The 121896-nt window shown below is 42.4% G+C and overlaps 4 protein-coding genes across 5 annotated transcripts; 2 read left to right on the top strand and 2 right to left on the bottom strand.

The window, feature by feature from the left end:
• Window positions 1-5990: 5990 nt before the first annotated feature.
• On the bottom strand, window positions 5991-63416 carry adck1 (aarF domain containing kinase 1). 2 transcript variants are annotated; one of them, XM_004082423.4, is made up of 11 exons: window positions 63290-63416; window positions 60128-60266; window positions 58554-58637; window positions 44021-44224; window positions 29076-29234; window positions 27671-27829; window positions 25620-25736; window positions 24889-25038; window positions 22903-23100; window positions 11741-11934; window positions 5991-9648 (listed from the first exon to the last, which is right to left on the bottom strand). In XM_004082423.4, exons 2-11 carry the CDS (start codon window positions 60257-60259, stop codon window positions 9486-9488), a joined length of 1560 nt encoding a protein of 519 aa, XP_004082471.2. In that variant the 5' UTR covers window positions 60260-60266; window positions 63290-63416; the 3' UTR covers window positions 5991-9485. The 2 variants fall into 2 exon arrangements, with proteins under 2 accessions (XP_004082471.2, XP_023807493.1); XM_023951725.1 differs by lacking the exons at window positions 58554-58637; window positions 60128-60266; window positions 63290-63416 and adding an exon at window positions 45396-45888.
• A 1407-nt stretch (window positions 63417-64823) lies between these two features.
• On the bottom strand, window positions 64824-66214 carry slirp (SRA stem-loop interacting RNA binding protein). Its single transcript, XM_011490140.3, has 4 exons — window positions 66106-66214; window positions 65643-65701; window positions 65226-65333; window positions 64824-65070 (listed from the first exon to the last, which is right to left on the bottom strand). Exons 1-4 carry the CDS (start codon window positions 66170-66172, stop codon window positions 65002-65004), a joined length of 303 nt encoding a protein of 100 aa, XP_011488442.1. The 5' UTR covers window positions 66173-66214; the 3' UTR covers window positions 64824-65001.
• Window positions 66215-66262: 48 nt separating this feature from the next.
• Window positions 66263-70149, top strand: alkbh1 (alkB homolog 1, histone H2A dioxygenase). Its single transcript, XM_011490141.3, has 6 exons — window positions 66263-66507; window positions 66660-66768; window positions 66858-67020; window positions 68261-68351; window positions 68656-68849; window positions 69434-70149. Exons 1-6 carry the CDS (start codon window positions 66370-66372, stop codon window positions 69864-69866), a joined length of 1128 nt encoding a protein of 375 aa, XP_011488443.1. The 5' UTR covers window positions 66263-66369; the 3' UTR covers window positions 69867-70149.
• Window positions 70150-94184: 24035 nt separating this feature from the next.
• osr1 (odd-skipped related transciption factor 1) lies at window positions 94185-102452 on the top strand. The gene is made up of 3 exons (XM_004082142.4): window positions 94185-94570; window positions 99415-100111; window positions 101817-102452. Exons 2-3 carry the CDS (start codon window positions 99435-99437, stop codon window positions 101947-101949), a joined length of 810 nt encoding a protein of 269 aa, XP_004082190.1. The 5' UTR covers window positions 94185-94570; window positions 99415-99434; the 3' UTR covers window positions 101950-102452.
• Window positions 102453-121896: the final 19444 nt, after the last annotated feature.

Raw genomic sequence — 121896 nt, 5'->3', positions numbered from 1 at the left:
AGAAGCAAATTCATTAAACTGCGACTGTATTCTACGCTTTTGACTGAAACAAGTGACTGAATGCACTAGGTGCCTAGCAACACTTTTTCCCGTTTTTCTGTCCAGTACTCAAAAAAGCAAACATTACAATCCTCTCAAACCATGACGAAACCGTTACCACTGTTGCATATTTAAGCGCCCACCATTTGAATTGAACCTGGAAAGGAAAACTATGAACAAAGACGGAGAAAGGAAAAGTCATTCCCCTTTGTTCATCTTTATCAGCCTCTGAGCCATAGAGCTTCGTCCTATTGATTCAAAAATGGCCATTGTGTGTTTTGACGTGCAGAATGTCTTTGGGAGCTCAGATCGTCAAACATCAATAATCTCTGCTGGAAGCAGTTCTATTGAGAGGAACATACAATCATCTGAAAACGGAAAGTAAACCTGCAGTTTCTTGTGGCTTCCAAGTGATGCATGATCAACAAAAAAAGGTCTTCAAATAATAGAAATAACTATAGGCAACACATATACATCACACACTTCTTTATAGATATCAACAGTCACATTAAGGTTCAACCCAAGCTAAATGACATACAAGCAGCTTTAGGGAGATCACAGCAACTGAGATTAGTCAGCTTTCTTGCCCTATACACAACAAATAAAAAAGATATTTAGTTACTTTACGGTGTTACACTAGCTTCTCTATCTTTACAATTGAAAGTTAAAAAAATGTAGTACACACCACAGGACACGAAAAACCCAAGGCAGAAAACAGACTTCACTTCAACCGTCTTAAGGACTTTTACTGACCTAAAAGAGACACTAATCTAATCCCACAATCCTTTGCAGCCTAATGAATTCAGGGGAAAACAAACAAATAAACAGTTTGTCTTTCATTTTTCATGAACATTCCCATAAAATGGCCTCCTGTGCCTTATTGTCAGGATATAACAAAGTGTAACCTTAAGGCCTGTTCACACCGGGACGAATTTCGCCGGCGATTTTCGCCGACGTTTAACGCCTCGTGACTAAACAAAGGGCACCAATGAGAGTGTGCACACCGACGCGAAAAAACGCCACGCACCAAAGCGTCAAAAAAAACAAACGCCTCGGGTTCGTTTTTTTTTTTCGACGCGTCGCGTCGAAATCTATTCGACCAATGAGAATGGTGCTTTTGCACACGTGTCTGGAGCTTCTGAAGTTACAGTAAAACACAACTTGGGGGCGCTCAAACACAAAACTGCCTTGCTGAGCACACATACCAGCGAAGAAGATAGACGCCAAGTAGCGTCTACACTGCCGCGAAGAAATAATGACGGACATTCTTAAATATCCCCTTACCAAGTACCAGTTGGAGCTACTGATGCTTGAAATATTCATGTTTTCTTTGTATTATTCTGACAAGCGCGTAAATACCTTCTCTCTTCTTCTGAGTGAAAAGCGACTTTAAGAATCGTAAAGTTGCGCAGCGCCACCTTGTGTACAGGAGTATTTCTGTTTACATTAAGCGCCATCTAATGTCAGGGAATGAAATTGCATGTTCGCTCGGCTCACCGTCAGCGAAAATCGCCTGGGTGTGAACACAAAAAACGTGGCGAAAAAAGCTGGCGAATAACGCCTGGCGAATATTCGTCCCGGTGTGTACGGGCCTTTATGCTAAAAAACGACACTTGCTACGCTTGAATGTCCTTCGTTGGTTGCTTCCTTCTACCTTTTCGTTAACAAACAACAAACAAACAAGCAGTTAATTTCCATCCGTCTGTGTACATCCTATGTAACAAATGCGTGTTGATCCAGTGATGAGGGTTTGTCCGAGCTGTGATTAAAAGGATGGACTGGTCTGTACAGATGGGTAGGGGTTGGATGTTGAATGGCCCTTTAATGTTCTGTACTCACATTAAAACTTTCATCCAAGCATCCACACCAACACTCGCGCACGGATGGCAGCCAGCAGGAGGTTAGCCCATAGTCGGCTCCCAAAGCCGTTTAAGCTTCTTTCAGGTACCAGCGGTTTGAACCGAGCGCCCAACGTTTGTAACACACACCCGCTGACTCACACACACACACACACACAAACACACACATTTCAGCTGCCACAGTTTGGGTGCCAACTGTCAGCTGTGAAAATTAGATCAGCCACCTTCACAGATGAAAAGGCTAACAGGAAATGCAGTTAGACAGACACGCACCCACAGAGGGACCGGATGCTGGACTGACGATAACAGATCTGCAGCGAATGAGACGTTTCTCAAACATTCTGCACATGAGACAAAGGTTCTCTGCACAGACTCTCTGTTTGGCATGGAGGAAGGATTGGCCTTGAATGCATGAAAGCGACATAAGAGCCATGACCCAGGAGAACAACAATAAACCCCGCCAAATCAAAGAGCAGGAAACGCCACCTGACTGCAGACACTGCCGGAGAAGCTGATGACTCATGGGTAATGATGCAAAGAACAGTCAGAGCTGATGTGAATTAGGGCTTCATGGAAGTTGGCTTGAGTCAGCTTTAAGAGGTGGTCACAGTCTAATCTGAGCAGCTGCCGCTGGCTTCTTTGGTCTTTGTCAGAACGACGTCACCACTTTAAAATCGGTTCTGTCTGTGATGACGCTGAAATGGCCAACAGCTCCAAAGTCGGGGAGAACTTGTCTCACCAGAAAACAGAGGAGTAGCTCTCCAAACCTCTGCAGTCACTGGAGTCCTCCAGGAAAACATCTTTTTCCTAATGCGATGAAACCTCTGACACGACTCCTCCTTAAATGTTACTCTAAACTCTTGAAGCTGCACTTCATCATCACCATTTCAGGATGTCTCAAGGCTTTATTCTGTGCTTGTTGGAGCCTTCTTCTAAATAAAAGAACTTCAGTGTTTGATGTCATGATCAATCACTAAGCAGCTTGAGAAATGCTCACATTTTGGTGGGTTTCATGGATTGGACCAGATGAATGAGTAAACTATAAGAGTTTTTTGGCTCAGTGTACAAATGGTATTTTTAGGCAGGTCACCAGGTTTGCATAAAAAAAAAATAATGGTAAAATATAATTCACACTCTTGTAAATGTCCCATTTGAATTCCAGGATGACTGCACTGTGTTTAGGAGAAGATGACTGGGGCCATGTATTTCGAGATTTTGGGGAACAACCTCCTTCCCTCAGTTAGAGCATTGAAGAGGGGGCGTGGCTGGGTCTTTCAACATGACCATGACCCGACGCACACAGCCAGGACAACCAAGGAGGGACTCTGTAAGAAGCATATCAAGGTTCTGGACTGGCCTAGCCAGTCTCCAACCTGATTGAAAATCTTTGGGGGGAGAAAACTCAGTGTTTCTCAGCAACAAGCCCAGACACCTGACAGATCTAGAGAAGATCTGTGTGGAGGAGTGGACCAAAATGCCTCCTGCAGAGTTGGTGAAAAACTGCAGGAAATGGAAACAAAGGCTACTGCATACAAATATCACCACTGATCTCCTCAGCTGTTCAAATACTTATTTGCAGCGGTAGCTACAAATAAATTGTTTAAAAAATCATGCAATGTGATTTTCAGGTTTTCCTTAGATGTCTCTCACAATGGACCTATGATGAAAATGTCAGGACGCCTCCATGATTTCTTGAACGCTTATTTTACTCACTGTGTACATTTATTCTGTGTTTTCAGTAATTATGTCTAGCACTTGAATATTTTTGTTTCAGTTTACTAGATTTCTTACCCTTCTTTGTTTGTTGGCGGTTGGGAAATAGTTGCTAGCTTACAGCCCCTCACAAACCCAACGTAACATTACCGGTGCAACAAAATGGTGCGCAATTTTGGAGCTACCCAGCCGTGCGGTTTTAAGGCCTTACAGAGCAAAAGCTGCTTTCTGCACCTCTTTGAACAGGAAAGGAAAAGGCTTATTGATTTACATGACCTTTAAAAATGATGAGAAGCAGTTTTTAACCTTACAATGGATCTCAATGAAGGACAGGGATGTATTCGTTAGAAAGCACGTCCAACATGAGTCATTTTTTCCCCCCAGAAATTGTTAGACTGACGAACAGAGACGATCCACACCGACCTGCAGCTCCTAAAATGACGGAAGCCTTTCTAGGGAGATGAGCAGAAATGAGCCCAAATGTTGATCTGGAATCAATGCAGCCACTTCCTCCAAAAGACAGCAAAAGTCATGATGATTTATTCTACTATCAACTACAAATCAAACAAACTGTATCGCATCTATCATGTCGGGGTGGACCACAGTCAAAGTCGTATTGGATTTTTAATAAATAGGAAGCAATTTAAGTATGAAGAACTTGAGTGAGTCAGCCTGTCAGGAGGAGAAAGAGGAGGAGACGCTGAAGTCACCTCGGTGTGGTCTGCTCTGTGATCAGCGTGGGCCAATCGACTGTGACACCTCATTCATTACCCCGGACGCGCTGGAACAGAGGTACCATGACACCGCTGCCGCCCACGCCGCCGTGCCACGGCTCTCCAGCAGCCGTTACCTGAATGTCACGGACCACCGGCTTCAACTCGATTTCTTTACGTTGGCGTTCAGAGCTCAGTGGAGCACACCTGAAGAAAAACATCTCCATCAGCAGAGGAACAAAGAAGCAAACGCAGAGTCTCCAGAGTTACAACAGCGCGGTGTCCACAGAAGCTTTGTGTTGCACAATGAAACACTTAGGAATATTGGAGGCCAGATAATGTAAAGCATGGTAACCGACCTTTTTCAGGCCACAGATTAGTTTAAGGTCAGACGATATTTTCAAGGATCGGCCTGTACGAGGCTGAAATGCGCATCTGATCTTTTCTTTTTAAGCTTCCAGTTCCACCTTAACTTTTGAGGTCAAAGTTTATCATCATCCTGTGTAAAATATCTGCTTTAAACTCTATTTGTAGACTAGATTTTATGTAACAATAAAACGTGATGTAGATTTTCCCTGAACCCATAACTGTCAGAGTGGAAGCTAAACCATCAGATGCCACTTTCAGCCTTCAGATAAACACACATACAAAACAAAGAAAAACTGGTATTTTCTAAATGTAATAAAACACGTTTGATCAACTTTATTAGCAGAATTCTCATAAAATTAGACAGCTGAATATCAAGCATTATTATAAAGGTGTGAGGAAACAATTGTCAAGTAAAAGCTCCTGGTTTTTGTCTCTTTTATGCAGATTTCTCTCATTTTGAAGTTGAAGGCTCTTCTTCATGTAATTTACCTGGGGATCAATAAAGTATCTACCTATAGGAAATTTTCCCAAAATGTTTTTTTTTTGTCAAGTTTACTTGGTGGGGGGGTTTGAGTTTAGCGATGGTGCAGCCAAAGAAAGTAACGGATGGATTTGTGACCGACTGACTTGACACGTGTCCAGAATGAGTGGAGAGAATCCTGTAGTTTTCCAAATATATCTTCCTTCAGAATTAAATTATAAATAAAACAGAAAAAATGTGGGACATGTTTTTTTTTCTCTGCATGAGAGTTGGGGGAAACCTTTTGTCCTATAATAATAATAATAAATTTTATTTATAATGCGCTTTACACTTTGGGTAAAATCTCAAAGTGCTACTATGAAGGCAAGAATAACAATGGTTTAAAAATAAGAACAAAGTAAGACAAAACCAACAAAAGTATCAAAAAGCATTTTTAAAAAGGAATGTCTTTAAGCCTTTTTTTAAAAGTGCCAAGGCTTTGTGGCGCTCTGAGGGATCATCAGCTCACTGAGGTGGGCGGGGGCAGTTCCATGGACGCATTGGTAGGTGAGGAGACAGAGTTTGTATTGAATTCTGGAACGAATGGGTAACCAGTGAAGTGACTGAAGAACAGGAGTGATGTGGTCAAATTTGTGTCTCCTTGTCAGGACCCTAGCAGCGCAATTATGGATGTGCTGGTGCTTTTCCAGGCTCCTGCCAGGAATCCCAACAAGGAGAGCATTGCAGTATTCGAGTCTGGAGGATTTTCTGCCACTAAAGCAGCAAGGACAGACCGAAACTCTGTGGTGGTTTCTTCTAAAGAAACGATTTGAGACTGTTTTTGAATCGGTGTTTATTCCTGGATAGTAGCACATAAAAAAACAAAAACAGACACACAATTCCTGCATCTTTTGGTTTTCCATCTCTCCCCAGGATCACGTGGATGTTTGTGGACGCAACGTCCACGTGGGCGCCGCAGATCAGGGCGGAGTGAGACGCTTTCGTCCGTCTGGAGTTTAAACGTTGCGTCTGGTCAGTTCGCGACCTTTCATCATCCTCCTGAACACTTCCACCGAGGGAGGGAAGAAAGAGAGAGCTGGCCTTATTTGCAGTGGCAGGCCTGGGTGGCTCTGGGTGATAGAGATGGATGGTCCAATTCTCCAACAAACACACACCGATACATCTCCTGCAGTCTTTCTCTGCTGCCAACAGTGGAAGCTAATGAAGGCTGAATGTGTGTTTTAGAACAAAGAAATTAACATCGGCGAAGGCGCGTGAGCCACTGCTTCCTTTACTCACATTTCCAAAGCCTCCGACTCCTGGAGGATTTAACACTAATTTCAATTCACCTGACAAGGCACTGAAATAATCACAACCCCTCCCACCCCAGATGCATGCTGCCCAAAGAGAGTCTGGGAACATTTTTTGCAATTATGCACTTGGACTGGATGAAGTGTGCAGAGAGGCACACTATCAGCAGGCTGGCTGAGTGTGTCTGTGAGATTGGCTGCTGCAGGGATTATAGCAGGCCAGGCTGGAAAACGAAAGCTGATACTCCAGAGTTTGTGCTGAATTTCAGGTCAAAATGAAGAGAAACGAGTTAAAAGGCTTTCATTTCCTCATAAGAGGTCCAAACATCTGCAGGTCCAGGTTCTGTAGCAGAAACCTAAGCGTGGTGCAGACTAAAAAAATGAAAGGTTTCAGAATGTCATCCCAGAATATTTTCTCACACAGGTTTCAGCTGAATAGTAATGTAAGCACCGCAGACCTTTTACCTGCTGAACAGACAAACGCAACCGAGCCAAAGGAGAGTTTCAGCGTCTGCTGACATTCGCTTTAAGTGAAAACCCTGCTGTGCCTAAGTACTTCCTCCCAGCACGGCTGTACTCTTAATCTGGATTTTCTGTGTACTTCGGAGTTAATTATATCGCACCCACTGCAGATGTTCCTCCAACACGCATCAGATCCACAATGACGAACCCAAGCAGAGCTGCAGGGTTTTTGCCCGTTTGGGAAGGTTTCTGCAGGTTTCTGCTCAGAGGAACCTGCAGAATCAATCGAAGTCTTGTGGTTTCATGGGTCCAATGAAGCCAACGTCAGTCAGTGTTCTGGAGACTTTGGTCATTTGGGGCTCCTGCATGTACTGATTGATTACTGTGGTGAGACGTTGCCAGACTTCTTAGCTGAACTTAAATGTTGACATGCAAGTTTAACTCGGCTGATTTCTTCTGTTCTTTTTCCAAGTAAAGTTTGGTCATTTTAATAAAGATTTAGAAATATAAATATTATTTTCATTCCTGAGTTAATTGTTAAAAAATTAGAGTCATTAAGTCCCACTCTGATATTTTTTGGATCCATTTTCAAAGCCTTCGCAGTGTTTTTTTATTTTAAATTATGATTATTTTATTATTTGAATTAAAAACAGTGACAGTTTCTGCAGAGATTCGCCCCCGCGTTGTGGCAGAGACCGTTGCCTTGGAGCAAACCTGCCCCTCCCCTCCCCTCTCTATTGCTGAGAGTTCCCTGTTTACATGCTTTTCTGCAAGCTTACAGCCCCTCACACCCCTAACCTGACATTAATGGAGGCACAAAAATGGCAGCAATTTCAGAGCCGTAAAGTTTAGATCCACATTCCAGCTTGGACGAGGAAAACAAAGACGTTCACGGATCTATTTGTCTGACAGTGGATGATCGGAATGGAGCCGAGCAGGAGGCATGTGGCCTGATCGACAAAATACGATCTTTTCCACAACAATGTAAATAAAGAAACACTCAGAAATGCACTTTTGAGCTTCATTTTCCCAATATATGTCCTCCATCATCTGAAAAATGGTACAAGAACTTGTTAAAAACACCCAAAACTCCATTTGCATCAGAGTGGGTCTTTAAGATGTTTAATTTCTTCTTTTGACCTTTACGTTACAACGTTTTACATTTCCCAGACAGGGGCGTAACAGGAAACTCCATGAAGACGTGTGAAAAGGTCCAGAGGCCTTATGACGTTAAGGGAACATTAGGTGTGTCCATCTGAAGGCGGGAAGCGTCAACTAAAAGAGGACAATGCAGAACAGGAGGCATTACACCTGATTATGCTTGATTTGAATTCATCTGATGCTGAAGATTTCTACATTTGATTTTGGCAAATAACTGAAATATATTAAAAATAAATGTGTAACTCTTAATACGGTTCAGGTCCTACGGCCTTAAACTCAAACAACAACCGCCACACCGAAGCTGTGGGAGGAGCTTCTTTCATTTCAGCTGTGAGATCTGGGCTGAGAGTAGCTTACATGTGAGCAACAGGACGGATCTTTCCAGAGGTTTTTAGTCAGAAGATGGTTTTCCTGTAGGAAAGCCACAGAAGGTTCTTCACTCTTCACTTCTGATTTCTGGAGGATTCTTTATTTTTTAAAGTTTAGTTTCAGCATAATTTATGTTCCTTCCCAAAGCCTGAGGAACTTTGAGATTGCTGAGTGAAGCTTGTCCTGTGATATCTGTCTGTGCTCAGAATCTGAAACAACTCGCACCTTAAGAGGAACCGAGCGATGGATCGGCAAGATCCAGAGGTGTGTTTCACTTTGCCCATTTTTTTCAGCAGCTGCCCAAACTGAGCACCCAGTCGGCTTTCTGCTGCAGATGGACGACTTCCACCAATCACACTAACGCTAGCATTAAAGCGGACTGAAACATTGAGCAAAACTGAAAAAAAGCTGAAAAAACTGAAACGACTCAACAAGGCCTCCTGAGGTAGGTCCGGGGTGGAGACGAGAAAAGACTGTAGGGATTTCTCCAAAAATCAAAAACAGACAGAAGAGCTCATGTCTGATCAGAACAGTAACAGGTCCGTGCATGAAAGCCGCATTTCAGTCGGTGAGCTCGAGGAAGAAAGGTGGAGCACCAGAAACCGTGGCAAATAAGCAAGCATTACGGCAGAAGAGTTCTCTCGTGAAGTGGAATCTGAAAACTTGTGGGGAATGAGGCAGTGGTCCGACACCGAGCAGGACTGGAGATCAGCGGCGTCCAGATAAATGCCTTCATATTAGACAGCAGCTGGTTATCAGCAGCGTCTCCACCTTGGTGGTGTACGGGATGGAAGATGGACGCTCTGCCGTTATCTGCTGCCGTGCGATAACTCTGGGTTCATCCATCCTGGTGTTTCACTGAGCCGGCCGGCGGTGGTTCCCATGGCACATATCTCAGGGGAAAATATTAGGATTATAAATTAACAAACAGCTCGTATTTCACTGGGATGTCAAACGTTTCCCCACATGCTGATATTCTTGATCATTTCCCCTTAAAGTCTAACGCTGGAGTGATATTTCCTGATCCATGTCAGTGCAGAAACGGCGGCAGCAAAGCGGCGAGCCAGCGCGCCAGCATGGAACCCCTGACCCACAGGAAGAGTTCGTACACGGAGAGCTTCCACAAACTCAGAGACTCGGTCAGCGCGATCTGCAGACGCCTCCTCCTGGACTGAGCCCTGCTCCTCTTGTGCCTGTCGGAGAAGCAAAGGGAAAGGAGGTGGCAAACAGTCAGACGCACAAAGCATCAACAGTTTCCCTTAAGGACCTATAATTACTTCTAATGCTTAGTATGACTCACCCCCCCCCCCTCGCTTCTTTGCTTTCCTTTCAAAAACACCCACTAAAGTCTGACCTTTAGATGATTTAAAAGCAAGAAGGGAACTGATGCATCATCACTGACTATGATCTATTGATTGCCGAGAGTTCCAGATGAGGAGATGAGGGGAAACGTTGCTCCCAGAGAAACAGAGCAGCGGTGAGTACAGACTGCCGGGTTGGAGGTGAGACAGCAGAATTCTCGGGGGTCTGTGTTTCCCAACACCTTCCATTCCAATTCAGTTGGTTAATATTTTATAAAGTGTGCTTATTCAGCTCAGCGGTAGCAGCAGGGAGTTGGAGAGTTTGCTTTGTGTCCTGAAGTGACAGACACATCTCCTCTACCAAAGATCCAGCTTTATGCCTGCTATCCTCCTTGTGGCATTCTGCTAAACTTCATCTGCAGAAAACTTCGTTCATCAACAACACGAGGCTCGGTGAGAACAGAAGATTTGCCAAAACACAGGTGACCCGAATTTCAAGGAAACTGCTGGAATAATGTGTCAGGCAGCAAAAATAAGGCCAAGTTAAAACGTGTGACGAGTCACGACGACTAGTTGTCGACATCAGGACTTAGCTTTTTCCAGAAATAATCAAAAACAAAAGTATCTCTGGCGATACAGCGTCCAATAACGTGCCCACCAACATCCGATAACCAGGAACAATCAAATGTAATCAGATACACATATACTGTAGTGTGTACTGTTGTTTGATTTATTTCACAGAACTAAAGCCATATTTATGTAACTAGTTACTTTCAAAGCTTCCAAGTCTGATCACAGTAAACCTGGCCGACACTGTTAGCATTTGCTAATGTGGAAACCATTGTCCAAAAACATGGGTCATAGGTCGGTTACAAACTAAATATTGTCCCTATAGGTGTGTCTATGAGTGTGCTATTGTGTGGCCCTGCGTCACAATCAGAGTCCATCTGATTGGTCAAATGCGTACAGGGATTTATTCGACGCGTTTAACACTTCAAGCTGCCATAAGATTATTTTAGCACATTTAATGTAACCATCTATCGCAATTTTCACCAAATTTTGCTATTTGTGTATTGCGCAGCTTGATATCAAGATGACGATACATTTGTGATTTATTGTGCAGGCCTAGTGGTCAGGTTAGCTCTGGCAACCCTTAGACCCTGCAAGGGAATTGTGGGATACGGAAGTCCACACCCCTTCCACTTGAAAGCAGGCTCGGGAGAATCCGTGGACGTGGGGGCCAGCAGGCACCACGTACTTTTAATGGAGGCATCTGATTGATCAGTTTATAACTTGAATAATTTGCACAACAACAACAAAAATATTTAAAAAACGAGGATTATCGAGAACATGTTAAAAAAATGTAGTAGAGCAAAAATGTTTATTCTGACCAATAGAATGAGTAACAGCTGTTTATTTCTCTATAGACGTCTGTGGGATTTTGGCTTCTTCATTTACTTCCTGTTTGGATTTCTGTATTTTGGTTTTACTTGTGCAAAAAAAAAAAAAAACTTAAATTAAATTGGATACATTTTGGAAAATATCAGATTTTTGGGGAATGATCTACCTGAATATGCAACATCCCATATTCCAGTAATTATCACTATTAGGTTAGGGACTCTGGACTGTTCTGTTAACGTGGTTTCTTGAAAAATCAGGACAAGATTTAGAAAACGAGGTCTGGCGAGCTTTAAGAGAGCTAGCTGTAAGTTGCTCGGGTGGAAGGAACTACTTTTTGAGCATTCTTTTTTTCTTTTTGTGGCAGTGGTGATCACTCTCTGACCTCAGGGCTTTTCCTTATCTGGACAATAACAGAGAAAGAAATATTCTGTAAGACATTCTGAAAGGATAAATATGAACCTTTTGGCACCATTTTAAAGGCATTTCTGCAAATGTGATGCTCAGAGCGGGTTAAGAACTAATATGGAGGTAACATGGACACTTTTTTAAAGATGTGGACAGGACCGAGTTCATTGCTTCTGACCTGGCCATGGCCCGGATGCAGCAGCGGGACATGTTGATGAAAGATGAGGAAGCAGCTCTGGTTTGCAGTGTGGTCTCGATGCCTCTCAGCAGATCGTTGGTCTTCAGCAGCAGCAGCATCTGTCGGGGAACTCGGTTCAACAAATCGCTGATCTGAGGCAGGTAGAGAGCCGCGTTGGTCCGGATCTCAACGTCCTGCAGGGACACAGACGGACAGGAAGTGACCTCTGCACCTTCACTGATGGTAAGTAAATGGATTTTTGGCCTTTGGGTCAATACACAACAGCTTTTCAAGCAAAGCCTCCTCCTTATGGATGCTCTTTGCCTGTTTGTTTCTCAGAAAGTTACTTTCAAAGGACATCTGCTGGTGCACACGCCTCGTGCACAGAGTTCCCACCCCGGTGATGCGTTCCCACGCCTTTACATTCGGAACAATCAAAGCCTCACAATTCTGCACAGCCGCAGGGACGCAGCAGATCAAGGAAAATGAGGATTTGCAGCGGCTGCAGAAATTATAACCCGCAGATCTGCTCAAGTATCCAATGGCAAATTGGAGACAATTCTTCATGACATGAAAAAGTTTAGAATGAATAGAAACTAATTTCTAGAAAGACAAGAGTAAGAAGGTGAGTCAGTGTCCTCATTTCCTCCAAGTCAAACCTGCAACACTCATGTGTTAAATATTGATAAAACATTTTTCCATTTATGATTATAATTATTCACAGCAGAGATAGCCTTTGTCTAAACTTCCAAACAAACAAGTGGTTCAGAAAGGGCTTTACCCAGTCCTAGAGTGCAATAACAACAGGATTAAATCTGGGTGGGACAAATACCCAGAAATGTTTTCTTCTGTTCTGTTGAGGAAGGTTTTTGACCCCACCTACTCCAATGACGCTGCCCCCTCCTTTTGTCAGTCTGGATCCATCTAACCTTGAACCAATCATTTATGAATTTCCATCCTTTTAGTAACGCTGTGCTTAAGCTCATTGGTTTCTCAGGTCTAAGAAGGTCCACCATAGCATCTCAGTAGGCAAACGTCTGAAGCCTTCTTCAGTCTGTAGTAAGTGGTGGGTGTAGAAAAGGCCCGCATCGTCAACCCACCAGCAGCGTTCTTCATATTTGATCAGCTTGAGTAGACGCTTTGCTTTATGACTCAAGGAAAAATGACTTTTCCTGAAGCGCAGTGGTTTATGACCCATCACAGCATTACTGTTCCTTCCAGTCTTTCTCCATCAAACCTTCCAACAAACCATTTCTTCTTAGTTGTCTTTTTAGCGTTAGCTCAGGGTTGGATTGAAAATTCAGCTCTCTGGTTTTCCCTGACAACTGCATGACCCGACCGCTATCGTGGATGTTTTCCACTTGAGGATAGTCTTTGTCAGTTGATGATGATGGACTGTGGAAATTTGTTCAGAACAAAAAACTAACAGAATTTATTTGTACTATTTGTAGTTTGTGTTTCACAAAAATGCTGGTGTTGTGATTCCATACAAGTTTGTATTTCAGTTAGAAAAAGACCTGTTAAGAGCCGTCATTATTATTTGGATATGATCGATACATAAAAAAAACTTGCATTTTTATCCATCCAAGCTAAAGTCAAGCTAAAGTCCATCAAGGTGTTTCACTGACAAAGTTGGCGTATTATTCCAGAAACGCAGACAATAATACCACGTGGCTTATAGTAGTGGTTCGTTGGCAATGTCACCAAGTGCTGTTACAGAAGAACAGGAGAAGGAACACAGATGCATCTGACAAAGACGAGAAGGGCTGTCAGCAGGAGTGAGAGGACAGAGGCAGGAGTGGCTTTGCCTCAATCAAATAAAAACACACTGGAAATGACAGAAGGCAGGGAAAGGGGAATGATGGCAGACGAAAGAGAGCAACATTTACCTCCATGGCAACCATTTGTTCTCTTTGATGTTGAAGACGGCAGCTCGAGTCGCCGCGTGAGCCCCGGCGTCTTGCTCTACCCCACTTCAAAGGCCTCTCCCGGCTGCACATCAGCCGGCCCAAATTACACTATTAGTCATGGAACAAAGTGGACTGCGAGCTTACAATCCTTTACACATTTAGCCATCTTTAGACAGAAAGTGAAACCAGGAGGCGAACATTTTGAGCGGGAATGGGAAGCTACGGGAACCAAAGAACCACTGTGAAATCGTGGCTGATTGAAAATGTAATGGAGAAAAATTATCTGCTTGAACAATATGTTAAGAAAGCTGGAGCTTATATTAAATAACATTAGAATTGTGCAGATGAAGCCTCCAACGAGGTCCAGTATTACAAAAACTTCAGTTTTATTCAACTTCTTATTTGTAATTTTTTGTGTACTTTTGTTTTTACAGTTTATTACTAAAGGTGCAGGACAAGCAGTAACTTATGCTTCTCACTATAAGTTTGTGATATTGTTAATTACATGAGTGTTTTTCCTATTTGGTCTGAATTTGAATGAAATACGTAAAACTTCCCTTTGACATTACTATTAATGAATGAAAAAGAAACACCATTTTCATAAGTTTGATATTTATTACAGCTAAAATTAAGATAATAATATAATAAAATCGCCTAAAATGACAGAAGTTGACTAGGTCAATAGCGTGTATTTCCACTATTTGCTGGAATGACAGCTTGACAGCGACGTCTCATGCTCTTCACTAGCCTCATGATGTTGTGCCTTCCACTCTTCCACCAGTGCTCCATCCACTTCTGTCAGGTCACTTGGGGGTCCGATCATCCAGTCTCTGCCTCAGCTGGTCTAATGCTATATTTACACTCCTCCCTGTGTGTTAAAGCGACCATTTCTAAAAGAAAAAAAAAATACGTAAATGCGTGTGTTTTGGACTGCCACGTTCAGAATTCTTCCGTCCAGGCGGCGCTATAAAAGTTTTCCAGTGTGTTTTTGGGATCTTGGTACAAATTGTGCAGCCATTGAAGTGACTTTAAAAGTTAAACCAACTGAACTTTGACCAATCAGAGACTTTCATAAATATATCGGAACAGAGCTGTGACAAAAAGCCTGGAGCAAGCTTCGTGAAATTTGCACTGCTTTGACATTTCGCACCAAGCTTCCAACTGTCAGTGCAACTGTCTCGTACCGACAGTCCAGTTTGAACATCTTATTCTGAAAATGCATTCAAACATCTGACTGCTTACTACCAACCCGGAGGAACGCTCCGACCAACTGCTTGTCTGTCAAGCGACATTGTGTGTTCATGTCTGTTTAAATACGGAATTTGTTATGATTTACTGACAAATAAATTCAGCTTAATATACCCATAGATTAGATAGATAAAATAAATATATAGATTACCATCCATTGCTTCAAATGCACACATTAAATTAAATGTAAGGATACTTAAATGATATTAAAAATATTAAAAGTAACAATTAAAATACTGTAAATTAATTATTACAACTATATCTGGAAAAAAACTAAGATAATAGAATGAAACTCGAATAAACAATTTTTTAAAGAAATTAACATTTACTCACCTAATTGAAAATAAGGAATAAAGATTTCCATTTCGTTTCCGATAGTCATTAGCGTCTACATACGTTAGTCCAGATTGTGCATGTGTGTGAGTGGACAGCGGTATCAGAACTGTCAGCTGAGATAAACAGAGACCTGAGAAGCAGCGAGGCAGACAGGCAGCCAGTCAACACTGACACAGATAAAGCGAGGCTCTGCTCTGCGTCTGTCTGCCGATGCCCAGAGGAAGACGAGCGAAGGGACGACCTCCATCCAGCAAACATGCAGCATCTGAGCCAGATAGATAATCTGTGGTGTGAGGCTTCATCACAAACAGACGTGCGTTTTAGTCTCAGGGGGTCATACTAAACAACTCCTCAGAGGATAAGATCGCAAAAAAAAACAGAAAACTTGCTTCTTATTTGGGTCCTCCAAATACTGCGATGACTTTCAGATAAAAGTTTTTACCTAAAAATAATTTCCTTTACCTCTCTGTTCTGACAAACTGCTTTTTGGAGTTCTCAAATAGCCTTTGAGGACTAAATCAGGCATAGCTGTAACTTGGAAATGGTGATTTACCAGCTTTAGCGGGGCAAGAAAGGTTGCGCTCAACTGAGGCGAAAGGATGTAAGGAGGCTTTTATTGTGAAAGACATGATACAACGGTGGCCTGCAGAATAATTACGTTAGTAATTGGAATAAAACTCCCAGCTTCCCGTTGTTCTTGTAATGAGAAAGCATATAGTAAAAAGATAAATGCTTTTACAGTTCTGGTAAGAAAGTGGCATCCATCCTCAGGCTGAGCTGGCATTTAAAAGATTTTTTTTCAAACAATAATGAAAATAGTTAGAAGTCTTGACTTCTTTCCAAGTTTCAATAACAAAAAATAATTGAATAGTTGTTTCTGATTTTTTATGAGGACATATGGGTTTCTAAGTGGTCTGTGAGGTCATCAACCATCAGAAAAAGATAGTTTACATAAAAAAAACTGCAGAATGAAGCAAAGCTTTCAAATCCGACTGTTGAAACTTTTTCTTGAGCTATTTGGGCTTATTGATGCTTTTCTTTAAGGTCATATGCCAGTAGTTCTGTTAGTAAAGCATGGTGGTGGAAGCATCATGTTTGTCAGAACCTCGTTTTAGAGGAATAGGGCTAAATACAAATGATTCTAAGCAGATATTAAAGCTTTAGGATATTTTGTTTTGTTTTTTAGCAACAAAGGGAGTTAATGTTAAAACTTGAAACCTTGTTTTTTTATATTTTTTAGTCATTAATTGACAGCTTCTAAGTGTTTGGTAACATTTGTTCTATTACCACTGAGCTCGTAAGTAAAAAAATTAAACTCACTACAGATTTAATGATACTGCGGTTTGGATACAGCTTTTGCAAAACCCACAGGGCCAACAGCAAACGGTTGAAATAAGAAGAAAAACTTTGTTGTGGTCTTAATCAGAAAGACCAGAACCAGACGACATCTTTGTGGCAGACACAATGACTGACCATTTTCCCAGTTTTGTTCATCGCCCGGAGGCAACGAGAGGAGCTAAGTCCGCTCTGAAACCAGAGACAGCAGCAGCAGCAGCACACGGATGAAATGTGAGGAGACAGGTATCAAGCTCGGTTATAAAAGCAACGGATAATCCCGCCTGACCCACAACTACCCCTCATGACCCCTCCTGCCGGTGATGGGTCAGCAGGGGTTGGTCTCGCTTGTTCAGGTTCTGCCCAGTCAAACGAAAATGTAAAAATAGGATTCCTGACCCCCCAGATTGATCCCTCTTCTTACAAAATAAATAAATAAATAAAAAACCCAGTTGAGACCAAACAGAAGAAAAACCAGATACTTGTTATTTTGGATGCATCCATCAGTATGTTAACTGATCTTTTAAGTCATTCTGAAAGTCCTTTTTGGACAAAGAATCCTATTTGCCCCCCTCTCACACCTCTTCATTTCCTCTATTTACCCCAAAATCTGAAGGAAGAATCGCCCAGCCAAAGACAGAGACGTCCCACATTAAGCCAGGTCTCTCCCCCTCTCAGTCCAAATAAGGGGCCGATGGCTCTTCAGAGGAGCGCCGCTAAGTCCTGCTTGGGGAATAACAATTAGTAGCAATTATAGGAGACTGGGTAGCAGCCTCGCAGCTGTCAGCGGGACACACGGAAGGTGACGCTGCTCTCATTTGCATGTGAAAGCTTCAATAAGGACATATTGTGTTGCGAGTGGGGCAATAATAGACTGTGGAAAAGGCAAATGGAATTCATTTGGGGGGTTGGGGAGGGTCTTTGCTGGTGATTTTTCGTTTTGCGTTGAGAGTCAGCCAGCTGATTTCACGCCGCAGACAGTATGTAATATAATGTTCTGAGACACAGAGCGGAGCAGAACGTCAGCAGAAAACACATTAGTTGCTGCTACTGAAACGGCTTTTACTGAGCAGGGATGTAAAATGAGACGGAGCGCGTTGTGCCGCACAGATGCTCGTGTTCAGTCACACAGACGTGCTGCTCAAATACATCATTCAGTCTCTTCACCCCCTTTAAATGCAACACAAACCACCAGAAATCCTTTTAAACGAAGAAAACCCTCTAATAACGTCTGTACTTTATTTAAATGTTAAATCAAAGTTAGAAAAATCTCTGTGGTGTAAACAAGTATAAATGTGAAAGAGACCGAATGTAATCATTAGCAAAGATGACCAAATGAATGTGTTAAAAAATGTGTTTCACTAATTACTTGTGGTGTTCCTCAGGGTTGCTGACTTGAACCATCTCTTTTCTTTGTACACATGCATCCATCAGAAAACTGTAGCAGTGTTCACATTTATTCTCAATTAGGCTGCCGTTATTAAGTCTTTTTTTGTCCATCAATGCAGCCCTCCATCCATCCATCCATCCATCCATCCATCCATCCATCCATAGGTGGAAGCTGATTTATAATGATGATTTCTGCTCATTTTGTTTGTCATGCTGTTTGCTTACATTAAAGCAGCCACAGGCCGGTTTAATGGCAGACAATATTTTCATGGACCGACCGATATGAGGTGAAGTGGTTGTCAGAATTTGTTTTTATTTTTAATTAGCCTTCAGTTTCCCCTAACCTTTGAGGTTAAAGTTTATCCTCATACTCTGTAAAATATTCTCAGATGGTTAAATGTGACACAAAATTTCCCTTTTTATATAACTGTTAAGGTGGAAACGAAAAAATTGGAGGCCAACTTTTCCTAATATAATGAAAAAGCAACTTTATTAGCATTAGGGCTGCACGATATGAAGAAAACTCGCGATATGCGATATCAGTGATTAATATTGCGATAACGATATAATTTGCGGTATATAAACAATTAGCAAAACAACCAAAAATATTATTCCCATTCCATTACAACAGCTTAAAAATTATACTACAAATGACCCTTGTTGACGTAGAAAGCGAACATACAACATAATAGGGCGCCATCCAATTAGTTAACAACGTGAAGGGGTCCATCTGATTGGTCAAATGCAGAAAGGGATTCTTTCAATCCATTAAACACTTCAAGCTGCCATAAGATTGTTTGGCCACATCTAAGGTAACCATTTATTGCAAATTTGCTGTCTTTTGCGGTATGCATATTGCACAGCTTGATATTGCGATAAGGATAAATTTGCGGTATATTGTGCAGGCCTAATTAGCATCATTCTCATAACATTAGACAGCTGGTTGCTGAACGTTATACTTTATTATCAAAGTGTGTTGGAACAACTGTTGCAATAATTCGATATTTGGAGTAATGACTCCTGTTTTTTTCTGTGAAATTCTGCTGGTTTTTTTTATTTTGAAATCAAAGTGTTTTCTTCTATGACAGAGTATTAGGGCCATCCAGTTATGGAGTCCTATACTGTTCATAATTAAATAAATAAATATGAACTCATGCAAATACACAAACAACCAATAAATCTCTTATAAATATATAAAAAGATCATGAAATTGTGAAAAACCTGCACACAGATTTTAAATTAGCCATTATATTATTCAATACATTTCATTCTTCTTTAATAACCTGTTCATTATTTTAAAAGAGCGTTTAAAATATTCATTTTAATCATGTTGAATATTATCATAATTTTGTCTTTTTTCAGAACCTTGGATTTCAAAATCAATATTTTCCAAAGTAGCTTTGTTTTTATTTTATGTTGCTGTTTTTCAAAATATATGATAATATAATGGCTAATTTAAAATCAGTGTGCAGGTTTTCCATACTTTCATGATCTTTTTATATATTTACGAGAGATTTATTGGTTGTTTGTGTATTTGCATGAGGTCATATTTATTTATTTAGTTATGAACAGTACAGGACTCCATATCCAGTGAATATACAGTGCAGACCGACTAAACTTAGTTGAACAGGTGAGCTGAATGTTTATTGATGACGTTCCAAATGTTTGGAAGCTCCTTTGTTTGATTTACAATTCCTGAATGTTTTATTCATTGATGGGTGGTTTGCAGGATCTCTGCAGCCCCTTGATGAAGACATCGGTGTCCCTGAAGGTGTCCACCTCAGTCCTTTCTTCCTCCATGAAAGACAAGATCTCTAAGTCTGTGTGACGCTTCCGTCTGAAGAGGAGCACTTTTTGGCATTTTCAACGTTCTTATGCCGATATAATGGACACATTTTATTCCTCTTTGTGGTTTTGTGTTGAAACGAGACGTTTCATCTGGAGGAAAGGACATGCTGTATGTAACACTGTTTTCCCTCCGCTTTGGTGTTTCTCGTGCGCATGACAGTTGCACAACGTAAGGTTACAAATGGATTTCTGGGTATGTGGATTAAAAGGAAAAATAAAGTAGCAGTCCTTTACACCCAAACGTGTCACTGAGCTCCTTATTTTACAGCTGAAAGTCCGCTTTACCGACAGGAACCCCGGAAAGCCGACGACACTAACAAAAAGTCTGAATTTGAGTCGCCAAAAGGTTCAAAATTTCTATGTTTTTGAAACCTTTCTGAAAAGAAAGCTTCACTAAATGCTCCACATCTTTCATCTCAGAGCACAGCTCTGATTAACAGACAACGTTGGTGTTTTTTATCGTTAATTGAGGACTTTTCATTCCTTCATCTTCCGATCCGTTTTTTCCCTTTTGGGGTCACGGGGCTGCTGGAGCCTATCCCTGCCACTCGTGGGCGAAAGCAGGGGACACCCTGGACGGGTTTCCAGTCTGTTCACACTCACTTTCACACCTATGGAGCATTTAGAGTAACCAATTAACCTATGAAGCTTGTTTTTGGACGGTGGGAGGAAGTCAGAGTCCCCCAGTGAAAACCCACGCATGCACGGGGAGCCGTGGGCCTTCTGGCGCTAACCACTGCGCAGTTAAGTACTTTTTTCTCATAGGTTAATGCAGGTTGTGTTTTTTTTCAGACCCTGACGGTTCACTTCTGATTTAAGAGACGGTGCCTGTTTGGTTGGAACATGAGTGTTACAGATGTTGGAATCTTACAACTATTTGTTGTGTCATCACAGCTGACAGTCCTGTAAGTTATGACTCAACCAAAGTTCGATTCATTTCCATTTTCATTGCAGACTAGGTCACGATACCAACACTGGAAAGATGTAATTACAGTGAATCAGATGTGTCACATACACATCAGTAAACAACAGAACAGAGAGACTTTTCTCATCTTCAAATAGACTGTGTTCCAATTTTTTAAAGCTGAAACATCTGAAGATCAATAAATTATGTTAAAAGAATACAATTATTTATTAAAATTAATGTCTTTGCTTTTCAAAAGGTGTCATAATTTGTAAAAGTGTTGTATTTTAATGTCATTTCTGGTGTTTTTGTAGCAATAAATCCCATTGGTGGAGTTTATTTGAAAGCAAAAGTAGTTTTTAGCATAAAATATTAATTGAAAGCTGCCCATCAAAACCTTTAATGGTCCATATTCTGATAAAATACTAAACACATTTTGTTGGTAAAATCTAAAGAAATGATTTCTTCTTCTCCTTTCTCTTTCGGCTTATCCCATCAGGGATAAGCCACAGCGAATCATCCATTTTGTGCGGACGATTTGCATGGATACCTTGGCAATGTTTTATGCCAGATGCCCTTCCTGATGCAACCCTCTCCATGTAGCCGGGCTTGGGACCGTTACAGCGGCAGAGAAGGGAACAGGGAGTAGCCCGGATTCAAACCTAGGTTTCACGGACGGAAGGCACCGCAACCCAGCACGAGCTAAACCGGCTCCCAAATAAATTATTCCTTCAATCAAGTAAAATCAAATAACAAAATTTAAAAAAAAAAACTTTTAAAAAGCATTCTCATAAAAGGCCGAAAGAGGAGACATTTTAAAATGAAGAAGAGGTGAAGGAGGACGAAGAGCCTTATCTGAAACATCCGTGTTTGAGTCTGGATCTCCAGATGACAGACAGCAGCTGCTTCCTGGACCTGCAGCACCGCTGAGTTGAATTTAATCAGAAAATTAGCTGCAGAGTTGCGTTGCGCTGAGAGAAGACTGAGCCGTGAAGAAACATGAAATTAGAGGCCATCAGGAACACGTGACGGAACACACTTGACTCGCAGTCGCTCTGTGCGGTTATGGTTTCACTAATTGCTTTGTTTTTGCTGCTTTGGAAGAGGAGCATTCATTAAGAGATAACATATTCCTGTGTGTGGAGGGAAGGCAGCAAAAAGCCACAGCTCTAAAAGCACTCGACGGTGGCGGCGGTGGCGCGCACGTGACTGCATTACCACAAATGGAATGCATGTTGGAAGCAGGACTTTAAAACCATCCGAGAGCGAAGGAGCAGAGAAGAGAGCGGCTGTCGTTCAACCTTAAGCGACAAACAAGAACACAACTTCACACAACCAGTTTAGTTGTGTGAAGGTAAATCAAAGAGTGTCGGGTGTTATGAGCCGTTTAGGAGCTGCTTTGTCCCTCTGAAACCCTACAATCATAAAACAGTAGAGCACCTCTATGAAAATAAAACCTGGAAGAAGCTTTTAAAAAGATCCCGCCCCCACCCGGACCCCCCCACATGATGAAAAATGGATCACTTCCATACAGATCACCACAAACGATGGAAATAAAACAAATATCTGAGCTGATGAATACAAAAATAAAAATGTGTTTGATCAGAAATAAATATCTGCACCAACAAAATATCCAAAACTGTTTTTTTGTTGACATTCTTCGTAAAAACTACAAAAATGGCAGAGAACTTAAACATGGAAGATGGTTTTCAGCAGGAAGGAAAAAGGCTGATATTTGCAATCCAACAGATAGGAAACCAAATTTGGCTTTCCAAGAGCTAAAAGCTTCAAAACAAATGGAATAGATCTGATGGTCTAATTATTGTTGTGTTTTTTGCTGGGTATAAATGTTTATCTTTGGGGAAGTTTGTGGCGGACTCCCCCGGGCCGTAGTGAGGGGGCGGAGCAGACGGCTGTAGCGGCGCTGCTGCCAGCTTCTCCGTGTTACATAACGGAGGTATAAATAAACCAAAGAATACAATCACTCTTCATGGTTATTCAGCATTTATTTAGATGTTCCTGCCAACTCACTGAAGGGAAAGAGATTTGTGGTTCAGTATTTGGGTTTACTTTTGCATTGCACTTTCCCCCCGTATGTGTGTGACCCCTGCACGCCAGAGAAAAGAAATGCTGATCTGGCGTGGGACCTTTCAGGCACAGAAGGGATCCCGTCTGCTCTTTGTGTGTCCTACCTCCGCATGAGTGACGGGTACAGAGCTGATGCCGGCGTTCACAGCGTCCCAGGACCGGGCCGTCAGCACGCAGGCGAACAGCGGGTACAGATCTCCAGCTCCCAGCCTGCGGCTGTAACGCTCCACGCCGGACATGTCGCCTTTGATCAGCGACATCCACAGGCGGCAGTAGTTCAAGCGGAAATCCGGCTGCAAGGCCTGCAGACAGAGAGAGAGAGACTGGGTTTGACTGGACTTTTTTTTTTTTTTTTTTTTTTTTAGAAAGGGACTCCTTTAAAAATAAAAAAATAAACCTTGTCCTGAAAGTCCAACCCTTTCTTCATTTTTCAGAACTCAGATGTGGAGAACTTTACCTGTACAAGAGCTTATTGTTGACACCAGAAGAAAAAATAAATAAATAAATAATGTGGTCAATCTACTTTTTTTGGATGAAACAACTGACTACATTCCTTTCTGTTTTGAAAAGAAATTGATGAACAAAAAATAAATAAAATAAAAATCGAAGGAGCTTCATAAAGTATTTGTGAATGCAATGAGTTTTACTGAGTCTTGCCAGCAGGAGGCGATATATACAGAGAATAAATGGATCAACTGTAAGTTAGGATGTATTCAGACAGGAAAAATCCGGTGGATTTTGTCCGGATCGAGTCTTGAACCTTGCGTTTGGTCTGTTTTCCGTCTAGCAGACTTTCCTGTTCCGGACTAAACCTTGTAAACAAAACCATGCCACAAAAGATCTCTCCACTCATTGGTCAGGAATTACGAGGGAAAGCAACTGGAGGTAGAAGTTACGACAGTTCTGCGCTTCGCTATCCTTGTCGGGATAGTTTACTTATCCAAACTTTATATTTCGCCCACCAGTTTTTTTTAACATCTGTATCAACGTCAGGTACGAGACTTTTTACTGCTGCTTTGGTCACTCTGTTCTCATCTGGTCTGTATCTGTGATGTCACAAAACCCTCAAAGTCTGAACCAATGGATGAAAGGCAGGCTCGGACCTAGACAGATCCAAAGAAAGACCATTTCAAAAGTTGTTAAAGACTTCAAACAAGCAGAAGCTCCCTGAAACCAAAACAGAATTGTATGTTGTGTATTATTATGCCACTATAATGTTATTTATTTTAACAGTAACTGCTGCTCATTGTGAGAAGAGGAAGTGACTTACAGGAAGTGATTTTTTTTTTCCATCTCTGCTACCACAATAAAATGATTTCATAGTTGTGTAAATGTTGATGTGACTGTAAATCACCGCATTGTTCCTAGAAGAGGCTTAAGAAAACGTCAGAAAGTAATTAGCAGCAGACGTTTTCACACCACGCGTCTCGGCTTATCTAACCTCGGACTCGCAGCCGTTTTCTGACAAACCTGTGCACGCCAAACAAAGAAAACATGCAGGTACTGCCACTTGCATGATTGTGTGTTTGTGATGGTTGGATTAATGTTGTACTCCAAAATGACAGCTGAAATCACAAGTCATTAGGACTAAATTGAAGCCATTATGGTCCAGGGGAAGCGTGTGTTTGTGTGCTGTGACTCAGGGATGCTGCAGTTGCATATTTATTACCCAAATCTCTCATGAATACAACAGAAAGCCATAAACAAAGTCATGTAAGGGTTGTGTGCAACAACCTGTGGGTGTTTGTAGGAGGAAATGTGTGTGTGTGTGTGTGTGTGTGTGTGGGTAGCATGGGCGTGCATGTGTGCTCCTGTATGATTAAGGCTGTGCTGCATTCATCGCAGCACACTCCACTCTGCTAAGAACAACATCAAATGAGTTGTTTATCAAAAAGCTTTTATCCTGCTGTAGCTCTAATAAAAGTGTGTCTGTGTGTGTCACATTTATGTGCATCTTGGTTGTGCGATTGCTGCTCCACCTATTTATCCAAGGCCTCGGCAGGCGGCATGAAAAATGGCTCACAGCATTAGCAGTAATGGTGTTTTTGTGGGTGGGAGGGAGGGAGGGAGCGGCGGCGCAGATTTCCCACCTGATACAGGCCGTGATCGAGGAGGACGATCTCCATCTTCTTGCTTTGGGGACATTTTCGGACCAGCACGTTGCCTGGGTGGGGGTCGCAGTGGACAAAGCCGTGGACAAAGATCATCTCACTGTAGAGTTTGCCCAGATTCTCCGAGATCTGCCCTCACCGACGAGAGAAACATAAATACGCAGAGACACAAGAACAGGTATTTGAATTTTAGAGATGGGAGTTTTTTAGCATCTTTTTTAAGACGCCAGAACATTTGTACCGATCCAATAGAATGTCCACATTGGAACTGCAAAAACATGAGCTTTCTTTTCATCTGCAAATTAAGACATAACGTTTCTTAACCCTTATGCTATCCTAGGCACTTTAACATTGGGAGTTGGGTCATCTAGACCCACTAGACAGTGCTCTGAACCTATTTTCTTCAATGATTTGTGATCTTCACTGGTGTCCATGGATTGCATGAAATCTTTCTACCTTTGTCATGCTGGGAATAACACGTCAATGTAAGGGTGGGGTCATCTAAGATAGCACAAGGGTTATAGTAAACACCTTGAGTCAAAAGTCTGCCTAAATATATATTATATTCCACCAACAAATACTCTCCTCAGATTTATCAATAAATATTCGTAGGTTTTTTAACATTTACTACCACAATTGCACCTGATTCAACCAAGTTGCAGAGCTTTATGGTGGCAGGTGTGACCAAACCAAGACTTTCAGAGACAAACCTCGTTCACATTGATGTCGTGTTCCTTCATGTAGTTTTTGTCATTGACCTGCCCCCCCTCAATAAACTCCATGGTTAAGATCCTCTTGGTGGACAGATCCCAGTGGATCATGGGAACCTGCAAAGACAAAAACTCATCGTGTTTGCGCTTTCTAGGACTTTGGTTGACTTTTATAAGAGAGCCAATTTGTGGTAGAACTACCAAATTTGGCATGGATGTACCTTGGGATCCCTTCTTTCGAAAATAAAAATAAATCAAAGATTTTAAAGTATATATATACAATAATATACATATAATAGTATTCCATAGGTACCCCTCAAGTTTAAAGACTGCATTTTGTGCATGAACAGCCCAAACTGTTGAGACTGGGACAAACAGACATTGAATATTTTTGTAACAATTAAGTGTATGGCCATTTTCTCTACAGATGGTCACCATTTATGATTTCTCTCCTGGCTAACGTACTGTTTTAAAAGAGGGGACGTCACGTGAATGTAAATTTATGCCAAATATGGTGCTTGTACCACAAACTGCACAACGTGTCTGAAATATCAACCTAACCGGCTCCGCTATTATCTACTGTGCAGACCTAAAGCCTTAGTTACACCCATATAAGGGGTTTAACTGTACGGGTTCTGTGGGTTTATAGGTTGTCCGGGCCCATAGAGGAGTGCAGGTATGTCTTGTAGTTCCCATGAGGCTTATATGGCCCCCTTAAGGAGCAAAAATAATGGAACGTACCACTGTTGTGCATGTGGAAGTGTCTGTAAGGCTGATGGAAGCTACACGGACCTAACCTACGAGCGAGGCTGTCGTAAGGCCACAGTCTAGTCATTGGTCAAGGTGCGAGTACTTACTGATCGCACGCAAATGCTGCACACGGGATGTGGACGTGATACCAATGTGTCCATAGGATGCCCACACAAGTTACGCATTAACTGTTAAATTTCCTAAATTCTAACAAGACTTTACCAGACTTGTGCGAATCCACAATTGTTTTCCTAATATCTTGACTGATTTCGTTTGATTGTCCCATGATGTTTTAAAAACATGCAAGTGTGTTTCAAATGCGCCATAATATACATATCCACAGGTGTGTTTCTAATTAATTCAAATGCTGTCAATCAATGTATCAGAAGCTTCCACAGAAATGACATCATCATCTGGGGTTCCCCAAATTGTTTAAAGGCAAAGTGACCTTAGTGTGTCAACTTTTGACTTTGATAAAAGTAATAAAAACTTGTCTTAAAGAAACTCATTCTCATTCTTATAGCATTTACCAAATAGAAATAATTGTGTTAATTGTAATTGACCTAAAACAGGAAAAGTTGACTTATTTCATGTCTGACGTTGAGAAAAAAAAGCATATGTGCGTTTTTATGTGGTGTATGTAAACGTCTGGTTTCAACTGTAAATACAGACTTCTTCAAAGAATTTTAATTAAAACACTAACTCACACATGATGACTTTCTGAAAAACATCAGCTCTCCATTTAAACAGCTTAATTCAGCTTTTTTCTGCAAGTCTTACGTCTCTAATGTTCAATCATACAATAAAAAAACGTACAGAATACGAAGCAGCAAACGACATAAAAAAACACAAAGGACATTCCAGCTCTCCGTTTAAGAAACAGAACAAAGAGTCGGTGGCAAAAAGAAGACTAATTCACATTCACCAGAGCTAATAAAAGCTCCCAAATAAGCGTATTAAAAGAAAAGGACACCAGGAAATTAAATGATAAAAGACATGAAGTAAAAAGTGTTCGGTTAAGGAAATATGATTTGTGGGATTGTGCAGCCGCCGCTGTGTTAGAATGTGGAGGAGCTGTCGGGCACACAAAGGAGGATTTCACACGCCGAGGAAGAGTCTGACCTCTATTAACTGTCAGGAGGACCACTCTGAATACAGGCTTGCACTTAGAAACGGACTGTTCCACCATCAAACCAGCGGTTTGTAGGTGTGAAGCAGCCTAATAATTGATTTCCTGAAAGGGGGGGGGGGGGGGGGGGGGGGGGGGGGGGGGGGGGGGGGGCTCTTTTCCATGTGTTTACCTTAAGAAAGGGAAAGTGTGCCAACATGCTGGCCACCTTTTCAGCGTTATGTCCCTCGTTGAGGAAGTCCAGCTCCAGCGGCATGTTCTTCTTGGCCTCTTCCACCAACCACATGAAGGCAAAGTCTGGGAAAAGCCAATGGATGGCCTTCAACAACACCTTCAACATAAAAGCATAATCAGCACTTTTAAGGAACATTTACAGAGAGGACTATGACTTGAAGAAAAGCAGTCCAAACGAGGTGCAGTGCTAGAGGCAATCAAGAAAACTCTAAACATCATGTCAGGAGGTTTTAAAGGTTCTTTGCTGAAATCTGACTCATGGATTCAAATCCATTTACACATAATTGGGAAATACCTGATTGGAACTCGCAACAGCTTCTACGGGGTTCAAGTGGGTCGGGCCACTCTCACAAAATACAACTCGAATGAAAATCTCACATTTGGAGATTGATGCTTTAGAACCTTAAGATACACTCACACCAGGCAACTCGGCAACGTATGTAAACACACGTTTTATAGCTTTTCATGTCCATAACTCCTTTGTTCAAGCATAGCTACTCCCATTTATAAGACCGTTTTTGGGATCTATGTACAAAACACGCGGCCATTGAATGTGTATTGCAACCAGGTCAAACTTTGACCAATCAGGGACTCTGATTTGATAGTAGCGTATGGATGGCGTCCATTTAAATTCACGGACATGGCAACTGTTTGAGCATTGATCACGTTAGCTTAATTAGTTAATTTTGTTGTTGTTGCTACTTGGCCATGGAAGCTCCAACAGGTCATCACTAGAAATCTAATCAGTTGATGGAGCATTCAGTCTAAAGACCATTGGAAAGCTTACTGGCCACACTCACCTGATCAGAAATGTTACATCTGCATTGACATACAAATCAGGACAATACATGTCAATGGCTTAAGGAGGCACCACATCACATTTGTGTACAAGTGTCACATTTGTGTAGAGCTTTGGGGAAACTATAACTTTTGTCATGAACCAAAGCAGTTGCATTGATTCTTGTCTAAAGTCTCTAAAAAAAAAACAGATCTCAACATTTGTGGGAAACTTGAGGGTGAAATGGCCTTTGCTCCAAGATTGTTTTTCAGCCCCCCCAAATCTGAACCATCAAAGCAGAAAATGTCAAACTGCAACACCCATCTGCAGCACTTCACAGCATCCACCTTTAGCACATTGAGTGCGATAGAAATACCGAGAGGAAGGAGAGGGCCAAGACAGCCTCCTGAGGTAGGTCATTTATTTTCACAAGTCACCAACCTGAAAACAGGTGTCTGCACATGTGGACTTCAAATTATTTTGTATTTTTTGGCAGGTATCATGTCTCCAATACGAGTCTGAGATGCTTAAGATCCTTAACTCCAGAAAATCTCCACCAACTCACCTCCATCACCATTATGTCCTTGGAGCTTTGTGTTTGGACTTTGGGGTGCTGGATCTTGAGGGCCACCGTTCTCCCATCATGCAGCACTGCCTTATGAACCTGTGCTAAAGAGGCGGCACCCTGAGGTCTCTCCTCGAAGGAAACGAACAAGTCTGACAGCTGGGACAGAAGATAAGAAGGAAGACAGTAAGGCTGGGGTATCACTAATCGTCTGCGATCAGGATTTATTGGTCTACACTTTGCAAAATGTGGGATTAATGTTGTGTCACAGTAATCACACGTCAGCCGTAAGAGGAGGAAGAGCTGATCAATATGGAAAATGTGAAGGATTGAACGTTGACGTTAAGCTCCTGAAGTAAAATCAAAGACCGGAGGAGGAGAGCAAACAAACTCAACAGATTCAGTTTATAACATGAAACCCAGACTCACATCTGTGCGCTGACACGTCACTTCAAATGGTTTATTTGTTGTATTCAAGACACTACATTTGAGTTTGTGTTTTCGTCACATTACCACATTTATTCCTTTGTCCACAAAGCCACTTCCACGTCTTTATCTCTATGAACCAGAAACCCTTCATTGGAGGCTGAAGTGTCATAAGAAGGCTGGTGTCCCTCAAGGAAGGGGGTTAGGACCACTACTGTTATACTCATTAATCCCATCCTTTTCATGAGTTGTAACATCTGCTGTTGTAATTCTGACCAGCATTTGTGTTAACATTAAACAACAAATGAGCTTTTATTTTTTCATCGAATATTAAACTATATTTAATAGAAAGAAAAGCTCATGGGTTGAATTGGAAAGAACTGGATAAAGTGGCCTTTTTTTTCGATAACCTTAACCAAAGTCTATTAGTCTGGGATCTTTCAATTAATCTTGTTGTTTTGATTTTTAAGCAAACATTTTAAGCTCTAAACTGTTTTAAACCTGCAAGTTAAATTTAGAATCAAACTATGCTAATGGAGGGGTTGGTGTCATTCTTATGTCATTGTTAACAATCAATGTGATTGGCAAATGGACCGATGAGCGCAAAGACTACCAAGGGTAAACGCAAACTCTTTTTAAGTTAACATAGCGCAATTACCGCAAACCCCAAAGTTTTTAGAAGAAAAAACAAACTGACATCATTCTGTTCAGATGTTAACATGTAAAGACTTCTAATACAGCCCAGAAACCTCAGCAGAGTCAGAAAAGTTCCATTCTAAATATTAAACTGAACATGTAACCGTCTACAAAACATCGACTTGCCTTGTCCTAAAAAGGCTCACAAATTGTCTTGTGCAGATGTTCCAAACAAACACCAGAGGAGGTCGGATAGCGACTCTGGAGAGAAGCTTTATGATGAACACAATCACTAATCAGGTCTGCACAAAGCCTCCTCCATAGAGCAGAAGACAATCTTAGCACATTTCATGAATTTTAACCAGAATTGAGCAAAGAATAAAAGCCGTTAAAGGAGAAAGATGACGGTGTTTAGACACACAAAGCCTCAGGTGCTGGAAACACCTGACCGACCGACGCTGCTTCACACGTGATCACGACATCTGTGCTCACAGAGAGCATCAGAAACCCAGAAGGAAGTCTGCGGTTTGATTCAGGCCCGTTCAGTTCCTTACGGATCCACATATCTCTGACACAGAGCTGAGTGCTTTGATCCCAAGGCGCCCCTTGAACAGAGGTGGTCCCTCATTAGCTTCCACTCGTCTCTGTGGACTCACAGAACACACGCAGTAATTAGTGTGTGGGTTTGAAGGTTAAAAAGGCTCCCCAAGAGACTCTCAGCTATTAGAACTGACTTATTGTTTGCTGTACAGCTTCTAAATTGGCCTGCAGGCTGCCGGTCTCATGGAAACAAATCTGTGCAGAGAGGAGGGAGAAGCAAGCGTGGGGCACCTCCTCTGACCAAGACACAGCACGAGTCATGCCTTCACAGTGCTCGAGTACAATCTAACGCTTGATCCTTTTGACTTTCTATCCTACGGGTATGTAATAATCAATACAGCTGCGTAAAAAAGCATGAAAACAAGCAAAATGTCAACATGTAACCCCTGCAACAAAATGGGACGCTGTTTTTAGAATGCAGGATGTGTTTGAGTCGCCTAAACCCTCGAAGAACTGGAGACATTGGAAGAAATTTTCTCAAGAAAAGTATACATTTACAATCTGACGGTCGTAAGAGAGACACCAAACCCAATTTCCAAACAGGGAATACAAGATAAAGTTTTTTTAAGACATAAAAACAGCTTTACAGTAAGAATGTAAAGGAAAAACAGATTTAAACTAGATCAACAAGCTCCTCTTTAGTCTCAAGAGTTCAATGATCCAAAAGTCTTGCTTGGATACTTTTTTCTCCGAGCCTCATTTGTCCTTCAGTTGTTTTTAGAAAGAAAATAACTTCTTCAGTTAGAGAAACCTGTATTTTTAACTAGTGGCACGCTGATGCAGACTTTTCCTGGTAAAGTGATAACTGAAGAGGACTGATTACGGTCATCTGTTTTTTTTTTAATAATGTTTTTAACATATAAAATAATGTATAACGTATGCAGGAATGTTTTTTCAACTGCTTGACCTCTTCATCCCAATAATATTGGGCACTTTCTAACAGTGCGTCTACATTCAACCTGCCACATATTCATATTTTAAGTTGTTATAAATATGGTTTAGATTTTTATGACACCTTTAAAGTCCATTCAGATCAAGTTTTTTTCGACATTTCAATTATGATGATGCCGCTTCATTTTCTTTATATACGTCCTCCATCATGAGAAAAACGCCAGAAGAACATGATATAGTTTTAGCAACAGACAATAAAACTATTTGAACTATATTTAGTATTTACTCTATGGTAGTCAAAATAGAGTCAAGAGTTCAGCTTCTCCATTAACAAGCAGAGTATTTATCAGCCTGAAGCAGGACATCTGGTTTTAAATTTCAGACCGTGCCGTGAGGAAGTGTTTCCCCTGCTGGTTGTGTAGCATGAAGAAAGGCTAATTTGAACACGTCAGGTTCAGGTAGAACATAAGCCCTGCAGAAGACGCCATCAGATGATAAATTATTCCAGGAGCTCCTGCAGGGGAACAGCTGAGTTATTCATTATGCAAATATGCTAAATGGAATGAAATTGTCTTCACCCAACAGGGTCTGCCCACGACCGGCATCCGGGGGGATCTGAGGTGCCAAAAGTGGCTTCATGGGTTAAAGACAAGTGTAATTTTTCCAGATGAGCCTGTCACGTTCAGCAGAGGTGGGAACTCAGAGAAATCCCTGAGAAATCCAAACACCAGGAATTCTCCCATTCAGATAGGCACAGCTAAAAAAAAAAACGAGTGTCGGGCTGTAGCCTGCGGAGCGACACGCCGCCTCGTCGCCGCTCCTGTTAATCTCAGATGTTCAGTTAATAAACATGGTAATCGTGCGCCCGGCCCCGGACCTGCAGTGACATGCATTCGTTTCCCTGAGATGAGTTATGGCACAAATGAAAAAGGCCCCTGAGGCCCGGCAGTTGGAAACACACAGAGGAGAGGTGGCGAGTAAGCCTGAGGGCGGAGGGCCGCCACAGCTGCGACAACATTCTCACAGAGCGGAAACGGCACACAAAAATACCAAAACAAAGCACAACTTTCCTCTAAAAGTCTAGTCTGACGCGTTTCTGAACCATTTTCTCGTTCGAGTTCCTGCTGGAACTATGAATCTGGAGTGGTAAACAGATGTTCTAGCATCCAAACAAAAATCAAACGAGCTGATTTCTCGTCTTCCTCCTTATGCCAAAATAATAAGCAGATGGATCAGTCTGGTTCTGAAATGAAAACTTTTCTTTATAATAATTGAAGATGCTGCGCATCCATGCATCATTTCTGAACCAGGAGGAGGAAAGTTCTCAGGAAATGTCCCTGAATCACGGAGTGACTGGCTGAGAGGTAGAGCTCACAGAGAGCACCATGTCGCAGACGAGAAGGGTCACACCTACATCGCCATGGCAACCAGACACACAATGTTTTGGAATGTAAACAACTGATAAAGCTTCTCTCCGTCTCTGGGTCTGTGTTAGTTAGCTGCACATTTAATAAACTAAAAAAAATTAAATCTTCTTTTTTAACATTGTATATAACAGGGCAGTTATAAAAACCAGAGCACATGATCTGCTCTCATTTCTCTAAATGCAATTTCAGTCAGACAACTCTTGCAGTAAGAAGTATTTATTTCACATACTTAATTTTCACATCTTTTTCCTTTGGCATAAGGCTCCGTTCAATTCCATGAGATAATTTCCATAAAACTTTCGGGTAACAAAAACCCCCTTAACGGAGCCCACAGGTGGAAGCCGGGGAGGAGGGAGGGGCGAAGAATGAGCGCTGAAGGTAAGAAAGAGAACGAACAACTGCGCACCTGGGCTTAAATAGGACGCTGAGCAGGTGAGTTAATTGACTGAACCGCCCTAGGGGAGTGACCTGTAAAACACTGCCGAGTGTGCCTGCCTGAAATTACGACAAGTCGCTTATATTAAACAAAAAAATCTGAAGAAAGAAAAAGTGTTTTGGACAAAAAAGTTAAACTGATCAGATCTATAAGAGCTCTTTAAAGAGCCACTCCAGGGAAAATTGTGTTTTTGGTGTTTTTATCATGTTCAAGTGGACTTTCTCTGATAATCGAGGACAGAGAATTAAGTTCAAAAATGCATTTCTGACCTTTTCGCTCTCAACAGCAGGGAAGGGAAGGGAAGGGGGGGGTGGAGCTGCTTCGCTCCAATAGTCCCACCCAAAACTGAAGCTACGTTCACTTTACCCAAATGTTCAAGTTGCCAAATTCCATAAAGTCAATGTAAATACGCATTTCTGGATTTTTCTTTCATTATTGCATCGCTACATACATTTTTAATACTAGGCCTGCACAATAGATTGCAAATTTATCATTATCAAGCTGTGCAATAGGCATCTCGCAAAAGTTGGCAAAATGTGCTAAAACAATCTTATGGCAGCTTGAAGTATTTAACAAATCAAATAAATCCCTTTATGCATTTGAACAATCAGGAGGAGCCCTTTTACATATGGATGGCATCACAACTGTTGGAAAATCATTATGGAAGGGTAATTAATAATTGCACTTTGTGCCCAACGTGAATTCTCTGACACCAAGTCCTTCATACATCAGAATAGAGGTGTGAAAAAAAAAGATTGCTGCACTACTTTGACATTTTCCACCAAGTCTCTTACATTACGAAAAGAAGAAGAAGCCCCTCCCTGCTTGTCCAGTGTGAGCCCAAGAAAGCGCGTTTAGTGTGTTTTTGAACACGTGTCGCATGCCTGTTCCTTCAGAGGTGAATGTCTAATGAATTCCTGCTGCTCTGCAGAAACTATGTCCTGGAAACTGACACAGATATTTTATTATTATTTTGTCTAAAAACAACCTTTGAAAGACCACTGGGCAAATAGATCCAAAAATGATCGGTGTGGGACTTTAGCTGCTTTTTGAAAACTAGGACCTCTGTGGCTGTAATTACTCTGTTAGAAGGCCCCTTAGTGATAAATATTCATACGTTCTGAAATTTAGCTCCAGATGAATCATCTTTCTTTGTTTTCTAAACTCATTCAGGCAGCAGAAAAATCCTGATCTCCAGAACAAAGTTTCTGGAAAATTCACCACATCCAGCGGACTGTCTATCCCTGAATCCATCCTGGTCCCCAATACTTCTGCTCAGCTGCTCATTTCCTCATCATGCTGTCCTTTCCTCCTGCACAGACTCTCTCCTGATCTTTGTATTTGTTTCCAAAGTCCAAAGAACCTTTAGACTTCATATCTGTCTGCTCTCTGCATCTCAGAGCCGACACCCCGGCCCGTGCGTTATGATCCTCATCCGTGGCTCTGCAGCGAGTTCCTGATCTTCTTCCCAGCAGGCATTGCAGCCTTCAGCTGCTCTGGAAGTCAGCAAGCCTTTAATAATTCAGCACACCGGTTAGCGGTAACATTTCTGCCCTGCGACGGGTCGTCGGAGGATGAACAACTTTGACCTGAATTTACAGAACGAAAACTTTCTTGTTGGAAACTTCAATAAATTATCTTAAAAAAAAAGTGGTTTAAACTGTTACTGCTAAACCAGGAAAAGTCTCTGGCTCCACCACTGTCTCCACAGTTATAAAACTTATAGTGAAGAAGCACCTCAGACCTTCAAAACATAAACCTCACAGGAAAACACTGCATTAACATTGACAAAGATCTTCACAGTATCCACACAGCAATTATTAAATAATGACTGGATATTGTCTATAAGAACCATTTGACTTCTGCTTGAAGCCAGTTTGACTAAAAAGTAACTAGAATTAAGACAGAGTCTCACGAATAACTTCAACCACTTTCTTTTTAATATGTGAACTTAAGCTGTATAAAGGGAAATACTCTTTGTTTTTCAAAAAATTACATTTTTTTTCTGTCTAACTCAAGGATTTGAGGAGTTTTAGAGTTTGCTGAGGAAAAAAGACCGAACGAACCTTTCAAAAAATGATCAAATCATCTTTTGAATAATTTTCAAAGCGTCCCTAATTATATTTATGTAATTTCAAGGCAAAAATCAAAAAACCTGTGCAATTTTCTAGGACATAGTTTTTCTACAGAGCGGCATGAGTTCATTCGAAAATTGACCTTTGAGTTGTGGGCGGGACTCTTGGCGTGAAGGTAAGCCTCTGCTGATATCCCATGATCCCGTTGTTCACTCTCTTTCCCGCTAGATTACAGCCACAACAGATGCAAAAATAAAAAGGCGAGCGATATCGGTGCTATCCATGCGTACATTTAGATCCAGATTCCAGCTCAGACGAGGAAAACAGAGACGTTCACGGATGTACAGTGGATGCATCAGAATGAAGCAGGGAGCTTGTGGCCCACGCAGCATATTTTCTATGTCACAAATAAGTTCCACGGAGCCCGGGACCTGACATAGGTAAAAGAAATGATTAATTTGTTTCTACAAAATAATAATTCACGTTATAAGTCATTCATAAACACGGATGTGAGCATTTCTTTGATTAACAGCAGATACCTCCACGTCTCTGTCTGTGTGTGTCTCATTACAATGCATGGAAGACACACAGGATGTTTAGAGATCGGATTTATTTATTTTAAAAAGCTCTACAGAAGCATTGGGAATCACCTACCCATGTCTGGGTTCACTCACATCCCGGTACGCACTCCGCCCGCCGCAAAAGCCACTTTCTGCCGCTACATCCGTGTCTCTGTGACCCACATTAGTTCAAGAAGGGAAAAATAAAAACAAGAATCAAACTAGGGGATCTATTTAAATAAGATGAAAATAAGAAAAATATCATAAGATTCAGGAGGCCCGAGCTGGCTGCCTACCCATACCGCAGCGGCTCTCCGTCTGCCAGCCAGCCGGGGCTCGTTTGCCAAGTATTGCTCACATGGCATAAGTGGTAAATAGTGTATACTTATATAGCGCTTTTCTACCTACAAGGCCCAAAGTGCTTTACAGTCACAGACCCATTCACCCAGTCACACACACATTCACACACTGGCGGCGGCTCCGCTGCCGAACACTGGCGCCAACCTCCCACCAGAGGCAAGGTGAGGTTCAGTGTCTTGCCCAAGGCCATTTCGACTCATGGGCGTGCAAGGCGGGAATCGAACCTGCAATATTACGATCATGGGTCGACCGCCCTACCGCTGCACCACAGCCACCCCGTAGTGCATCCGTGTTCATGAATAACTAATCACCTGAATTATTATTTCGTTGGAACGAAATATTATTTTTATTACCCATGTCAGGTCACGGGTTCCGTAAATTTCTTTTTCCAACAGCATTTTTTTGTCTGCTCCTGATTCACAATGATTTGAATAAAGAAAACTTAGACATGCAGATTTAAGATGAATTTTCTTAATATATGTCCTCCATCATCAGAAAAAAACACAAAAAAACATACTTTTCATTGAAGTTAAAGGTAATCCGTAGACTCTTTTTATAATCATTTAGTCATTATTTTTGATAAAATGTAAGAGTTGCAGATAAGCAGAAGCCGTCACTACCTGACAGATGTCAGAATGATGGTGAGCAGACATCCTGTTTGATTGCACTGAAGCTGCACTGATTACCAGCAGCCAATCAGCAAGCACCTTTGAAGCAACCTTGACCACGAAGGCATGATCTCCAATAGTTGGATCATTTACGACACAGACCACCTCGTGGTTCACTGTTTGGCTTGTTTGGACGTAAACAGTTTGGTCACGAGAACCCGCCTCCGTTTCCTGAAACCTCGCATCCACAGATGTCCCCTCGCCCACACCCTAAACATGCACTCGTGTCGTGTCACGCCCCGGTTTCAGTTTAGAGCCGCGGTTCTCCTGGATCCTGTTTATTTAAACACCATATTGCACAGGCTTGGCCTTTCAGCAGCTTCACTGTAGAGAGGATACGGCAGCCAGAACTGCGGCAAAGCGCTCCAATCCGTGCACAGCGGGAATACATATGTCGCCTCAAATGGTGCTGAAAACAGCACGGCTCCACACGCCATCTCCACTCAGGAGAATACCGGGCGCTTTAAGAAAGAGGCATGTGCAGCGAAACGGAAACGATGCTGGAGCTGCGCCCCCGACTCCGAAGCCGCCTGGTGCAGCTCATCAGCGTTGCTTCTTTTCCAGCCACTCAGAGGGGAGGAGGGCTGATTCATCCTGCCGCCGCTCTCTGCGTACAAAAGGATACCCGAGCGGCTTTTCAGCTCAGTGATGCTGCACGCTGAAGCAGGAGAGCGCATCTCTGAAAACGCGAAGAAGCCGCAGGAGAACATGAGGATCTGCATCCAGCTGGAACAACTTCACTACATATAAACAAAAATATACGGCAAAAGAGATGAACTATGTTTTTAACAGAAAAAGACCGCTTCGAATTTCAAGAATAAAGAAAAAAAATTGGTTCTCCGTAAAAGGATGAGATAGCCAAAACACCTCACCCACAGGGGGCAGCAGCGAGCCGTAGCAGAGGAGTCCAAGTTTATGTTTTCATAAGATCTCCAATAGTCATGAAATATTTTTAAAAGTCTATAAAGTTTATTTATTTATAAACTTTATTTACATGTGCATGCGTGGGTTTTCTCTGGGGATTCTGGCTTCCTCCCACCGTCCAAAAACACGCTTTATAGGTTAAGCGGTTACTCTAAATTGTCCCTCTAGGTCAGGGGTCGGGAACCTTTTTGGCCAAGAGAGCCATAAATGCCACATATTTTGAAATGTAATTTCGAAAGAGCCATACAATAATGTAGTGTCCCTTCCCCACACTGAGGCACGGAGACTTAACCTCTTTTAAAGTTCTTTATTCCGATTACTGCAGACCGCAACAAACGCCGTTCAATTAATTCAGCAACTCCTGAATCTCTCCCGCCGAGACGAGAGAGAGCGCTTCTCCCAACTTTATATTCCCCTGCTACCGCTGCAGCCCTCCCATTTCCCTTATTCGGCCCATAGCTGAACCCCATTGGTCCAAACTACCTAACAACAGGCTGAGCGACAGAACTGAGAGCCAATCAGATCTCTGCTTGACGCGTTCAATGAACTCCAGAACTTTTAACGCGGCCCAACAGCCATCCAACTCAGTCCGCGACAATATGTTTAAAACTAAATATACAAGTGAATGTGTGCATTTGATTTAATTTCAACATTTTTAAAGTACAATAAGTCTGTGGATTCTTTTTAATAACATTGTTATTCTGTTGCTAATAAATGATGAGTATTTCTCGTGGTAGTTTTGCTGATGGTCTAGTCTGGTTGATCCGTGGTGAGTTTCTGCTTCGTGCAGGCGTTGAAACTTTAAACGTGATCGTAGGTCTGAATGTTCTGTAGATGTGAGAAAGACTGCTCACATGCAGACGGGGAGCCAAACACACACTCACACGCTGCAGTGAGTGACGGGCAGCGGGTTTTACGTTTTTATAATCCCTGCGCGATTCACCTGCTGTCCCCCCACCCCCACCCTCTGCTTTCTCCCTCACACATCCCGTCCCCGCATCTGCGCGCTCTTTCTCAGAGACGGGAGCGCGCAGTTTTAGGCACGGCAATTCACAAGTTTCCAGCTGGTACAAACTCTGTGAAATAATAGATAATAGTAACTGATAGCGCTGGCGCAGATTTCTCTCTCTAAGCACCGCTACTACTGCGCGCCTCTGGCATCGCATCGCGCCCGAGAAGGACTGGTCTAATGAAAAAAAAAAAAACTATAATTAAAGATTTGTCTGCGAGCCACATGTGACCATCAAAAGAGCCATATATGGCTCGCGAGCCATAGGTTCCCGACCCCTGCTCTAGGTGTAACTGCGAGTGTGTATGGGTGTGTAATCGTGGCGCTGCGAAAGACTGGCGAGCTGACCAGGATGTCCCCCGCCTTCGCCCACAAGTGTCCTGGTTAGGCTCCGGCAGCCCAGTGACCCCGAAAAGGACAAAAACGGGTTAGGAAAATTAATAAAATGAAACTTTATTTAAAGGTTCAACTTATTGTCTACAATTGTTGTGTTCTGATAATTCCGTTGGCCCTGATCTGAAAACACAAAAAAAGAATAAATTCAATAAACAGATCCAAGTTTTTCCCCATCTTTTATTATGTTAACCTTTTATCACTTAACACTTAAACTGAGAACTTCAACAAACAAGTAAAAACAGATCAACTAGAAAAATAGTTAACTATTAACTAGTAAAAATAGATGATAATTGGTTATGTGAGAAGGTTTGGTGATTGTAGCTTTGGGATCTTCAGAACTATTGAACATTTTTGAGAATAAAGAATAAAGAATAAACATTCTTAAAAATTAAAAAAATAAAAACTTTCATTTAAAACATTGTTGCATGAATGATTGTTTTGGTTGTTTTTGAGACATTAATGACTTTTTTGGATCACTTTTTCCCTGAGCTTGCAATTTGTAGACGGCCCCTTGGCTCTCCATTTAATTCTCATTAACTATTTCCAAAAAACATTTTTTAAATGTGTGAATATCTGTTGACCTGCTTACTTTACTAAACTGCTTCTGTGCACCTCCTGCTCAAACTAGTCCAGTTTCTGCTGGGCTTTATGACTAAAACATGCTGTGATCAGCAGTTACACGAAGGGTCTTGAACCCACACATGATGATGCTCACTGCGAACCCTGGGAATCGAACCCTGATTTTCCCATGTCCCAGTCCTTCACCAACTGAGCTTTCCAGCTACTATTTTACTATTTAAGTGATGTGTATTGAATTGATTTTAAGGAAAATAATTTCAAATGTTTTTTATTTCTATAAATATTACAACAGAATAGATTTAAACAAAGATCAGATGACATATAATGTGATTCCAGCTCAAACTTTGGTGTTTAAATTGAAAAATAAAACTGCTGATTTAAAAAAAAAAAGTTTAAAGAAGGAATACCGTAGTTTAGTTGAACACTAATATTTTAAGTCTTAACAGTATAACTGATAAGAAATCCACTTTACCTTCAGAGGGAGAAGACAAACTCCTTCCAGCAGACTGTTAAACCTGCGAGCTGTGAAATCTATCGATGCTCACAGTTACATTGCTCAACGCTGCGAGTCTGTTTGCCTGAGAAAGCGCTACGGTCATCAGTCAAACGTCTGACTCCCTGCAGGCCGTTTTTTTTGCTTTTAAATGAGGCAGAGAAGACGGCGGCGGCGGCGGCGGCAACAGAAAATGAAGGAAGCAAAAGGCTGAAAAATGTTAAACGTAAGAACGTAATAAAGCTAAAAATGTAAAAACTAAGTTTCACACAGAGGGCATATTTTGCATAAAATATAAATATATATATAAAAAATTAAAAAGGTAGGTCTTGGGCCTCTTCTTAAAAACCTCTACGGTCTCTGCGGCCCTGAGCTTCTCCGGCAAACTGGGCAGACTGTTCCACAGGCGAGGACCGTAATGGCAGAACGAAGCCTCACCATAAGTTTTGGTCCACACATAGGAACAACTAAGAGGCCAGCACTGGAGGACCTCAGGGTCTGCAAGGGCTCATATTTTAAAAGAATATCATTTAAATAAGAAGGCCCAAGACCATAAAAACATTTATAAACCATTAAAATAATTAAAAATCAATCCTGAAACGCACAGGGAGCCAATGCAGCGACTTTAAAACCGGTGTAATGTGTTCCCGCCCTCTGGTCCTCGTCAGAACTCGTGCCCCAGAGTTCTGCAATAGTTGTAGATTTGAAACAGACTTTTTGGAAAACCAGAGAGCAGGGCATTACAATAACCTAAACGACTGAAAATAAAAGCATGCATCAGCATCTCTGTGCTGGCAAGAGAGAGGAACAGGCGGACTCGACATCGACATTCTTAATGTGTGGGATAAATTTAGCTCAGAGTCAAAAAGTACGCCCAGGTTTCTCACTCAGTGAGATGGTTTAAGGTTCTGAAGATGTGGTAAAATCATCTCTCTCTTGTCTTCAGAACCGATTATTAAAACTGCAGTTTTGTCTTGGTTAAGCTGTAGGAAGTTTTCTGCAATCCATGACTTTATATCTAAAATACAGGTTAAAAGAGTGTTAAAAGGGTCAAGGTCATCAGGAGACACGGCGATGTAAAGCTGTGTATCATCAGCATAGCTGTGAAAGTCAATGCTGTGTCTCCTGATTACATCACCAAGAAGCAACATATATAAATTAAAAAGTATTGGACCTAAAATCAACCCTTGGGGAACCCATCGATTTATTTCAAGGTTTCCTGAAGAGCACATATCCATACTTACATAAAAGTGTGGATCTGTAAGGTAAGAGTAAAACCACTTAAGAACAATTCCAAAGAGGCAGTGAATGTCTCAGGCAATGGAGAACAGAGGATACAGTGCTGGAGGACAGATCCTCATGGGAGGACAAACCCCTGCATGGGATGTACCACCGGACCATAACTGAAGTGGTTGATATCAAGAAGTCCTACCAATGGCTAGGAACAAGCCCTGAGCACCAGAGCAATAGAGGCTCAGATCTACCACACCAGACAAGACCCAAGGTGTAGGCTGTGCAAAGAGGCGCCTGAAACAATCCAGCACATAACTGCAGGGTGTAAGATGCTGGCAGGTAAAGCATACAATCAAGTGGCTGGAATAATATACAGGAACATGTGTGCAGAATATGAACTGGAAACCCCAAGGTCAAAATGGGAAACACCTCCAAAGGTGGTAGAGAATGAGAGGGCAAAGATCCTGTAGGACTTCCAGATCCAGACTGATAGGATGGTAATGGAGAACCAACCAGACATTGTAGTGGTGGATAAAGAACAGAGGAAAGCCGTTGTGGTGGATGTGGCAGTGCCAAGCGATGGGAACATCAGGAAGAAGGAACATGAGAAACTGGAGAAATACCAGGGACTCAGAGAAGAACTAGAGAAAGCCTGGAAAATGAAGGTGACAGTGGTGCCTGTGGAGCACTCGGGGCAGTAACCCCCAAGCTGGAGGAGTGGCTACAACAGATACCTGGAAAGACCTCAGACCTCTCAGTCCAGAAAAGCGCCATGCTAGGAATAGCTAAGATACTGCAGGACCCTCAAGCTCCCAGGCCTCTGGTAGAGGACCCGAGCTTGGAGGAGAAAACACCCACTTCTTTATCAAACAGCATTTTTTCGTCTGCTCCTGATTTACATTGATTTGAATAAAGAAATATTCAGAAATGCTATTTTAATCTAATTACTCTTTATATATGTCCTCCATCATCAGGAAAATGTCACAAGAATGTGTTAAAATCACCAAAAACATGGGTATCACAGGGAGCGAATTTCCATTTTATTCCACTACGGTTGCCTATAGGAAGCTTTTACTGCAGATTATCTACAATAAAAAAAAACATGATCAAGTTTACAGAACATTTTTAGTGGTGTGAAGCCTTATGTTGTGTGTTTTCATGTAACAGAAGCTACTTTAGGCCCCCCTCTAGCACTAAACCAAAAGAATAAAAAGGAGGAGACTTTTACTATCCGCTTTCTCCTCTGCTGAGAAAAGAAGGAAGTTCGGTAAAGATTAAAGGTTGAACATAAGTGTCCTAAGGAACAGCATGTTCTCCACTCTGACTCCACTGACCGAATGTATTAATCGTCACATTTCTCTGACGCACACAAAGAGAAGGAGCAGCGCAAGAACCTGTGTGTAAGCAAATGACTGGCTCAGCTCCTGCAGGCCCTGAAGGCCTCACGGCGGCAATACGGCGCTCTGTAATAACAGCAGCTTTATTAGCCTTCAAAACCAAACAAGGACACAGCGTCCCACAGATCCACTTTGGCTTCATTTTACTGGGTTTTTATGTGCCTGCCTTCCACACAAAGTGCACCAAAACCCCCTAAAAAATGTGTAATTTCACTTTTAAAGGAGTGTTTTTTCTTGAATTCAAGGTCAAAAAACAGGCACAAATGTAACCAAAGAGCAAAGGGAACACAGTAAGAGACGCATTAAAAGATTTCTGATGAGCATTCATGAGGCAGCGTGATCGTTAACGAATGGAAAGATCTTCAGAGTGTTTCTTTCCGATATTAAAAACTCACACTCTGATATGTGGATTATTTTGTGTTTTCATGCAAGTGAGTAATCTTTCATTAATCCTCAAAGGGAAGGAAGGAAGGAAAAAGAAGTAAAGAAGATAAACCAAAGGCGAATGAAACTTCAGAAATGCTCGAGCGTTCTCCGCAAATGACAGATACATAAAGAGGATTTTTGTTGTCATGGTCACAATATGGCCTGAAGTGGAAAAAACGACTATGTTCAGTCGGGTGTAAATCTTGTTAAACTTGTCTAAATGTAAATAAAAAAACCAAAATGTTTTGGACTAGAAGAATACAGTTTTTTTTCATATTTTTGAGGAGATAAATACACTAAAAGCTGGGAACTTATGAAAGGACCAGATTTAGGGTCAACAAAACGGAAAGGAAAAAGGTTGAGTTTAGAAAAAAGTGGCCATGAGTTCCAGACGGAGTTAAGAAGTCACCTCTTTGCCCAGATCCTCCCTGATGACCTGCCGGATTTCCTCCATGCTGCTCTGAGGAGCGCTGCTGTGGAGCACCTTCAGGGTGGACGTGTACTCTTCGGGCAGCAGGTAGTCCAGAGCCCCCAGGTGCTGGCCCACTTTGATGAAAGTCCCACGGTTGGCGCAGCACAAGTCCCGAAGACGCTCCGCCGATCGCCGGTGCACCTGACCACGGCAGAAGAAGAACCCGTCAACATCTTTGCCAGAAATGATCTACAACGTTAAACCGTTTAGCTCAGTTGGCTGCATGCAGGACTGGTGCTAGTGAAACCAAGATTCGATTCCCGTGATGAACCTCATCTTGGGTACGACCCTTTGAGCCACTGCCTGACTATGTAGCCACAAAGGATAAGATGCAGGGTTGTGTCAGGACAGAGCAGCAGGAGGTCATTAGAAATTCACCTCAGAGTTGTGAGCCATGCTGTTGACATGGCGCAACCCAGCCCCCTCTTCCCGTCCCCGTTGCTGAGAGCGTTGTGTTTACATGTTTACATGAGAGCTTGTGGCCCAACCAGTGTGTTTTCTATGACACAAGTATCATTTTTTTTTTCAATCTGCTCTTGATTCGCAACAACTAGAATAAAAGATTCTCAGAAATGCAATTATGAGCTTCATTTTTTCTCTATAAATGTCCCCCATCATCAGAAAAATGTCACTAGGACATGTTAACAACACCAGAAACACAATTTTCATACGGGTGGGTTTTCAACATACAAAAGTTAGTTAAGGTGTCCCTCAGGGTTCCATCCACGGCCCAGTTTAGTTTTAAATTAGATTCTGTTTTTTTAACTGCTGGTACACCTACATTTAAGTCTGAATTTATAACTTCAGGGAGTTTTTGCTCTCAAGACGGGTTTGGTTTTTCTTTCTTGCCAACATCAGTACATCTTCAGGTCATTTTAAGTTCATTTTCTATACTAAACACTGATTAGTTATTTTTTGTGTGTGTCTAACAAAAACGCAAGCACAACTGAAATGTTATTTTTGGAAAAACTTGGGTTGAAAATAATAAATAACAGCTTCCTGAGCCTGCAGAGACGATTACACCAGGTTTGCACAGAGTATTCATTTATTGACCCCCCCGTACACACCCTTAAGGCATAATCCATTTTATTATGCTAGTTGCTTGTTGTTGAGGGGTGTGCGTGTGTGTGTGTGTGTGTGTGTGTGTGTCCCGTCTGTCCCATTTGAAGCAGCTGGAAGTGATAATGCTTATAGAGAGTTCCTCTCCTGGGACCTGGGCAAATAAAAAGGCGTGAAATGAGCTCCCCTTAACCTCTGTAACACCCCCCCACCCCCCCAACATGCATGTGCACACACCCACACATGCACGCACCCGTCCCACAAGATCGTTTGACTTGAGTGTCATCTGGTCGATGATGACAAAGCAGTGACAGAAACAAGCCACCAGAGATCTGCAGATGAGCCTGTGGGCTCTGTGGCGCCGCCGTCTGACCTCTGAGACCCACAGCGTGTGCCATGTGTGTGCGGCGTGAATTTCCTCCTGCGTGAAAGTCGGGGGTTGCGTTGCGTTCCAGGAAGCAAATGTGCTGCACGCTGCATTCAGGTGTAGATTCCTATAGAAACAATAACCAGCTCGGAGCTACAGCTCACTCCACTGCAGCCGACCAATCACAGCAGGCCGGCATCTGCGGAGTTATGTCATCACTGTAGCCGCACGAGAACCGCAGTCTGTCCTGATCGCGTCTGGAAGTCCATCATCATCATCATCTTCAGCAGCAGCAGTGGATCACAGTCTTCATCAGATCGATCACCGCTCTTCCTCATTCAGCTCTGCTCCAGTAATCAGTACCCTTTCAGGGGAGGGGGGGGCGGGCCCACAGCCTGAGGGATGACATCACCACAGAACTGGTGCTGGGAGATTGGCTGCCTCTGGCCACGGCCCCCCCAAAACACGCGCGGTCGGTCCAATCACACGAGGGCAGCAGGGACTGAAAGACACAGGGGGATGATCTGTGGTACAACACTGACACAAACCACCCCCCCCCCCCGGTCTCTGCAGGAATGGTAAGTACAGGGCGGGAGGAAGTGTCATGGAGGAGCCCCCCCCCCCCCCCCGTTGACAATTAAACCCATTAAACCCTCAGATACAGAAAAGGAGGAAGGTTGAGCCTCTTTAAGGAGACTCAATTTACATTTCCATCCTTTCACAGAGATGAAAATATTAGTGAAACGTTTGAAGTTTTGCTGAAATCTGAGGTGAAAAGTGAAAGTTGGGAGTTCAGAAGCTGCTTTTAGGAAAACCTCTGGTGTGAAGACGTTTCTGCAAAACTTTGGCCCAAACTACAAAAGCTAAAGAAGGTTTAAAAAAACAAAACAAGAAACACCAGAAATCACAGATAAAAACATTGCAGTTTTAGTGCTGATCTGGATCCAGATGTTTAAACCCTGGTGGAGCGGGTCTCGCCCAGCATCAGGAGATGATCTCAGCTCACAGCTGAACCCCCTGGTGTCACCGGACCTGGTGCTCGGGGTTCTGAGAGGAGGAGCCAGCCGGCAAAAAGAGCAGTTTAGTGAGTCTTCTGGCTGTTTGGGGTAAAGTGGAGGGGGCATGGGGGGGTACTCTGAGCCAGCTCCCTGCAGCCTCAGCTTTCAGATGTCATTAAGCACAGATGGCAAATTTTTTTGTTGCAGCACCCCCCGCGCCGCAAAGGCAGCAGATCACAGGGAGCGGGAATCAATCGGACGCAGATCCCGACTGTAGACGGGATCCCAACAGCTGATGTGTGGTTTTCTTCATTGAAGGTTAAACTTCAGTTTGCTTTTCTGCTTTGTTTTTTGGGAGGGGGGGTTACTGAAGGTGTGAAGGCACAAGGCCAGCCCCCTCCCGCACCCAGAGAGCAGCTGCAGTAATTGATTTCTGCAGCCACACCAGGGTTAAATGACTGGGATTAGTGGACTATGAACAGGGCCTATTTATTAGCGGGATGCTCATGATTAGCTCGTTACTCAGTTCACTGAGGCCCATCCTGCTGCCTGTCAAAGGGGCGGGGGCAGACCGTTTGGGCTCAGATTTAAGCCCCTGCAGTCAATAGGGCCGTCTGCAGCGCGGGAATCCAGCTCCGGCGTCTGGGGTCCGCTCCGGCCCAGCTCGGCCTGCTTAAAAACGAGATTTATTTGAACTCCTCCCATCAAGGAGGGAGAAATACGAGCCACTTATCTCTGGGAGGCCTGGCTGAAGGAGCCGCTCTCCTTCTGCCAGCGCGGGGTGATGAATTTTCAGCAGGAGCCACAGTTAATTTCATGCTCTGCATTTTCTCGTCACGCCTCGGCGGACGTGTCTTAGTGCCGCGAGAACGGCGGGAACATCCTCACCACGAGTCAGAAGACGCTCAGCACCTGGAAGCATCAGCTGAGCAGCCTGGAGAGCTGACAGAGGGGTGGAGAAAGAGCTGGGCTTCCATCCACGGACACAGCAGGAGTCAATCAGGAGACGGGATGGAGTTTACCTAAGATCTGCATTTTTTCCCCATTTACTGTGTACCATTGTAAATATTAAGACGGATTTCAATGAGGAAAAAACCAACATGGCAAAGACTCTACATGAGAACTATGTTCCGCTAACTTTACAAGAAACAAACACTTAAAAAAATTAGGATCTAAACCATGAAAGTAAAATTAAATCTCCAACAAAATAAAATACCAATTAAATGACTAGAGGGAGCTGCATTTCCAGAAGAAAACGCAGGCTTGAATTCTACATTGCTGAATGAAAATAATTGGCAAACAATTGATATTTTCGTGAAAAATGCCTGCGCCGGGTATCGAACCGGCGAGCCTCTGCACCACAGAAAGAGCCAAAGGCTTTAAAGGATTCCCCATGTGTTTCAATGGAGGCCAAAGATCCTGGAATATCTTGAAAAGTTCAAGGATTTGAAGGAGCAAAAGTCACAGCTGGAAAAAGCTGAACGAGCCGAACATTTGAATAGTTGAATGGTTAAAATAGCAGAAAAATTATAGCAGTTAAGCGGCACAAAATGGGGAAATATTCTATAAAGAAAAACAGGAAAACAATGGGTTAATAGCATTCAACCAACTAGACATCCAGCAGAATAAAAACCTGCTTCATAGGTTAGTGGTTACTCTAAATTGTCCCTAGGTGTGAATTTGCATTGGTGTGTGACTGTGGATCTGCATCAGACCTGTCCAGAAAGTATCCCGCCTGGATGGCATCTGTAGATTATTAATTATTCTAAATGCTCTTCACTCACAGGATCAATCAGTGATGTATGTTAAAAAGTAACGGCTGCTTTAGGGGCTTATTTTAGTAGTTTATATCGTGTTTAAAAGCTTTCTCTCCTACCGGTGTTTCTGAGGGTTTGAGGGCCGCTATGAAAATCTGATCCCACTTCTGACACCAACAACATTTTCAATATGTAAAGGGGTTACATTTCTGCCACAAAGTTTTACTTTTTAGACTCAGAGATTTATCTTCTTAGGATAGTAAAATAACAATTAAATGTCAAATTTTGCTTTCCTCCTAATGTAAAATCAATTTAGAAAACCTTCAGGTCCCTAAAATGCTTTTTTAAGTCTATTTATGCTAAATATGTTTGATTTTGTTCCTTCTAAAATAACATCTTTTCCTTCCATTGCAGTTCTATCATGTTTGACTTTTTGGATGTCCAAGTGCACAAGTTTTATTTTTTCTTTCAGTCATAATGAAAAGTGGGTTGGTTTTAACTGTTCGGAATTTGTTTGCGTTAAATCGGGTTTCAGAAACAAAACCAAAAATCAAAATCTAGAATCAATTGATTGAAGACCAATGCAGCCTGAAGGCTCATGTTCGTCTCTAGATCCCAAATCAAAAAAGAGAAGCAAAGCACAACCTGAAATCTATTTCATTATTATGCAGAATAAAACAGTCATTATAATCCATCAATGTAATGGTCAATAGATTTATAGCTAGGGTGCTTTAAATCATGAACTCACATAATCTTGAGCTTCCGTTAAATTTCTTTAATTTTTTTGGTAAAAATCGGGTTTTAAAAGTCTGCAGGGTTTTTTCCTCATCACGAGTTTGTAATAATTTTCTGCTCAAACAGCAGACTGGAGCCGGCTCCTCCTCTGAAGCATCGCCCTGACTCATTGTTATTCAGAGCAGAAACGTGGTGCAGATAAGCTGCTGTGTGCCGTCCAGATTTAAAAAACACTTCTGCAAATGTTCACCGGACCGCACAAAAGCCCATCCGAAGCAAAGACGGCAACCGCTGTTGCTTCTTTAGTATTTGTTAATGAAGGTCAGTGTTTTCAGTGGACTTTGAGCTAAAGTGGCTTCGAGGAGTCACTGGGGTTTTCTGTGTTTGGTTTGAAGTAAAAAGTCCTTCAGGAAAAAGAGCAGGCGAGATTTATGAAGTGAACGCAAAGAAACATCAGGAATGACAAAAAGGAACCTGGGATTCAAGGAAACGCGGTACAACGACCTGTCAAGTACGACGAGTCACAGTTTGGTTTTGATATATGATTTGTAAAAACCAAAGAAAATACGCTAAAAAGCAGGAAGCAATTAATTTAGTGTATACTAAGGCCAGTGTAATAATAAAACAAGTCCTTCTTAAAGTTAGACGCTTGTTTGACACTTGTAAACATATGCAGTAGCAACGGTTTGCTTTCCTCGTGATTCAGTTCAATGGTGTGACATTTGATCGTGGTATCCCTACTGTCAAGCACGGAGGCGGGCACTAATGATCTGGGCCACCTTTCCATCCCTCTGACAGAAAGATGTTAGTGTTTTGTTCCAGGTCCACAGCTCAAATGGGGGGTTTAAAGCCTTACAGGTGGAGATGGGCTGTCTGCCGGTGAAAAATGGGCAAACCTGTGCGGGGCACGCAGGTGGGCCACACGAAATATCAAGGTTTTTTCTACAGGGATACTGCGAGCAACAAGTCACGGATCAACACTTACTCCAACAAAAATCATGTTTATGGCGTTATTCTTAACATGGAGGACATACATAAAGAAAACTGAGCCTAAAGATTATCGTGAATCAGGAGCAGATGAAAAAAAATGTTGGCGAAAGCTTGCAAGAATGACATCGAAGCTACTTTGGCAAGCCAAAAGCTCCCTGCTCAGCTCCATTCTGATGCATCCACTCGTAGACGACAAGATCATGAACGTTTTTGTTTTGCTCGTCTGAGCCGGAATCTGGATCCAAACTGTACGACTGGATAGCTCCAATATTTTTCGCCATTTTTGTGTAATTTGGGGGTGTAAGCTAGCAGGAGAGAGTGTAAATAAAGGGATGATGGGAAGTCTGATGAACTCCTACCGCTCTGTAGAAACTACGAAAATGACGCAGGATTTTTGATTTTGCTTAAAAGCATCATGTTGGTCATTAAAAGACCACTGGAGACACTTTGAAAATAGATCAAAAGATGATCAGGGGAGGAGTTTAAGATGCGACTCATCTCCCCAACCAGCCACAAGCATCCATATGGGTGCATGTGACGAAGACTTTTGCTGCATTTATTCACTAAGAGGAGACGCTTTACTTTCCAGGAGAATGGAAACTGCAACACATTTTGTCATCAGTGAACCTAAACTTCAGAAACAGGATGGCCGGTGAAAAAGTCCCGGATTCCTCCACATTTTGGGAATCAAAATTAGGAATTTCTGAAATTGTTAGAACTCGCCCTGCGCCAAATATTTCCTGCGAAATGATTTCTTGCTGCAAAAGACCACTCAAACAAGAACCAAAATGGCCGTAATAACGCGGAACGCATGTACCCTCCAACGGAGAGTTGACTTTACTGGTCACCATGGTAACAACAAGCATGTCCACATCGTGTCTGTCAAAGCATCGTGCGCTACAGTGCTGCATGTTTCTGAGGAGATGGCTTGAAGCTGTGAAGTTGAGGGGCGGGCCCTCGAGTCGGCCGCGTCCCGCACATCACGATGCTCCTCGGCCCCCGGAAGAGCGGGGAATCTGAGCCGGACTCCAGCTTGTCAGCCATGATGTAACCACAGCAGGCAGCTGCGAAGCAAATGTTAAACGTGCCCTCCTCCCCACATCCCTCAAGGGTTTTCCCTCCTCCTCCGCCTCCTCCTCCTTCGACTCGTTCGTCCGATAAGCTGCAGCCACGAGCTCGTCAAGGTCAGCAGTCATCCGGCCCCGCCCAGCATTTCCACAGCCAATTCCCATCACATAAAACCCCACCAGCACCGGCGGCGGGGTGCTTTTCTTTTTTGAGCTGGGCCTCCTCCCTGTTCATCTAAAGGAGCAGCAGCTCTCTCAAGGGTTCAGTCAACACTGACACCTGCTGGTGGAGGTCTGAACTGCACTGTCTTTGAAATGACATAACTTTAATCAAAATTAACTCAAAAATGTTCGCTTTCTTAATCTTCAGAAGACTTAACTAGAAAACCTCAATACTCTGACAGAAACTGGGTAACTCCTGATATGGTTTGATGGAAACAGGACAGAATATTGTTTTACTGGACATCCTGCAATCTGTAGATTGCAGCAAATCATGTGTGCAAACTCCACACATGCAGCTGTGCAGCAAACACTTGAGAGCTTTTTTTCTCCAGGTCAATTTTTCTAAGAAAAATGTGCGCAGAGGAAACGGAAGTTTGAAACACAGGTTTAAAGTGATGAAAATGCACCTCAGTTCTCAGTTGAAATCTGCTGTAAAGGGTTAAATTCTAATTAAACTAAGATAAATAGAAGATAAATTATTCCCTTATGTTCCACACTGCACTTCGCAAAACTAAATCAAAATCCAGAAATGTTGTAATTTTTAGTTCCGAATTCAGACACTAGATCAATTTTACTATTTTTTTCCCTCTAAATTGTGAAATAAGTCAATTTGTTTAATCAAAATCTAATAAAGGCTTTTATTTGCCTGCTTTGTCTTCCTGGATCCGTAAGATCCCATTACAGGCTCTCAAAAGCCTCACCTGTGTTCTTCCTGAAACTTAAAATCATTCTTTTTTGTTTGTTTGTTTTGTTTTTTTGCAGAGTCTACTCTACATCTTTTATTTTGAAAATCAATGTTTCCTGCCTCAAGGATAGAAATGTTGTTCCAGCTCGACGTGCTTGTGTTCCACCTTGAAAATGACTGCTGGTTTCTTCCCTGAGGACCTTCACGGTTCCAAAAGAGAAGGAGAAAAAAGTCTGATCACGTTCTAAAACAACAAAATCCAATTCCCTATTTTCTATTAATTAACCACTTAATGAAGTATTTCACTTTCATTCTTGAGAGTCTGAACCTTTGCTTTGATCTATTAAAATGATCCTCCAGACCTTTAAAATAAAACGGCTGCATCTTCTGCACAAAGGTTGTGCTGAATCACAAAACATGAAGGCAGAGGAGCAGAAGGTGAGAAGTCACTAATCAGCATCAGCTGACTCTTTGATTCCCTTTCCCCACGGCGCCCTTCCTATATCGTAACAACCTTGCACGCGCTCAGAGGAACCGGAGTGCAACTCTTTATCTCCAACCTTGGGGTGGCGGGGAGAGAGAAGGGGCGCGGATCCGTGCAGATGTGCCGAGTGAATCAGCGTTTTGTTCCGCTTTCATCTCGCAAATGAAGGAGCCGCCTTCAAAATGGCTGCTTCCCTAAAGCCGCCGCGCGGCGAGGAGGAGAGGGATCATCAGCCTGCGTTTGTCCTCGCTTTCCGCGCCTCACCTCCTCCCCCTCCTCCTCCCCATGATGAGCCCTCACCTCCGCAGGCGACGGCTTTCAGATGACTCGCTGTTTGAAAGCTGTCACAGATTCAGCAAAGGGAAGGACACTTTTTTTTCTTTTTTAGATTTTATCTGAACCAAAAGTTGCATCCCTGCTTTTCCTCCTCTTGGAAGTGAAGTGCACCGTTACAGTGCGGCACAAAAAAGGAAGAATGAGCTGAAAAGAGTAATAAATGAATAATATTTTATATATAAAAGAAACAACTTAATGATGAATGCAGAAATACTCTCTTGGCTACCAGCAAAGCAAAGTTTCTAAACCTGAATATCTCCTTACCACTTCACTACTTTTGGTAGTTACTAGGGCTGGGTATCACCAATTATTTCCAGCATCAATTTGATTTAGGATCAATATTTTTTTTAGTCGTCTGTATGTAAAAACTGGACCGATTGAGTGTGACGTCACCCGTTGAAAATGGCGTCCTTTTGCCTACAACCAAATGAAGTCAATTCTGTGGCCATTTTTTTTTTTTTTTTGCGATAAGGACGCCACCATAGTGGAGCCAGAAGTCGACAGTAAGCAGTAATTGGTCTGAGTCGAGGTTTCTATGGCAACCACTCTCACCAATCAGGAGTGAGTTTGTTGGAAGACCACACCCCTTAAAAGGGGCCTGTAATGTGGAAAAATGGCGACTGAATTGGCTTCGTTTCGCTGGAGCCGGAGGTAAGGCGTTTATTTTCAATGCGTTACGTCACACACTCGCTTCACCCAGTCAATGTCCTCCACGGACCCGGACAACCCAAAAACCCACAGCACCCGTAAAGGTCAACCCCCCCCACCCCTCCATACGGGTGAATTGTTTTTTTGTCAAACCTTAAAAAGCAAAGAAACTGCAGGTTGACGTGTATAATCTGGCAGTTTGGCTTATTTATTTTTTATTGCAAAGACACATATAAGTCACCGTCTGTCAACAGATGAAGTGAGCATTTCTCTGTCTTTGGTCTTCAATGAGACATTAAAAAACGGCGGCTTTGAAATCTTTTGGATTCAGGCGTTGAACTCTGCAGCCCCCTCCTCCCCCTCCTCCTCCTAGCCTTAAACATCACTCATGCATTATTCATTTGCATTAAGAAGCTTCTTTTAATGTCCCAATCATCTCTTGGAGAGATCTGTAATGAGATGCTAATAGAAGGCTGTTGCCTCTGAGAGCGGAGGAAGCCAGCGCACGAGTCAAAGGATGCCATTGCATAATCACGCCATCACAAAGCCGCCTCCCTCTTTGCTTTTTGAAGCTCTTGTTCTTTAATCTGCCTCATCAGAGCAAAGAGCGAAGGTTCATACAAAGACCAAAAAGGAAAAGAGACAAGTGACGAATGAATGTTTTTCCTGTTCTTATCAGCCAATCACATGGCAGCAACTGAATGCATTTAGGCATGTAGACATGGTCAAGACAGTATGCTGCATTTTAAACCGAGCATCAGATTGGTGGAAAAAGGTGATTGGAGTGGCTTTGAGCGTGGCATGGTTGTAGGTGCCAGACGGATTGGTCTGAGGATTTCAGAAACTGCTGATCTAATGGGATTTTCACCCACAACCATGTCTAGGGTTTACAGAAAATGGTCAAAAAAGAGAGAGTTCTGTGGACAGAAATGCCTTGTTGATGCCAGAGGTCAGAGGAGAATGGCCAGACTGGTTCCAGCGGATAGAAAGGCAACAGTAACTATAAGAACCACTGGTTCCAACCGAGGTCCGCAGAAGAGCATCTCTGAACATGTCCACTCCTGCCAGCTAAGAACAGGAAACCGAAGCTACAATTCACACAGACTGACCAAAACTGGACCATAGAAGATTGGAAAAAGGTTTGACGTTTGGTCTGATCAGTCTCCATTTCTGCTGCCACATTGGGATGGTAGGGTCAGAACATCATGACAGCATGGATCTATCCTTCCTTGTTTCAACGGTTCAGGCTGGTGGTGTAATGGATGTAATGGTGGTGTAATGAATATGGGCCGGTGGATTCACTCAACCACTGCCTCCAACAGATCAGCGCGTGGATGCAGAACAACTTTCTCCAGCTAAACTCAAACAAGACCGAAGTTATTATTTTTGGCCCACAGAAACAAAGAGAAAGTGTCAGCAGCTACCTTCATTCTCTGTTTCTTAAACCCTCAAATCAAGTCAGAAATCTAGGGGTAATCATGGACTCTGACCTGAACTTTAACAGCCATATCAAGTCAGTAACATCAGCGGCATTTTACCATCTGAAAAACATTGCCAAAATCAAAAACATAGTGTCAAAGCCAGACCTGGAGATACTTATTCATGCATTTGTCTCCAGTAGGTTAGACTACTGTAACAGCCTGCTCACCGGCCTCTCCAAACGAGCTGTAAAACAGCTTCAGTACATCCAGAATGCTGCTGCTCGAGTCCTGACCAGAACCAGGAAGTATGATCACATTAGTCCTGTGCTCAGGTCTCTGCACTGGCTCCCTGTACCTCAAAGAATAGACTTCAAAGCAGCTCTGCTTGTGTACAAGTCTCTCCATGGCCGAGCACCAAAGTACATCTCTGACATGTTAGTGCCATATGAACCATCTCGTACTCTGAGGACCTCAGGGGCCGGCCTCCTGTTGATGCCCAGAGTCAGAACTAAACAAGGGGAATCAGCGTTTCAATATTCTGCAGCTAAAATCTGGAACAGCCTCCCTGAAGCCGTAAGACAGGCCTCTTCTGTGTTCATGTTCAAATCTAGACTTAAAACATTTCTGTTTAGCCGTGTATATGACTGAAAGGTCCTATCTGCACTTTTCTTTCCTTTCCTTACTTTATTTTTAAATCAATTTTCAATTTTTTTTTCTTTTCTTTTAAAGTAAATTTTACGTTGATTATTTCTATGATGTATTGTGATTTTAATGCATTTTTCTGTTTTGTGAAGCACCTTGAATTACTTTGTGTACGAATTGTGCTATACAAATAAACTTGCCTTGCCTTGCCTTGGTGTGGGGGATATTTTGTAGGCCCCTTAGTACCAATTGAGCATGGTTCCAATGTCCCAGCCTATCTGAGTATTGTTGCTGACCATGTCCATCCCTTCATGACCACAGTGTACTGTCTTCCAGCAGGATAAGGCACCATGTCATAAAGCTGGAATCATCTCAGACTGGTTTCTTAATCATGACAATGAGTTCATTGGAGTCAAATGGCCTCCACAGTCACAAGGGGCCTCATTTATAAAACTTTGCGTAGGATTTGCGTCAGAAGTGGCGTACGGATGAAACATAGGACGTGCGTACGCACAGAAATATTCGGATTTATAAAACCGTGCGCACGTACATCCTACGCATCTTTCCCTTAATAAATCACAACCGATTCTAAATGCAGCGCAGCTTTTGCGGCTTCGTGACACGCCCATAGTTGCCCATAAATAGTCCGCGAAACGCCCACAAATTAATATTCATGGCTTGCGAAATCATGGCAAACACAGAGAGGAAATCAAAAAAACGTAACTTCACTCAATGTGAAGTAGAAGTTATTGTTGGCGAGGTGGAAAAGAGGAGAAGAATGTTGTTTGGAGGGCACAGTGTGGGCATTACTAATGCCAAAAAGGCACGTGGCAGACGGTGGCAGACGGTGGCAGACGCCGTAAATGCTGTAGCCTCACAACCTCGGACCGTGGCCGAAATAAAACAGAAATGGTCGGACATCAAAGTCGAGGCAAAAAAACGTCTAGCGCTGCATCGCCAGAGTGTGTCGGGGGGGGGGGGGGGGGGGGGGGGGGGGGGGGGACACCGGAGCTGACCCCTCTTGATGACAGACTGGCGGCAATAATTGGGGAATCCCTTAATGGAGTGGTGACTGAGGCGCAGGGGAACACCGACCCGCCAGATGCACCGGGTGACACACCCCCAAAAGCCTGCGGAGGTCCAACAGGACGGCTCGAAAAAGTCGGAACCGGCTCATATGCCACTCGTCCTCGTTTGCCAGCAAGTCTTCTTGCTGTCTAAAGATGCGTTCACTCTGAATTCTTCCATTTGCCACATCTTCTAAGAGCCCAAGATCAGCCATTGTGCGTCATTACGCATTGTGATGGGGCATTTTATTTCCATCCATTTAATTGCATCTGACAAGCTACAGATGTCGGTAATAATCGACATGGAAATGGGAAAATGTTCAACGCAAATGTAATTTCTTGTTGCTTTCTGAATGGTTGAGACATACGCCATACATGGTTTTATCAAAAATAAAACAAACTAAAGGCATATGCATGAATACCATAATTCCATAGCTTATGAAGAAATGTTTTACTATGAAAACAACTTTCCCCAGTGGATAATTAATGCATCTCTCTCTATCTATCCATCTGTCTGTCTGTCTGCACCTATATCTGCTCCGCCAGACGGACACACTGACGAGAATATCAGTTTTGTACATTATTTCGTTCTGTTAAATGTATTATTTATGAGGATGAATTGCACAACATGCCAATATTGCAGAACATATTTCACTTTTCTTTCTGCAAATAAGTGTTCATTTGAATTTCTGTTGTAATTTTCGTTTGATTTCTTTTGTTTATTTCACTGCTGATCGATCAAACGGGTGTTGGTGTAGGCTGTTAATTGTAAGACTTGCTTTGTGAAGTCTTCATGTTATTTATGAGAGGCAGTATTGTCATTTTCACTTTCACGTGTTTCTTCCATCTGCCGACGGTGTCGTCGTTTCTCATTTCATCCGTTTTTGTGCGTACGCCTGGGTCAGAGCTTGCGTGAAGGACCGCACATTTTCCCGTCAAATTTGCTTTTTATAAATCTCAACTATTGCGTAGAGAGTGGCGTACGCCTTCTTTTGTGCGTACGCAACCTTTATAGATGAGGCCCCAGATCTCAATCCAATAGATCACCTTTGGGATGTGGTGGAACTGGAGATTGGCATCATGGATGTGCAGTCAACTGCCTGCTGACAGGTCAATATGGACCAAACTCTCTGGGAAATGTTTCCAGCACCTTGTTGAATCGATGCCACCAAGGATTAAGGCAGTTCTGAAGGCAAAAGGCATGCAACCTGATACTACCAAGATGGACCTTCAAAAGTTGCAGATGAGCGTATAATCCAAAAAATCATTTAATGCAGAAATAATAAATTTCACCACAGACTTTTCTTTTGGACAGATTTTCTTCATTATTGTGTCACAACACTCTTCTGCTATAGTCCTCACTTTGACAGATGAGAAGCAGTCAAGCAGCCCGTGCCATGATAGAACCACCTCTGTGTTTAACTGAAGGAGGTGCAATTACTTTGAGTCACAAGCACAAGCCAGGAAACTACGATGTTCAAAACTGTTCAAAATAGTCTCAAATGTGTGAAAGGCTGGCTTTCTTTTTGTTAGATTGGAAAAAAAAACGCATTTCTCCATTCACAGAACACCTTTACCCAAAAACGATGCCAGCTTTGTGAACTCTGCAAGCATATTTACGCATGGAAAGTCACAAACACAAAAGAACTAAAAAGTTTTGATACTTTTTTTGTAAAGACTGTGTGTTGTGTATCTATAAAGTATGGCTTTGTGGAAAACAGAGAAGCTGTAGAACCTTTAGAACACTGAGGAACACTGAGCAGGTCTGTTTGAGAAGCTCTTCTGTCTGAAGCATGACTAGGGTTTTCTAAACTCTCCATAGCTGATTTTCTGCACCACGAGAAGATACGCTCAATCCAAATGTAAAAGACATGATCCAAGCTCGTTTTACAGACAGAACCTGGACAAAGGTGTAAAAAAAAAAAAAACTGGACAAAGATTTGACCGAATACAACTTCCTTCAGAGAGCTGATCAAGGATCCCACCGCCTACCTGGGATTTGAGCGCAGAGTATTCCTCCGTGCCGCTTTCCACATGTTTGAAAGCTGTTAGGTAGTCGTAGCTGATGACCGCCGTCTGCAGACAAACAGAAGATCAGGAGACAGAGCGTGACACTTAACCCTTGTGCTATCCTAGACACTTTACCATTGGGAGTTGGGTCATCTAGACCTACTAGACAGTGCTCTGAACCTTTTTTCTTCAATGATTTGTGATCTTCACTGGTGTCAATGGATTACATGAAATCTTTCCACCTTTACCCACCTTTGTCATGGTAGGGAGAACACGTCAATGTAAGGGTGGGGTCATCTAAGATAGCACAAGGGTTAAAGACTTCACCATGGTTGACTTCTGATCCATACAGACGGGTTTACAGTTTTTGTAGCCATGCAAGCTTGTATGTCTTCATGGTTTGAGTTTGGGTCAACAATCAAGAGATGATGACAACCTCCACTTCCGTGGCGTCACAGCCCAAAGTAAAGGAGTCAAGCTTTCCGGGGTTTTAATGAAGCGGGAAAAAGAAAATCAGCTGATTGTCTGTTCTCCGGAAGAACCGAGGCACGGTTCCTGATCACAGTGGAGAATCAGAAAACAGCTAGTCTTCTCTTTGACTGGAAAAACTAACGTCCAACAAAACTAAAAAGGGGGGAAAAAAAACTCTGTTCTGTCGTGTAAGCGTCTGTTTTGTTAGAAAAGCTAAAGGCCACCATACAAGAAAAAAAAAGGAGGACTAGTCCACAGATTTAGTTATTTATAGGGATGGGCCGATATCGTTTTTCCCAGCCGATATTTCACCTGTTACTGTGAGGGATAGTCGATACTTAAGTCTCCAAGTAACACAAAATGTAAATTTCCTTTTTGTTTCTTAATTAGGAAATACACGACTTTTCTTTTACTGGACAATCACACTGTACTTGACCTTTTTAACATACAACAAAGGATCTCATAGGAACAAGGAACACTTTCAAACTTAAATGCATCTGTAAGCATTGAGACCATTTATTGAATATTGGACAGAACGGTGAACCATAATCTCCCTATTGCCAGAGATCCATTAGGAACAACATGTAGCCCTATCAAAAAATGACATTTACCTGAAAACAGTCTATTGCTGACAGTGACTGTAAACATAAGCTTTCCAATCTATTTGGAACAAGCATGCACTTCAAAAATAATGTCTTTCTGAAAATAGTTAGAAGAATATCTGTAGATTTTTAGATATCAGACCGATAAACTCAAATTATGCAAATATCGGCCGATACCGATACTGGCATCGATAGATCGCCCATCCCTAGTGATTCATCTACACCCCCGTCTGTCCAGGGGTGTACCTGGAGTCGGTTAATCTGCTCAGAAACCAGAACCAGTTTGACCAGAGAACGTTTGCATCTCACTAAGTTTAAATAGGAATGACTGATTTGGGATTTTTGGTAATAAACTGACATGCCAATAATTCAGAGCACACCACAAAATCCATGTACTTTTTCACTATAGGTTGAAATCCCAAATGAATTCTAAACATCTCGACTGTGTCCGTCTCATATTGTCAGTCGCATTAAGGAACTCACGGTGGCTGCAGCTCGACCAAACCGGACGACGCTCAGGTCACTGAGGTCCAGCTGCTTGTTGTAGAAGTAAAAGCCGGAGGAGGCGAACACTGCTGTGGCCAGAGAGGAGAGCTTGAGGAGCCGGGCAGCCATCCGGGGACTGCAGGAGAACACAGCAGTGTGAGGCAGGAGAACCACAAAAGCCTTTCTTTACCGTTAACAGAGAGAAAAACTCCTGGTGATATAGCTTCAATCTTTACCCAAAAACCCATATAAACGTTTAAATTCAGCAATTCAATATTTTACCAGACAAATAAACAGCTTTAACTTTAGTTTTTAAGGGCCTATATGATACAAAAATATCAACTTTTTGAGCTTTTTAGTGTATTATTATGTACATTCCTCACATAAAACAATCCCAAAAGGGGTATTTTGATCCATTGACGCATCTTTGAGTATTCATTCTACGAACCAGTACGCCAGCCCCTCCCAATCCACAAAAACCACTGGGTCCTCACGTTCTTACGTATGAACGTGGAGGACCCGCCCCTTCCAGGAGCGTCTGCACTGCCAGCCCCGCCCCCAAGCTAACACACACCAGCTTTCATTTTATTTACACAGACCCGCTGTCGAGGCCGGCGCTTGGTTGACATCATTAAATGGGCGGCACCCACAAGGAGAGAAAGGCGGAGCTTCAGAGATGGAGTCGTCTTACTTCCAGGTAGGAAAATGAACTCATGCATATAACTGATATTTCATTGTAGATAGATAGATGACTTTATTAATCCCACAATGGGGAAATTTCATTTATCTGTGGCAGCAACACGACATTCAGAAATAATCTATATAATATAACATCAATAAAGGACATCACAAATTACATTTATATTAGATAATTAAAAATATTACTAAAATTATTATGAAAAATAATTATCAAAAATGAGATTCTTATTAAATAAAGAAATAAATATTAAATAAATACAGCTGCAAAAGTGTAAAAAACATGCGGTCTGCAAAACATGTAAACTGTAAAAAAACATTACAAATTTTTTCAAAATACAGAAATAACTAATGAAGTTCACACCAAGAACAAAAACAAACAACTATTCAGGAACAAAAAACAATTTAAAATTGAAAAACAACAACTACAACAAAAGTAAATGAATCAATGACTAAACAGAAAAAACACCCCTGGGACCGTGGAGTGTCACTTTGACACGGTGTTGTACAGTCTGATGGCTGTGGGGAGGAATGACCTGCGTTAGCGCTCCTTCTTACACTGAGGGTGCAACAGTCTGGTGCTGAAGGAGCTGGTCAGCGCCTCTACAGTTTGGTGTAGGGGGTGGGAGGGGTTATCCATGATGGATGTCAGCTTAGCCAACATCCTCCTGTCCGCCACCTCCTCGATGGACTCAAGTGTGCAGCCCAGGACAGAGCCGGCCTTCCTAACCAGTTTGTTAAGCCTCTTCAAGTCTCTGCCTGCACTGCCCCCCGCCCAGCACACAATTCCATAAAGGACCACTGAGGCCACCACAGTGTCGTAAAAGGTCCTCAGCAGCTGTCTGCACACGCCAAAGGACCTCAGTCTCCTCAGCAGGTGAAGGCGACTCTGGCCCCTCCTGTACAGAGCATCCGTGTTGTTGGACCAGTCCAGTCTGTTGTTCAGGTGAACACCCAGATATTTAAATGTGTCCACGACCTCAATGTCTGAACCCTGGATGTTCACCGGTGACTGTGATGGTGAGGACCTCTTGAAGTCCAGTATCAGCTCCTTTGTCTTGCTGGTGTTAAGCAGCAGGTGGTTAACTTCACACCAGCTAACAAAGTCAGTGATGACCCCCCTGTACTCCTGCTCATCCCCCCCCCTGATACACAGCCCACAATGGCACTGTCATCTGAGAACTTCTGCAGATGACAGTGGTGGGAGTCGTAGGTGTAGTCCGATATGTACAGGGTGAACAGGAATGGGGAGAGCACAGTCCCTTGAGGTGCCCCCGTGCTGCAGACCACCACATCAGACTCACAGTCACGCAGCCTCACAAACTGTGGTCTGTCTGTGAGGAAGTTAATGGTCCAAGCAACCAGATGTTGGTCCACACCTGCAACCTCCAGCTTCCTCCTCAGCAGTGATGGCTGAATTGTGTTGAAAGCACTGGAGAAATCAAAAAACATGACTCTCACAGTGCTCCCAGGGGCCTCCAGAAGGCCTCATTAAAGGTCTTTAATGTGCCAAATGTGATATGTTATCATATGGTTGATGTGATTAATTTGAATGAATATGGGATACAGTTTACTCTAAAAGGCTAAAGAAATGATAAAGGACCTTTAAAGAAACCAAATCACCTTCAAAAAAACTTTGTTTAAATAAAAGCTGCTACAAAAACACAATAAATGACCTTTGCTGCCTAAATCCAAGTACGACTTAGAACATAAGAAATATGACAAACACTGGGGATTGATTGGAAGAATTGATTGTGGAAGTATATATACTATTATTTTATTCTCTAAAATTTGTTTATCCACTAATGCAAAAGTTTTCTTTGTTCTGTTCCCTTTTATTTCCGGCTGTATTGGAACTTGTGTAGGATTTTTTATTTATTCGTGTTACCTTGTGGAAAAACTGAAACTAAAGTTTTTCATAAGTGTTAAGTTGAACTCATTCAGTTATTTTTTGAATATTTAAACATGTAGCTTTTTTTGATTAGTGCCGAGTAAAAACAGTGTTTTTCTTTTCCTTCATGCTCTGTCATCTAGACCCCAGAAGAATTCTGAGACCAGCATCCTGCATGGATGATGCTGAACCGCTGCACCTGTGCAGGTGGATGACCATCGACCCTGGCAAACCTGAAATCGGATTCTTGTACTTCAATGTCCACAAAACAGTCAGCTCAAACTGGTGTTCCCGCGCCGCGCATGCGTCCTGTCATCATTGTCAATCAAAGCCAGAACATCACAGCATCCCATCCCACAATGCACGTCCCTGACACTCAGCTGTGACGTTAGACGTAGAATCGAATCAACCGAGAGGCCAATTAGCGACAAAAGGATGTCTGCGAAAACCTGCTGAATGTTCCCCTCGCGTGTTGTGTAATGGCCGTTCAGGTTGTGTAACTGTCGTTGTGTGAGCGGACACACAACAATCAGCAGTCACACTCCACCAGTCGCAGAGTTACGACACCTTACCTGACAAACGGCCGCTTCTGCTCGGTCCACACGCGCACTGGCGACCGCTAACTCACCGGTTCCGGTTTTGACCTTTTCGCCTCCTCTCAACTACAGCGCAAGGACTTCTGGTCAATGTAGTCTAAAATCTCGGGGGTTAGTGGATGCGTTTGTATTTCCTGCTGGGCCGAGAGGAATGTAAATCGGACACATGAATCGTTGAATGTGAGGGTTAAGAGACACTTTTTGACTAAAATTATGATCATATTCACTCGTAGTGTCGCGTTTTTAAAACATGAAAACTACACTTCCGGGAACTTGAAAACGTCATATGTGCGTCACAGGCCAATCCATAGGGGTAAAAATTACCTTTTTTTGTTCCTTTCATGGTCCCTTGTATACAAACACAACTTTTCATCTCACAAATATTCTATCTGGAATAACAGGGACATTTTATATAAACGCAAATCACTCTTCATAGAATAGTGGTTTCGAAATAAGATTATATTTGTGTATCAATTATTTAACAACCAGGGCTTACTTTTAACTTATGAGGAATTTCTATCTAAATTTCCCTTCCCTGTTCCACCTTTAGAATACGCTAGAGTGTTTGGAGCTATTCCCTCTGGTGTCTGCATGCTGTTTAAATTCCAACACAGAGTTCACGTTGAGGAGCCTTTTCTGCTCTCTCCCATAAATAATCCTGTGAGGAAAATATGTCTGACCGGTTATCCCAGGAAAAACAATAAATCCAAAACAGATTCAAATTAAACATGGAGACACTCTGTAGTTCTGGTTGTAATTCCCCTGAAACAGTTATCCATCTTTTCTCGTATTGTCCCAAAGTTAAGGTGTTTAGACAGAAGATGTGTGATTTTATTAATGATAAAATTGATTCTTGTTTTGTCTTATTCTGGAAAGATGTCTTGTTGGGTCTAATATCAAAAAATATGCAAAAGGACTCTGGTTTACTTTTAAATCTTTTACTCATTTTGGCCAAATTCCATGTTCATAAATGTAAATTTTCTGGTAGAAAACCCTGTTTCACTGTATTCCTTTCTGAATTAAATCACTATATCAACAGTATTCGAAATTTAGAGAAGCAAAAAGCGATCAGAACATTGTCTGTTTGTGAGAGATTCAGTATTATTTCCTTGAGTTTAACCCCCTGGCTTATTTCTATTCTTGTTCTTCTGTTTGTTACGGATGTGTATTTGATATTTGCAGTTGTGTTTTTTAATGTATGCTAAAAGTGCATCCTTGTAAAAGCGCATAATGTGCATTAAAGTTGATTTAAAAAAAACAAAAACTTTTTTGTAACGCTTATACATGACATCTGTTTTTCAATTTTGTTTTTATTTTAAGAGTATTTAAAATTTTTCTGTTTTAATTTCATTATTTTAATCAAGAAAAAAATATGTAGTATATTTTTAATTGTTACAATAAAACTATCAGTTTTATATATTTTTATTTAAATATATATATTTTTCCAGAGTAAATTGATAAAAGCTTTCTAAATCTTCTAAAATATTTGATATAGCAGGAAGTACAACACTTTGATAATAAATAAAGATTTTATTTGTCAACAAATATCAGTTTCACAACACCAAAACAGAGGAATTTAAGGATTTTGATTCCATAGAACAAACATGGTCCACTGGTTTCACCCAGCGTTTCAGACAAGAAGAGGTAGAGGGAGCTCCTCTCCTCTCTGCAGAACCACAGAGGAAGCTTCAGTCAAACTCGGCGTCTCTGCTGGACTTCTGTCCTGCGAACGGACGTCTGTTCCTCTGAACCTGCAGCTGAAAGCAGAGGCATTAGTCAAAAAAACAAATTCCACAGACAACATCCAGCTTTCTTACTTTGCTTCTTTCCTTACAGTCATTTTCCTGAGTTCAGGGGTTTATTAGCACGTAGTGCTCACTTCTTTTTGACTCCATTACCCATAATGCTTTACCTTTGCTCCCTCCAGAACATGAGGGTCCTTCTGCAGGGCATTGTTCAAACCCTCTTCTGTTGTGAAGCCGATCCAGCAGAAGCCTCTGTGGAAGCCGGTCTCCTTATCCTGGTTCAGCAAAAACAGTGAAGAGTCAGGAGCAGTGGACACCTCCCACCACAAGGGGGCAGCAGTTTCCAGGAACGTTGAAAAGAACCAAGTCTTTTTTTCAATAAACTTTATTGCACTTAGTAGAAAGAACCAGGGTTTTTTTTCCAATAAACTTTATTGCACATGGTAGAAAGAACCAAGTAACTGAGAACAGAAATGAATTGATGAATAGATCTGGACCACATATAAATGACAGTTACTAATTGTTGGTGTTTGGGTTTATTTGTTAGATATTAATAAATAAAAAAACGAACAGAAGAAACTCACAAATGGCAGAAGACACTTCTTGACCAAGCCAAACTGTCCAAAATAGTCCCGCACCTCCTCTGAAAAACAAAAGCTCTGATTCACAAACACATGAAAATACCTTCCGTCCTTATCTTTTTCAAATGGCGTTTATTTATTAATGATTTCTCAAATAAATTGATCTTTATGTTGGAGAGCATGTTGGTTATTGTGGAAAAAGCCCGTTGTAAACTATTACACACAGTACAGTTAAAATTCTTAGAATACCTATTTATTAATATTAATAAGTAAGTGTTACGACAAATAAGTCTGCTTCTGCGCGAGTACTTTGAAGTACCGCTGTGCGTGGAAGCTTCACGGACGTCCCGCGTGCCCCCACGCAGAGGGAAATAATAAAAGCGAAGCGACGTTCCGGGTCTCCGCACATCAGTTCAGGTCGGAGCCTCGCGGTTGCAGAACAATTCTACCGGAGAACGGGACTTACTGCTGGCTGCGGTCCACGGGACCTTCGACACGAACAGCTCGAACACCTTTTTGGACGACGCCGCCATCTTTGCTCGTCCCTTTGACCTGTGACGCAAGGTCACGTGACCAAAATATACCCCCAAAGTTAAGCGAAGCAGGAAAAAAAGAGACATCTTTTCTAGTTATTAAATATTTAAATGACGCCTGCTTATATATTTTTTTATTTTAAACTCCAGGTAGAGGTGAAATGTAAAAAAAGGTTTAGATTGGGGTCAATTACGTCATGGCAAAGATGGCCGCCTACATGGTGGAGAGCGGGGAAGATGTTTTTAGGAAGATGTTCAAGTTTTATAAAAGAAGAGACCCCCCACCCGACCTCAGGGGGGTTGTCGACTTTTCCAGCGAACCGCCGGCGGACAAGGTGAGAAAGATGCCGGAATTAGTGGCGATTAACCGCACAAAAGCGGCATTCTGCTCGGTTTATCACTGATCCTAGTCCGCACGAGCGCAAGCTGCTCATCTGACGAGTTTTCAGTGAGGTCACAAACAGATGTTCACCCGTGAACCCGGCAGGTCGCTCCGGCTCACCTGGACGCGGCTGCGGTGAGCGACGAGGAGGCCGCCCGGGTGGGACTGCGGCCCGTCAGAGACTGGAGAGCCTTCAGCCTGCAGGGCTTCCCGGGTACAGCAGCGTCACGTGGTTCTCATGTTCTTCTTCATCATTATGGTCTTCTCAAAACAACAACACACCCACCTGATTCTTTTGTCTAGGCTTCATTTTCATCTCCAACCCTTTCCTTCGGGGCTCCCAACCCTTCTGGGTCAGGCAGTGCTTGAAGACCTACCCTCAAAAACCAAACGTCTGCAACCTGGACCTGCACATGTCTGCCTGCGACACGCAGGACATCTGGGCTAAGAGTGCACCTGTCCTCAGGTGAGGATCATGTTCAGAAGGAAGACCTTCATAGCAGTTCTTCCCTGAGCACACTGGTATTGTTTGTTCGTCACCGTAGCAACGAGAACAGACCTTAGTGGCTGTGTCTGAATTTGAGGGCTGTCCTTCAATGGCCACAGCCTTCCCGGTCGAAGCTGGCTCCGTCCTTCGCCGATCGGGTCGGCCAAATGTTAATGGCTGTGAAATTGGACGAGTCTGGCCTTCAGACAATTCCAGCCGTTACATTGGGGAACGTCCTGTCGCCTAGCAACCGTGAGTCCCAAACAGAGAGGAGTAGTGAACCGGGCACAGAGCTAAAAAAAAAAAGATTCCTGTCTTATTTGATCCAACCTTTAGTCTTGGAGGTGTAATCATAAAACGGTGTCATTATTTCCAACTCCGGGTCCCGCTTCACATTCCGCCGTTGTGGTCAGAAAATCTCCGGGTTCGGCCGCAATGCATCTTGGGATACGGACAGCATAGAAGGATACACCAGGCCAATCCTTTGAAACCGGTGTAGGTACCATAACCGTTCGGGGTCCTTCAGCTAGTGCTGACCTCACACAGTGATGTGGTTGGCTGTCTGTTGGTGCGATGACGTGTCAGTGATTGGTCTGGACAAATTACAATACCACCATAGAAGAAGATATTAGGTGGTCCGTTGTAAACAAACAGAGCTCCGACATAGTGCAAGATCATCTTCTAAACGTACTTTTATTGTTGTTATGATTATTATTAAGTGCCTTTGCAGCCGAACGGACTGCGGTCAGAACCCTTCTCCGGACCCCACACCATAACAAAGCACCTTCCCTGCCTGCGAACACGAAGATACGAGACTCCGGCTGCTCTGATCAGACACACGGTTTGCTTGTGTGGAGCGAACAGACCTTTTTACAAAGCGGGTTTTGGCAAAATCTCTCTATAAATACTACAAAGAATAATGTCAGACACAACTCATGAGGGAAAAGAACTTTAGGTTACAAAAGGAAACGTGAAATGAAAATATGTAGAGCCTGAGCCCGACGTCATCCTCAGTCGAAAGGGCCCCGAACGGTTATTGCAGGCCGAATGGTTGCGGTACCTACACCGGGAAAAAGAAGGCTGTACTCGTGGGCCGCATTTGAAGGAGTCGTGTGATTTGGACAGCACTTGTCCGTGACGCCGTGACGTAAGCAAGCCAGGAAGAACGCGGCCCTCCAATTTGGCCACAGCGAGTGAATTTTCCGCCTTCTGCCCACAGATCTCCGTCCTCTGGAAGGAATCAACCAAAGACTCTGCTGGAGAAGCTGCACTGGGTCACTCTGGGATATCATTACAACTGGGACACCAAGGTGAGCCTCGCTGAAGTGTCTGAGCATCCTCAGAAGGTCAGCTGTTAAATCCAACCAGCACACAAAGATTCTTTATTTTTATTGGTTTCAAGGGGGAAAAGTTCGAGTCATGAAATTCTATGACCCGCTGGCACAACCGGCCCCAAATTTAAAATATTTAGCAATAAAAATGAAAAGGTTCACATGAAGAAAAGAAACAAAAATGTTCTCCATTTTCCTGGACAGTATGGGATCACTGACCTTCAGTCCTCGCTAACGTTTCTTGCAGTGACATCACAGACGCTTTGTGCTTCCCTGCCCTCAGACGTACTCCGCCGACAACCACACGCCGTTTCCGGCTGACCTCCATTCGCTGTCGGCCCGGGTGGCCTCGGCCTGCGGCTTCCCGGGCTTCAGATCCGAGGCAGCCATCCTAAACTACTACAGACCCGACTCGTCTCTGGGGATCCACGTGGATGAGTCTGAGCTGGATCACACGCGGCCTCTGCTCTCGTTCAGGTGATGGTTTCTAAAAAAGTGAACTGAACTTCAAAGGAGGAGCTGTAGGAGGAGTAAAACATGAACATTTTCCAGCTTTTCCAGAGTTGAGGTTCTGTTCCAAGAAGAGGTTAAGTCATCAAAGTCTAAAGGGAAAAAAGTCTGTTAGAATAATAACAACAAATCTGACTAAAATACTCCAAGACACTAATGTTTGAGCAGAACTTTTGTCTTAAAGAATATTTGTAATGAAATTTCCAGATTTTTATTCTTGTTTATCTAACCAAGTTTTTAACTACCTTATTGTGGCATTGTTTGTTAAAACCTTTTTTGTTTTTGTTTGAAAAGCAGAAATGTAGCTGTCTTTTATGTGCTGAATGTCTTGAAAAATGAATTGCTGGTTTTGTTAGAAAAGAGTTTAAAATAAAACGCCAGAGACCAGATCCAATTAGAACAGAATGGGGCCCAAGAAATAGCTCTGAGGTGCTCCACAACTAATTCTGAGCCCTGTTTTAAACCAATGACAGAGGAGCGTTTTCAGAACCTTGAAATTCTGAAATCGGAAATTCTTTAGAAACCAGCCTTCGTTCTTTTTCCTCTGACAGTTTTGGGCAGTCGGCCATCTTTCTCCTGGGAGGCACCCGCAGACAGGACCCCCCCACCGCCATGTTGGTGCACAGTGGAGACGTGATGGTGATGTCTGGACAGAGTCGCCTCCTCTACCACGCCGTCCCGCGCATCCTCCCGACGCCTCGGGGGCACGGCGCCCTCCTGGAGGACCTGCGCCCCGCCTCCCCCCAGCAGGCGGCGGCCATGTTGGAGCCGGTTTCTGAGGAAGACTGGATGGCGTGCTCCGTTTATATTCAGAAATCCAGGCTAAACATGACTGTTCGACAGGTGCTGGGGGCGGGACAGAGCTTCCCGGTGGCACCGCCCTCCTCAGTTACAAGGACGGATAAAAGTGAGATAGGCGGATACCACGATGAAGACCCTGGGAAGAGGAAGAGGAGTGACAGCGACTCTGCAAATGAGACGTGAAGAAGCCAGATGTCGTTAAATGCTGACACTTTAATCTTGTGGCTTTTGTTTCTTCTGAAAGATGTCTGCAGAGTGAGGAAGATGTTTAAGGCAGTCATGATGAGGATTTATAAGATCATGCAGTTCAGCTTTACTGAGGAAGATGTGTCAGAATGTGACTCATTTTTAAATCAGCGATAGGAACATGTTGTTTTCATCTTTTCAAAAAACTTGCTAATTTTTCACCAGTTTGAAAACTTAATAAATAAAATAAAAAACAAAAATCTTGCAAAAAATACTAATATTGAATGTCTTATTTTGAAAATATGGTCATCTTCTTTCCTTTGTGTACAATGTGTCTCCGAAACAAAGTGTGCTGTGTTTATTGCAGTTGTAAACAATACAAAACTTAGGTTAACCGTCAAGCACATTTAATAATAATATTAATTTCATATTTGATGGTCATTGTCACGAGAAAGGTTTCTGGATCAAATTATTTTCTACTGCTGTTATACCAATGCTGATCACTAGATGGCACTAAATCATTAGAACATTTAAAAGGAACCAATCCTCTAACATAATTCAGTGAAAGGGCTTCAATATTTAATCTGCCAAAATTAAACTTATATCTTGAGGGAAATTATGTACATGGTGTCCATCGTTCCAAGGAATACAGGATAAAATAATTCTGAAGTCCATTAATTGTCATTAATGGTTTGAACAGGACGTGGAAAGAAGATGCTCCTCTTCCAGAAGCACACGACTCCCGTATCTTTTCGGATTTTAAAATAAAACAAAACAGAAACTTCTTCTGTTTAAGTCTAAGATTATTTCCTATACATTCGGATTGCTGCGGCCCCTTTGCATTGGACAGTACAAAACTTTGGACTTTCCAGAACTTTCATTCTTCTCCCTGACGAAAATAAATCCCTGGTTCTTTTTAGGAGGCAGACAGCTCTCTTACCTTTGTGTTTAAAATCAGAACAAACTCAGGGGACTTTTAGTTCGGATTGGGTGCTGATGCTGTGGATCTACATCATTGAAGGATGTTCAGACTTCTCAGGATGTCACGAGCTTCTCTGCACTTCTCCTCTGTAGTCTATGGCCGTGTCTTCCACCTCTTCTTCAGGAACTAAGGAGGAAATTAGCAAATGTGTGACAAATCATTTTTCTTTCACACACCAGAAACGCCCGTGTTTTTATATTAAATTCTGCGTCACTTAATTTTAGGTTGAACTCTAAATTTCTTAAATATTTTTGTAAATCGACTGCGGAAATTGAACTGAATTAAAAAGCACTTCATGAGAAACTCTTAAAATTTCAAATCATTTTGACAAAAGATTTGGAATATTTTCTCTTAGGTTTGCTGAAGTTTGAGCTCAGCCTCGTCTGGAAGCTTTCAGGTTCACTTCCAGCAGTGGGGGGGGGGAAAAAGGAGCTGCAGTGTTTACTTTGCAGGTGAAACGAGGTTAAATGGGGTCTTAAAACTGCAGCTTGAAGTTTCCACAAAAACAATTAAGGACTGAACGTTTATGCGAAAGTCTTGACATGATTCTGCAGCCCGATAATCCAAAACATTCATGGATGCTGTTAGTGATGCCATAAAAACCCATCTGTGGTGAGATCACCTTATGTTCCGATCCTGCTGTGGCTGTTGTGACCACGCTGCCCTGAAGGCATCATGGTTTTCCTCGCTCCAGCCTGCAGGGGGCGCAGCAGGAATTCTCAGCATGCAAATGGTAAATCGCCATCTAAAATCAAAACTAGAGGAGTTTCCTCAACACCGTTGCCACTTTTAAAAGGCGTCCCTCAGGGCTCTTTTCTGTGCCCACTCCTTTTTTCCCTGATGTGCCGATGATATTTGAGACAACCGTTCCAGTGAGAAACTTTTTTTTACCTGCTTCTGACCCTCTTCAGACTGACAGGCTCTTTTACTGTACATGGAGCATCAGATCAGTCAGATGAAATGCAAACACAGGAAGGATTTTCCCTTTTACTCCTTTCAGCTCTTTGTGAAGCATGAAAAGCTCCTTGTGCTGCTGCATCAGACCCGTCAGGCCCACGTTTCCACTTCCACAGGTCGGGCATGCTTCTAATCTGCCAGCTGCAGGTTTCATTGTTCATCAGCCGAACCGAGCCCACGGCGTTTCATGGATCCTGACAAATAACAAGTGTTTATTCAGACTGTAAAACAAGCATTTGGGGTGACATAATGGACACTCGCCCACTCCTCGCGCTGTTGTTGGGATTGCTGACTTGTGAGTTAATGGTTGGGGCTAATGATGGGCACATGTGCTTTGTCCACCGAAAGCCTTTGTTTTTGCCTCAACAGCCAGTTTGCAGTTAAGTGATTCAGTATGCGACACTTTCCAAGTCTGAGCTCATCGCTCGGCTTCACTGCAGGCCTCGGCCTGTGATCCTGCTGCTGTTTGTGTTCATGTGGGGGGACGGTTTATTGAATCGCACCTGTTTGTTTGTTTGTTTAAGCCATGACTCATTTACCTTTGTGCTGCTTTGGGGCTCTGTTGCACATCTTGATCTGATTTTTTGAAGGTTGTAAGGATTCATCAGGGAGCAACAGCCCTGCTCTTGTTTGTGCTCTTCCGTTAAAGTGTGAACAGGAAACAACCGTTTCTTCACGGGACGAAGATTTTTAGGATCGAGAGAGCAGCCATGTTGAGGCTTCCCTAGGTGCATGCATGAACACAACTTGGACCATGTTAGCGCTTCTCTTTGCGTTAGGTGACCAAATCTTGGCTTAACTCTATCCAGCTTCCATCCATCTTCTTCAGCTCATTTGGGATCGGGTTGCAGCAGTCTGGCAAAGATGCCCAGACCTCCCTACTTTTTGGCTCAGCTCTCTCTTCACAACGGACAAGTACAGCAACCGCACAACTACGGACGCTGCTCCGACCCGCCTGTCAATCTCACGCTCCGGTCTTCCCTCAGTCGTGAACAAGACCCCCATATTTAAACTCCTCCCCCTGGGGCCGGGACACTCCACCCACTGAGTGATGGAACACTACCTTTCTGACGTAAACTTGTTGTGGTTTTTGTACCTTTATGTGAATTTGCTGCCGTCACACTGAAGGGAATTTGCTCGTCATTTCGAACGTCTCTATCTTTCGAAACGCATCCAACGCTTGTCCAAAAAAGTGTTCATAAACCTGATGCTCCAGTTGCATGTGGAGGAGCTACTGTTCAAGGTATTTTCCGTCATCGCCACATGGAAGCATCCGTCTCTCTGTTACCCAGTTTGATGAATTTCTGTCCCACATTAGTGCAGTGTTGTCTCGATAAAAGAACAATATCACAAAATTCATACATTTTGCCAATCGCATCGTCAGACTGACACACTGCCCCTTAACATCGACTTAACATTGAAAGTGGATCCCCCTGATATGTAAATCACATTTAGTTTTAAAGCAACTTAAGCCACAATCGCCCAAAAAAATCGTCAAACCTTAACGGGGCACACAGTTGACCTGCACAAAAGATCAAGGTCGTCGACCATTCAGTCAACCCAATGAACAAAAATACAGGCAACAGGTCGTAGCGGACACTTGAACAACACGCAAGGGTGAGTAAGGGTGAGGCTGGTGAGATGTGGACACCCCCAAATACTGTGCACTGCGCTCCCCTTAAGATGCGGCCACTACTCTGTACGACCGTCCACAGAACCGAACAACGCAAAAACCTGTAGCACGACTACGGGTCAACCCCTCGTACGAGTGCATGTGATTAAGGCATAACTAATGACTGAGGTATAGAGAGTGGTACGTTCCATGACAAGATGAAAACCCTCAGGACACGTACGGGTCCATCTCTGTATGGGTCACGTGACAAAGGCCAACAAAAGAGTTGGGTCATCTAGACCCACTAGACAGTGCTCTGAACCTTTTTTCTTTAATGATTTGTGATCTTCACTGGTGTCCATTGATTACATGAAATCTTTCCAACTTTGTCCACCTTTGTCATGGTAGGGATAACATGTCAAAGTAAGGGTGGGGTCATCTAAGATAGCACAAGAAGTTGTCCTAGAAGACGTTAATAGCAGGAAACTGCTTTTATCCTGAATCAATAATTTTTAAGACCATTGATCAGACGCTTATCCAGAACTTCTCAAAAGTGTCCATGTTTTTTTCTTCTTTTCCACTACAGCCTAGAAGAGGATTTGAGGTCCAATCCAGGACTTTGTGTGGTTTGAGCAGAAACGGCTGCTGATCAGCAGCGTGGAGTGACGCAGCTTCCTGCGGTTCTGTGACCTCTCATGTCCTGTCGGTCGTTTTGTTTCGTTCTTCTGAAAGGAGCCGGAATAGCAAAGAGATGACTCAAAGCCTGAGGCTCTCTGGACACTGAGGGACTGGTGAAAGTCCTGCAGCCATGAGCTAAATGCGTGCGCATTTTGACCACCTGCACTCAGAGCCCCGATGGAGTGCTGTCACGTATTCTCACTGACATCATGGTTGTAAAATTAGGAACCTGGTTTCATCCATCTCACAGATGTGGAAGCTTGAAATTGCATTCCGGGGTCTGTGCCACATTTCATCAGTGAATTTTCCCCTCGCCGGCGTCCAAAAAGGGGGCTTGGCTGCACACGCGTCTTGTGACAACCCCCCTCTTTGCTCCTCGGCGTGCACAGAGCTCTCAGCCTTTACAGAGTCTGAAGCACAAAAGGGTCAGCATGACCCTCTGTAATCGCTTGAATAAACTAATGAGAGGAAGGAAAGCTGATCAGCTGATCCGTTCTTTACCTTCTATTCCTGAGGATCAAAAAGCTGCCTTACGGAGCTTCCATGGGTTTGACAGCTTTTTGGATTAAATGTCTTCAAATGTTTTCCGTTTCCTCTCGTGAGTCACAGCGTCTGACAGGAATTTGAACATGGGAACATTTGCAGAACAACAAACACGGGGCTTGTTAGTGTCTCGAATTCCTACTGAACACTTCGGAGGGTTCTTTTCACAGGTCAGAGGGCACAGGAAAAGGTAAAAGAGTAAATTATGAATGGATGAAAGATGGGAATGTAGGATTCTGTGTGTAGTTTTGAATCAGACAAGAGATAGAAACTCAGATTCATAAAGAGCAGAATTATCAGCTGGACAAAAATTCGTTAGGGTAATCACGAAAACAAAGCCGCAGATCAAACATCTGGATCGTTTTTTGACATCATACTGTAACGACAAAATACATCCTACTGTTTTACCCATTTATAAAAAAATCATTTAGAATAAATAATGAAAACAGACAGTAAACTGTCAGAGGCAGCATAAAAGTGAGCGCAAAAACTTAATAAATAAAAGCAGAATCTTTTTTCTAAGAGAGAAAACCTGCCTGCAGACATTTAGGTGGACAGTAGCTGCTGGAGAAAAGTTGCAAGAAAAGTCTTGAACAATTTGAACCAAAATCCCAAAGCCTGACCACATTAGCATTGACATTAGGAGAACTTTACATCAAGTCATCTCTGGTGCCTCACAAATCTTCTGGTGTGCAACAGCCGAGTACGTCCTGGGGCCCTGAGAACATCTGGATTTAAAGATGGAGGAGCAGCAGAAGAAGAAACCTAGAGTGAGCTCACAGATGATCTCCTACCATCTTTTGGTCAATTTTTAAAGTGTTCTCCGTGTTTGTTTTCCATATTACAATTACCATCGTTTTTAGACAAATTAAGACGTTTCTCTGATAGCTTCTGCAGAGCGGCAGGAGTTGATTAGAAATTCCCCTCCGAGTTGTGGGCGGGACTGCGCTCATTCTCTCTGTTTACTCTAATTCATCCTGATTTGTGTCATCCACCGTGATAAAATGCTACAAATCCACGTTAAAAACACCAAAAACACATTGGAGTGGATCTTTGGATTAAAGGAATAGATGAGGTCGGCACCTTCTCAAACGAGCTGATTACTTAAAGTCAGAATATTTTAGAAAGTGCTTCCTTTAGTTTTCAGGTTCAGCTCTTTCATGAATAAAGGTAAAAAGGTGACGACATGAGTTTCAGCTCGCTGTCATGTTTTCTGGACCCGCCTCCGGCCCAGAAAAAGCTGGCTCTGTTGAGGACACTGTGGACTCAGCACGGCTTTCTCCGTCTAAAAACTGAATCTATCCGACAATGCTGTACCCCTTCTCAGCCGTACTTCCCCAAGCCTTGAACAGAACGCTCCCGAAGCTGCCTAATCCCCGGCAGGGCCCACACCTGTGCTGATGTGCTGGCTCCGAGTGAAAGCGCCGTGATTTACGGCCCTGACGGGTCGCCGGCCTGGCAGCAGCTGCAAAACGGCAGGAAGAGGAAGCTGTTCATCACGCAGGGAGCATCTCTGAGCTTCTGCTGCAGGAAGAGCGGGGAACGCCGCTTCATCCACAGGTAGCAGCCCTGCTTTCCTGAACGCTCAATCTGGAATCTTTTCAGCTAATGATCAGTTTTCTAAACTTCATTTAGTCCAGAAAACCTTCAGGGTTGAACAGAAGTTTATAGAAAGCCTTGAAAGTGACAATGAGGGGAGTAAACTTTGATGGGAAAACCATTCTGGAAATGAGAAAGCACTCGCACAGTTTGGTGTTTGGATAGTCACGGAGTATTTATAGACTGGAAAGATAATTTCACAGAGAGGAGTCTGTCGAAATGCTGAGTTCCTCTGCACATGTGAGCCTGGAGGGTTAATACGGGACACACAGAGTGGAACTAATGGACTTTGGTGGAGTTCTATCGAATGATTTCCACACACTGAGAAGCAGCATTAATCTCACGCAGAAAACAGTGCGATATGGCGCCACAACGAGAAATATCCAGAAGAACCGTCCACGCTTGTAACTTAAAGGAAGAGGTGAAGGGTGAGGTGGAAGTATGATGAGCTGCTGATGAAGATTTCACTTCCAAAATGGCTTTAGGCATTAGAACTTCACTGGTGAACTTTCACTTATGCTTAAATCATAAAAAGTTACTCTGTAAAAGAAGAATCTCTGCTTTGATCAATCCCAAAAAGACCTTTATTATTCACAAAACACCTCAATGCATTGCTCTCTGTGTGTAACTAGGAAGTAGACGGCTGTTTCAACGCGTTACGCCAAACAAAACCCCTGATCTGGTGTGTTCACTGCAAATTTCATTTATTTACTTTAACATTTTATGAGCAATGGGAGGATTAGTCCCTTAAGATGCAACATCTCGTTTTCGAGGGGTTTTTCTTTCTGGATTTCTAACAAAAAAGAACAGATGGTGAAGTAGAGCTAAGAGCAAACACAAAGAAAAATACAAATATTTGATCATTGCAAAGATTAAAAACATTTAAAATCTTGTTTTTAGACAGTCAAGATGTTTGACGGCCATATTTCGTACGGCCACCGTGAGGAACCCCATGAAGATGGAATGTACCATTCTCGTGGGACGGGTTAGTGTATTGTTGACTTCTCTTTGCTCTACACCAGGGGTATCTAAGCCTTTTGCAAAGATAGCCAGATCTGGTGCGGCGAAAATGTGTGAGTGCCAACCCTTCAGGCTAACTGTTCTAATAACCCTTAATTGAAAATGAACTATTTAATGGTATTTTTTTTGCTATGAAATACTCCTTGTTTCTAGTTTTCATTATCTTTATATACGTCTTTCCAAGTGAAAATGAATCGTTCACTGCTTTCCAGTGAATTTCTTCTTAAGATTGGTTTTCTTTTCCAATTATTCCAATTATAATACTATTTTTAAGCATTTTAGAGTAAACTATATCCATATGATGACATGTTGCCACACTAAAGAACATTTTTTTAAATGAAATATGAGTTGTTTTTGTGATACAAGGTGACTTGTCCGCCTTTGTTGAGTTGGCCGATGAGAGAACAAACCTTCACGTTCAGAAGACAACAAGTGTCTGTACTTTGTTGGCACAATAACTAACTTTACCCGGAAGTAAGACGACTCGATCTCTGAGGCTACGCCTTTTCTCTCCTTATGGGTCCCGGCCATTTCATGACGTCGGCCTCAACGGCGTGTCTACATTTCGCCGACAAAAAAACCCAAAACAACAACATCAGAATTTTGCAAAGGTGGATTGTGCATTCAAAATGAACACATTTAGCCGATCACCGCTAGCTCCCTGGAATAAGTGGGTGCCCGTTTCCGCCTGGGGGCGGGCCTGGCAGTGCAGACTCTTCCTGGAAGGGGCTGTCCTCACTTCTTGCATTGGGAGGGGTTGGTGTTCAAAGAGCAGAAATGCTTGAATGAAACAAAATACCACTTTGGATTTGTTATTGTTTTTTGTGAGTAATTAATATTATAATACAATGAAAAGCTCAAAAAGTTGATCTTGCATGATGTGAGCACTTTAAAGGTAGCCTGTTGAAAGTGGGAACCTGTTCTTTAACTGGTGCTGGGTCCTAATTTGGCTGCAGAAAAAATATTTTCATTTTCACATCTCTGTTTATCTTTGAAACATCAAAGGTGTAAAAATGAACTTCAAATGGAGTCATGTTTGCTGTGTTTTCAACAGTTTTTAACACATTTGAATTTACTAAGAAATGATCCAATGCAGTGGAAAGCATTGAGCAGACACACAAAGGTGAGGATGTCTGTCTTTAATTATGCCGTATCTGAAAGCCCCCGCACCCCCAGAAAACCACCATGTGAGGCTTTCATGTTTACTGCATTTCGACAAACTTTAGACAAAACCCAAAAAGCGGCGACACCAGGCCAGCGCTGTGTCCCAAAGGCGTCAGAAAGCGTGGCTGTGTCCGAAAACACAGCGGCCCTCTGCAGGCCCGCCGTCCGTGACTCACGGTCAGAGCGAAACCTGCTGTTACCTCCGGCTGCGAACCTTGGCACGGCGAACCCCGAGCGCAGCTGTCTTGGACCCGGCTCACTTGTTTGTGTACCCGTTCACACATGCACGCTTTGGAGTTTTATTTGCAGATCCCCGAGCATCGCAGCTATGTTCCCCGAGCCAGGCCACCTGCAACAATTAAAAATGCCTCTGCAGCTTGCTGGCTCAGCAGGACTCTGATCAACACTGCATTACATTGTAAAGAGAGCTTGTTTTGCAAGTGGCTGTAAAAGAGGATCTGGTTTCAACCCCCGGAGTGCTTTTAGTTCCTCCACAATCTTCCCACTCTGGTCAGGATCTGGGATTTGCAGAGAAGCGCAACGGTGCTACTTTCTTCAGGGATCAGCATCTGACACAGAAGGTCACAAAACACGCAAAATCGTTTGTACTTTTGAATTAAAGTTTTTTCAAGGTCACAACAGAGAAAAGATCCTCATTAAGTTCCAAGAAATCACATTCTCTGTACACCACATGTGTCAAACTCGAGGCCCGGGGGCCAAATGTGGCCCGCCATGGTTTTTTATGTGAGCATAAAAGTTTTTAATTTCTTAAAATAGAAATTTTCTTTAGTTAATTACATATTATTTATGTGTAGATGCTGTAATTATTCAATGTTTGCAGGTCATATGTCTTTATGCAGACAAAATGTTACACGTGGAATACATGTTCTTTCTAGCTCAGTTTTATGTTATTTTTCTTTATTCACTTGGACAGTTTGATCCTTAATTAATGGAGTGATGCGGGTTTTAACAAGCAGAAAAAATGTAAAAAGATTTATGCTAGAGTAACAAGCAAACACGTGTTTTCTATGAAACTGTAATTGTCACTTTAAAAAGTCATAATAAATAAATAATGAGTTATTTAACATTAAGGAGTAGTTAAAAATATTTTTCCATTACATTTAGTTACATATATAAGTTATATCAGGCCTTTTTGAGGACAACCACTATGCTGATGTGGCCCCAAATGAGTTTGACATCCCTGCTGTAAACCAATAATGAAATACTTTGAAAACGTCGCTACCGCCACAAACTCCAAATTTGGACACAGCTTATACCCGGTGAAAAGGAATTTTGGGAACATGGAACAACCCCAAACCCAAGAAGAAAAAAACAATTTAATGACATGAGCGGCCTAAACTGCCAAAAAAAAGAATGGGGCCCCAATTAGAACTTTTGGTAAACACCAAGTTAAAAATTAAAATATAATTAATTTCAAACAAATCCTCACAAATTTCAATTTTGATGATAAAAAAGTACAAAATAGTATTAATTTGTTACTTCTCCAATCTAAATTTTACAAACATGAAAGCAGAATAAAAAAAACAAATCCCAATTTTATTGGGTTTTAGATAGAGATGCTTTAATTTTATGAATATGTATAAAAAATTAACACATCCAAAGCATGTAACACTGGAACAATTGTAAATGATAGATTTTTTTGTAATCTTTTTTGCAATTTTTTTTTCTTATCAGCAAACTTTCTTTTTGCCAACTATGTTCCTATTATTTCTATACTGTAATTGAAGGTGTTTGGAATGATAACATTGGTTTTTGCGTCTGATGATCGCTTTGATGACATGTTTTGTACTTTGATGTATTGTTTAATGAAGCTAAAAAATAAAAAAGAGAATGGGGCCGTAATCTCTTATGGAGCTGAAAAACAAAATACTAACAAAACCAAATCACACGTTACCCAAAACAAGTTCTGAAATCTTTATGGGATGGCCGAAGAACCTATTTGGAGAAATGTGGGAAAAGAAAACATGTTTGAGCGATCTTCCCAAAATTGCATGCATGCGCCACGCCACCAAGCTTTGTCAACAACCACAAAAAAAAAATCACCTGTAGTACCAGCTACAAATTTAAACTTCTCCTAGGTTTTTCAATCAAATGGGCTCCTCAGTTTTCGAGCATCATTGTGAAGCTTTTTGAAGGGAAAAATGTTGAATATAAACTCTGTAGGTTTTTATGGCGTTAGTGTGGCGAGCTCGCAAAAGTGTTCATCAATTGCTCGCACATTTGCTGCAGGACTATTGCAAAAAAATGAATACACAAATCCCTGGTTCAAGCCGAACAAAACGTGATTGTCATAAGATATGACCATATTAGGAATGTGGGCGTGGTTAATAAAAACCTCCGTTGCCAAGGAAATCCACAAGTTTACTTTTGCAGATTCTTCTAAAAATGACATAGACTTGTTCTTCACCCCCAGGCGATTAAAAAATAAAATGGTTGCTATGGAGATAAAAGCAGTAGAAAAGCCACTTTTGTGAAAGAAGTGTTTTTTTAAATGAATTTCTTACATTTAGCTCTGACCAGCACCTACGGCTGACACAGCGCCACTTGCTGCTTCAGTTTTTATATATATTCCTCCTCATTTGTTCCATTTTTTTTAAGGCAAAGTTGCTCCTCTGGGTTCTGATGTGCGACCTTTGGCGTCTGCTTTTGTGCTGGACCGCTCCTCTCTTCAAACTGATCTGGAAGCGCGACCATGTGAGAAATCGGTTCACAACGCCTCTGTTGGGTCTCATTGCCGTGGCAACAGAGGAGATGACGGAGAGCTGAGAGCTTTTGCATTTCTCGAATCTGGCCAGAGCTTGAAAACATTTTGTTTTCTGGTCCAAAAGCTGCATTTGTCTGTGGAGCATGGAAGCAAATGTTGAGAAACATCTGCTTCTGTCAAAATACCTGCTCTAGGTTTGGAGCCTTGCCCAAACTGAAACATGAACTGGAACTTTGGTTGATCACGGAGGGGATTTCTTCTCCAGCAGCTCTATCAGCTAACTGTCATCAATTTGTAAAGCTTGAAGAAGTACAGAAAACCAGGATCGGATCCTGTCTGCTCATATGTTCCTTTTCTCCAGGAACGTACCCAACCGGAGCCACGTGTTGGGACAAACGGGTTGTTTCGGACGACGGTGGTCACGATGGTGCGATGAGAAAGGAGCTGTGTCGGGGGCATCAGTGATCGGATTCAGTTTCCTTATCAGAGAGTCAAACAACTGCTTAGTCCAAAAAAAAAAAAAAAAAAAACAGAAGCACATATGAATCATGTCAAAAGCAGAACTTTTCCAGAACTTGGCCTCAAAGAGCAGTTTCAGCTTGTAAAAGATTTTATGGAGAAAATCATAAATGTGATGGAGGTCAGAAATGCTGCAGGCAAACACAGCTCTGTCTGTGTGGTGTGGATGTCGGATCCAGCTCAGGTCTGGATCTCCAAAAGTAGAAGTTCTGCTCTGCAGGTTTACAAGCGCCGTCATCGCATCAACTGTGGACTCTGTCGTGCATGAGAACCCTAAGGCGTGCGTGTCCTTTAAAGTCATTTTTGCAGACATTTGGTTGTACGGTGATAAAATGTAGATAGAGCATCATGTTGTGAGGATTCACCAGGACACGTTTATACATGTCATCAAACAGATTAGATTAAACTGGACATTTACCGTCATCAAACATGTTATAAAAATGCAGTAAGCAGCGTGTGCAGGATCTAAATCTTACGTGCACCTAAGCAAGTTTGAGAGGTGACTCCGCCCCACTCACAATCATGTGTTTTTACATCACTTCCATCTGATGACGACTCTGACGAAACATGTCAGGTATGTGAAAAGACACAACCGTGTCTGATGACAGATGAAATTAAGAAGTCGGTTACTAATACAGACACCATGAAGTTTATTGAACTAGTAAAGACATGGGTAACATTTTATATCAAGATTCCTTAACAAGCTTTGCTAACACATTAACAAGCATTATAATAGAAAGCGAAAGCGAGCACACCTGTTTTGCTGACGAGTTTGATTGACAGATTCATTAGCCAATGGTAAATTAGTTGACCTGCACATTTTTGATTCAGTACCTGTAATAAATATCTTCCTAGCATCTTACACATTAATAAAGCCTATTAATTTGCAACGTTAAGCTTATGAACACTTAGGCTTGTGTGAGACATCTATAATTCTATTAAATGTCTTACTAGAACCCCTAACAATAATAAGACTTCATAATTTGTTAACAAAGGTTGTTAATAAGTCTTATTAAGCTTATTAACACTGGCACATAATGCCAATAAATGTATCATTAGCATCTTAAAAACATCCTAATAATAATGCTTATTGTGTAAACTAAGTGATTTAATTAACCTTATTAGACTTATTGTACTAATAAATGTTTTACTAACACCCTAAAAATTCTATAATAATGCTTGTTAATGCGTTAGCAAAGCTTGTTTAAAGTGTTACCAAGACATGTTCATAAAATATCTGACAATACAGCCTATTTACATCAACGACAGTGTTTTGGTCAGAAAGTGTGTGAAAGCGTTAAAGTGACGATGCTGTGCAGAGATTGAGTGGAGTAGGAAGTGACTCTATTAGCTGCCAGGGGCAGAAGGGGCAGTTCAAGGCCCGGAAGCAGCTGCTCAGCCCGTGAGGACAGGTGAGCTGGAGGTATGGCGGGACAGCGAGGGGCGGGTTGGGTCTGCAGGGCACACAACTCCATTTGCACCTTTAATCAATATCATATTTAATGTTGTAACATTACCGAAAAAATAGCAGCCAACAAAATGACTTCCACTGCATGTGATCCAGCACGTTCATGTGGTTCAGCTCATCAGTCTGAATTTGTAAAAAAAAAAAAAATGGCGTCAGTCCTCCGTCCCTCATGTTTCTACTGAATATTTTACACAAAGTTCATGTCTGTGTTTGTCTGCTGTACGTTTACAAACCGTATTTCTGTCGAGCATGTTCGACTCATGACCGGCCAAATGAGCTCACGAAAAGCTGCATAAATCCTCATAATGCAGTTTGTTCGGACAAATTGAAAATGTGTTTGTGTTGTCCGTGATAAACGACACCAAAGGGCTCTGCAGCCCCCTTCGAGTGTGTGTCGGTGCAGCGTGGCTGGTCAGAGTCTGTACTGAAACGCCAGAGTGACGATCGTTCCAAAAGAACCGTATTTATTACGTGCTAAGTGCAACGTGTTTGCAGTGCCAGGGCCAAAGCAGCGGCTAGGATAAACATGGTGATACCAGCGAGGCTCTTAATCGATGACAGATGACTTAAAGCATGCACAGAGACATTCTTGGTTTATGCAGCAGCCCAGGAGGACCATATTCCGGCTGAACACATTCCAGAGGAGCAACTCATCTCTGCATGGAGCTAAAGTCCGGAGGAGCCTCCACCTAAACGCCACTCTGCTTCTGTCTGCTACTATAAAAGCTCCTCCTGTGATATAGCAGGGCTTTTTCCCCCATCCACCAGTTAGTCATCAGCCGGTAACAGAGTCAACCAAGCAGCCATCTCCCCAAAGAACACTAACATTTTGCTTCAAAAGCTTAGTAAAACAGCTTGTATTTTGCAAAACACAATTTTTATATGTAAAAAATAAAAGAAACAGACAGAGTTTTAAATCATAATATATGTAATAATAATGATAACTATGAGTAATTTTGAATGTTTACACTTGTTAGATGGGAGGTTGAAATGTTTTTTGACGCTCATTATAAAAATATAAAAATATATAGAAATAGTATCAGGGATTCATCATTTAGCACACAAATTGCTACTTCATCCCTAACCAGAAGATTTAAAGGGCCTATATCATGAAAAATCAATTTCCTAAATATTATTCTAAAAAACTGGCTCTCTGAGCCTCTCCCAACCCACAAAAAAGAGTGGCTCCTCACATTGTGACATCACAAAGTAAAGAACAGCCCCTTCCAGGAAGAGTCTGCAATGGCAGCACCACCCCCAGGCTCACAGACACACCCACTTTCTCCATGGAGTCTGCGAAACAAGCATCAACTCTAAGAAGTGGTTCCTCTTGCACCGAATCTGCAGAGACAACAATGGCTTTCTTTTTTGTGTAAGACAGTGTCTTCCAGGGTTGCTGTGGTTCCTCGTGCACTTCAAAATCCAGAGCGGACTCCGGGTCAAGACTGTAAGGCTCCACAGGATTCACATCCGTCTTTGCAAAAGTTCAGATGTTGTTTGTTTTCGTGGCTAAAACGCAGACGCGCTGCCGATGACGTCATGAAATGGGCGGCACCCACAAGCAGCGAAAGGCGGAGCCTCAGAGATCGAGTCGTCTTACGTCCAGGTAGGAAAATCAGTTGGGCAAACTTTTTGACTGGTGGGCCACAAAGGGTTCTTAAAATTTAGGGCTGGACCAGGATCTGATCAGTGGAGTGTTTGGGTAATCCACCTCATAAAAGAGAGAAATACCATGGAATCTAGACGAAAACATGCTTTAATTTTAGAACATTTGGAAAAAACACAAACACTTTTTAAAAAATCTTGAACAAAGATTGCTCAGCATTTCCGGAGACTTTCCGTGAACTTTGGCTGCTTTTTGTGTCAGATTCAGAGCAGAATTTGGACTGAATATATTTGATTAAAGTAAAAGGTCTCCAACAGTAAGAAAAAAAAAAAAGGATTTAGTCCACCGGATCAGAAAAATCTAAAAATATCATGCATAAACAATTTAGATCATCTTTTTCTGTTTGTTTGTGTCATTTCAACTCCATGTTACAGAGAAGTACGTCACTCTCTTGTGAAAACACCAGTAATCTTATATTGAAATTATTGGGCTTTGGTGGAAAGTTGTTGTATCTGGAAAAGCCGTCGTTACTTCCCCATGTCCCATAGACAAGGGGACAAACCACAGGCACTAGACCTGGCCCCCATACATGCACAAAGTGTGGGACCCGTCATACATTCTGACTTTTTCTGCTCTACGATGGATGAAAAACGTACTTTTCTTCAAGTAAATCCCTGTTTTTTATGCGGGAAGAGTAACTGGAAATGAAACTAGAGTTCTTCTCTCATCAGTTCTAAAGCGCTGTGGGAGCTGGAGGCGTGTATTGGTGAGCAGAGAGACTCCGGAGCAGCTTCTGGTAGCTGCAGCCCCGCTTCCATGTGGATCCTATTACTGGAAATATGACAACGATACGCAGGCCGAGCAGATTCTCCATCAAGCGGCTCCTTTCTCTGGTCTGTTAGGCTTCAGCAGTCACGGCGGACAGGCACAGGTAACCTCCTGCTCCGAGCTGATGGCTGAAGATGGAAGAGCGGCTTCTGTTCACGTTTACTGCAGCCCTGAAATCCAGACTTTCATCTTCTGCTTTGGTAACAAGACACGCTACATTGCTGAGCTTTGATTTATGCTCTTTGCACCAGCCAAACACCAACCATTTTTTATTCTGTCCATTTATTACAATTCACCACAACATTAAAACCACCTGCTTGATACCGGCCCGGCTGCCAAAACAGCTCACTGAGACGGGGGTTCTGCTGGGAGAGTCCAGGCCTGAGATGTTGGCAGTGGAGCTTCGCCGCTGAAGCAGTTTGGAGGCCAAAAGTCACATTTCTCAATCCTTTGTTGAAGTTTTTCTCAGCATTATCTCTGCGATAGAAATCACTATGCAGCAAACCGGAACATTCCCTGCTCTTGTAGTCCCGTTCTGCCTGTTTGGATCAGAGTTTGGAGAAGCTGAAACAGAGGAAAGGAACAAACTTAACATCAGAAAAGTGGGGCGTTAAACCCTGATGGTTTCAGCTTTTTACTCTCACAGGGATAGAACATTTCCCAGAAAGTACTTTTGTGTTCTTTGGATTTGGGGAAAGCTTCAGCTGCGTCCCTCAGCGCCTTCGATGGGAGGTTCCTTCCGACCATTAGGCTACCGGGACTTTTGGGTCATTTCAGCCCCACCAAACTGTGGTTTGTGCTGCTTTACGGCAGTTAAATTCAGTTGCCTCTGCTCTTTGTCACCAAAGCATTTGAACAGACCAAACTTCTGGGTGCAAACCGGAGATGGAAGTTTCCATTTTTGCCAGTGCCGGACTGCGGCCCTTCTTTTCGCTGACAATGTGGTCCTGTTGGCATCACTGAGAGGGAATCTTTAGGGGAGATGTGTGATGCGCCATGAAGCAGCTGGGAAAAAGATCGACACCACTTTGGTCATGAGGTTTTGAAGGATTATTCTTCACAGATCAAAAATGAGTGGAGAATATTTGAAGCATCCACAGATTGTAATCTTTATGGAGCTCAAAGGCGGTTGGCGAGGTCTAACAAAGTGATGATGACTTTGACTTGAACCGGTTTGGTGAAAACTAAGAGTTGCTGATTTATATTCAACTCACGATCTCACATTTTAGAAAATACACACATCCTTTCTATGGTAATTAGGGATTTGGGTCACAGGGTCAGTCCCAGGATGCCCAGAGCTTCATCTCCCCAACCACCTCTGTCAGCTCTTTTGGGAGGAATCATGATCCAGCCCATCAGCGGTGAATTTCTAATGAACTACTGCTCTGCAGAAACTGTGTCCTAGAAAACGACACAGGATTTTAGATTTTGGCTAAACACTGCGTTATCATAATTAATAGACCACTGGTAATGCTTTGAAAACAGATCAAAAGAAGATTGGAGTGAGTCTTTGACCCCTTCTAGTCTCTGCACTCGCCGGTACGTTTGCCAATCACAAACTGCTCACTGAAATGTCGCCAACAAGCCATTTGTGTAGTTTTTATTTAAAATTAAACCAGAAGGTTTCAGTTTAAAACAAACACAAGAGGTAGGAAACATAATTGCGATACACTTTGGAAAAAAAAAATCCTTAACCCGTTTTATCCCTTTCGGGGTCACAGGGCTGCCGGAGCCTATAGGCAAGAGCGCTAACCACTCCGCCACCGGGCAAATACTTTGTAATAGAATAAAAAATATATACATACCAGTTAAACTAAGAAACAGAACAATGGCCATCAAACGTTGACAAAAAACACTGTTTTGAAGGTAATAATGTGAAGTAGTAAAAATGCTCCAGAGGGGCCCTGACTGTCCGTCAAAAGAGTCTGAACCACTTCAAACTGGGTCTTCTGAACATTGAGGGGGCCGCTTAGCTCGAAGTTCTGAAAGGTTCTCAGCTCCTTTCAAAGACTCAGTGATCTTCTTCATTCGTTTATAACCCGTAAGTTGTGGCAGGAACAGAGACTGACCAACAATATGGGGCCTGTTATCAGTCAGAGCTTTCTTTTGACAACAACTGACCTGCTAGATGATATACTCAGGTTACCAAACTCCCACCTGGGAGTAAACTCTTTATGACCAAAAGTGACACGAAGGAACTTCAGAAAAGGTCCACATCTGCTAAAGCAGATTAAAGAATAGCCATTGTTCTTGGTGTTATTAACATCCTATCGTGTCATTTTTCTGAACATTCAGTTTAAATTTGCATTTCTGAGTATTTCATTATTTAAATAGTTGTGAACCGGGAGCAGAGGCAAAAAAAAAAAAAGAAGTTTGAAAACGATCGTATGTGTGGCGTAGAAACTATGCTACAAATGGGAGAGCGCTTAAACAGAGAGCTCTCAGCAAGAGGAAGGGCAAAGGGGGCGGGGTTGCTCCATGCCAACAGTCCCATAAAGGGCAAATTTCTGATGATCAGAAACTATGTCTTAGAAAAGATCAAAAGATGATCAGAGTGGGACCAGTTTGGGCCTTCAGACCCAGGAGTCGATAGAGAAGTCCTAGAAAGTCCTCAGAACCCCCCCCCCCCCAGTTTTGTTTAAGACCATCTGAACAAAACCAAAGTTTGGGTGAAAAACCTCAGGATCATTAAACACACGTAAAACATCCAAACTCCCCACCATGTGATGACTTTGGCAGCAGCTAGCACAGATTGTTCTACAGACTGGCTCACACATCCAGACCCTCAAATGCAAATCTGCACACTAATCCTGAAAAACAGTGCAAAATAGTTCTAAAGCAGTAAAACCTTCCTCTCCAGCAGCAGTGGTTAGGACAGGAATGCTGAAGTCATAGAGGCCTGAACCCTGCGGTGGTGTGCTGCTCACACACACACACACACACACACATGCACATCAGAGCACCTGCGTGCACTCCTAATTCGGTCCAAATCAAAAGCAGCTCCAACCACAAATAGTTCCAGTGTGAGTCAACAGTGTTTTGGTTCCTCTGAACAGCCACCCTCTGTGGTTTCTAGTGATTATAAAATTACACATTCTCGTAGAGCGCTGGCTCCGACTCAAACACCGGCGCTAAAATGCATCAAGTGGATCGCCACAAGGTGAGGAGCTCCATTCAGCACAGGAGACAAAGAGAAGGCGGGTCTGCGAGCTGAAACCCGATCGGCTCTAATCAGCTCCTTCTGTTTGAGCTCCGGTCTGCCGCAGACGACATCAAACGCCGCTGATGCTCTCAGCTGCACTCAGCGAGGACATCTCAAGGAGCTGGATGGGAGCAGAGGGAAAACGGACACAAATTCACACCAGGCGTTTTAGCCCATGACTGTAAATCAGGCCTCCCTCGACCGGCGGACGCTCTAACCGGCCAAGGAAAGCTTCCAGCCATTTTGAATGCATTGTTTTTGAAGCAACACATGAAAACAATACCTCCAAGAGAGAGTCCGGGGCTTTGAGTGAGGAGAACCAGATGTAAACAGAAAGTTGACAAATCATTGCTGCTGGTAAAATCCTGTTTCTCATTCCTCGTCTTGGAAGAGTAATATTAGGAAAATAATGGACAGAAACACATGAGCTGAAGGAAAATCCATGGAGTTGATGTCACTTCAAACTGGCAGAAGTTCTGCTGACTTCTACTTTTGTAGTGAAAAACATAAAGCTTTTAGATTTTGCTTTCTCCTTTGTGTGCGAATGCCAAAGTCGCACAACTTGCTCTCCAATTTCTGTCTCGTAGACCTGAAGAAGCTCACACTCTAAAACAGAGGAAGCGCTTCAGTGGTATCTTCATTTTTTGGAGAATTCAATGAAAAAAAGTATTTTCTTTTGGGTCATGTTTATCTACTGAAGAGATCTGACCTGCCTTGTAAATTCTTAAGAAGCATGATGAGTGTCATCCAAAAAAAAAACCCTCTTCAGCTCTTGGACAAGTTGATGTTTTCTGGTCAGAACATGTGTGGATCAGCTGATTTCAGACCGACACCTGCGGTTCTGCTCACCTTAGACACCTGGGACGGTGTGAACGTCCTTTCACCAAGGAGAAAAAACAAATAAACCACAAATAAATCAGCAAACAAACAAGTAAATAGACACATAAATAAATAGTTTTGATGACCGAGTTACATAGAGGAGATGAGGAGTCTGATGGTTGTGGGAATGAATGAACAGGGGATGTCCGAGTCTGTTGCTGAAGGAACTTCTCAGTCCCAGTGGGCGAGAACTGTTGTCCATGATGGACCCAGGTTTGGTCCGCATGACCCAGCTCTTCCGCAGAGTCCAGCCAGCGGCCCAGGACGGAACTGGACCTCCTGACAGTTCTGCTGCTCGCTCCCCATCAGCCAACAGCATCGAGTCAGAACGAGTCCTCAGGCTTCTGCTCGCTCCTGCACCAGTGTCCTCAGAAGATGGAGGCCACTCTGGCCCTTCTCTTACAGGACATCAGTGTTTATTGTTGGGGGAGGGGGGGGGTTACTTTGCATCTTTATTAAGTCTTAGGTCGTTATTTAGGCAAGGCAAGGCAAGGCAAGGCAAGTTTATTTGTATAGCACAATTCGTACACAAAGTAATTCAAGGTGCTTCACAAAACAGAAAAATGCATTAAAATCACAATACATCATAGAAAAATCAACGTAAAATTTACTTTAAAAGAAAAGAAAAACAAAATTTGAAAATTGATTTAAAAATAAAGGAAGGAAAGGAAAGAAAAGTGCAGATAGGACCTTTCAGTCATATACACGGCTAAACAGAAATGTTTTAAGTCTAGATTTGAACATGAACACAGAAGAGGCCTGTCTTACGCCTTCAGGGAGGCTGTTCCAGATTTTAGCTGCAGAATATTGAAACGCTGATTCCCCTTGTTTAGTTCTGACTCTGGGCATCAACAGGAGGCCGGCCCCTGAGGTCCTCAGAGTACGAGATGGTTCATATGGCACTAACATGTCAGAGATGTACTTTGGTGCTCGGCCATGGAGAGACTTGTACACAAGCAGAGCTGCTTTGAAGTCTATTCTTTGAGGTACAGGGAGCCAGTGCAGAGACCTGAGCACAGGACTAATGTGATCATACTTCCTGGTTCTGGTCAGGACTCGAGCAGCAGCATTCTGGATGTACTGAAGCTGTTTTACAGCTCGTTTGGAGAGGCCGGTGAGCAGGCCGTTACAGTAGTCTAACCTACTGGAGACAAATGCATGAATAAGTATCTCCAGGTCTGGCTTTGACACTATGTTTTTGATTTTGGCAATGTTTTTCAGATGGTAAAATGCCGCTGATGTTACTGACTTGATATGGCTGTTAAAGTTCAGGTCAGAGTCCATGATTACCTCTAGATTTCTGACTTGATTTGAGGGTTTTAGAGACAGAGAATGAAGGTAGCTGCTGACACTTTCTCTTTGTTTCTGTGGGCCAAAAATAATAACTTCGGTCTTGTTTGAGTTTAGCTGGAGAAAGTTGTTCTGCATCCACGCACTGATCTGATGGAGGCAGTGGCTGAGTGAATCCACCGGCCCATATTCACCTGTTGTCAGTGACACATAGATCTGAGTATCATCTGCATAGTTGTGATAAGATATGTTATTACTGCGTATTAACTGCCCTAGTGGCAGCATGTAGAGGTTGAACAGAAGGGGTCCCAGGATCGATCCCTGGGGCACACCACAAGTCAAGGCCATGTAGTCTGAGACACAACTCCCAATTTCAACAAAGTATTTCCTGTCTTCCAGATAAGACTTGAGCCAACTTAGGGCAGATCCATAGATGCCAACCCAGTCTTGGAGTCTGTGCAAAACGATCCCATGATCAACAGTATCAAAGGCAGCGCTCAGGTCTAGCAGGATTAAGACAGTGACTTTGCCATCATCAGTGTTCAGGCGGATGTCGTTGGTTACCTTGATAAGAGCAGTTTCTGTGCTATGATGGGGTCTAAAACCTGACTGGAAAACATCAAATGAATTGTTTAATAAGACAAAGTCAGTGAGCTGTTGGTAGACAACTTTTTCAAGGACTTTTCCTAAAAATGGCAGATTAGAGATAGGTCTGTAATTATTCAGTACAGTGGGATCAAGACCGCTCTTCTTCAGGAGAGGTTTAATGACTGCAGTTTTTAAGGCCTCTGGGAATATTCCAGATTGAAGAGACATGTTAACTATTTGAATAATTGGTGGCAACAAACTGCTCAGGACAGACTTTAGAAATCTAGTGGGTAACACATCAAGGCAGCAATCAATTTATCAATTAACTACTTTTTTAATGGATATGAAATCTCTTAATTACATTTTTTCAAACGTTTGCTTTTGAAAATTCAGTGCTTTTGCAAAACTCAAAGTACATTTTAAAGTAAAAGATTATTTTAGTTGTATTATTTTTTAAGTTATTGTTTGGCTTAATTTATTAGTTATTTATTTTTCAATACATTTTTCATGCAGAATATTAAAATATTCAAATGGATGTTGGGCTTTTTGTGCTAAATGTTGACCTACAATGTTTACCTTTGCTAAATAGTTAAATACATATTTATTTGCATTTCAAAGGTTGATGATTGTTTTTGCAAAAGACTCAGTTTTTGCCGTAAAAGCTGTCGACTCTGTCAGGTAAACTTAATCCCAGATTATGATCGGATTGACATTCAGCCTTTTAAAAAATAAAAAGGGAAACTTTTTGCAAACTTTCAGACAAATACAAGTCATTTGATGTGAAGCGTCTGATCCTAAGTATGTTTTTACAACAGTGAGTTCAAAGTCTCGACACACTTGTCCACTAGATGGCAGGTTTTGATTGAGGAGCATCTCAGCTTTTGCATTCCTTTCACCTCCAACTAACATTTCTGTTCTAATTTTTAATTAATCCTTTTTTTAGGTTTTTGTCACAAGATTTTTTTTCCTTTTTTCCACAGGTTTAGAAAAAGTTGGGATCTAAAGTTAAAGTAAAGCTAAAGTTTTCTGGCACACAGCGATTGATGGATAACTTCATGTTCTCCACCTGCTGGTCTGGATCCATTCATTTCTAGAAGAAGAAACTCTCTGGAGACACAAATCCAAACCTGATCCAAGTGGCCGAACAACAAACCCATCATTTCAACTTTGACCTGAATGTATCTTCTGCATGAATCCCTCCTCAACCTGACCTGAGATAAAACTGCCCTCTTCTTTTCTCATCGTGTGTTATCTGAGTGAAAGTGAACCTGAAACCAGAGAACAGAACCCTGAGGAACTCCAGGATGAATCGTTGCTCTGATGTGGTTCGGGTGGCAGAGTCAACTCTTTTGTGCAGCCATCAGAGTCTATTTTCAGATGTTGTAAACCCTGCCTCCATTTGAAATGGAAAGTGGTTTTTAAATCCGATTATAAAAGTTGGTTTTATGTGAAAGTCTTCAGCAGAACATGGAGGAAGGTCTGAAGATGGCAGATGTTGAGCATCAGTCACACAGTTGAAATAACACTTTTCTAGCTCTTTGAAAATAATCTTTTGAAGAATTACATGGAAAGAATTATGTAAACAACAATAAATCTAAATTTCCTCTGGCGCCTGTCCGAGGCCGCAGCAGAGATGCTCAGACCCCCCCACCCCCCCACAGAACCTTCCTCCAGTTCTTCAGGCCAGCCGAGAGACACAGCCTGTTCCTGCCCAGAATCCTTCTGGTCGGGTCCAGGAGGCCGAGCTCTTCACTGTCTCTGTCAAAAGGAGCGTCCAGTCATTTAAGGGACTTGTACCCAAAATCTTACCCTTTGGGTCACATGACCCAGAGGCAGACCAAGCAGTCCATCCAGAGCTTGTCCTGCAGCTCAGCTCCTTCTTCAGCTCAGGCTCCATCCTCCATGAGACCTCATTGGGGGGCAGCTCTCACCTCTCCACCTACCAGGAGAGGACAAACGGTCTAAAACGTGGAGGTGTTGATTCTCATTCCAGCTGCTTCTCACTAGACTGCGAACCGCCACTGCGCTCTGTGAAGGTTTCTGGTTCAGTAAAACCAAAACAGCATCTTCTGTAAAAAGCAGAGATGACTCACAGGCTGCACATAAAAGTTCGGACATGAACTGAACCAGAAATGACGGAGTCCAACATGTCCTGCGTAAAGGTTTAACCCACTGGTACATTTTTTTGTTTTTTATGTTCTTGTTTGTCTAAGAAGCAGCTGGAAGGACAGTTGATTGATCTCCAGTGATTTCTGATTTAAATAAAGTTTTTGTATCTGACATGTTTAATCAAAGATACTTTTTGATGGAAAAATGCCCCAAATTGGCTGCTGGTTTGAAGTTTGTTCACCTGATGACCTCACCTGTTCCAACTCTGCATCTTTTCGTCAATCAAAGTTTTCTAAACACTGTTAGGATTTAGAAAAATGAACAAAGATTTGTATTTGGGATACAAATCATAAACACTTAATAATATTTCATTCAAATGAATAGTTGAGGGCAGTAATGTGGGAAACCCAGCTGCGCACGCGCTCGGACCCCCTGCAGGGTCCATCATGTCCGCGCGGCGCTGTGCACGCGGGACTACATGATGAAGAAAAGTGCAGAATGTTTTTTTTTCTTTCTTTCTTTTTTTTTTTTTTTTTGCTGAGTGCGCGCATCCACTCACGTCAGAGCACACCATCGTGCTGCGTGTGTGCGTGTTGGTGTCGTGCGCGTGTGAATGGGCCGGCTGTGTGACGTGCCACAAGGTGTCGGACTTCGCCTATTAAAAGAAGCGGCGGCTCAGAGCGCAGACCCGTGTGGCGGAGCCGAGAGGTGTGAACGCAGCGAGCCGCCACAGCTCCACAGTGAACCACGCAGCTGCCTCACGCACGCACGCACGCACGCACGTACCGGCTCGGTTCTGCTCGTCCGCTGCAGCAGCGGGAACATGCTGCCGCTTCACTGACACGTCCATCCAGGTGCGCAGCGCTGCTCGGCTGGGCTTCCACTTCCTGGCGATCCAGCAGGATTACAGACGAAACTTTCATCTCTGCGCGGTGAGTTCAGCTCCCGGAATCTAATTCTAAAACGCGTGCACAGTGGTCCAGTCTTTTATCCTAGTTCAACAACCTGTTTTTTTTTAAAGCTTTTTAAAAGTTTGGGAGCTGCGCGCAACAGGTGTGCGCGTCATCGTGCTGATGTCACCTATAATTGGCCACTAGAACACAGTTATTTAGTGAAAATGTATCAAAATGTTTTCCTGAATGTCCTAAACGGAGAAGTCAGGACATTTTTCCTCTGAGATTTTTTTTTCATTCAAACATCAGCAAACGTGAAAACCTTGAAGTACCATCAAACAAGTGATGAAAATCTGAATTTTGGAAGACTGCTATCCCCCTGATGGATTTATTTTTAAGACTTTCAAACTTCAGGCGCGTCTCAATCAACATCCCAGGCTTCCGTCTCTGTCTGCTCTCACCTCCTCTTCATCCCACTGATCCACTTAATGGCTGAGCGCACGAGGGGCTCTGGCACCTTCGTGCGCTCACATCCATGCGCGAGGAAAAGGCAGCGCTGTCATGTGGGAAGGCTGTGAGCCCCAACTCCTCCTCAGAAGGTCTGAGCATACATGTAAAATGTCTGTTTCAGATTTAAAATTTGAATTTTGAACTTCTTTAGAACCGCGGAGGTCCGGATTTCAGCGTAAACTCCCACATCCAACAGCAGTTTCTATATATTCCCATAATTTTTTTATTCTACTGCTCAGTACAAGACAGGTATTATAATTATAGCCTGCAGTTTTAACGAATGGATACGTGCAAACCAAACACGTTTTATTCTGCATCAGTCTGAAGAGAAACGAGCGGTCCATCTATTTGGCTCCAACTTGATCATCAGATCAGCTCCAGAGCAAAACTCCTGTGAGGCTCTGAAGCTGCAGCTCAACTGCTCCTGCAGAAATGTTCCTATCTTTTGATAAAATCACATTTTTTTAAAAAAAAATCTGAATCTGGCAGACCGGACCAGAACTTGGGGGGGGGGGGGGGGGGGGGGGGGGGTCCTTCTGTATGCAGATGGCCTTGAAAGGGTTAAGTGTGGCTGCAGCAGAGCTCCAGTCAGTCAAACTTCTGCATGAAGTCTATTACTTCTGCATGGTGATCAGACAGGAGGAGGGGGCGGGAGTTCCAGCTCCGCCGCTCCTCATCACAACAGGCAGCAGAAGAGCGGCCGCCTTCTCTGTTAACTCGTTTTTTAAGAGACTTTTTGAAGAGAAAAACATCATTTTCATTACCCGAAAAATGCTAAAAAACAAAAAGTCCTGCCTGCTTATGATTGTCCCACTCACTCACACTACAGAATATGAATGACTTCTAAATGTAATGTAAAACTCTGGTCTCTAGAATGACACCAAAAGCACTTTTTCTAGACATGCATCCAGAAAACACTATTTAAAGTCTTTCCATTGCCTCCAATTTAGGTTCAGCTGTTTTTCATTGAAAAACATCAAAGGTTTCGTATTTTTTTTATAAAGATAATAAGATGATATTCCAGTGATTCCATGTTTTTTTCAAAAGGAGGGATTCTGTTTCTTTGAAAAAGAACATTTCTGGACTAATGGTGTGCAGAACTTTTCCTTTTTTAAGTGCTGCACACTCACATCAATCCTCAGGATAAAGAAGGCGTATTCTAACTGAAGGCAGTTCAGCAGAAAAGAAAGACGGTTTTGCCGATTCGCTGGTTCCAATGATCCAAGTTTGATTCTGAAATGTCTAACAGTGTTGCTCCTTCACTCTGACCTCACGTCTCCTTCAGAGACGTTTGGTGGATTCCTAACAGAAGAATATATTTATTTTTCACTGCAGAAATGATTTGCTTGTGCAGAAAACATACAATGAGGGGCTGATTTTGTAAAACAATTTGATATTTAATACTGGGTTCAGATTCAATCTTACTCACAAAATCTTGCTCACTCTGTAATTTTATTTTAACTAAGGAAAATCAATAATAACCTCATCAGGTTCTGATTTATGTGATGATATAATGGTTACTTTCATTCAGTTTTGACATTTGTTTAAGTTTTCAGATGATTCCCAACTTTTTTTCAACAGGATTTCTACAGACATCAGCAAAGAAAGTCAACCTGCTAACCAGCAGCGGGCTAACTAACACTCAGCATTTGTATTAAGTCAATCTGTGGCACTTTTCCTATTTTCTCACAATGAGCACAAAATGCTTACAAAGCCCAATCCTATGTGGATGTCAGGAATGACAATCAGCTTCAGGAAACACTATAAAAAGGATTATTTTTATTATTAAAATGTCCAAAAAAACAATAATAAAAAAACAAAAAAGTTTAGTCAAATAAAAAGCCAAATTCATCCAAGGAAATCTAAAGTGTGTTAAGTTTCTACAAAACAAATGAGCAAAATGAGAGCAAATAATCAGCGTTTTGCTTCAAATTTAGAACAAAATATCCATTTGTATATTTAAAAAAACGTCTACATTCTCCCATGAGTTAAAATAAACACAAACTAGTTGAAAGGAAAGTCTTCCTGCTTCTTTCGTGAGGACTTCCTTGTTTGTGTTTGTCTTAAAGGTGTCATCTGAGGGTTTTACAGGGTTAAAGGTATGCGAGCAGATCTGACGAACCCGTTTCAGCCCCTCAAACCGTCCAGGACCAGACCAAAATGAAACTTCCTGAATGAGCAGCTGCAGCAGTTGGGAGTCAAAGACGTCAGTTGTGCGCGCTGTGGGCCCGAGGTGTGGCCCGCGAGCGTCTGCCTGACACAAAGATACATCATTGTCTATTGTTGCTGCAGCTTATCCAACCAGATTGAACAGATCGCAGGTATTTGTGTGGACGAGCGCTGTCACTCAGCCGCCGCAGGCATGTGTCTGAACCATGCGCACAAACACAGAGCCAGGCCTGTGCACGGCTTTTGTTTTCTTCTCTGGCACTGCAGCAGCACACATCTGTGGCGTTCACATCTGAACTCTCCAGAGGCCTCTCCCCAAAAGCGCTGTCATCCACAGATACTTCCTACATGTTGCAGGTTTTCCATGCTCGGTCTTCCATCACACGTGATTCACAAGTGATTCTTGTGTTTGTCGTGCGTCGATGTTCGGTTTGAGATGTTGTAGGAGTTCAACATTTGTTTGGTTGAGAATTACCCAGTTAATGCAGATTTTACGTAGGTTATACCCAATTGTTCTGTAAATCGTATGTGGTTGTGTGTGATCTTTGCGAGATGCGTACGTACGTTTGTGTCTTTCCACGTTCCACGTATGTCTCACAGACTTTTCATGCATGAACCACCGATGTATAACTTTTATATCGCTTATACGGCGCACATATCTCTTTCAACTTACGTTATTGACACACGATTCACTAATGAAATGCACATAAATAGCGCTGCAATCAGGCACGGTTCAAGTTCTATGTCGATTAATGTTTTGTTCCCATGGTTCATTTGTGATCAAATTTCACCTAAAGACCAGAAGCTTTGCCACTTTTTCCATGTATATTCACGTATGACTTATTTTCATCTGTGCATTATGTGCAAAAGTGTTTCAAGAGTTTGTTTGTTTTTCTGACATTTCTGTGCTGCACAAGTAATCCATCGATGTGTTTAGCGGATGGTGGGGAGCGGAAGATTTTTTAGTCTTTTACAGCAGTTCTGTCCTAAAAAGGTTTCATCGACAGGGTTTCCTCTCCAAGCAAGGCATTATGTCCCTGACTGAGTGGAGGAAGAGAAAGCAGGAGAGGGTTTATGTGGACCCAAAACTCAACAAATGTTTGAAAGTATTTAAAATTCACTTTTAGTATTGACATCGAGCAGGTGGGCAAAGTACAGCGCTGAGCCCATATGCTGCCTGTTAAACGACCTCATCCAGCCTCCAAACTGGAATAAATTATATCGATAATCCTGATAAATGTTTTATATTCCCTGAAATTCTGGAGTCTTCCTATAGATGGTGCACCACAAAGAATTTGAACTTTGTTTTGGCTCAGAAAGTTCTTCTGCTTTCATGTGGTATTGGAAGATTTGTATTTTTTTTATTTAATGTTTCTGTGTTTTCTGAGTCGGACAGTCATTTCTCAAACCATCCCAACAACACATAAACGCAGCATTTCTCCTTTTCCCTGAGGAACATTGACCCCATTGGTGCAATTGGTACTAGAATGAGAATATATATATATATCTATATATATATCTATATATATATAGATATATATATATATATATATCTATATATATAAACACGCCACGCATCTCCTTCTGCTCCAGTCCTCCTGTCAATTTTTAAAACCCTGTATGACCCACGAGTCAAAACGTTTGCCCACCGCTGACCTTGAGCCTAACCTTCAGATGTTTACACCATCAGTGTTGCTTCTATCTAAACAGTTCCAGCAGCAGAGCCTGAATTCAGTTCTGAGGATCCCGCATTGGGGTCAGAAAATGACCTTCTACACTTCAACTGGCTGGTTGTGTATTCTAACAGCACCTCCGGGGGGTGAAGGGAGTGCAGGGTGAGACTCATCTGCATATCAAGCACGTCAAGTCTGTGGACCTGTGAGGAGAAACGTGAGGACAGAGCCACTCTCTGGTGTTTTTCTGAAGCGCTGCTTCACCTTGATCGAAGCAGTTCTCTAGAAGAATCAAGACAAAAGGTGTGAGTGACGCCTGGAGAAGTCAGGACTTAAAGGGAGGCTGACAAACTTCACATGTCAAAGATGCACCAAAATATCCAATGATGTCTTTGAGAATGATAATTTTTCTGGGAATAGATACTCCTTACACTTGAATGTTTGAATCCTGTTCTTCAACAGGAAATGTTATGCCTTTTTAAGGAAGAACTTGAGTGAGTTGTTCACATTTCATTGTTGTGTCTTTTTTAGAGGAACCTGGTTTTGGAACTATGGGCAGTAAGACTCTTCCGGCGCCCGTCCCTCTTCATCCGTCCCTTCAGCTGGCCAACTGCTCCCTCATCCAGAGCTCCACAGGTCTTCAGCTTCCAGCAGACCATTTTCACAGCATCTACAGTTTCAGCGCCCTGCACGCCATCCACCTCCACCAGTGGACTCTTGGCTACCAGCCTCTGGCTCTGCCACGCTGCACCATCTCCAAGCTGCCCCCCCAGTTTTCCTCCATGGCCTCCATCCCCATATTCCCTCACCTCCTGCAGCCGAAGCTGGACTCCGCCGCGCTGCTCCAGAGCTCCAAGAGCAAACCACGATTTGACTTCGCCAACCTGGCAGCAGCCGCCACTCAGGATGACCACCTGAAGGTGGAGGACCTGAGCATGACGGGTGCAGCAGCTGCTGCGACGGCCCAGGTTCCGCCTCAGCACCAGAGCTCGTCCGGGCTGGGCTGTCTGCTGGACGTGACCAAACTCTCCTCACCAGAGCGCAAGTCCAGCCGCGGCCGACTGCCCTCCAAGACCAAGAAGGAGTTTGTCTGCAAGTTCTGTGGCCGACATTTTACCAAATCTTACAACCTTTTGATCCACGAGAGGACGCACACGGACGAGAGGCCGTACACGTGCGACATCTGCCACAAGGCCTTCAGGAGGCAGGACCACCTCAGAGACCACAGGTGAGAACCTCACCGTTCATCCATCTTTTCGATTTTTAGTGTTCAGAGTAGGAGATAGTGAGTAAAACACAGACCAAATAGTGAGTTCAGACAAAATAAAATTCGGACGTTACTACCACTGGATGACCTCATCAATAGCCTCTGTTCATCTAACTTAGTATGTAGCTGCCAATGCTCGAAAAAATAACTTCAGTTTTATAATAACAAATAAAAAAAAAAGTCAAGCAAAAACAAAAATTCAATACTGAGATTTAAAAGTAAACATGAAGAAATGCATTTCTCCTGGACGCCACAAGTGAGACACGTATCACCCTATCGGCGGAGGAAATGACCACGGCTCCTACAGAGAAATAAGAAGAAGCCAGAGGGGTAGGGAAGCAATTTGGATTCAGCCTTAAGGCCCGTACACACCGGGACGAATATTCGCCAGGCGTTATTCGCCAGCGTTTTTCGCCACGTCTTTTGTGTTCACACCCAGGTGATTTTCGCTGAGGATGAGCCGAGCAAACATGCAATTTCCTTCCCTGACATTAGATGGCGCTTAATGTAAAACAGAAATACTCCTGTACACAAGGTGGCGCTGCGCAACTTTACGCTTCTTAAAGTCGCTTTTCACTCAGAAGAAGAGAGCAAGTATTTACGCGATTGTCAGAATCAAACAAAGAAAACATGAACATTTCAAGCACCAGTAGCTCCAACTGGTGCTTGGTTCGGGGATATTTTAGAATGTCCGTCATTATTTCGTCGCGGCTGTGTAGACGCTACTTGGCGTCTATCTTCTTCGCTGGTATGTGTGCTCAGCAAGGCAGTTTTGTGTTTGAGCGCCCCCAAGTTGTGTTTTACTGTAACTTCAGAAGCTCCAGACACGTGAGCAAAAGCGCCATTCTCATTGGTCGAGTAGATTTCGACGCGATGCGTCGAAAAAAAAAAACGAACCCGAGGCGTTTTTTTTTTTGACGCTTTAACGCCTGGCGTTTTTTCGCGTCGGTGTGCACACTCTCGTTGGTGCCCTTTGTTTAGTCACGAGGCGTTAAACGTCGGCGAAAATCGCCGGCGAAATTCGTCCCGGTGTGAACAGGCCTTTAGTCTTTCAAATATCAAAATAGAGCTGTAAAAGAAAAAAAATCAGTCAAACACTCAGTCTTTTCCAACTGTTGCTGTAATTCCGCCAGTATTTGGTAGCGACAGTCCAGTGTGAGTCCACCGTATGCTAAACGCACATTACAGAATCCACATTCTCCAACAGTTATCACATGTATGTTGACAGTAGCATTTGACATCTTTTAAGGTCTATTATTGCACTGGAGAAGGGGTTTAGGACCATGATTAGATGGTAACAACTGTCGAATCAGCCATTTTTAGCGGACGGAGTGGAAATCCAAGTTGTATTTTACCATGAGATCTAACATAATCCATAGTTCATGGAATCAGTGATACCAGAACTGAGATCCTGAGATCAGCTGCTGTTCATCCTTGTTACAAAAGTCCAAAAATGGTCTTCAGTTTGTTTTTTCTTTGCTCATGAAGTGGTCACTCTGACTTCCCTTTAACTAACATGTTATCCATGAATGGACGTTGAGCAGAACATGTGATCTCGTGCACTGGAAGAATTTGCCGCGCTCAGCAAACGTGTGTCAGCCACAGTGAAGGTGTTGACTTCACAGAAGCTGTGGGATGCCCTAACCTGCTGCCTTTCTCCCTGCAGGTACATCCATTCCAAAGAGAAGCCCTTCAAATGTCAAGAGTGCGGAAAAGGCTTCTGTCAGTCCAGAACATTGGCTGTCCACAAAACATTACACATGCAGGTCAAAGAGCTGAAGCCAGCCAAGGTCAAGTAGGTCAAGCGACCGGGACACTGGAAAAACACGACCAAAGATGACCCAAAGAACAGCCAAAGACTTTTCCTTCTCGGGAGGCAAACATTCCTCAAGGATGAAATATTCCACCGGCCACGTCTTAAAGAAAAAACAGAATCAGCCTCAGTGCTTGTTATCAAAGCCTGACTTGGCAGAGAAGCCGGTGGATGTGTGGAATGTGAAATGGACCTTGAAAAACCCCTGTGGCTGCTCAGCACAAAGACTTCACAAGCATTTAATCCAAAGAGGAAAGTTACTCCTATATGTTTAGTAACAAAGCCCCAGAATGATCAAAGCCATGTTAGTGACAAACATTTCCTTTTTTTTAATACTCAGTTTCAATGTTATTTTTGTACAGACGCATTATATCAAAATGTATTTTTGCACTTTAACCTGATTAATAATTATTGACATGTATCACTGGATTTCTTAAACTTATTTTCTTAATGAATAATCATTGCTAAATAAAATATTTTACCAATTACCGCTCAGCTGTTTGTGACTGATCTGAACTGTGGATTCTGACTCAAGTCGACCAAAACACACTTCGTAGTACCTGACGTAGTACCTGTGTTAAATAACAAAACGACAAAGATTTATACAACCTCATCCAATAAAAACGATGTTTGGTGTTTTTAACATGTTCTATTAGCATTTTTCTCACAATGGTGGACATTTATTAAATTCAAATCGTGAAGCAGACGAAAAAATGCAATTTGAAAACTTTAGTATTTTTGACAAGGGACAGATCACTATGTGAAGGCAGATCACTATGGCCTAGAAAACACGTTTTTCTTTTTCTTTTTTTGGCTAAAAATGGTGTAATCATAATTAAAATAGATCAAAGGATAATCAGGGTGGGACTTTAAATGCTTTTGAGGAAATGTGTTTAGAGGCTAGAGCTTAAATCCTAGCAGTAAATAAAGAAAGGAGTTTGGAACTTGCCTTACAGGAGTTCTCTCTCCTAAAACGCAAACAGCTTGGGTGCATTGGAACCGTCTGTTTTATCAAACTACTCAGCAGTTCAAGAAAGAATGTGGGGATTTCAACCCACGTCTGTTTTCGGCTTCACTCCACGCTGCAGGTTTTTATTGATGACAGGGAGTTGATCCGGTTCTGTTCACATGCGTTTTTGGATGTAGATCCTTATCTGAAGGTTCACATCCTCTGATGCTCAGGATTGTGTGGCAGGTGTGAAAGCTCACCTGAACTCTAGTGGGGTTTGTTTCAGCGGGAATGCAGACAGACTCTCTGTGGACCACAGAGTGGAAGGAAACCAAAGACAGGAAATGACTCAACCCCTTCATGCCAGAATTTATTTCCAATTATATATTTAAAAAAAAAAAGATTCTTTTGTGTTTTTTCCGTTCAAGGTGATGCTAACTTGAGTGAAATCCTGGATTAAACTTTGGGAATTGACAAAATGGCATAAAGGGGTTAAACACGATTAAGAAAACATACTTCGCAGTGTAAATCTAAGGAATTGCTGTTGTCGTTGTGCAGTGAAGCAGGCATTTAAGTAAGTAAGTAATGACCTTTGTTCAGAAATTAATGGACGACGTGAAGGACGATTGCTCCGCCAAGTCAATTAACATCTGCTGAGGGACGTCTGGACGGGCATTGTCCCACTAACACCATGGTCCCTTACGAAACAAAGAAGTATTCAATCAAATATTACTTTCATCTTGTTATTTATCACACTGAAAGAGTTTTTTTCACAAGAAGCGGACAATTTGATATGCGGTGCGACGCGTTGTCATGGTAACGACTAACCTGCACCAATTTTGCTCTGCCACAGGAAAGTGGTCCGAACGCTAAATGTCTTGTTGAGTAAAACAAATCATTTCAGAGGGAAAGTTCCCCTCTTATTGAATGTTTTAGTCCAGACAATGAAACAAAAGTTGGCTTCAAAGACGTCCAGAAGTAGTTTCCTGGATCGCTTTTTACCAAGAAATATCCAGCAATAATGTGGTAGAGAGGCTGTCATGGCCATCATAGAGACATTTGAAGGACAAAGATCTTTTCTACTGTCTTGCTGTTGTGATCAACTTTTGTCCATCTGTGTTTCGGTCATTCAGGTTAACAAACTGCCATTGGGACCAGCGCAATAGTATAGAGCACTCAGGCATCCAGCATCACTTTTGAATGGACACCCTGCAGCCAATCAGAACTGAGTATTCACCCATATCATACTGTAGATTATGGTCCTTTTTCCAACCTGTTAAAAGTGCATTCAGCAGTTGCGCCCCCAAATCAGCCGCTGTTGGAACTGCATGACTTTTCCAGGCAGTTTGGCCTGCTTCTGTTTCTTTTTTTTCTTTTTTTTTTGGTTTTCTTCCTAAATCAAACCAAACCAAACACAGGAGTGAAAACTATCAACATTTCTCCCTGACCTGAACTGAAACTGTGGGATTTTCAGTGTAAAAGTTTATTTAACCTCATGTTAAAACCAGTCTGAAGAAAGTCCTGAGAAAAAAAAAAAGAAAGTACCAAGGTTTCCAGTATAATGTCCACATTTGGATTGCTTGGACAATTTTTAACACCTTAAAAGCTTTAATGCTTCACAGCGAAAACTTAACTGACCTTAAACAAAAAGAATTGCGATCCGCACAAAGATCTACCACCAAAAACGTGACAGGGAACTTAGCGGCACACTAACCCAAACAAAAACACATCTATATGTGATTCTAGCTTCGTTTATGCCTTTTATCTCAGATCTCTTCCTAAACTGGATCTGGTCTCATGGAAGAGATGATGTAGTGAGCATAAAAGATTCAATATCCACCTTTAACAAGGATCAAAGCAGGGCAGGCAGATGTGAGGAGCTGTCGATTAAGCATGGCAGCTGGCTGTAAATTTGCATTCAGCTTGGTAGTCCTCTGAAAACTAAAAACAAATGGAATAATGATGAGAAATGATGTGTGGTGTATTCAGAACTGACCAAAATACTCCTGATTTGGGTTTTAGGGAAACCTTGCAGCAGCAGTTGTGATACAAATTCAGAATCAGTTTCTCCTGTTCTCTTTTCCACAAAGGCTTCCTGTTCAGAGGCTTTTGGCCGCTGCAGATCGTCTGTAGCCTTAAGGCCTGTTCACACCGGGACGAATTTAACGCCTCGTGACTAAACAAAGGGCACCAACGAGAGTGTGCACACCGACGCGAAAAAACGCCAGGCGTTAAAGCGTCAAAAAAAAAAAAACGCCTCGGGTTCGTTTTTTTTTTTTCGACGCGTCGCGTCGAAATCTACTCGACCAATGAGAATGGCGCTTTTGCTCACGTGTCTGGAGCTTCTGAAGTTACAGTAAAACACAACTTGGGGGCGCTCAAACACAAAACTGCCTTGCTGAGCACACATACCAGCGAAGAAGATAGACGCCAAGTAGCGTCTACACTGCCGCGAAGCAATAATGACGGACATTCTAAAATATCCCCGAACCAAGTACCAGTTGGAGCTACTGGTGCTTGAAATATTCATGTTTTCTTTGTATGATTCTGACAAGCGCGTAAATACTTACTCTCTTCTTCTGAGTGAAAAGCGACTTTAAGAAGTGTAAAGTTGCGCAGCGCCACCTTGTGTACAGGAGTATTTCTGTTTTACATTAACCGCCATCTAATGTCAGGGAATGAAATTGCATGTTCACTCCACTCATCGTCAGCGAAAATCGCCTGGGTGTGAACACAAAAAACGTGGCGAAAAACGCTGGCGAATAACGCCTGGCGAATATTCGTCCCGGTGTGTACGGGCCTTTAGTCACAACTCTCCTTATGGGTGGATAATAGTTGTAAAAGTGGTCAAACCTGAACAGAGCATCTAGTTGGCCTGCAAGAAATATCGAGGTCGTAGACCGCTTGGTGAGACCAAAGAGAGAAAACATTCATGCACAGAGAGAAGTCATAAAGAACACTTATTAAAAACACAAAGGTAAGTAAGCGTGAAATAGGTGAGACGCAGGTGTGTTGCACAGACTTGTTTTTTTTTTTTTTTTTTTCAATCCCCCAGTGGCCTGCAAAAGGAGCCTGCAAGTGTTCAAGATACAGCAACTTGTGTTCAGCGCGTTCTTGAACGCGCACCATGTGTGTACGTTGCATAAAGAATGAGTACATTTGACAGAGCATAGTTTGTGTTGGCACCCTACAGGTACCTAGAATATGCACACCCTGTGCATGCAATATCATCAATCATCAACAACCAGTGATGCATGGTGCACCGTACGACAACATTATCCGTACTTCATGAGTGCATGCAAATTACATTAGCCTTACAAATGCCTCACGAGGCACTCACCACACGCACGACAATGGTATGCGATTCATGTTTATTACTTTCCTTGAGGTGGCCCTATGAGCCTCGAGGGAACTGCAAGACACGCCTGCACTCCCTTAAGATGCACCTTGAATCGGACGTTCCTCTCTACGACCCTCTTTGACTACCCAAAAACCTGCAGCACATGTACAGGTCCACCCCCCCATATCTGTACACGTTACTAAATCTTAAAACAAGGCTAAAGTCAAGTTCACCAATCAGCAGACCAGGTAATCTGTCTTAATCCGTTTTAAATAACCTGGAGTTGGACGACAGCTCATCCCAAACAGACAGAACATTAACTAAAGGTGAAGTTCATGTGAAATTTCATCACTTTAATGGAGAAGACACCTGCTTTAAATGATGAATTGTGACTTTTTAATTTCTTCATTTATGCTGAGAAATGTTTCTGACGCCAGCAGGCCAATAAAATGAAAACAGCTACACGTCACATCTGAGCAACAGATTTATCAAAACCTCAAACAATGACAGTAGCCAAAAATTGAATATTTGATATTTTTAGGAAAACAGTGTATTTCTTAAATAAAATGATGTCAGCATTTTTAAGCTGGCTTATTTTTGCACGCAGAACTGGATTTTATAGAATGTTTTTTGTTGAACCGTCAGAGCAGCTTCAGCAGACCGTCTGCTGTTCTTTGATCCAAGAGGACAGAAAGTGAGAATATGAAAGTGTGTGTGACCTTGTTTCACTCAGCACCGACAGTGTGTGCGGTGCTGGAACACGTGTTTGTGCGTCGCCCCGTTTGGTGCGTCACACAGGAAGAAAGCTGCAGGTCCAAGGGAAGGAGAAGGACGGGGCGGATGGCCGGCCTGCTCACCGTTTCTCTTGTAGTCAGGAACTCATCAGTCCGTCATCAACTCCACGAGTGGCCAACAGCACACACACGTGCACTCAGACTGACACAGCAGATGAGGGCGTACGTGACATGACTGTCCAGCTCTGTGCACGAGGGACTCGACCGGGGGGCCACTACCTCTGTTCTGTCGCCTCCTCCTGCTCCAGCTAAAATCACTGACCGCACCACAGAGAGACAGAGGAACCTAAAGCTCTGTGAGCATCAGAAAGGCCTCCTTTAAGGGCTTTGGCCCTGAAACCACCTGTAGATGATCTCCTGCTGGTTTCCATAACTTCTATTATCAAAATGGTTGAACTCCATCATTTCTACAAGATTTCACGGTTCCATCAAATCCAAAATGAAGTGGTTTTGTAGCAGACTTGCACTAATGAAGATGGAACCCCAATTATTGTTGTCAATGGACTTTGGTACTTTTCTTACAGAGGTCACCTTTCTCTGCAGACCTTCACTAGTTAAAATCAGGCCCAATTTGGTGATTGAGCAATAACCATGGAGAACACACGGGGTCAAATTTGGCATTCATTTATTTATCTATCCATTTAATTTTTGCTGCGAACCAAAATGAAAAAAAGAAAAACAAATCTATCGAATTAGCTCAAAAAGTCCAAAAGCATATGTCTTGTGTTTTCAGACATCAATCATTTTCCTCACATTTTATTCTGAAAAACAGGGGGAAAAAACAGCCTAAATATCATTGAAACAAAGCACAATTAATATATAAGTATGAAGGCATCAAATCCTTCACAAATGTTGGACTTTTCTAAATGATTGGAACAGTTGCAGAGATTTTAAAAAGTTTTATCAGACAGGCGGGCATTGTTATCTATATGATGTCAGTTTTGCAACTCAAGTTCCAAAAAGATTATATTTTATAAATGAACAGATGAAATGTTTAGGTGTAGGTCAGAGAAGGTTTGAGAGCCTGGCAGCAAAAGCAAAGTTAAGTGGTTTGATGGTTAATTCCTGGATGTCCTGCAGCTAAATCCATGAAAAAAAATAAAATCTCACAGTCTGATGTTTTTTAATGTTTCAGGAATAATTTCTGGGAAAATTGACAAGATATGAAGTGAGTTGTTCCAGTAATTTGGATCAACACACATAAACAGCTTTTGTGATGGATGTCATGAAAGCAGGCGGGTCTCCAGCTTTTCTTTTAAGTTTTGGGTCAAATACAGAAGCTGCTTTTTATTTGTTGGCTTGGTTTCAGATGTTAAACTAAAGCAGAGGACCAGAAACCTGAGCCATTAACTGTTGACCAATATCTCCAAAAGTTCAAACTTTCCCTGAATTCCAGATTCAGCAGTCCAGGAATAATCGTTTACTTTGGACTCTTTGCACAGTTTCAACAAAATAACCAAGAAACACATGTTGATGAAAATCTGTTTGTTTCAAAGATTTGACTTCCACGCCTTAAATTTGAGCAGTTCTGAATGAAGGTTGTTCAGACTTTTGCCTTCTACCGAAGTATTTTGCTTTCAGTTTATAGAATGGCTTCATCAAAGGGATGTAGAAAAGAATGTCCAATGGTTTCCCCGACTTCTTGTGTTTCTCTTCATCCTTGGTCAGTCTGCAAGGGCCAATGACATAAACTTTGAACATATAAACCATGACGTCAGTCTCAGGATTCTGCATGGCAAAGAAAATTAAGATTAAAATGGGAGGAGCTTGTTGAATTTAAGTCTCTTTGTCGACCTTGACAATATTTCAAAGACAGCAGTTTTTGCGGGACAAAGCAATATTTAGCAAAAAAGTAGTTTATTTGAAGACCCAGTCCAATGAAAATGGTATTTTTGGTGTTTTAACAATGTCATTTAGAATTTTTCTCATGATGGAGGACATAGATAAAGAAAAATAAGATAAAATTAGAAACTAAAATTGGCGGGCTAAGAGCTTCCTGTTCCGCTCCATTGCAATGCATTCTTGTGGAGATAAATGGATCTGGATCTGAATCTGGATTTGAACTGTCCGGCTGGATAACTCCGATATTGATCTACATTTTGTTGCACTGCTTATGTTAGGTTGGGGTTGTGAGTGGCTGTAAGATAGTGGGAGAAAGTGTAAACAAAGGAATGATGGGAAATGAGGTCAGACTTAGTCCCTGCCAATCTCCCATTCCTGGAAGAAGTGTACAGTTCCCGCTACATAAAAAAGGCTCGGAACATTCAGCAGGATCCATCAGCCTTGATACAGGGCAATTAAAACAAGGACAAACAGATTAAAAAACAGCCATCATGGCCTTAAACGCTGCTGAATAAGTTTAATTTATTGTCTTATTTCGCAGTTTTCGTTTTTATTTATTACGATCTTTTTATTTCACTGAAAAATTGCAGTGTAATTTCGTTGTACAATGTACAATGACATATAAAGATATTTCTATTTCCATTTCAATGGTCCCACCCACAACTCAACTTCTGCTGCTCTTAAGAAAGGATGTTCTAGAAAACGACAGATTTTTTAAATTTTGGCTAAAAACGGCATAATCATAAATAAAGACCACTGGAAAAGTTTTAAAAATAGACCAAACGATGATTGGAGTGGGACCTTAAGTGTACACTACTTAAATTAGGCAATTTATGTGAAGGCAATGTTTTTCATCATAAACTTAAAATGTTTTCAGTTTAGTCTAAAGAAGTATTCAGTTATTCCTACACTACAAGTACATGTTATCGTCTACACTTAGCTCTGTCTAAATAGGCCTTACATCTCATGGGCTCTGAGCATTTATGAGTTAAATACATTTTGGTACAAATGTACTCAGTGTGGTTCTAATTTCTGTCTAAACCGGGTTTGTAAAGGAAGCAGTGCAGTGCAGTGAAAGTAGAGCGGTTACGGTCAGCCAGTGGAGGAAAACCAAGGAGCGGGAAGGACTGGAACCAATCCAGAATGTCCAAGGATTTAATCACAGAAAATAGAAATACACAATCACTCTTGAAAGAATTTTAAAAAATGACAATCCCATGGTGAGAACAGAAAAGACACCACCTTAAATGATGAAACCTAATGAGTTGTAACCGTCTCCAGGAAAGTCCAGGGGGAGGACTTCCAGGAGAAGTCACAGCTGATCTGCACAGAACACATTCAAACACAAACAAAGCACAATAGGCAAACCACAACAAGAGCACAAGACTGTGAGTAACTTCTGTCCGCTGGAGTGGATGTTTACTGTTCCAGCGCTTTGGACAATGAGGGAAACGGCTTTCCCGCTGGCCTTGGCTTTACCCCCGTGTCCTCTGGGTTTGGGGGGAAATGTCATTCACTGCTACTGTCCTCACCAAAAGATTTAGGACGGCCTGGCAGGGGCCAGCGAGCTGCCCAGGCGCTGCTGCACACAGTAGATGTCGCTCTGCATCACTGACACGTTTATGGTTTCCAGCCGGCAGTTGAGTCGCAGGGTGGCAGGATGGACGCTCGCTGAACTGACAGATATAGAGCCAGCTGAGGCTGCCCTCCCCGGCTACCTCCAACGTGGGAGGAAAGAGGAAGAGAAGGCCCGCAGTAGGAACGCCGCGTTAGAGCCCACCAGGAAGGTGAAAGCGGGTCCTGTTGAAAATCACTTCCACGTGGCCGATGACCCCTTCACCCCGGGTCACACAGACACGACGGCACATGGCTCAAAGCAGCTTCTGCCACTGCAGGGGACAGATAAAGACCATCGCCATAGCCAGGCGGCGGTGACCTCCCCTCTTAACGTCAGCCAGCCGTTCAGTCTCACATTTGATTCCACACTTTTTGCCATAGTTGTGGTTTTTATACCTGCACATTATCATTATTTGCATTAAAATTCTGTGGAAATTGAAATAGCAAGTACACAATTCAGACTCAAAGTCATTCAAAAAGACTAACAAGGTCAAATTTATGTGGAAATAACCTTCTGGTCCAGACCAAACCAGCAGCAGATCCGTCTGGAGAGGTGGTTTCAGACCAGGAGGTGCAGCAAACATCGTCACACTCAGGCTCTTGTTTTTGCATTTAAGTCCATTTGCAAAAAATGCTACGGACCAAAGAGGCGGACCAAGAGATGTGTGGATGCTGATTTATGTAGAGAGAAAAAAAATCAAAGCTTATATAAAGCATAACTAAGGTGGAAATGTCCTAGTCCTCCCACTCCCTTTAAACTAATGCTATATTTAATGGTTTAAATGTGTCATGTATGCATAAGAGCAAATAGGTCTATTCATGATTTAGAGTAATAATATTTTGATTATTTACATGTGTGTGTGGATGTACGTATCTATATCTTTTCAATCATTTTATGTCAAATCACAACACGTTTGACATCTTTGTATAGATATATGCTTCTGTTATTTGTTTGATTTATTTATCTTGATCAATAAAAATCAATAATTTCCAAACCTTTCCTAAAGTTTTAGTTTAATCTTTAGATAATTTGTATTTCTTAAAGTCCCACTCCCATCATCTATTGATCTATTTTCAAAGCGTTCTCAATGGTCTTTGATTAGCTGCGTTGTTTTCTCGGACAAGGGTTATGCAGAGCGGCGAAAGGTTGATCTGAGATTGTATTGTATTTTCCACATCACAAATACAATCTTTTTCAAATGTCACTTTTTTGTCTGCTCCTGATTTACAACAATTTGAATAAGGAAATACTCAGAAATACTCAGAATGCGCATAATTTTCTCTAAATATGTATTCCATCATCAGACAAATGCCAGAACAACATGGTAAAAAACACAAAAAGCACCATTTTCATTGGAGTAGGACTTTAAAGTTGTCTGTAATCAATAGAAACACTGAACTTTCCTACAATAACACCCAGATGGATCAAATAAAGTAAAAAGGAAGGACTCCAAAACTGAGCCCTGTGGGACCCTCGAGAAAGAAGCTGAAAATGACAGTCAGTCATCAAAGCGGACCCATTGTTGAGTCAAAAACTGGAACTTTCATTTAACTTTTCGTGGGTTGTTCAAAACAGCTTTTCCAGCTACACAGCACAGTTCTCCAGCACACTCCTGTTATTCGTGTGCCTGGACTTGATTTTCATTTCACAGCCCCGTTGATGAGGTGATTCGCATCCACGTCAGACGGAGAACGCCGTTTGAACCACAGAGACACTGACGCTGCACAGATGGTCAGCTGTGATTGGAGATTAAAAACAGGTCGACACAAACAGCCGCGCTTGATTGCAGCAACACTGAGCAGGCGAGGACTTTCTGGTTTGAATTCAAAATGTTGAAACTAAAGGTTGGTTTGAAAACTTCTGAATGAGAAGAAAACATTTATGGAAGCCTTTACCCGATTCATCTAAAAAATTGCATAATGGAATAAAGTTGAAACTGTCACGTTTCTGTTTTATTAAAACTTTTTTTTAAATGATTTCATTTTAAACCAAGTTATAACTTTTGTTCCACAAATTTGTGTTGTTGAAGTTTAGCTAAGCAGTAGGAATGCATTTTATGATGGCTTTGGAGCCAGTTAAGACTATGTCTGTCGTATCAGAGTTGAGCTTCAGAAAATTGTGTTCTAGCCGTGTTTTGATGTCTGTTAGACAGTGGGTTTGGTGGAGATGCACAGTTGTGTGTCATCAGCGTAACAGTGAAAACTTAGACCATGTTGACTGATGATGTTGCCAAGGGGAATGAGGTAAAGGATGATCAGGAGTGGACCAAGCACCTAACCTTAGGGAACACCTTGCAACAGAGGAGCAGTGGAGGACCAGCAGCTGTTTCACTTGATACACCGTTGATGGTTGGTGATGTAGGACTGATGAGGATGGAGACCTGTCAGGAGTCGGAGGAGAGGAGGATGTCATTGGAGACTTGGAGCAGAGCTGTTTCAGTGCTGTGTTGTTGCCGAAAACCAGATTGAAAGGGTTCAAACTGATTATTTGGGTTTGGATGGGATTTGAGCTGGGAGGCAACCACTCCTGTAAGTATTTTGGACAGAAATGGAAGGTTGGGGATGGTGCGGAAATTTGCAATATTGTCTGAGTCAAGACCAGGCTTTTTCACGATGGGGGTTATAGCTGCCAGCTTGATAGACTGGGGCACAGTACTTCTCTCATGTTTAAGTATTATATTCATTCATTCATCTTCTAAACCCGTTTTGTTCCTTTCAGGGTTACAGGGCTACCGGAGACTATACTGGTCACTTGTGTGCAAAGTTTTTTTATCCTTATTATTTTTTATTATTATGGTGGCCCCAAAACTCTATCTTGTATTTTTATTTTTCTGTTTAAACCAATCCACATGTATGAATAAGTGCTAATATCTCCATCCCATGCTGGGGAAGGCGTTCTGAGCAGCAGGTGCTAATAGTGAGCAGACAGGAAGACGTGTGAAGTAAAGGTGACGAAGTGTCCTCCTGTGTCGGTGCCAGCAGGCTGGACCGGCTTTGGTTCTGGCCGCTCCTCGTGAGTCATTATCTGAACCTGATTGGACTTTTAGGAGTTTGAACGGGGTTGAAACAAAGGCCCTGTTGAGTGTGGCTGCAGCGAAGAAGAGAGAGAATGGATGGAACAGAACGAACATCATCCATAAATCACGAGGAAAACATGAAAACCAGGGAGTCAAGAAAAAAAATGATCAAGTCACTTACATTTCATCAAGATTTACTAGGTTGTTTGTAAACTTCAAATGAAATAAATGTAAAAAAATAAAAAATAAAAGCAATGTAAAGAACTAAAAAAGAAGTTCCAGCCCAATTCTGACCATGGCAGCAGCTCCTCATCAGGTCTGATAGACCTCCAGCAGCATGTTTGGTACGTTTCCTGCTTCAGGAATGGTTTGAGGAAAGCAACCGTCACGTCGCATCAATTTGACGAATACAAGTAACCTGTTTTGAACAACGTCCACAATCACTTTTTTACATCACAGCAGGGTTTCGCTCAGAAGGGGTCAGAGAAACTGCAGAAAAGCACAAACTGCTTCTCAGACTCTTCAGGCCTCAGGGAGCACTTTTGGGCCTGAAGGTTCCAGATATCAGAAGGAGACTGTCAGGACCTGGTGGTGTAGGACCCAAAATGTGGGAGAGCAGACTTGCTGTCCGAAACTAAACATTTAAGAAGCAAACTTGACTGTGACGGACCAGTAGCAGCAACAAAAATGTGACAAACTGGACCATGAACTGAAGGACCAGATGCTAAAACACATTGAGGACAATTAGAAATGAAAACAGTTGTGGGTGATTGACTACCTAAACCTGGTGTGTGGCTGACAAGGACGATTTGAAAACAAACCATGACAAGAACTAAAAAAATGAACGGCAAATGCAGTTCATGCCAGGATAACGCTGTGGAACACGTAATATTGATTTGTAGGTATTGTGCAAGGCATAGAGACACAAAAAAACGGGTTGAAGAACTGACAATTCCATGGAATACTTATAACATATCAAAAAACCCAAGCACAGTTATGTTTATTCAATAAAATGTCTAAGGAAGACACGCCTGATGAAGTGAATATAAATAGTTTTGAGTAAGACATATCAATTCTATTGATATAATAAAGCCTTCGACCTACACTCCTGACCAGGTGGTGGCGGCAATGCACATTTCTGTTCTTGGCCAACTCCCAAAAAACTACACCAGAAGAAGAAGAGCTAAGGAAATGTCCCAAACCAATGAGCACAATCCTCAAAGGTACTGAACGAGGTTGAACGGGAAAACTTCAAAAGGTTCACAACTGACTTCTAAACAAAACCACAACACTTAAGGACGACAACATAGTCTATGCAAACACACGTTTCTGGCTTCCGCATCCAAACTGACGAGTTTGCGTGGCACTATGAACGTTTTTACAAACGTTTCCATTTTGGCCCATTGAACACGCATTAAAAGTTAAACTTTGACCAACCAGAGACTTGGATTTGGTAGTGACGTATGGGAAGCTTCCTTTTTTAATGCACAGATGTGCCAACCGTTTGAAAAGTGATGATGAAGGAAACATTTAGGAAAGCAGGAGCACTTTTCTTCTGGACTTTTGAAGTTAAATTGACATTTATTTGATGATTTATGAGATATCCAGGGCAAATTCATGTATCACTTGGGTTATTTCCAATTGTATCTCCTCCTCCTAAGACCTTTTACCTAGTGAAAATGATTTTTGTACATTTTCTTTTGCAAAACCTTTAACACAGGTGGTAAATACAAGTGGGTACACTTTCAAAACAGGGTGGATTTAAATACTGATGAGCTGTGGAAGCTTTTATAGCCAGCAATCTCTGTTTTCTGAGGTCACCAGCTGGTAGCAGTTAAGCTAAACTAACTTTTACCATCAGATTTCAGCAGGTTTATGTTGTTCAGTCACTTTTGTTTACCTTACACTTCATAAACCGACAATCAAAGCAGGTCAAATTTAAGGGAAGCTCATGCAAACACCCTCAAACCATCAACTGTTTACTCTGCCTGATTTGTTCAAACTAAGAAACATGGTGCAGCTCACTGCGTTTGTCTGGGCTGTGAGAATATTTTTATAAGACATGTAACCGTTTATGTTTCACAAACCCTGTAAGCACTGTGGTTTCGTGGCAAACCCAACCCAACGTGAAGGCGGGCCTGGCACACATGTCGTTTGGACGTCTGCGTCGTTGTTGTGTTGCACTTCTGCATAAACTCATTCTCTCCTTTTCTTAAAACTTTCCCAAATCTCTTTGTAATTCCAGACTTGGTAAAGACCCAGCAATCACACGAGGAATGTAATCGTTAGAATAAATCATGCCCAATGTAAAGAGAGTTAAGCTAAACGCTGGAATCGAACGTATCATTACTGCAAGCTCAGGACATGGGAAAGTTGTGAGAGGGATGAAGAGAGCGCAGCGCAGCTGGAATGTTTGACGTGAGTGTTTGTTTGAAAGTTCGGAGCGACCGGCGTTTACCTTCTAACCTCTGAAATAACTCGGAGCCATTTAGTCATCCCTGTGGTACCATTAGTGCTTCTGCGCTGTAAGGCTCCCTGCGTGAAAGGAGTTTGTCAAGCTCATAAATTCATCTGCGTTATGCGCACAGTGCCGTCTCATTCACTTACAACCTCTATAAAATACAGTTAATGCTTCAAACCTGGTTTTTTTGATCCAGAAATCACAGAAGTGAAGCTGTGGATGTGACCCGGCACTCAGTCGTAGTCTGAGGGAGCAGCGATTTGTGTTTGTGTGTAAACTCTACAGAAGTCAGCTCACACTCTGTAAATCACAAATCCATTAAACGTAACCAACGACAGGTTCTCAACACGACATGAAGAACTCCAGTAAAAAAAAAAAGAAAACTCAAAGAAAAATGGAACCGGCAGCTCGTTTCACCACCTGAACAAACCAAACCCATATATGTGAAGTCTAATTGGCTTTGACCCCCACCGTTACAGGGAAACGGGGTCGGTCTGGTTCTGTTTTTCTGAAAGGTTTGAGGTAAGGTGAAGAGTTCAGCTGTGTCCTCTGTATGGGGGTCCCTCAGGGTTCAATTTTAGGCCCCCTTCTCTGTACTTGTACCTGCTTGGTTCTTCTGCAAGGATAAAGGGATGGGAAACGGTGTGTTTTTCCACTGCAGAAGACTGTCAGGTCTGTCAAAAAGAATAGCCTGTGCTCCGTAAATGTCTTGAGGACATAAAAAGTAGAATGAACCTAAACTTTAAGCCTTGTTGAACGATCTGGGATCTCTGCCGATATTATTTGTTATCATTAGACTGAGTAACTGTGTGTGTAGGTGTGTATGTGAGTGTGTGTGTGTGGGGGGATACCTCATTGGTTTTGACTACAACAGAAAAACTGCTACTGTACATCTTTTTGTATGTTCAGATGTTATTTGTTTTTGAATCCTTACACGGTTTTTCTATGTGGCAGGTGGAGTGCCATTTAGTAAATTAGGCCCACCTGTGCTCACCAGCTGCTCACCTGTAGAGGGTTTATAAAAGTGGCTTCCCTCTGGAAATATGAGAGTCAGTGGCAACCTGCTGCTTCCAGGTTGGGTCGGTTGAGCGCAGCTCAGTGCAGTGGCTGTTTTTATCTCAATGGACATAAGAAAAGAAAAAAAAAAGTTATTAAGTTCATGAGGAGAACGATCAGCTTCTCCTCCATGTTGTTTTCTGGGCTCCACCCGCTGATCACATCATCAACGCGTCACAGTATGAAGTTGAGTTCCTGCTTGGTTGGCGCCAAGTTTTCAAAGTTTAGATATTTGAATCCTGAAAACATTCACTATGACGCCCGAAACATGCTGCGTCCAGACCGCCACACCTGATGTTCAAAACACGCCGCAGGACCTCAACATGTTTTTTTTTTTTTTTTTATTGTAAGCTGTGTTTAAATGACAAGAACATTGCTTTTGTTTATTTATTGTAAAATAGAAAACGTGTCAAACAGAAACTCAAAGATTTTCTGCCTCCTGACACATCAGCCTCCAGCACCATCGTTAAAGAGACAAACTGAAATTTCAGGTCAGCAGAAAATCAGTTAAAGGCTCAACGGATTTCAACAGACTTGTAGTAAAACTTTCCTATGACTCCTAATGTTTGCATTTCTGCTCCTTTAAAAACTATGCAAACACAAAAGAATGAACAAACCTCATTCCAAAGACAAAAAAAGTAATGCCAGTCATAAAGTAAAGGCAACTCCCAAATCATTTAATAACAGCGGATTCCGTGTTGACTCTCAGCAGTCAGAGGTGGTCAGACGGCGCTCTCCGGCGCAGAGCTGCTCTGTTCTCCACGCTCACAGACTTAACACAGATTTATTTGCTCACAACTGCTGAATTAAAGCGTGAACCTACTGAGCTATTTTTGTTCTGGTGGTTCATTTCTGCTGTCTCCAGAATCTGAGCCATCTGACAAACCCGATAATGGGGATTTTTAGGATCCAAACCGGAGTTTGGACAAAAAACCTGAAAGAAAAGCCGTGAAACAAAGATCACACACATTGTAATAGTTTTGTAGTGAACAAGGACATGTTTCTTAAGACACCTTTATTTTGAAATAAGTGTTTAGGTTTCTCTGTGAAGCACATGGGTGTTTACCAAAGTCAAACATGATCCATCAAAACTTTGTGATCACCGGTTCATAAATCCTGAGGCTTTGCTGTTCCGTTTTGGGATTGGTCAGAATTTGTTGAAACCCTGGACGCTTCAAGGTTTCAAGGTCGGAATCAAAGTCAGTTCCAGAAAACACAAAAGTACCAAACGTTGCATTTCTTTAAATGACCAGCAGAGGGTGGTTTTTGAAGAAAGTTATTTCCCGTTGACTCCATTGTTAAAACCTCCAACTTTACCATGAAATAAACTCATGTCGAGCCTGGTGTGAAAACGTAGCCTTGTTTTACTTTCTGTCATTTTGTTGGTATGTTGCATGTGGGCGATGATATTAGAACTTAAATGTGTGGCATGATTGTGATTGACAGGTGGGTGGTCAATGGGTGTATTCACTGGTCCGTCTGTGGTACGTCTCTGTTACGTTGACACAAAAAGAACATTCTTAAATCAATAGGAATGTTTAGATTGCCTCCGTCAGTCTGACGTCTGTTCCTCTGCAACGCAACACAAGTTTTATGCAGGAGATTCATCTCCAGTCCGCTAACGCATTAAAGTCGCGGGAAAAGCTGAAGAAACAGGAAACAGGTCTGTGTTTCTAAGTAAAAGCATTCATTTTCGTAGTACCAAAGCAAAACGTCATTGAAGACACAAAACGTGCATTTTACAAGAACTCCTGGAAGAAGGTTAGGACATGGGCCTGATTGCTTGAGTTTTGGATGAGTAAGTAAGGAGAGCAGGCGGAACTGATCGACACAGGGGCGACAGGACAAACCACTCCTCCGGGAGTCAGGGGGGAAACGGACTGGAGACCCAACAGTGACAATAACAGAAGGTCGTGAGACAGACTCCCCACGCAATGCAACGGAGATGCACGGCAGATAGACCCGTGTAAATTCAGGGTTAGTCACATGCACCCGTTAGGGGGAGTTTACCTGTACGGCTGCTGCAGGTTTTTGGGTCATCCAAGCCCAAGGAGGGTCGTAGAGGGGAGCAGCTGTATCTTAAGGGGAGCGCAGGTGTGTCTTGCAGTTTCTTTCAGGCTCATACAGCCACCTCAAAAGACGTCATGAAAACACTTACGACTGTAGTACCATTGTCGTGTGTGCGGTAAGTCTGACAAGAAGTATTCACAAGACTAATGTGTAAGCTGGACACACTTTTGACATACGGATGATCCTGTCGTAGCGTGTTCTTACGCCACACTCTAGTCGTTAGTAAGGTGGACGTACTGGCCCCTTACAGATGGCGTGCAAATGCCATATCCACATGATACACAATCCTTGCACAGAGCGCAGGATTTGGAGGAATTGAAAATATGAAAAATCAAGCTCTTTGTACTTTACTTGGCCTTTTGTGTTGTACAAGTGTTCGCAACAACCTGTTGCCCGCAGCATGCCCATACATGAACATTTTCACTCAACTGGGTCACCAAATGTTCTACGACCTTGATATTTCTACCTTTGTGTCCCGTACAAGTTTGGCCATTGTTCGCCCGCAAGCAGCCCATATCCACCCATTATAGCGGTTTCCTTTGTCCTGCCACATTAGCTGTTTTTGGAACATTGAGGTCATACAAATAACCCATTTTATATCTTGTTTTGCTGCTTTAATTCCACATGTGGTGTCAGGTTATAGATCCACTGTGATCAGCAACAGGCTTTTTTGGCCCCAAAAATGGTGCCAAACAGGATTTGAATTATTTTTTGGGGTCATAATTGACAAAACTCATTAGGTTAAGGTTTTTCATGTCAAGTGTAGCCCAAGTATAAAACTGCATCACACAAACATATATGATTGTGTTTTCTTAGAAAGAGAGTTTTCTCTAAAATGTATATTTTGTGGCAAATATGGTACGTTTTGATGATTTGGATCAATTTTGTAACTTTCCTGCACTAAGACTCAAAAGTTTTAAAAACATTATACTATTTTGACTCGTAAAAAAACTGTGGGCACATTAGCAGTGTAAAAGAAAGTGTACATGAGAATAGAGCATCTGCTGTCCATTATGCATCTGAACATTATGACCAGTGTTTCCCAGAATGACTGTTGGCTCCCTCTGGAGAGCAGGCTCAGCTTCAATGCATCCAGCTGTGAGCTGCGTTTGCAGGTGCGAAGTAGCATTTATTCTTATTCAAAACACTTGATCTCTATAGAAACTTTTTTATAATTATTTTTAATTAGTAGTAAACATATTTTCATGGTTATGTCGTGTCATAAAATCAGTGATAGCTGTGAATAGGAAACTGCCCTTCGTGTGTTCCTACAAACCAACCATACCAAATTTGTTAATCAAACAGACAAACAGTTTACCAATCCCAATGAGCCTCCAAGTATGGAAATGAACGTCCACCCTGTGGAGGTTTTTCTGGAATTATCTGATCCTCACTGGGCCCTAGAAAGAGGAAAGAAAAGCAAATGCCAGCACACGTGGATCTGTCTCCTGGTTATAAGGAACCGGCTTTCTGAAGGTCCATGTCTGCATCTTAGGGGTGAGTCACACAGCCACTATGGACATTTTGCAAAAATTGCATGATCCTATGTAAATATACATGAAAAATGTTCTGGTCTTTTCACAGATGTCTCATGAATGAACCACGATCAAACCCACGGGGGAAGCATGAATAAACCACGCAAAGAACATGTAAATTAATGTAGAACATGAACCCCCATCATTGCGCTGTTTATATGCAATTCATTAGTAATTAGTGAATCAATTACTTGGACATGATTAGTCCGCAATATTAAAGTCAATACATCGGTGGTACATGCGTGAAAAGTCCGTGGAACGCTCATCGAAAGCCACAAGTTTGCGCATGCAACTCTCAAGAATTGCACACAATTGTATAAGATTTACGTAATTACGTATAAACTACATAAAATATGTGTAAACTGTCGACAGACACATCGACAAGTGACGAACGCAAGAAACACTTATGTATAACATATATCACGCATGTGTCACAAAAAAACGAACTTTCATACGTAGAAAATGTGCCAGGTGTCAGTTTGAAGGCTGGACTTTGAGCTTCCAGGTGGGCTGAATTATCTGCAGTTTGAAATTCAGAACCCACAACAAGACCACATTATCAACCCTCCACCGCTGTGCTTGATAGTTTGGATGAGCTGTTTGCTTCTAACATGGTGCCTAAAGCTCTCCTCCACCTATATGACTATGTACTTACAGGCGGACAGTTGATTAAATACTCAAAACACATTAAAATAAAAGATGCAGTGCCAAAAATATACAAGACAAAAGGTCAGAAAAATCCTTTCTAAAAAGGCAGAAATAGAGGTTAAACAAAAAATGATTATTAAAAAAAAAAACAAATAAATGTGTAAAAAGCGCAGTATGCAAGTTAGCTAAAAGGATCGATAAAAGGACAACTTTTTCAGTGTTTCCACACGTCTGACTGAAAGTGAGACAAGAGTATTTCCTGATGTGTTTAAACTACAGGTAAACTTGAATATGAAGGGAAGCTTCTAGAGTGTTAACTCTGGAAGAAACTTCTCAGTTGCATTTACAATTAACACACACAATTACAGTAATGCTTCAGCATAGCCGGACCATAAATATGCCAAAATTAGTACAAAAAGATAATAACATCTGTTGTCCTAAGGCAGGTACATAAAATGAAAAATACATTAAAAATGTTTGAACCTAATGCTGACATTTCTGTCATAATTTTTGAAGCTGTCTTCTGATTTTAAATCTGAATCAAATCGGATCTTAAAGTTTCTGTTTCTTCTTTATCATTTTTCTCCATCGTACAGACATTGTC

Source organism: Oryzias latipes, chromosome 22 (genome assembly GCF_002234675.1).
Source record: "Oryzias latipes chromosome 22, ASM223467v1".
In the NCBI taxonomy this organism is placed as follows: domain Eukaryota; kingdom Metazoa; phylum Chordata; class Actinopteri; order Beloniformes; family Adrianichthyidae; genus Oryzias; species Oryzias latipes.
The sequence above is the reverse complement of the archived record's forward strand: the minus strand, read 5'-3'. Positions and strand labels throughout refer to the sequence as shown.

Bases quoted from the DNA above. Each gene is read 5' to 3' on its own strand.
- adck1 (XM_004082423.4), bottom strand. From the start codon at position 60,259: ATGGCTGCCCGGCTCCTCAAGCTCTCCTCTCTGGCCACAGCAGTGTTC. The intron at 29,235-44,020 runs GTGACTTCTTAA...CTTCTGTCCCAG, and splicing joins GGGAGGATCTGGGCAAAGAG to CTGTCAGACTTGTTCGTTTC. The intron at 23,101-24,888 runs GTGGGAAATCTG...CTCTGTCTGCAG, and splicing joins TCGATCACGGCCTGTATCAG to GCCTTGCAGCCGGATTTCCG.
- slirp (XM_011490140.3), bottom strand. From the start codon at position 66,172: ATGGCGGCGTCGTCCAAAAAGGTGTTCGAGCTGTTCGTGTCGAAGGTC. The intron at 65,702-66,105 runs GTAAGTCCCGTT...TTTGTTTTTCAG, and splicing joins CCCGTGGACCGCAGCCAGCA to AGGAGGTGCGGGACTATTTT. The intron at 65,071-65,225 runs GTAAAGCATTAT...CTCTGCTTTCAG, and splicing joins ATGTTCTGGAGGGAGCAAAG to CTGCAGGTTCAGAGGAACAG.
- alkbh1 (XM_011490141.3), top strand. From the start codon at position 66,370: ATGGCAAAGATGGCCGCCTACATGGTGGAGAGCGGGGAAGATGTTTTT. The intron at 66,769-66,857 runs GTACAGCAGCGT...TCTTTTGTCTAG, and splicing joins CAGCCTGCAGGGCTTCCCGG to GCTTCATTTTCATCTCCAAC. The intron at 67,021-68,260 runs GTGAGGATCATG...TTCTGCCCACAG, and splicing joins AAGAGTGCACCTGTCCTCAG to ATCTCCGTCCTCTGGAAGGA.
- osr1 (XM_004082142.4), top strand. From the start codon at position 99,435: ATGGGCAGTAAGACTCTTCCGGCGCCCGTCCCTCTTCATCCGTCCCTT. The intron at 100,112-101,816 runs GTGAGAACCTCA...TTCTCCCTGCAG, and splicing joins GACCACCTCAGAGACCACAG to GTACATCCATTCCAAAGAGA.